General features: G+C 40.5%; 1 protein-coding gene across 2 annotated transcripts; it reads right to left on the minus strand.

Moving 5' to 3' along the window:
• Window positions 1–25,203: 25,203 nt before the first annotated feature.
• On the minus strand, window positions 25,204–111,690 carry TUBGCP3 (tubulin gamma complex associated protein 3). Of its 2 annotated transcripts, none has more exons than XM_028148815.2 (22): window positions 111,408–111,690; window positions 100,372–100,479; window positions 95,591–95,658; window positions 90,182–90,259; window positions 89,098–89,267; window positions 86,776–86,948; window positions 84,645–84,763; window positions 83,438–83,563; window positions 79,856–79,924; window positions 79,325–79,457; window positions 77,676–77,842; window positions 60,988–61,098; window positions 60,272–60,380; window positions 54,942–55,131; window positions 52,520–52,655; window positions 51,368–51,436; window positions 47,190–47,325; window positions 38,516–38,604; window positions 38,255–38,386; window positions 36,100–36,240; window positions 33,306–33,422; window positions 25,204–26,327 (listed from the first exon to the last, which is right to left on the minus strand). In XM_028148815.2, exons 1-22 carry the CDS (start codon window positions 111,481–111,483, stop codon window positions 26,169–26,171), a joined length of 2,676 nt encoding a protein of 891 aa, XP_028004616.1. In that variant the 5' UTR covers window positions 111,484–111,690; the 3' UTR covers window positions 25,204–26,168. The 2 variants fall into 2 exon arrangements, with proteins under 2 accessions (XP_028004616.1, XP_008142146.1); XM_008143924.3 differs by having other exon boundaries at window positions 89,053–89,267.
• Between the last annotated feature and the right edge of the window lie 6,286 nt (window positions 111,691–117,976).

Raw genomic sequence — 117,976 nt, forward strand, 5'->3', positions numbered from 1 at the left:
GCGAGGCCAGTGCTCATGAGCTCCATGTGGCCAGCGTAAGGCAGGCCATCATGCCACCCTCACAGATGTGCCCAGCTGGACCTCAAATCTGTGGTCTAGAGCAGAGTCAGCAATCACTTTCTATAAAGGGCCAGATAGAAAATACTTCAGGCTTTGCAGGTCATATGGTCTCTGCTGCAACTCAACGCAAACAGAGTAGTGCAAAAGCAGCCAGACAGTCCATACAAATGGGTGTGGCTGTGTCCCAATAAAACTTTATTCACAAAAACAGACAGGGAGCAGGATTTGGCCCACAGGCACAGCGGGCCTGCTCAGAGCAGCACCGTCCAGTAGAATTTCTCAGTGAAGAAAATGCTCTCTGTGGGCACTACCCAGTGCAGGAACCACCAGCTGCTTGGGGCCCAGGAGCACTCAAAATGTAGCCAGTGTGACTGAAGAGCTGAATTTTAAAGTGTATTTAATGTGAAGTAATTTAAATGTAAATGGCCAATGTGGCTGTTGGCTTCCCGCTTGCACAGCCCAGCTCCGAGTGAGGCTCTGAGATTCCCGGGACTGAAATCTGCTGTGGGAGTTCAGAGCTCTTCTGCGACTTCCATTAGAACCCTTTCTGTGTGTGCACGGGGACTCTTTTGCCAGCATTACCCCTTCTATCCTTAATCATTCCTTTAAGACCCAAAAAAGGTTTGCTTCTTGTGGAAGACTAAATTGCTGCATAGTTTTATGTGAAAAAGAAAAAAATTTCATTTGAACCTTTAAGAGGCTAAAAGTGGCAAGCCCAAACACTCTTGAAGAAATACATTACTTTTTAAGTGGCCAAATCGACTTTAGAAATATTTGTTAGAAAATGTTTTTCAGCTAAAGATCCCACATGATGTTTTTCAACTGAGAACGCACTTTACCTGCTTGATGCTAAATCGCTGATAATAGAGCTTCATAAAGGCAGTCTGACAGCCCTGCACAGCAGAGGCCTGGCAGGCAGCACCCGGCAGGGAAGCCTGTCACCGCGTCGGGCCAGTGGACAGACCGTGCCCAGGGGGACGAACAGCTGGATGAACCTGACTCCGCCTGGACCACCCCATGTCCTTAGCAACACCAGGGTTGATAACAATCCCCAGGGTTGGTATCAAGTGGGTTTTTTAAAAAAATATGTTTTTATTGATTTTTGGAGAGAGTAGGGAGAGGGATAGAGAAATAGAAATACTGATGAGCGAGGAACATCATCGATCAGCTGCCTCTTGCATGCCCCCGACTGGGGATCAAGCCCACAATCAGGGTATGTGCCTTAGCTCAGAATCGAACCATGACCTCTTGGTTTCTGGGTCTATGCTCAACCATTGAGCCACACCAGCTGGGCTGATTCCAGGTTTTTTTTTTAACTAAAAATAGGAAATAATGGCACGCAGCTCATGGGTGGTTCTAAGAATTAATGTAGGCACTATGAAAAATTTAAAAAAAAAAAACAAGTTTGAGAAAATAGCAGTAACAGTCTTCATTGACAAGACAAGTGACCCTCCCCTGGTCACCATCAAGAACTAGCTACGTGCCAGGCCCTGTCCAAAGGGTTTTTATTTAGATTAGCACATTCCATCCAACAGACTTCCCCCACGCACTCCCATCAGCTACTATCATCACCTTCTGCCATCACCCACTGACATTGCCCCCCTACCATCACCCATTCTTCTCTGTAGCCCTGAAAGGGACACACACTATCACACTCTCATTAACTGATTTAGTTGGGATTCTCCAGAGAAAAAGAACCAATAGGATATGTGTGTGTGTGTGTGTGAGAGAGAAAGATTTATTTTAAGAAATTGTCTCACCCAATTGAGGGGCTGGTGAGTTTGGTGAAAACCAGGAAGAGTGTGAAACATTCAATTCTGAAACCCATCTGGAGGCAGAATCCTATGCAGGACATTCGGTGTCTTTCTTAAGGGTTCAATGAAAGGCTGCAGCCCACCCACATCATGGAGAGCGACCTGCTTTACTCATATCCTATTGAGCTAAGTGTTACTCTCATGTGAGAAAATCCCTTCACAGTGACATCCCAACTAGTGTTTGACCAAGCATGTGAGCCCATGGCCTGGCTGAGATGACATGTAAAATCAACTGCCCCACGCCTCACTGGCTCACCCCCATGATCAACTGGGGTCTGGAGTGCAACGGCACAGGCTGAGGAAGGATGGGGCCAGAGGCAGAGCCTGGGCTTGGCTCCTGGGTCCAGAGCCTCCAGCACCGTCCTACTCTGCCTCTCCATGGCTCATTCAAGAATAACCACCATACTTGGCCCTTGGGAAAATTCAGGCTAGGTTATTAGGTGTCACCTCTAGCTTCTGACTTGGTCACATAGTGGATAATGGTGGTCAAAGGCTCATCCCAGACATGCATCTTCCACTTGAAAGCCCACGCCCCAGCAATCCCTCACCTCCGCTGGAAAATGAGACTGCTCAGACCACTGCGACCTCCTCCCTGAGGGTGGGACCAAGGAGGAGACCTCTTTATACATGGGTGTGTGGGTCCTGGACAATCAGCCCTCCAGGCACCAAGACACTAGGTTGCACCAGAGTGGCAGGTACACCAGGCAGAGCTCACCCTGAGGGGTCTGGGGAGACTGGCAGTGGTTTTATGCAGTGACAAAGCCCCTGGATTTGGAGTCAGATAGACTAGGCCAGTGATCGGCAAACTCATTAGTCAACAGAGCCAAATATCAACAGTACAACAAATGAAATTTCTTTTGAGAGCCGAAAACTGACTTCTGCGCATGGGCCATGAAGTTTCAATCGCACTGTACGTGTGTGCCCGCACGTGGTATTTTGTGGAAGAGCCACACTCAAGGGGCCAAAGAGCCACATGTGGCTCGCGAGCCACAGTTTGCCAACCACTGGACTAGGCTGTGAGACCCTGCCCCAACCCTTGGGATCCAAGTGACCATACACAAGGTGATTTCCCCACTGAAGCCTTGTGCTCCTCACCTGCAAAATGGGCAAGCAATAGGATTGTTGGGAAAGTTGAAAGAGTCAATGAATTTAAAGCATTTGCATGTGATTGGAGCACAGAAAACATGCTCACCAAATGAGAGCTATTATTGTTCATGATTCTGGACTCTGCTGCTGTCAGTCAAGACATAACATCGTAAGGCAGAGCATTAGGAACTCTGAAAAAGACCCCACATGTGCCCTCACCACTACTCATGCCCTCCCCTCTCTCCAGCCACGCCAGTCCTATCCTTCCAAACCCAGTCTGATACAGTCTCCCTTGCACCTAGTAAACCTCACTCCACTGAAGCTCTATTTCATTTTGTGTCACTTGGCTGTTATCATCTACTCCTCCTTATTATAATTATTGCACATGCTTGCCATCTCTTCAATTAGATTGAAGTCCCGCCCATCTGGGACTAGGTCTAAGTCATCCTTGTACCCCCAAACAAGCCCAGGATAGAGACCTGGATTTGAATTTTGGATAGTTTTGTGATTTGGGGGCTAAGTTATTAAATGTCTGCAAGCTTTGGTTTCTTTGTATGCAAAATGAAATTCTGAAAATAAACATTTGTAGTTGTAACAATAGGTACTGTAGATGTGTTGATTAAAGGTGGTGGGCTTTCTCAAATGCAATTCTGTGCTAGTAACTCGGAAAAGGCCACCCATCCCAAAGCCCCTTCAAGCTTCCTATTGTTTCTGATCACTGCCCTTAGTCATGTTTAGCCAATCCCATCTTCACTGACTTCTACCTTGTCTCCAGATATGGAGTAATTCAGCAAGCATGAGCTCATCACAGTGTTTTAGGGGAGCCACCTGGTTTTTTTCTCTCTCCTCAGGTGTCTTAGCTTCCATGGACAGGTACATCATCCTGGCCAAGATGTGTCCAACAGGCTCCATCCTTGAACTCTGCCTGAAGCCTCACTACATAAATAAGTATTTCTGTTTCCTTTCACAGATGTGAAAAAACAACAACACAATAATAGCAAATTTCAGCTTTTCAATAAAGAAAAGGGTAACTATTTTACCATCTTATTTCCTTTGCTATTCTATCCCTCCCAATGCAGACTCCTCCTGTCAGGAGCCTTTCTGTGGGTTTTTATGAGAAATGAACTGAAATGCATGGACATATTAAGGAGGTTAAATTGAGTTCTACCAGCAATTCCAGGCATTCTGATCTACGTTTTGCTGCCATTTAATACTCAACTAATATACTGACACACTAAGCATTTGCGATCCTCAATCTATTTTTAAACCCTTGATTTATGCCTTTCAGTTGGATCTTATTCAACTAAAAATGTACTGTGTGTTCAGCTGAAAGAGAGTAAACATTTTTTCACGGTGATGGCAATATGTTTGCATAGACCTCAATTACAAAATTAACAGGGCAGATTTTGTTGTCTTTGTTGAGCCGAAGAGAAGACAATAAAATCCTCCAATGAAGGGAGATATGAGTAATAAGACCTAAAGACAACACTAAAAGAGAATGGTTGATTTATTTGCTAAGTTCGATTTACCAATCAGCTGTGTGGCTTCGGGTTTAGCATTCAACAAGCAAGAACATCTTATTTAAATTACAGCAAACTTCCTAAAACCTGGATGAAAGCAAAGTATGTGCAGGTCGGGGAGGAGGTGAAAATAAAAATAAGAGCAGCAGCCATCAGACCACGCCTGTCCTGGGCCTGTCATAATACGGCAACCCAAACTGAAGGAGGGAGGTGGGGAATAGCCACCTAAGGCAGAAAGGTCCACAAGGTCTGGACTGGGAGGGTGACCACAGGATGCTCAATTATTCCAACAGAGCCCCAGAGTCGCTTGATGCACCCCTCGAAATGGCACAGATGCCCAGAGAGAAGGCAGATGAAGACCAGGCCCCATTTTTCTCCCTATTCCCATATGGGAGCCTCTCGAGAAGACTGGCCAACGGAAGAAGCAATGGGGGGGCCCTCTGGTGAAATGGTTGGGTGGGTGTGCTGATGTGGAGACAAGAAAGGGAAAGAACAGCTAAGAGTCAGAGGAGCAGGAGGAATGTGGCCACTGGGGCTGCCTCTATTGTCAGGTCACCACCTCCCTGAGCCTCCCTAGCCTCATAGCCCTAGCCACCCTAGACCACCTCCAAGCCCCAACCTGCTCTGTGAAGAGAACAGAGGTGCTAATGCCTCACATGGCTATTCTCATTGGTCAGTGTGAGGGCTCAGGCGTAGAGCAGCCACCAAATCCAAAAGGCACGGAAGTCATGTGCCGTAATCGCAGCTGGAAACTATGCAGCTCTTCCTGCTCTCCACCCTTGGGCACATGCACTCTTGGGGGCAGGCAGACGGGCAGCTCCCCTCACACCACTCAGAACCTGGAGTCTACTCGACCTTGTGCCCAGCTCGTCTACAAATGGACAGACGTGTACAACGAGGGCTGGAGTGCCCACTCCCCACCCACAAACACCTCTGGCTTGGGCACTGCGAGATTTAGATGCCACTAGGGAAGCGGCTTTGCTGTCCCTTCCAGTATAAGGACTGCCCTTCTCTCCTCCGAGGCAGAGACCATTCAAAGGGTAGAATAGACAGAGAGACTTTCAAAGCAAGTTGCTCTGTACCGCTAGCATCTTTACAGGTGCTCGCAGCCTCACGTGGTTCTGAAGAACTGTCTGACCACCCTCATCACCAGAGAGCTCCAACACCACCAAGGAAGCCAGGCAGAGTGAACGGGCAGCCACGGCTCACGCCAGCCTTCCCACAGGATTAGGACAAATCAAAGACTTCCTATTTCATGCATCAGTTAATGCTGTGCCAGTTTTTATTCACCACCTAAAATCATCCTGTATAATAAAAGCCTAATATGCAAATTGACTGAACGGCGGAACAACCAGTGGAATGACCAGTCACTATGATGATGCGCACTGACCACCAAGGGGCAGACACTCAATGCAGGAGCTGCCCCCAATTGCCCCACCAGTGGCCTCCAGCAGAGGGAGGTGACTGGCAGTGGTGGCGGGGGGGGGCGGGACCGGAGAGCAGGCGGCACCAGGCCAGTCAGGCGGGTGCCAGTGGGCGCCCCCCCCCCCCCGACAATCCCACAGGTCACCCCACAGATAGGCCCTGATCGCCGGCCAGGCCTAGGGACCCTACCCATGCCCAAATTTCATGCATTGGGCCTCTAGTATTAAAATATTTCTTCTAATTATTTTCCTTTCAATGTGCACGAATCCGTGCACAGGGCCACTAGTGATTAAAATAAAAGAAAGGAAAAAAAGAAGATGAAACTGACTCTAGAATTACATTCAGTGTGTCCAAAAGTCTAGGTGCCATTGAATCTTGAGTGGTCAAGATAGTTGAACCTGTCAGGATTGCATCAGGAAATAGAAAGTGGGAATCCAATGTGGGTACCCGAGAGTGAGATTTCAGGGGGCTGCAGAGGCCAGACTGGAAAGCAACAGGGATGGAGAAGCACCCTTCAGTGAGGGACAGGGACCCAGGGCAGGACCCAGATGGCTCCAGATGCCAGTGAAGCCACCTGGGAGAAGGTGTGGTCTTGGTGAAGGAACAACCATCCACAGGGAGACACTCGGTAGGAAGCATGAGGTACAGGAGTCTGTTAATGTGATAGATTCATCTAGGTTAGTGTTCCTGGGCCAGGGCTGGGGGACAAGGACGGACAGCGTGTCTGGAGAGGCAAACAGAAGATATTCAGTAGAGTCCATTTCTTCTGTCTCTCAGCATTCACTCAGTCCTTTAATAGACAAGAACTGTGTGTCTCTATGTCAGGGTCTGGGGACTGCCATAATAAATGATCACAGAGGAGCAATTTACTCTCTCACTGTTCTGGAGACCAGAAGTTTGAAATCCAGGTGTCTCAGGGTATGCTCCCTCTGGAGGCTCTTGGAGATGATCCTTACTGCCCCTTCTGGCTTCTGATGGCCCCAGGCATTCCTTGGCTTGTGGCTGCATCTCCACAATTTCTGCCTCTGTGTTCACATGGCCTCCACCTCCTCCATCTGTGAGTCTGTCAGGAGGACACTACTAGATTCAGGCCACACCCTGATAATCCAGAATGATCTCCTCATCTCAGGACCTCAACTTAATGACATCTTCAGAGACCTTTTTTCCAAATAAGGTAATACTGGCAGGCTCCAGGGATTTGCTGCAGATATATCTTTTGGGGTACTACCGTTCAACCCACCACAATCCCCAACATAAAAGACACACAAATTCCCATCAGTTAGGGCACCATTGCCAGGTGATGTCAACTCAATCCTACTCCCACCTGCAACATTGAACTACAAGCAGTAGCCGCCTCTGAGCTCAGTGTGCAAGGAGGAGCAGACAAGGAGACCACCATCCTCCAGAAGAACCAGCCTGGACTGCAGAGGAGGCAGGGCTGTGGGAGGAGCATGTGGGACCCAACAGCCCACGGTGGGTGCCCCTAGAGCAGTTGGAATGGACAAGCACAGCAGCCTGAGAAGGATGTGGTTAGCTGGGCCTTAGCCCCTCAGGAATGTGGGTTTGCATCGCACCACCAGGTAAGCTGTCAAACCCAGCAAAGGTGATGCTGAGAGGGGGGGGTTTAGGAAGGATGCTGTAGGGCAGAGATGAGGACCAGTGTGGTGCCAGGACTACCTGCTTGGACAGGCCTGGTACCTCCCACTCCCCGTGCTGTGTAGTCCCCTCAGGTGTTCCTTGCACTGTATGGGATAGAGCACTCCGAAGCAGCCATGGCTTCAGCTCTCAGTGCCTTCATATCAGGCTTAGCTATTAGGATGACCTGTCACTGACCAAGCAAGGTTGTGGCACAGAGCCTGGCCATTTCTTCCTGATGCCAGATTCACCAATGAGCAGGTTTGGCCAGTGCTCTCCACGAGGCTGCTCCTAGTCCAGCCCTGCACCTGCCCAGTTCTCTTCCAGCCTCACCCCTCAATGCAATGTTTGCCCTCCTGAGTGAACATGTTTTCCAGAGAATCCAGCTCATGGCCATCGAAGACAAGCACAGAGGCCTCGAATAATGAGCCCACAGCAGCGAGCAAGACAGAGTAGGAGCCAGCAACCCCACGGCTTGGTGCTGACCTCCCTTCTTGGCCAGGTGGCTGGTTACAAGCAGGTCACTTAACCAATGTCTCCGATTGTCAACATCTATAAACTGCTGAGTAGTAACAACATCAACAATGAGTTTCCGGGGACATAATGAATGGATATTTCAGAGCTGCCTGGATCCTGGCACAAAAGGCCACAGAGTGACATGAAATATTAAGCAAGGACATGCAGACAAAGCAGGCAAGCTAATGACATGGCTGATAACACATCAGTTTGAGCAAGGCAGGAGCTATATCCTTCCTTGGAAGTGAGGCAAGGTTTCCCTTCCTTCTTCAGAGGAAATTAATAAAAATATTTACAGATTATTATAAAAATATATATTAGCTCCTGGAGTGATGATTTAAAATGTTATTTGTGAGAACTCAGTTGACACAGCACATCCAGATGGAGCTGCCCTGATGCTAATGGGGACCTGGGTGGGGAGAAGGCAGGGGTGGGGGAGCCTCGAAGAGAGAGTCAGCACATGTCACAGTTCTACATTCATCCCAAATGGTGATGCAAAGGGGCAGGCTACAGGGAGCTTAACTTGAGGACTAAACTTGCCTTATCCTATTACCAAATCTTTAAATTAAAAAAAACTAAAACAAAAATGGGCTCTTAAGGGTTAGTATGTTAGTCTAAAGTTATGTGTCTACGCTATTGGGCCCCAACTTGTGCTCATGACCATCACCAGATCCTGCAGAGCTGGATGGAGCTCTGGGTGCCACTCTGAGAACCCCAAGGAGCAGCTAAGCCTCAGCTGTGACCTTCTGTCATCACGTAGCTCCAGACACAGCCCAGGCAGCAGCGCCTGCCGACCCCAGTCCACAATGCAATTTGATACTAGGTTTTAACGACTATCGTGTCTGAAAAAAGATTCCTCACTAGGACACACAGATCCAATGAGAAGTGTGTCACTGGTGACCAAGATACGTTGTTGTTCTGTGGTCTTTCCTCCAGGTCTTGAATCCCAGAAATAAAATTATACAAAAGTTGATAGAGACACAAAGAAGGATCTGAGAATCTTTTCTTGTACATTGAGGGAAAGAAATCAGTACTATGTGCTAGTCACTCCTGCACCCTATAACAGCCTCTGCACGAACAGAATGGCCCCTCTCCTAGAATCTGCAGGGTGCAAAATAAAGCAGCCTGCACTGAACAGGGACCATTAGAAAAACGAAGGCTGTGTGGAGACAACAAAGAAGAACATGTAATGGAGCTGTGGTGGCCTCATGGAAGTGGGTCCATGGCCATGCTACTCAGACTTCTAGCTTTTCTAACAGCAATAGGACGAATGCTGTCCTCCCTACCTCTCCTCCTCTTCCTCCTTCTCCTCCTCCTCTTTCTCTCCACCCAGGAACTTCTGAGATGCAAGCCAATGAAATTCGGCCATGGGGATAACTTTGAATGTGTTCTTTCTTTATTAAGAAAACTAGGGGCCCAGTGCATGAAATTCATGCATGAGGGGGCGTCCCCCTCAGCCCAGCCTGCACCCTCTCCAATCTGGGACCCCTCAGGGGATGTCTGACTGCCGGTTTAGGCCTGATCCCGGGGATCAGGCCTAAACCGGCAGTTGGACATCCCTCTCATAATCTGGGACTGTTGGCTCCTAACTGATCATGCCTGCCTGCCTGATTGCCCCTAACTGCCCCCCTTGCCACCCTGGTTGCCCCCAACTCCCCTCACCCGCTGGCCTGGTCACCCTCAACTGCCCCCCTGCCAGCCTGGTTGCCCCCACTGCCCCCCCCCCCCCCCCCAGCCAGCCTGGTTGCTCCACACAGCCTGCTGTTCAGTCGTTTGGTCATCCCTCACTGACCCCCCTGCCAACTTGGTTGCCTCACGCAGCCTGCTGTTCAGTCATTTGGTTGTCCGTCACTAACCCCCTGCCATTCTGGTCACCCCACGCAGCCTGCTGTTCAGTTGTTTGGTCATCCCTCACTAACGCCCCTGGCAGCATTGTCACCCCACGCAGCCTGCTGTTCAGTCGTTACTGTTACTGTGACGGCATCCCAGACAATTTGCATATTCCTCTATTATTAGTATAGATGAGTCACATGCTACCTTTGGCACTTTGTTACTAAGAAATTATCTGTGCCTGGCCAGTATGGCTCAGAGTTTGAGCGTCGACCTATGAACCAGGATCATGGTTTGATTCCCGGTGAGGGCACGTGCCTGGGTTGTGGGCATAAATAAAATATTTTTATTGATTCCAGAGAGTAAGGGAGAGGGAGAGAGATAGAAACATCAACGATGAGAGAATCATTGATTGGTTGCCTCCTGCACGCCCTCTACTGAGAGTTGAGCCCACAACTCAGGAATCAAACCATGACCTCCTGGTTCATAGGCTGACGCTCAAACTCTGAGCCACTGCAGCTAGACTAAAAGTATACACTGAGTGGCCAGATTATTATGATCTCTGAACGCATAATAATCTGGCCACTCTGTGTGTGTGTGTGTGTGTGTGTGTGTGTGTGTGTGTGTGTGTGTGTATTAGAGGCCCGGTGCATGAATTCATGCATGGGTGGGGTCCAGCCAGCCTGGCCAGGGGAGGGGACATGGGCAGCTGTTCGGCCTGCCTGCTGGTCGAACTCCTGGTCGAGGAGACAATTTGCATATTGGCCTTTTATTATATAGGATATACACTGAGTGGCCAGATTATTATGTGTTCAGAGATCATAATAATCTGGCCACTCAGTGTATATATTTTTTAAGAAATTATCTGCAACATATCCCCAAATCCTAACTATACCAGTGCTCTTTGAGAGTACACTAAAATAGTAATCTGACTTTTTAAAATGAGATCTAGGATATAAAAATTCAAGCATGAATTCCCACAAGCCAGTACAGTTATTTACACACTATATATATATATATATATATATATATATATATATGTGTCTATGTATGTACATACAAGAAGTATTAGTACATTATTCATATAATAAAACAAAAATTTGATATAGACATAGAACTTTTAGAAGAATGATATAAAATGAAATAAAATATTTTTAAATAATTTTAAATTTATCAGTCAACTTCTTTGCTTCTGCTAACATACATTATCTATATATATAAAAGGCTAGTATGCGAAGTGTCCCCTCAGGAGTTCGACCGAGAGACCGGGAGTTCGATTGATCACTATGATGTGCGCTGACCATCAGGGAGCGGTGTGGAATGAAGAAAAGCCCTGGCCAGGCTGCCAGGGAAGGAAGGCCCCGGGCAGTAGCTGGAAGGCCCCGATCAACCATGATCGCTGGCCAGCCCTAGGGACCCTACCCGTGCACGAATTTTGTGCACCGGGCCTCTAGTAAATAATAATGGTTTCAGGGACTCCTCTATGTTTAAACATACTTCTTTGGTTATAAAATATTGTGCTTAGCACTTTGCTGTACAACCATTTGACATGCTATTTCAATTTAGTTTCAATGACTACATGTCTGACAAAAGGATCCTCATGAGGATACACAGATCCCAATGGAGAAGTGCCTCACTGGCTGCACTTCTAATCTGTGTTGCACATTATTCAACCCCATTGACCAAGTCTGCATTCTGTTTCAATGGAGGCAGCAAATTTCTATACTCATGAGAACAATCAGGTGTTGCTCCAGACTCATTAAAATGTGTTGAATTTGAAGAATTTTAACAAATGGTCTAACCAACTAAAACCCTTTGTGTGGAGTAAATTTTTTTTTACATATTTTTATTAATTTCAGAGAGGAAGGCAGAGGGAGAGAGGTAGAATATCAATGATGGGAATCATTGATCGGCTGCCTCCTGCACACCCCACACTGGGGATCGAGCGTACAACCCGGGCATGTGTCCTGACCGGGAATCGAACAGTAACTTCCTGGTTCATAGGTCGACACTCATCCACTGAGCCATGCCAGCTAGGCTGCATGGAGTATTTTAAAACTGTTTCCAAGTTAAATTTTAAGTCAAACTTCTTTTTTAAAAAATAAATGACACATCATTCTTAGCAACAAAACTGCATAATAATAAAATAACATTTCTGAACATTCATTTTCGAAATGTTTTTTCTTCAGACACATTCCTTTGTAAAGGTAGCTGCTTCCTCACTCAATGTCAAAATATCATTAGTGAATAAAAAAATAAATTTAAAAATTATTAGTGAGGCTTTACCTTGCAAGGGGCTGCCTTAATATTGTTGAAAAGATCTGCTCAGTAGCATACTATTGAAGGCCATTTTTTTCTCACAGAGAAGATCCACACATTTTCTAAAACTGAATGCCTAACTCTTATCAAACCTTGGCATCTCTTTAAGTGCTTGACCCTGAGGTACTGGCAAATCTGTTAACAAAAAGAGTTTCAGGGTCACTTCCCACCTCCTTACAAAGTGTAAATATTTCACGAGTTACAGTACTATATCGACACCTCCGCTTTCACTCAGGCTGCGGAAGGCCACACAGAAATGTTACTCCCACCCTGGAAGTGAGAACAACCCAGATCCTCTACACAATCATAGGCAAGGGGTGCCCACGCTGCTGCCCTCGGTGGAGCAGTGGGGTGGAAACCTCCAAGCAAAATAAGGAAGGAGACAACGCGTAAAGGGTGTGCAGGGGTGGGACGAGAGTCCATAGCACCTGTGCGTCCAGGACGCAAGGAGAACCTGCCGCCCCTGCCCCAGCAATCTTTGATGGGAGGAAGATTAGGAAAGCACAGGACAGCAAGCTGAGAGGCTGCCCCCAGACAGGGGAACAATGGCCTGCTGTTGAGAGGCAATAAAAACGTGAGGACTCCCTTGCCTTCTTTAGGGGCAGGAGAGTTGAGGGATCCTTAGCCCTCAGGTGCAGCCATGTGGGGCCTGCTGTAGTCTGAGGGCAGGGAGCAAACACCCAGCCCTGAGTACAAAGTAGAGGCATTTTCTATGGGCGGGGGGGGGGGGGGGGGGGGGGGGAGAGAGAAGGAGGGGAGACTGGCAGCTCCCCCAGGTGCAGGGGCAGGTGAAGGTGCAGGTACAGGAACAAGACAAAATCTGAGGATAAGGCAGCAGAACTGAGATTAACCCCACAGCCACTTTGATGAAGGGGAAAGCTCTGACCCAGCCCTCAGATAATTGTAAGCTTCTGTGGACTGAATCTAACTAAATTAACCATGAAGCCCAAATCCAGCTCAATCAACTACAGAGTAGGTTGACTCAACCCACTGCAACACAGGCTGAGAGAGGAAAAGACCCTGTACATGGTGCGAATATCATTTACTCTGGTTTCTACAAGTATTTTATTGTTTTATTTTTTCAGCTTTATTGAGGTATAATTGACAAATGAAAGTATAAGATATTTAAAGCTTACATTGTGATCGCTTGATACATATAAGCATTGTGAAAGAATTCCCCCATCTAGTTAACTTACACATCCATCACCTCACATATTTATCATTTTTAATTTCTAACCTTCTTTTACACAGAAAAATTGACTGTGGAAGTCAATAAAAGTGTACAAGACACATCAAAAAGCAAGAATATTACCCCACCAACAGGAGAAAAAATAGTCCATAGAACCAAACATGAAAATGAATGTGATGTTGGAATTTCAGAGAGAAACTTTAACTATGACAATTATGTTTTTTTTAAAAAAAAAAAAAACAAAACTAGAAAAACAGGAGGATATTACCCATGAACAGAACCAAATGGAAATGCTAGAAATAAAAAATATGGTATCAGAGAAGAACCCTCCTTCTGGGCTTATTTGCAGACTAGAAGCAACAGAGCAAACAATCAGTGAACTTGAAGACATGTGAATAGAAACTATCCAAGGAGAAACGTAAGGAAAAAATAGAATGGGGAAAAAAGATGGAGATTCTAAGAATTCTGGGTAAATATTAACAGCCCAACATACATGTAATGTAACTGGAATTCCAGTAAGAGGAAAGAGAGAAATTGGAGCATAATAAAAATGTCTAAAGAAATAATGACAAAATAATAGAGAACCCAAATCCAAGAAGCTTGTAAACCCAAAGTAGGAAAAATACAAAGAAAACCCTCCAAGGCACACCAATCAAACTGTTAAAAATCAGAGATAAAGAGTAAATCTGGAAACACCCCTGCAAAAAAAACCCAAAAAACAAAACAAAACAAAACAAAAAAACCATATATATAGAAGAACAAAGATAAAAATAACCACTGACTTCTTATCTGAAATAAAGGAGGACACAAGATGAGGAAACACAATGTTCAGTGATGAAAGTGTCAACCTAAATTTCCATACTTAGCAAAAATATTCTTCAAAAAATGAAAGCACATCAAAGAGTGGCCACTGTCCCTAAAAGAGTCATGGAACCCTCCCTTCCCCTCACACCTCTTTTCTCTTGGGACAACTCATGACAGTGTATGACTTGTGTCCTAACACACAGACTGCGTCCTATCACCAGTATCCCTCTGTATTTTAAATAATAATAAAGTGAGCCTTCCATTTTGTGTGGTTTTTTTTTTTTTTTAGTTGAAAAATAATACAAGTTCCAGACTAGGAGGAGTAGGGTGTTCTATTGGGTCCTGCATCACCTGCTGGGGACAAATGCAGGCTATTGGTCTCTCCATTGTCCCTCAGGGTGACAGGGTCAGATAAGCAATGGAAACCTCACATGAGACAAGACAGTCTGAAGCTTTTGTCAGCAACATTAATCTCTGCCCCAAACAAGCTGCTATGCGATATTCCCTTGCAGCATTTTTATTAAAATCTTAAGCCCATAATAAAGGTAGAGAAATACAAATTTATTTCTCTTCTTGAAGAGACACCTGGCAACATGTCTGCAGAACAATATCCGTAATCACTGAGCCTGATTTCCATACCATTTCACTCAATTTTCTGGAAAGCAGAGGTATACTTCCGGAGTGCAGAGACATGTGTAATTTACGCTGCTCTTCCTCTCCTTCTAGAGCCCACACCCTCCTCACTGAGCTTGGAGATGTGCTTCTGAACAAGGCAGAAGCTAGGCTGGGCGGCCCAGGGTGCTGAACCCCTACCTCCTTCCCCAGCAAAGGAGGAGGCTGCTGGAGTGGCAGTGCCTTCCTGACACCTCCTCCAGGCAGCCTGCCGGAATGGTGGGAGGAGCTGGGCTGGATCTCGGTCCTGCTTGTCTCCAACTGGGTACCCATGCAGGTCACAGCCCCGTTGAGGCTGGCCTCTAATGGCTGGTATAGAACTAACCAGGCTTTGGTGGCCTGCTCTCGCCGGGCCAGGTGACCTAGGCCACTTTTCCTCCTGAACCTGGGTCTCCTCAAATTTCACAGGCCCAGAAACACCCTGTTGGGCAGCTGTGCAGGGAAAGGTAAACTGTGGGAGGTGCCTGGTGAGCGTCAGGTGCTGTGACTATTATAAAAACTGTCCCTCCTGCCCAGAGGCCACTACAACCAAACAAGGATGAGGCAAGCAAGCTGGGAAACCATGGGGCAAAGGTTTCAGGTGAGGCTGTGACCCCACGGGACACACCTGCCAGGTGACCCTAGAGGTCTTCAGACCCACAGTTATCTGGCCATTGATCCAACAGGTTCTTAGACCCCAGACTCAGGGTGCCAGGCTCCCAGTGAAGGTGTCATAGCCCAGATGGGTCACACTCAGGCCTCATTGACTTACTTACAAAGAAGCTCACAGAACAGTCTCCCCAGACTTCAGATATGTCTTCTTAAAAAATGTAAAAAAAAAAAAAATATATATATATATATATATATATATATATATATATATATATATATAAATAAATAATTGGGGTTCCTCAGCCTGGCCTGCAGGAATGTGGCCAAAACTGCCTCTCCAACATTCCCTGAAAGGTCCCAGATTCTGAGAGGGCAGTTCTCAGGTGATGCACCCCAGAATAGGGCTCCCTCCTCTCTGGTTCTGGCTGCATCATCTGAGAACCTCAGCTGACAAGTCACCACAGCTCGGCAGCTCCTGTGTTGAGAGTCTGTCCCCTGGTGATCAGTGCACATCATAGCTTCCAGTCGGAGCATCTGCCCCCTCGTGGTCATTGAGCATCATAGTTACTGGCTGGTCGGCCAGTCAGTCAGCCAGCCGGTTGCTTAGGCTTTTATATATACAGGATATATATATATTATTGATTTCAGAGAGGAAGGTAGAGGGAGAGATAGAAATGTCAATGGTGAGAGAGAATCATTAATCAGCTGCCTCCCACACCGCCCACCGGGGATCGAGTCTGCAATGTGGGCATGTGTCCTGACTGGGAATTGAGACATGACCTCCTGGTTCATAGGTCTATGCTCAACCACTGAGCTACACCAGCCGGGCCAGATATGTCTTTAAATATCCCGAAGCTGACATCGTTACAGAGGACAATTTGCAGAGAGTTTGTAGTGTTTTTAAAAAGTGGGAAGATGACAAATGGAAAACACATATAAATGAAAAAAATATTACCTGTTCTTCAGCACAGCTTAAGAAAATACAACCCGAAATGAATGCACAAACATCCCAGCATCTCACTGGTTCCCAGCACCTGCCAACTGCAGGCTTCCTTCAGCTCCAGCCTGATCGCCTCTCCTACTTACGCCACTGATCTCGTCCTCATGCTCTGAGCCTGTATATTAGTTCTAGTTTTATTTAACTTAGAAAAGTGATTTGTCATTTTATTAAATTTATATAGTGCAAGAAAGCACAAAGAAGAAAACAAAAATCCCAATAAATTCTATAATCAGAGAGAGCCCTATTATTTGGGGACACATCTTCTAATCCAACTGTCCACATAGCCATAAAGTGAATAAATATGTAAATATTTACATTTCTATATATTCAAAAGTATATATGTAGATATGTTCTGGCGTAAGCCCTGTTTTGAAGTCTTTTTATTTTAACCATTTAAGGTTGTCTCTAAATTATACATATCACTTTATTCTGCCACAGCTTGGTTTTAATGTCAATCCTCCTTCATCATGTGATTGTACAATAATTCACTAAGCAACACCTCTGCTGTTGGCCGTGCAGGAAGTTTCTACTTTGCCCACTGAAACCAGTGCAGCCAGGCTGACCTGGACACCGTCTACATGGCTGGAGGCCCAGACGGGGAGATAACCCTGCAAGGGTTCAGGGCCTGCCCTCCAGGGGAGCTTCAGCAGTTAGGAGTGGCCCCAAAAGGCTCGCTGGTTGAGCCACACACACCCCATCTGGAACACAGGCTTGGGCCTCCAAGAAGCCCCTCTGAGTCATTGCTCTGCAGGACACAATGTACATGGTACAGAGGGCCACGGGGATGGCTGCAGCCAGGGAGCCCGTGCATCTTGTGCCCAGGGACCATAGGTGAGGAGTCACCACACCGGCAGAGGGATGGGATAGCCCATCCGCACAGGCCCGAGGGATCCCACCTAGGTACCTCCATTTTAATGCAGCAGCCCTGGCCTCAAAGGGGTAGGACCACAAAGATTCAGATCCCCCACCCCAGGAATGAAGGTCTGGGCCGCATGGCGAGGCACCAACATCAGCCAAAGTAGGTCTGTGGGTGAGGACAATTCAAAATGAACAGTGGAGGGGAAAGGTGGCCTGTCACAGCCTTGCACATGGTGTTGGGTAGGGCTCACCCCATTCCCCACCTTCTGAGATTTCCCTCAGGGAAAGAGGATTGAGGCTCCCCAACTTTGTGGGGGGAACAGATCCATGGACCCTGAAAATGAGCCTCTCAGATCTTTACCTGTGGGAATGTCAGATCTGAAACCTGTGGCCTTCATGCCACGGCCATGCTTCCCCTGGCCTCTCCCAGCCCACAAGAGAGAGTTGCAAAGGATACTAATATAGACCCATCCTAGGAGACATAGGACTCCTTTGATGAGTGATTCTGGCTCAGGGACTCCCTGATGTTTGCCATACACCCTTAGGTGTATGGCACTGCAGTCTGAGACTATTCCACCCAATCACCCCTTCCTCCCACCCTTCTTCACTAGGCTGTGACATGAATCATAGTCTGCCAGCTTTCCCAGGCTCCACCGAATCCCTGCTCATTATCCCTCTCAGGTAGCCTCTCCAATACATATATTTAATTCCATGTGCTGCTTGTTTCTTGGGGGATCCAGACACAGGTACATAGAAAATCCAATGAACCTACAGATAAACTACTAGAATTAATAGACTACTGCTAGGCTAATTTAGCAAGACTTCAGAATTTAAAATCAATATATAAAACTTAATCGCATTTCTGTGTATCAGTAACAGGAAGAAAATTATATCTTAAATAAAAATACCACTTATAATAGCATTTTAAAAAGTGAAGCCCCTCGGAATAAATCTAACAGAAGTTGTGCAAACCCATCATGGAGAAGTTTATAGAATTCTGAAAGACATTAAGAAAGACCTAAGTAAACATAGATATATACTATGTTCATAGATTAGAAGAATTAATATTATAAACATACTGCCTCTCTCCAAATTGACTTATAGACACAATACAATCCTCATCAAAATACCATTATTTTGGCGGTGTGGAGACTGGATTCTAAAATTTATATGAAATAAAAAAGGTCAGAAATAGCCAGGGCATTCTTGAAGAAGAGTTAAGAAGTTTGAAACACGCTCCTTAAGAGATACCAATCTCTATTATAAAACTAGAGAAATTTAGACAGTCTCAGATTGTTGCAAGAAGAAATACTTTGACCAATAGAGGAAAAAAAAACATGTGTAGGTTTTTGCTTTATGGCAGAGGTAGTATTTCAGGTTAGACTTTTCAATTATTGGTGTTTGGAACTAGATACATTTATTTAAAAAATCAATAAAATTGGACTCTTACCTCATACCATATGTAAAAAATCATTCCAAGTAAGTTAAAATATGAAAGACAAAGCTATTAAGTTTTTAGAATGAAAAATAGGAGACTATCTTCCATGATTTCAGAGTACAGAAGTATTTATTAAACAAAACACATTTGCTAACCATAACATTTTATAAAACATAAAGATTGATAGATAGTTCTATGTTGAAGTTAAAGTAAGAAAAGACAACACAAAGAAAGCATGCCAGAAATTGAAAGGTGTGTGCAATATTGTAACTGACAAAATATGAGCATATAAAACATATAAAGAACACCTATAAACCAGTAACAAGATGGCAAACAACCCTTCAAAAAGTATAAGATAGAAACCCGTAACCAAAAAATGAGAATATTCAAATAACCAGTAAAATATTAAAAAATATCCAACCTCATCAATATTTAACAAATACAGAGTCAAGAAAACAGCTTGCGGGAAGAACCAAGATGGCGGCAAAGGTAAACAACTAAACTGCCGCCTCGCACAACAATTTCAAAACTACAACTAAAAGACAAAATGTCTACCACCCAGAACCACGGGAAAGCTGGCTGAGTGAATGATTTACAATCAAGAAGGAAAGAGAAAGGAGCACAAACACTGAAAAGCTGAGGTATGGAGGCGCGTGAATCGGGCTGGTGGCGGGCGACTGGGCGCATGGTTTTTTTTCAACCCGAAGGGAGACAAGCTCCCGATCACTCTGAAATCCAGTTTCTGGGGACACGCGGGGGACCCAGACGCCTACGGGGAGAAGCTGGACTCTCGGCCATCGGGTCAGAAAGTGAGAGTGACTTTTTTGCAGAGGTGCGCCCAGCAATCATTGTTTACTGCGCTGGAGCGCAGGACGCAGGGACTTGGAAATGCGGAAAGGCAGAAAAAGCAGACTAGCAGCCATTGCTGTTTGCCACGCCCCAGCCTAGTGACGCCCTGAGACCCCGCCCCGCCCTGAGACCCCACCCCGCACATTCTAAAAACCCGCCCAGGCTCCACACAGCAGCTTTTGCATATAAATGGCCTGTTCTGTGGAAGCTTAACCAAATAAACTGCAACTCCAGTCAGACTGCTCCAAAACCGCCCAAGCAAAGAGGAGAAAACTGTAGTTCTTGCTGTAGCTCCTGCTGGGGGGCCTCAGACAGTAGCTGACCTGCACCCCATTGGAGATCCAGAAACTAGTGTATCTAGTGGTCTGTGTGAGACAACACCAGATTTCAACTACTCTCATAAGGGACACATTCAAGAGGCAGACTCAGTGAGCACCAAAGCCCTACTGGAACAAGTCCTGCCTCATAAACGTGTCTCCAGCACAGCAATTCTTCCGTTATAGACACAGCGGGTCCTCACAGCCAATTGGCCTGGAAGTCAATTCCTCCCAGTGACACCAACAACAATCAAGACTTAACTACAACAAGGCTGTACACACAGTCCACAAAGGGGTGCACCAAGAGTGTCTACCTCAGGTAACTGGGAGGCTGACCCGTTGAACCAATAGGACACCTAGTACACAAAGCTACGCTACCAACTCAGGGAAGCAGCGAAAATGAGGAGGCAAGGAAACAGATCACAAATGAAAGAAATGGAGGAGAACAAATGAATGGACATAGAGTTCAAAAGCACGGTTATAAGGTTTTTCAGGAATTTCATGGAAAAGGCCGATAAATTTAATGAGGATATCCTTTCATATCCTTCCTCGAGGATATGAAAAAGGACCAACTAGAAATTAAACATACAGTGACTGAAATAAAAAATATTATACAGAGACCCAACAGCAGACTAGAGGAACCCAAGAATCAAGTCAAAGATTTGGAATACAAAGAGGCAAAGGATACTCCTCCAGAGAAGCAAGAAGAGAAGAGAATTCAGAAAGTTGAAGATAGTGTAAGAAGCCTCTGGGACAACTTCAAGCCCACCAACATCAGAATTATGGGGGTGCCAGAAGAAGAGAGAAAGACGCTGAAAACCTATTTGAAGCAATAATGACTGAAAACTTCCCCCACCTGGTGAAAGAAATAGACTTACAAGTCCAGGAAGTGCACAGAACCCCAAACAAAAGGAATCCAAAGAGGACCACACGAAGACATCATAATTAAAATGCCAAGGGCAAAAGACAAAGAGAGAATCTTACAAGCAGCAAGAGAAAAACAGTTAGTTACCTACAAGTGAGCACCCATATGATTATCAGCTGATTTCTCAACAGAAACTATGTAGGCCAGACGGGAGTGGCAAGAAATATTCAAAGTGATGAATAGCAAGAACCTACAACCAAGACTACTCTACCCAGCAAAGTTATCATTCAGAATTGAAGGGCAGATAAAGAGCTTCACAGACAAGAAAAAGCTAAAGGAGTTCATCACCACCAAACCAGTATTATATGAAATGCTGAAAGGTATTCTTTAAAAAGAGGAAAAAGAAGAAACTAAAGATAAAAATTATGAACAAATACATATCTATCAACAAGTGAATCTAAAAGTCAAGTGAATTAAAAATCTGAGGAACAGAATAAACTGATGAACATAATAGAATCAGGAGCATAGAATTGGAGTGGATTGATAATTCTCAGGGGGAAAGAGGTGTCTGTGCGGGGGGTACGGGAAGAGACTGGACAAAAATCATACACCTATGGATAAGGACAGTGGGGGGGAGGTAAGGGCAGAAGGGGGGATGGGAACCGGGTGGAGGGGAGATATGGGGGGAAAAAAGGAGAAACAATTGTAATAATCTGAACAATAAAGATTTATTAAATTTAAAAAATATATATTTAACAAATATAAATTAAAGCCACAACATACCATCATATAGCAGCCAGATTTAGCAAAACTTTGGCAATGCCAAGTGTTCCAGGATACTGAGCAAGAACTTTCAAGCACTAGGGGTAGGAATGAAATTTGGCACATTTTGTGTAGTAGTTTGGCACTACGTAGTAAAGTTGAACTTATCCTATGACTTAGCAATTCCACTCCTGGCATTTACTCTAGAAAAACTCTTGCATATGAGCCCAAAGAAACATACTCAAGAATGTTCACATCAGCATTGTTTGTAATAACTAAAAATTGCAAATAATCCAAACATCCATTAACAATAGAATGGCTGAATAAATTGTGGTATGATCAAAACACTGGGATACAGGCATACCTCAGAGATATTGCAGGTTCATTTCCAGACCACCACAATTAAGCAAACAGTGTAATAAAACAGGTCACATGAATTTTTTTTATTTCCTACTGCATGTAAAAGTTGTTTATACTGTAGTCTAGTAAGTATGCAATGGCCTTATGTCTAATAAAACAATGTACATACCTTAATTAAAAAATACTTCGCTAAAAACTGCTAACCTGCATCTGAGCCTTCAGCAAGTCATAATCTTTTTTGCTGGTGAAGGCCTTACCTTCAATTTGTGAAAAGCGCAGTATCCGCTGAGTGCAATAAAGCAAAGCACAATAAAGGAGGTGTGCTTGTAGTAACAGCAATGAGTGAACTTCAGTTACAGCTGGAGCTATCAGTTAGTTATTAACACGACACTTAAATTATAAGTATCAATAGGATCCCCATATAAAATGTTGAAATAAATATTTCACTAACAATCTATTGTTAGGAGTGCATTCATAGGTGATAATTTTTTTTTTTTTTAAAGCAAGGGAGTGACGCCACAAAAGCCAGGTGACTTACCTGCATCGAGGGAGCAGGAAATAGAATCAGGAAGAGTCAAAAGGGAGCTACAGGTTACTGGACATGTTGTACATTTCACACTAGCAGGTAGAACATTGGATGGCTTCTGGCTTTGTAAATAATCTTTAAATCTACATGTCTTAAATACATTCAAAATTTAATTATGTAGAAAATATCCATGAAACCCAAAGCTGTTTCTTTTTTTAAAAAAACAAACAAAACCCACAATAAAACCAACCAACTAGCACTCCAATGAAATAGCTCTTGTCAAAATCATCTTCTCACCAAATGCAATGATCAGTTCTCTTATCATAATCGAACTCAGGCTTTCAGCAATCTAAAGAGTTGACCATTGATTCCTTGCAACGGTGTTCTCTTGGTCACCTGTGACACCCCAACACTCCTACTCAGCCTCTAAATGTTGGGAGAACTTCAAACTTGGTCCTGAATCCTCGTCTCTGTAGTTTCTTCACGGGCAGTCTCATTGACTCCCATGCCTTCAAATACTGCCTATGCTGATGATTCCCAAATGAGTATCTCTAGCCCTAGCCTCTCCCCTAAATCCTAGACTCATAAATTTGTTCCTCTTGCTCACCTGGGCAGCCAGCCACCCTCAGGTCTACAGCACTCTTCTGGGAAGACTGGGATAGGAGGCTTGTCACCGCTACGTGTAGCTGCAGCCACGACCAGCCCGTGGCCCACAGCCCAGTCCACAGCTTCAGCTGTCCACACGACCCACAGGTGGGACAGTTTCTGGCAACACCTGACCTTTTACATAGACTTTATGCCTCCTGATTCGGTTGGAATGTGACTGTGGCTATTTGATGAAAATACTCTTTTCTTAATAAGTGGCATTTTCAAGTTGGCTGTACCCTTCTGTCTGTATGTTCAAGTCTGGAGGACACATTCTCGTTGGAATAGGGAAATCATAATGCCATGAATTCTCCTGGTGTGGATACTCAGGAGAAAAGGCAAGCCTACTCCCCTCTTTAGCCACACCTATTAACACAGGAGGACACGAGGGAGGCAAGTCCCTCCACCCTGAGGATAACTGTGCCTTCAGCCACGGTAACTGAACTTCCTGGGCAAGAGGCATCCTCCATGACAGAAAAGCTAGGCTGAAGCTTACCTGAGCTGCCCAGGACAACAGCCTTCTCTCTACCAGACCATAAGAGCACCATTTATCCAGCTAACTGCCACGTGTCCAAAACGGAAACCATCCCCACACGTCACAATATTTTGAATTTAATTAAAAAATCAATTTGCAATGAATGTTATAAAAATAAATATATTACTCACAATTCAGGTGTTGAATATTTTCAGCTGAAAATTCTCAACAAAAATTATTTTAAAGTTGATCAGGGCTGCCACTTAGGAAAAACATTTTTTTTTTTTAATAGACAAGTGTGGTGTGTGGGGAAGGTCCGCCGCTTGTGTCTACATGGCGTACAATGGGTTATTATGAGCCAGACCCTATGCATGCATTAGCTCTAATCTTTACAACCCTGAAAGGTAAGAATGATTACCATTCTTTGGATGAAGTGACCCTCCCAGGGCCATGCCTCCAACCACGCAGTGTCGCGCACTCATTAAACCTTTTGCTGATTCTGGTTGATGGGACCCTGCTCTGTGACAGGCCTGCCTGTCCATTAGTGACTTCTCCAGTGAGTCTGCAATGAGTTCTTCCAAAGCCTCATGTAACCACCATCCCTGGACTGCCCTGACCTCTGTGGTCCACATCTCCATCTCCCAGACCCACAGTTCTGTTCTGAGTGAGACCTGCATCCTGGCCCTGCCAGGACTATCCTGGTTCCACTCAGGATGTCCCCTTCTCAGAAGCTCCTTCATAACCCACAAATCTGGCCTAATTGCTTGATGGCCCCTAAGTTCAGATGGAGGTTTAATCCCCAAAACAGAATTGTCTAGAATGCTTTCTACTGAGAATTAATCTCTGAAGAAAACTTCAAATACAAGCTCCAAGGTCAAAACACTTTGGGCAATTTCTCTTGGAGATTGCAGTACACATTCATTTCTGAGAAGCTTTGCATAGGGAAAGCTGCTTCAAGTTTCTGCTTTTATGAATTTTTTAACTAAATAAAATGTATACCCTAAGAAGTTCTGACCTTTACCATGGATGCCTTTCTGCATAGCCAGGACTCCACAGGAATCAGATGTGGCTATCAGATAACTAAAAGGGTATACAGTCATCCCCAGTATCTGTGGGAGATTGGTTCCAGACCCCACACTCATACCCAAATCCAAGGATGCTTAAGTTGCATATATAAAATGGCATAATATTTGCATATAACTACGCACATCCCCTGGACACTTTAAATCAGCTCTAGATTACTTAGAATACCTAACATAAGTGTTATGTAAATAATTTATACTGTATTGTGTAGGGAATGACAAGAAAAGTCTGTACGTGTTCAGAACAAACACAACCATGAAGGCCTAACTACACATCAGTAACAGCGTGATTTTTTTATTTTCGATGTTTTTGATCTGTGATTTGTTGAACCTGCAGATGCAGAACTCACAGATATGAAAGGTCACCTGTATCATGTGAATACTGGGTGGGTAATATTCCCTTTGGCTCTACACTGAAACTAACACACTGTCTAATTTATTAGTTTTGCTGACGAAATAATTCATATACTGAAGTACATTAAATCTAACTCTGTCAATCCCTGCCCCCAAAACTTGGCAAGTGGACTGTGTCTCCACAGACTCCTCAAGAAAGAACCAATACGTGTGAAAGATAATTGCTTTTAATTTTCTAAGTTTTCACTTATGCAACATAATAAAGGCAGATTTATGTGACTTGATATGACATTTTTACAAAAACATTTCCCTCCAACATCTGGTCAGTAGTATATAAATATTTACAATGAAAAAATAGGCAAGGAAAAAGGGAAACTTTCATTATTCAAGTCAATTTCTTCCCAATGCTTATCAGAATTTTGAAAATAAAATACTTCATTAACCTTCTAGTCATACATATTTACACTTCAGCCAGTGGTTTCAAAAAATCTAGGTTTAAGGATGTTTTTGTTGCACATCACTCTTACTTTGTTCTACACTATTTTAGCAGTCATCTGAAAGAGTAAATTAAATATAAAAAATGTAAACTTTGAAGAGAAAGAATAAACATGTGTAAATGCACTAAGATATAAAGGTTCTTACAGAGGTTAATATTTTACAACACTAAGAAACAAAATAAAATGCTCTATATATCTTCTTAGTAGGGACATTTTGTTTAGATTTAATTTGATTATATTAACAAAAATTGCCTCTAAAGAGGATGTTAAAAAAATACCAATGACATTACCATCTTAACTGATTAATATCCATTGACCTAATTTTCTCTAAAAGAAACTGTGACTTTTTAAAAAAGTGATAAATATAAATTATATCATGGAGAGCTTAAGAAGCCTCAACAAAGTGTGGTATCTTTGAAATATGAAGACTTTAAAAAATAAATGTGAATAGTGCAAACCAGCCTATTTAATTTAGTGCTATTACAAACATCTTCAACTCCAATGTATAAAAACATGACTTTGATTCTACCAGACGCCATGCCTTTGAAACACTGAAGGATTTGTGGGCAGGAATGGTGGGTGCCCGCAGCATGCCAGTTGCCTTGAGAATTTAAATGTGGAAGTTAATGTCAAATAATGCAGTTAATAGCATTTGCAGCTCCCTAAGCCAGTAGGAAAGTCAGGTGTGGGAACTGCGCCGCCCCCTGGTGCCCAGGGACACACGGAGTCTTGGCTCTCTGGCTTTATAATGCTCATTAAAGTCCAACCTGAAGCTAAGAAACCGCAGACTTTCATCAGAACTGGTCATCAGCAACACCAAAAACTGCTGCACAATCCCCTAAAAAGAAACAAAAAGAGCAAAATATTCATTTCAGAAAGGAACTATACACAAAACATGCCCCCTCCAATGTAATCCCACATGGGGTTATTTTTTCCTTCCAAACATAAACACCACTATGGCAAGTGTCCTCAGCGATGGGAACTGCTCCAGAACCTTGCAGTTTAGCCACCTAATGGAACCCACATTAGGAAGAGATGTCCATTTTACAAATACAAATTAGCAACCAATAAATTTTATCTAAAAGAACTAACCAATAGATTTTTCCATTTTGCCCCAAGTTCTCCCAATCAAAAGAGCAAAGCAATGGATATTAAAACATCTTATTCTTTTTACGTTAAAAACTTAGCATTACACTTTTCATCTTTCATACTATCTAATAAAGAGGGAATATGCAAATTGACCGTCACACCATGCCAAATCTGACGGCGCCCATAGCCACAAGATGGCAGTGCCCAGTCCTTTCAGCCCCGCCGGGGGGGTGGCAGGCGCACAGTGTGGCCAGACCCGTCCTCAGGCCCCCAACCGCCCAGGGCCGGCCCAAGGCGCAGGCAAGCCTCAGATGACAGCTGCCCAGCCACCCAGGGCCGCCTGAGGCGCAGGTAACCAGGGCCAGCCGAGGCTTGCGCTGCCAGCAGTGGCAGCAGCAGAGGTGTGATGGGGGCGTCACCTTCCCCTGATCACCGGGTCACCTCCTGCCCCTGAGGGCTCCCGGACTATGAGAGGGGGCAGGCCAGGCTGAGGGACCCCTCTTCCAGTGCATGAATTTTCATGCACCGGGCCTCTAGTATGAGTTATAAGAGCATTTAATCACAAAGCCCTGCTGAGAAAACAAATTGAGAATATAAAAAATGGATACATGCTCTCAACCATATTTTTAGGGTTCCATACTAAAAGAGTGGGGCAGAATGTGGCTGTATCACCTCCTTTCCAAGGTGGCTCCGTAAAGACAATGTATGTCAGAGTTTACTCAGACTTCAGTACAACAAACTGATCCACTGTTTCTACTAGGGTTGAAGGAGTTACTTAATAAGTACAAATTCTACCCATCAAGTTGCACAACCTGTGGCACAGCTAGCAGACATTTATTTATCTGTTCAAGGTATGTGATGTTTTATCTCCATACTTTCAGAAAGTGCTTGTCTGCAGAGAAAAAGTCACTGAAACTCCCCCATACTTGTCAATCCTCCCTAAACTCTAACAGCTGCCACTTTCCCTCTCCTTGCTTCTGGAGAGCTGCTATGTCTGTAGACTCATATATATTATGCAAAGTAATTTTATATTTGAACAAGCATATAGTGTGCACATGTGTGAATATCACCTTGTCTTTTTAGATGACTAAAGATTTACAAGAAAGTTCTTAAGGGATTATACTGTTAAAAATATAAACATCTGTCCAGCTGGTGTGGCTTAGTGGTTGAGTGTCGACCTATGAATCAGGAGATCATGGTTTGATTCCCTGTACATGCCCAGGTTGTGGCTCGATTGCCAGTAGGGAGCGTGTAGGAGGCAGCCAATCACTAATTCTCTCTCATCATTGATGTTTCCCTTTCTTCTTCTCCCTTCCTGCCTCTGAAATCAATAAAAAAGTATTTTAAAAAATATATAATTATTAAAAAACTAGAGGCCTGGGTGCACAAATTCATGCACCGGGGGGGGGGGGGGCGGGTCCCCCCTTGACCTGGCCCATAGGATGGGGGCCGAAACCGGCTCTCGGACATCCCGAGGCATCCTGGATTGCAAGAGGGTGCAGGCCAGGCCGAGGGACCCACCGGTGCACGATCAGGGCCTGGGAGGGATGTGGTAGGTTGGCCAGCTGGGGAGGGACCGTGGGAGGGCTCCAGGGAGTGTTCGGCCCATCTTGCTCAGTCCCGATCAGCCAGACCCCAGCAGCAAGCTAACCTACCGGTCAGAGCGTCTGCCCCCTGGTGGTCAGTGCACGTCATAGCAACTGGTTGACCGGTCAACTGTCTGCCCCTGGTGGTCAGTGCACGTCATAGCAAGCCACTGAGCAGCTTTAGCATATCATTAGCATATTATGCTTTGATTGGTTGACTGGATGACCAGACAACCAGACACTTAGCATATTAGGCTTTTATTATATAGGATAATAATAAATGTCTAATCACTATGTTGTACACCTGAAATTAACATAATATTGTATGTCCCCTGTAAGTGAAAAATAAAAATCTTAACAATATACAGTGATTTCTTATTGAGTGATGAATTATGATGATGTGTGAAGGTCACTAGAGGGATCCTGCGGAATATTTCTTTCTACAGGTTTGAGGCTCTGCATGTTTATTCATAAGCAGTTAATGACGAGGGACAGTTAATGCTCTACCATTTCATACCTATACAAAGAGAAAAGGACTTTTTTCTGATAAAGAAAAGGAATCATGGGAATGGTAATGATTTACAGAGATTAAGTCTATAATAGGGATAAAACTAGGGATTATACTACTTAAGATTACTTTTTTTAAAATGTACCAACTCTATCAGGAAAATGTGTAACCATCACTGTCCATTTTAGAAATGAGCACGTGGACACATTTTTAAGTTATATTACTACTCCTTTGCAGCTGTACAACTCTCTTAATAGTATGGAACTAATAATTAGGAATCCATTTTTAAGAACCATGAATACATACTACATGTACAACCGACTGGTCAAGAAAGCATTTAATTATCAAAACACCTATCCCACAAAAATATGTCTGTATGGGCAAGTCTCCCCAAATTCAAGAAGATTTAAATCATATCAAGCATCTTCTCAGACCACAATGGCATAATATTAGAAAGAAACTACAATAAAAACAATCAAAAAAATTCAAACACATGGAAGCTGACTAGCATGCTATTAAACAATGATTGGATTACCAAAGAGATCAAAGAAGAAATTAAAAATATCCTGGAAACTAATGACAATAAAAACACAACAATCCAAAATCTATGGGACACATGAGAGCAGTCCTGAGAGGGAAGTTTATAGCGCTACAGGCCTACCTCAAAAATCAAGAAAAAATGGTAGTAAATCTTCTAATTCTACAACTTAAAGAATTAGAAAGAGAGCAACAAGAAAAGCCCAGAGTGAGCAGAAGGAAGGAGATAATAAAGATCAGAGCAGAAATAAATGACATAGAGACAAAAAAAAAAATATAAATACAATATAAAATATCAATGAAACCAAGAGCTGGTTCTTTGAAAGAATAAACAAGATTGATGAACCTCTAGCCAGGCTCACCAAGAAGCAAGAGAGAGGACCCAAATAAACAAAATCAGAAATGAAAGAGGCGATATAAAAACAGACCCCACAGATATACAAAGGATAGTTAAAAAATACTATGAACAACTCTATTCCAACAAACTAGACAACATGGAGGAAATGGAAATATTCCTAGAAAAATACAACCTTCCAAAATGCAATCAGGAAGAATCTGAAAATCTCAATAGGCCAATAACTATGGAAGAAATTGAAGCAGTCATTAAAAAGCTTCCAGCAAACAAAAGCCCAGGGCCAGACAGCTTCACAGGGGAGTTTTACTATACATTCAAGGAAGAACTAAAACCTATCCTCCTCAGACTATTCCAAAATATTCAAGAGGAAGGAACACTTCCAAGCTCATTCTATGAAGCCAGCATTACCCTAATACCAAAACCAGATAAAGATAAAGACAACACAATGAAAGAGAATTACAGGCCAATATCCCTCATGAACATAGATGCCAAAGTCCTCAACAAAGTTCTAGCAAATCGGCTCCAGCAGTACATCAGAAAGATCATACACCATGACCAAGTAGGATTTATCCATGGGATGCAAGGATGGTACAATATCCGCAAAGCAATAAACATGATACATCACATAAACAAATTGAGAGATAAAAATTACAGTCATATCAATTGATGCAGAAAAAGCATTTGACAAAATCCAACACCCTTTCTTGATAAAAAAAATCTCAGCAAGGTAGGAATAGAAGGATCATACCTCAACATAATAAAAGCCATATATGACAAACCCACAGCCAACATCATACTCAATGGGCAAAAACTAAAACCATTTCCCCTAAGAACAGGAACAAGACAGGGATGCCCACTCTCACCACTCCTGTTCAACATAGTATTGGAAGTATTAGCCATTGCAATTAGACAAGAAGAAGAAATAAAAGGCATCCAAATTGAAAAAGAAGTAAAACTGTCCTTATTCGCAGATGACATGATACTGTACATAGAACACCCTAAAGACTTCATCAAAAAATTATTAGACTTAATAAATGAATTCGGCAATGCAGCAGGATACAAAATTAACGCCAAGAAACCTATGGCATTTCTATATACCAATAGTGAACTTACAGAAAGAGAGACTAAAAAAGCAATCCCATTTACCATTGTGCCAAAGAAATTAAGATACCAGGAATAAACTTAACTAAGGAGGTAAAAGACCTATACGCGGAAAACTACAGGACACTGAGAAAAAAGATAGAGGAAGACATAAACAGATGGAAGAACATACCGTGTTCATGGATTGGTAGAATCAACATCATTAAAATGTCTATACTACCCAAAGCAATCTATAGATTCAATGCACTCCCCATTAAAATACCAACGGCATATTTCATAGACCTAGAACGAACTCTCCAAAAATTCATCTGGAATAAAAAAAGACCCTAAATAGCTGCAGAAATCCTGAGAAAGAAGAACCAAGTAGGTGGGATCTCAATACCAGATATCAAACTGTATTACAAAGCCACTGTTCTCAAAACAGTCTGGTACTGGCACAAGAACAGACATATAGATCAATGGAATAGAATAGAGAACCCATAAAAGGACCCAAACCACTATGCTCAATTAATATTTGACAAAGGAGGCATGAACATACATGGAGTCAAGACAGTCTCTTCAATAAATGGTGTTGGGAAAATTGGACAGATACATGCAAAAAAATGAAACTAGACCACCAACTTACACCATACACAAAAATAAACTCAAAATGGATGAAGGACTTAAACATAAGACGGGAAACCATAAAAATACTAGAGGAATCCAAAGGCAGCAAAATCTCAGACATATGCTGAAGCAATTTCTTCACCGATATCACTCCTAGGGCAATGGAAACTAAAGAGAAAATAAACAAATGGGACTACATCAAAATAAAAAGCTTCTGCACAGCAAAAGAAACCATCAACAAAACAACAAGAAAGCCCACTGCATAGGAGAACATATTTGCCAATGTTATCACCGATAAGGGTTCAATCTCCAATGTTTACAGGGAACTCACACAACTTAACAAAAGGAAGATAAACAACCAAATCAAATAATGGGCAACGGACCTAAATGGATACTTTTCAAAAGAAGACAGAAGGAAGGCCAAGAGACATGAAAAAATGCTCAAAGTCACTAATTATCAGAGAGATGCAAATCAAAATGACAATGCGGTACCATCTCACACCTGTCAGAATGGCTATCATCAACAAATCAACAAATGACAAGTGCTGGCGAGGATGTGGAGAAAAAGGAACCCTCGTTCACTGCTGGTGGGAATGCAGACTGGTGCAGCCACAGTGGAGTTTCCTCAAAAAACTAAAAATGGAACTCCCATTTGACCCAGTGATCCCATTTCTAGGAATATATCCTAAGAAACCAGAAACACCAATCAGAAAGGATATATGCACCCCTATGTTCATAGCGGCACAATTCACCATAGCTAAGATTTGGAAACAGCCTAAATGCTCATCAGCAGATGAGTGGATTAAAAAACTCTGGCACATCTACACAATGGAATACTACGCTGCAGTAAAAAAGAAGGAATTTTTACCATTTGTAACAGCATGGATGGAACTGGAGAACATTAAAGTAAAATAAGCCAGTCAGAGAAAGATAACTATCACATGATCTCACTCATTTATGGAATATAATGAACAACATAAACTGATGAACAAAAACAAATCCAGAGACAGAGAAGCATCGATCAGACCATCAAACCTCAGAGGGAAGGTAGGGGAGGGTCAGAGTAAGGGGAAGAGACCAACCAAAGGACTTGTATACATGCATATAAGCCTAACCAATGGACACAGACACCAGGGGGGTGAGGGCATGAGTGGGGGGGGGGGGGGGGGGACAATGGGGGGATTAAGGACACATATGTAATACCTTAATCAATAAAGAATTTTTAAAAATAAAATAAAATAAATGTCTGTATGAACATAAACCAGTCATCAATACCACTTATGAAACATGTTTCCAACAAAATGCAATAGTAGGTTAATGTTAGAGTAAGAGCACTTGCAAAAGGGACACATTTCCCCTTAGATATACTCAAGAAAAATATAAAATTCAAAGCTATGAGGATCGCAGGAAGCACACTATAAGCCTATGGTACAATGTGGTGATGCTTCATTTTAAGTTTTGAACCACGACTATCAAAGCACACAAAAACGTAATTTTTAAAAGTTTGATTTGCCTTTCTAATTAGTTATTAGCAACCAAATAGAAAAATTCTTCATGAAAATCTTTTCATCTGTATTTTCAACATGAAAATCACACTGAGAAACAGATGAAATCGGAAACCAAACCCACAAAATAGAAATATGGACTCTGTGGACTAGCTTCCCTCATCAGCAACTTCAGACCTGTTCTCCCTGAGCTCAGCCCCTTGGTTGCCTGGCAGCTCCTTGCACTTACGATCCTGATGTACCTCCCTGTGCACTTCTCTCCACGTCTGTGCTGAAGAGATGCACGCTGGTCTTCCCAGAGCAGCCACCCCCTCCCGCCCCCCAACAATGATAACACTAGAACCACCCCAGGCAGGGGTTCTCAGACCTGGCTGCACCACAGGTCACAGCCAAGGTTGGGAACCACTGTGGGTGCTACTCACCACTACACTGATTGAATAATTCCTTTCTAATCATTTTGACAGCCAACAGTCAATTACAGAAAATGAGCAATGTGATTTGGACAGCATTTTGTTACTCTAATATGTACCTGGTAGAAATGCGTCAATATTCGCAACTGGGAACACATTTTTGGTATAGACTCTTGAAATTCTTGAATCCTCTTGTTCTCCTCCTCTTCCTCTGCTGCTGTCACTCCCCACTGGCCCTGAAGAGTCAGAAGTACCAAATTAAATTGAAATCTGGATGGAAGAAATTGTTAATGTAGGGCTGAGAAGAAATGTCAGGAGTTGGGGGGGAGGGGGTGCTTTCTACGTCCCTCTGTACTACTAAGAACTTCTATGATAATTTTCTGATGCCAAACTGTTCTCTAGCTTACTTTATCCCCAATTAATAATGTACCTTGGAAATACATCAATACATATGAGTAAATACAGAATTCCCTCAGTGTTTTAAATAACTACAGTATTATACTTTAGAACATGTAACAATTTTGATAATTTGTCACAAACAAGTCTTTTGCTATTACTAACAATCCTATCTAATAAAGAGGGAATATGCTAATTGAACATCACACCCTCACAAAGATGGAGGCACCCACAGCCACAAGATGGCGGCGCCCAGTCCCCTCAGCCCCACCGGGGCAGCAGGCACACAGCACGGCTGGGCCCGCCCCCAGGCAGGTCCAGCCACTCTGCGCACCTGCCTCCAGAGTCCCCTAGTCCCCTCAGCCCCCCAGCCGCCCAGGGCCAGCCCGAGGCACAGGCAAGCCTCAGATGTTGGCTGCCCAGCCACCCAGGGCTGGCTCGAGGGACGACCAAATGACTGAACAAGCAGGCTGTGTAGGGCGACCAGGTCGGCAAGGGGGTTAGTGAGGGATGACCAAACGACTGAACAGCAGACTGCATGGGGCGACCAGGCTGGCGAGGGGGCCATGAGGGGCGACCAGGATGGCAGGGGAGCAGCTGGGGGCAACCAGGCCGGCAGGGTGGGCAGTTGGGGGCAATTAGGCTGGTGCGGGGGGGGGGGGCAGTTAGGGAGACCAGGCCGGCGGGGAGGGCAGTTAGGAGTGACCAGGCTGGCAGGGAGGGGGCAGTTGGGGGCGACCTGGCTGGCAGCGGGGGGGCAGTTAAGGGCGACCAGGCCAGCGGGGGGTGGGGGGCAGTTAGGGCCGACCAGGCCGGTGGCGGGGGGGGGGGGGTTAGGGGCGACCAGGCAGGCAGGCAGGTGAGCGATTAGGAGCCAGTGGTGCAGGATTGTGAGAGGGATGTCCGACTGCCAGTCTAGACCAGCAGTCAGACATACTCTGAGGGGTCCCAGATTGGAGAGGGTGCAGGCTGGGCTGAGGTGACCCTCCCCCCGCCCCTGTGCACGAATTTTGTGCACTGGGCCTCTAGTACCGTAATAAACAGTCTTGTGTCTTTCCATCACTTTGCATATATTTTTAATGCAGATGGTATACATAAAAGTGGAACCAGATGGGTCAAAGACTGGCACCCCTTAAACCTTGCTGAGAGTGAAGCAGGCAGAACCAGCTTCCATCAGAATCTCAGCAATCTGAGGATTCTGAGATCTCGTTATGAGTCTTCTTGCATAATCTCTTTAAAATGTCAGTGGACCTTAGGTCTAAATGACTGCTTCATAAATTACTTTGCCTAATGAATTTAAATAATTTCTCAGCTTTTAGATCTTCTCCTGTATCCATCCCTAAGCATATCTGAATAAAATCCACTGAATAAAGCTGACTTATTATGTAGATCTTGTTCTACTCCAGCACTGATGGTTAACAGTCTGGAGAGAGAATCATCGCCCCCCACACAACTGGCAGCCATCCTATTATCACAGTATGAAAATCCTAAAGACTGATTTTTGTAGATTTTCATAGTTTAGTAATTTTCCAGAAGAGCAAATTCTCTGGAGCATCTGGGCAGTTTTAAACATCACAGAGGTGGCTAGCATTTACTGAATAACTATTAAATACTAAATAATTGACATATTATTACCACATGTAAATAAGTAACTCACTCCTATTTACAAAAAGGAAGCTATGTCTTAGAGAAGTCAGTCAAGTCACCACAAGGCACAAAGCCCGTGAGTTGGGGTTGGGGTTGAACTTCAGTCTGTCTCGTGGCTAGGCATGCCTCTCTGTGCATACAAACTCTGACATTTCATAATCAAAGACAACCACACCTGGCAAAAAACAATGAAACAACTACTCCTGTTTCTAAAATATCCAGAAGAAATAATTTGTGCTCTAAGTTGTAAAATTTTCAAGGTAAACATAATCCTCTATCACTAATTTTAAGGCAAAAAATACTCAAAAATAAAACTTATCAAGACATATTAACCAAAATAATTCTGTCACTAACCCAAGAATAAGCATCTTATAAAAGTAAAAGATTATACAAATTATATCAAATACAAAAAATCTCATAAACAGCCAAACTTGCTCAATAAATCTTCATAATTCAAGATCACGGAGAACACAAAATACTTTAGTGAGGTCGCTGAAAATAGCCGTATGTGTAGAAATTTGGTTCCCATAAGTATATATGAATCCACAGCTCCAAACAGAAAGCAATGCAGAGTCAGGTACCACTCTGATAACGGCAGCAATACATAGGTATCAGCATCTCGACACTTAATAATGAAAAGTGCAAGAGATTTGTGATTCTTGTGAAACTGTCACCTTTATTTTTTAAAGCATGATGGTAGTGATGGTGACCACTCCCTTTAGAACAGCTCTTCCTCAGGACTCCAAATGTGGATGTGAGCACAGTCTCAGTTTTAGGAACATTTCAGCATGAAAACTATTTGTTGTATTTATTATGATGGCAATTAGTTCCTTATTTAAACTGATAAATCCACTAGCATAAAAACCATACCTCAGCTTCACGCTGCTTCTTTTTCTCTTCAAACTGTAACCGTCTCTGCAGCTCTTCCAGGGCAGCTCTGTATATCGCATCCTGAGTATTCTGAAGTTCAATGATTTGATCAAACACGGCTCTAAGCTGGTTTAAAAGTGCCTAAAGAGATGACATTTTTTTATGAATACAGCCCCAACATACTAAGTTTTCCAAATAAAATATTGATAATTAGTAATAAGATACTATAAAACAAGATACCAACTCACATTCTCAAAATGCTCATTAGTTGTTCATTCATTCATTTTCAAACATTTACTGAACATCTACTATGCAGCAACACTATACCAGGTCCTGGCAAAATCCCATAGTAATTCTGTATCACCATAGCAACACCAGTATGACATACCCCAAGCTCTCTATGCAAATTACCTCCAATCCTCACAAAAACCTTACAAACTTGAAGCGCTACCCCAAGTGTCAAAACTACTAGTAAGTGGTTGAGTCAGGAGCTGGACTATCCTACAGTTCAGAAAGGAAAGGAAGGGAAAGTACTTCAAGGGTTTTTGTTTGGTGATTCATAGCAAAACCACACACCGAGACTATAAGAAAGGAAATTCTTAATAAAATATATTTTTTTAATTCAGCAAGGTTTTTATAAAAAATGGTATCATATTTTATACCAGGAATGAAAAGGTGGTTGCCCATTGGCAAGGGGAGGGGGGACTCTAAATGTGTTGAAATATATCAATGCCACAGTACATTTCTCTAGCTCACTGCCTGTGTTGTAGTGGTCTTCAGTATACAGCTACCATACTTTAGTTATTCTTTCTCCTAGGGCAGCACGGGAAGAAGTAAACAGAATGAGACCTACAGCACAAAATCATTTTTGTAAATAAACACTATATCCATGCAAAATTATATATACACTAGTGGCCCGGTGCATGAAATTCATGCATGGGGGGGTGGGGGGGAGGTGTCCCTCAGCCCAGCCTGCACCCTCTCCAATCTGGGACCTCTCAGGGGATGTCCAACTGCCTGGGATGTCCCACAGGGATTGGGCCTAAACCAGCAGTCGGACATCCCTATCACAATCTGGGACCACTGGCTCCAAACTGCTCGCCTGCCTGCCTGCCTGCCTGCCTGATCGGCCCTAACCACGCTGCCTGATGGCTTGCTCGCCCCCATTGCCCCACCCCATCCCCCCGCCGGCGGCCGGAGCTGCGCGCGGGGGTCGCGGGGGTCTTGGCAAACTTCACTGTCAATAGTGAATCGATAAAACATCTCTTTAATGTTGGCAATAAGACAAGGAGTCCCACTGGTGCTCCTAGCAACCTAAGCTAATGCCCTATGGCAAGAAAGAACAGCAGGAGGCACACCCTGTGGAAAGAAACAAAACTTTTTTGTTGAATAAAATAAGACTTAAGAGGATCTAGAAAATAATGGAAAAAATGGATAAAAGATCAAAGTAAAGAATAGCATTCTGCCTGGCCAGTGTGGCTCAATGGTTGAGCATCAACCCATGAACCAGAAGGTCACACTTCAATTCCCAGTAAGGGCACATGCTCAGGTTGCGGGCTCAAACCCTAGTGTGAGGCGTGCAGGAGGCAGCCAATCAATGATTCTCTCTCATCATTGCTCTCTCGCTCTCTCTCTCTCTCTCTCTCTCTCTCTCTCTCTCTCTCTCCCTCTCCCTTCCTATCTGAAATCAATAAAAATATATTTTAAAACAAGAAAATGAGCATGGAGCCTGGAGGGCCCTGCGCTTTCTCACACCATTCTTCTGGACTTTCAGGCAGGTTACTGTTTGTTTTGTTTTCGCATGCATTACTGGGTTTACTTTGTTCAGATAGTAACCCTCCACACATCAAAGCCATCACTAATGATTAGTTTTTCTCTTTTGAACAACTACAAGAGGATATTATTACACCTAGGAAATGAATGGACATTATTACATTCTTTGCCATCTTCACATCCTCTTTAGAGCGCATTCTTGTTTCAGCACTATTGTTCCAATTGTATTTACAAACAGTGCACCATGAACATTTAACTATTAATAAGATTGTCTTAATCACTACTGTGGGCATCAGGCAACTTCTAAGATTCTCCATTAACTCAAGAAAAGGAGACTATGATCTTTTCTGTTTCTTGTTTCTAAACCACACATCAGCCTTACTCTAGAGTCAGTGTCCAGCAGACACCGGGAGATGATGGTATCCAAGAACACCTCATGGGCTGCAATGATGTGGTCCAAATCTTGGGCCTGCTGCACTTTGTTCCAAAGTTCATCCCAAGAACATTCAAGCACCTAGGAAATGATATGAAACTTAGGGTAAGATTGTGTTCTTCCTAGTATAGTATCTTTCATAAATAACACCATGCAAAGTCATAAGACATGACTTATTTAAACTAAAATCAACGAATGACTCAAATGTACCTCAAATGTAATGTAATACTGCATCTGATGAATGAAATGGACCATCTCAGATGCCAGAATGTGACAGTGATGCAGCACGCCAGAGAACTCTGCAAGAGTCAAGAGAACTGATATTAGACACCACAGGGAAAAGCACTGAAAATCAACCCATGCTCTCCCTCCTGTGTATCTACAATATATCTAAAAAAATAAACAAAAATAAATCACTAGCTTTAACTCCTCACCCGTTAAAAAATAAACAACCCTTTCATAATCAATTTCTGTGCCATTCAAGCTAAAAAAAGGATTTAGCTATCTATTCAAGTAGCACTACATTATTTTACAGAATATAAGTAGCTAATAAAGTATGACATAAAACAAAATAATTGTATTTGAAAATTGAATAAAAATTTTTTATCTTATAATAATGCAATATCTTGAATAAATGCAGGCTCAATTTTATGGCTTCTTTACAATTAGTCTCCCTATTGTGCATGAAACGTTTACTATTCCCTAGCTATTTGGAGACAAAAGTGACATTTCCTTAAGGACCCGAATGTGACCTTGTCACCTGAGAGAAACATGAACCTTGGAGGGAGCCGACTCTGCTTCTATTCTTTACGAGATTATAAAACCATCAAAAGGCTTGAAGGTCACCATAGAGCAGCCGTTCTCTGCTTGCACTTTTAATTTTTGCTCAAAAACTACCCAAGTATGATGGGACACTATTGTAAATGAGGATTCAATCAGAGATGGGGCCCTCAGAGGACGGACTACATAGAGATTTAAATAGGGGTCAGACTTGACATATTCTTGTTACAACTCGAAATGCCGTTAATCGGCTACCTGGATAAATAATTTGCTGCTGTATGCAGTTATTTGAAAAATCATTCTTGTCCCTTCTTCAGACAGTAATGTGGAAGTAAAATATATAAATAGGTGTGAAAAAATAACAGTCACAATATATACTTTTACAAAATACTCCAGAATTAAGTGGCACTGGGGATTTTGCTGGCCTGGTCTAACATGTACTATTTGGCCAATGAAGAAACAGCACAGCAACCTCAGAAGATCATCACGTGCTCCAAATACACCTGATCTCTTCCAAACCATTAGGAATCCGTACTCTTTGAATATGGCAAACATTCTTCTAAAGAACAGGGTATAAGGTTCACATTTCATTTGTAAGCCTAGAATGAAGAATGTACTTTATTTTTCACTGAAACTATCAAGTGGGGCTAAAATTTCTAGTCTAATACTCATAGCCTATTTAACCAAAATTACTTTTCAATGTAAAGAGCATAATAAAATGCTGTTTTAAGTGGTATTCATCCGTATTACGGTTTAAATAAGCTTCTCAGGGAAGTAACTACCATTTACTGCCATTTCAATGGTGACTACCATTTCTATTTTGGGTTTTAACCCTGAGCTGGGATGACAGACTGGATCTTCCCCCCTGGAGCCAGGCAGCCTTACCTGGAACACTGTCTGTTATATGTAAACATTCAACATGCGTGCAGGTGTGCATAACACATACTGGTCTGCAAGACCTTTCTAGGGTGATTTCTTTTTAGTGACACAAAGTTATATAAATCTAGGTATCATTTATGGAAGTTATTTTTTTTTAATGCTCTTCACTTTATCACAGAATTCTGGTGGACTTTTTCATAGGCAAACAAATTGAGTAATGTCTTCATAAATCAAACATAACGACACTCAGGTCTCACTGTGATAGCCAATGTCTCTGAATCTACCCTCTAGTGCACCCTAAATATTTCCTAAAATGCACTGCTTTGCACATATTCACTGTGAACACCGTCAACTTGTTTTCCAGCCTTCTGAATACTGTAGTTTATGCTTATCCGCCTTGACATTTTTCTCCCAGAGAAAATTTAACATCACCGACAAAGCTGTAATTTCTTCATATACTCTTGTAGATTTCTTATGAAAGTATTAGACTACTCTCATTGCTAGCTCTGGGGGACCCTTTATTTACTACAGAAGCATAAAATATTTTTTTCATGGCTACTTTTCACCATCTAGCTCCAAATGAATTTTCTATGCATAATAAAAGGAGCTCAATTCCAGGAAAATTCAAGTTTTTATTGTTTCTTTTAGTCTATATTTCTTGGGGTCTCCTCTGGAGTTTTTTCACTGGAGTCACACTGACAATCAAACCTGCAGTACTTAGATATTCAATGCATTGGTTTTTAGTAGCAGGTTGTACATTTTTGCTAACATTTTTCACATTTCATTTTTGAGCTCCTTTGCAAACCAGAAATATTTTTTTCTGGCATTAAGACAGTTTGATAAGTAGGCATGTAGTGATTAACTCATTAATTCTGTTGATAATCTCTGATTTACTTGAGTGTACAATTTCTCCACTACTGATTAATCTTCTAGAATCTTTAAAGTCACCCACATTTGGAAATGAAAATGCAACTGAATGACCATAAAACAAAAATATTTACAAAAACAATCACCATGTAATGTTGGTGTCAACCTAAAATTCATGGCATCTGATCTCAGCTAATCCTCCGTGATGTGGAGAAATCCATTATTCTCCCTTACTCTAAAGCAGCTGTTTAGCCCTCAGTATCCTGAACGCTTTGATCCACCTCCTTCTCTCCACTCCCCCTCCTAGTCATGTGGAAAAGCAGCCACCAGGTGGGAACCCCCCTCCCCCACCTCTGGCCATGGAGGAGCCCACACACTCGCTTCAGCGCTTAGGCGGCAGCACAGCTCCAAAGCTAACCCAGACCTACCTGTGCCCTAAATGCCCTCTTCCTTTCACTCTAGGATTCATCAACCTCTACTTCCCATCAACATTTAAAACTGCCCTTTAAACAAACAAAACTCTTCAGCAACCAGTTTTTGTGTGCCAGTGTCTTTTTGTATTCCTATAGCATCTGGTCTTTCCATGTCAGACAACTTATCACAGTGTATTGTAAGCTCTTGTTTAAGTGTGCATCTTGCCCTAAGGGCAATAAACCTGTTGACCATAGGCACCTTGTGTTTGTCATATCCGTCACTGGGTACCAAGGAGAGGGGCACAAAGTAGGCCCTTAATGTTACTTACTGAGTGAGGGACTTAGATCCTCAAAATTAAAGCAGATAGCCTGCATTCTTCTATTTAAATAGATGACTATTTAAATTCATATCCTTTCAAAAGGTTTCCATGACCAAGGCAAATTTAACAACAATGTTAAAATATGTGTTCTTTTCTTTTATAGTCTTAAAATACTACTAAATAATAATGTTTTCTTTCTTGAAAAATCATCTTTTCTTGTGTCTAAAATGCATCTTGATGGCACTCTCTTAAAAGAAAACCTCTGAGAATGAGCAGACCTATGGCTGCTGCTGTCAGGATACTGCCTGTTGAAAAGAAATCTGATAAAATAGTCCACATAATAAAAATCTAAAATCCCTGTAGCACTACAATTCTTTCCCTTCCTCATGTGAGTAATCAATCAAACACTATATATGCTGTATTTCAAAATTTCTCACTGACTCTGAACCCTATTCATAAGATTAAATTCACAAAGTATAATTTGGTCCCTTAATTCCTAACAATTACAACTTAACAACTCATACCTGAAACACCCCTTGAATCTCTTTGCCCAGCATCTTGAAAATACATTTAAAACAAAGTTAAACTATAAGTACTTGTGTTTTTATAGTTGACTCACAAAGAACTATATAATTCTAAGACTCCCAAAAACAAAGCAACAGATGCACTGAGTCCAATACAGTACATAAATACAATATACCTCCCACTAGGCTAACTTAACAGTAGACAGTTGTATATACAAAATCCAGAATGATCATTCTCTAGTTTATTTAAGAGGTATTAGATTCATTTGTAATTCTTTACTGCCCTCTAAAGGTTGTTGAAAGAACTTCAACTTTGATTTAAAAACAAAATGGCTCTTCAAGGACTTGACCATGTGGTTTTGGCATCTTCAGTGAGAAGCACCTGCTCATGTGGAGATGCACCATAACAGAGTTGAGTGTTGTTAAAAATTACAGTGTTTCTTGTTTTAAAATACCCTAATCATTTTCTTCACAATTTCATAATCACCTCCTTCAAAATATACTTATAACTGATACTACCATATTTTAAAAAGTGACTTCATCAAATTACCAATATGATTTCTCAAGGCTAAGGATTCAAATGACTTGGTAAGACCCAGGATTCTCCACAGCTCTTGTGTTCACTATCTCTAGTCCTGGTTAAGGTCCTCCTGCAGACATCATCAGTCCACTGTATCATCAGGCACGTTTCAACGACTGAACACAGGGTGCTCGCCCGAGGCAGCACTGGCCTAAGTACTTTACACAGATTTAATCCTTATAACCCAAATGAGGAAAGTGAGGCAGAAGATGAGAAAATCAGCCTGAGGTCACAGACTGAGATCACAGCCTGATGCTGGTGTTGTGGGGACTGAGCCGGACAATGCAGCCCAGCATCTGTGCTGACAAACCAAGCACTCGGCTTAGTGTACAGCAGAGAGAACTTCTTATAAATGTATCATTAGTCAGGACTACTTGCTCATCCACACATACAAAAATGAGACAAAAGTAAATTTTTAAAGAGAAAAATGTCTGTTCATCTTTAAGCTATTTCACTCAGTCTGGAACACTGTCAAGTGTAAAATGCGTCATTATTATATTAACCACCAAGAAAGGAAAATAGCTGTCAATTAAACTAACAAAATGCCATAACACTCCCATGGCAACACGTCACCTATAAGGGAGTTGACCACCTCTCTTGCCCCTACCATGTGCAATTTTATTTCTAACAAGGACCACAAAGAGAGATTATTTTAATACCACTCTTTTGGAAAAGGGATCCTCCATTTACTCCCTCCCAATATAGAAGGTTGAGAAAGAATATAAACTCACTCACCTACATTCGTCTACTTCATTTTGTTAATTGTTATTTGAAATACAAGTTTAGTTTCCATTAATAGAGATACTTTTTAGATTAACTGAATCTAGCCAAAAAAAAAATTCCATACCACTGGAAAAAAATCTTTTAACTATTTTAGTATCAACAATTTTTTTTTGTTCAGTTGAATGGCAAATATATAAAAACTAGAAGCCTAGTTCACGAATTTGTGCATGAGTACCTGCAGTCCAATGCCACCTGCAGCTCCTACCTGCCGCTCCTGCTCATCCCAGCCCCACTGCACCTGCTGTGGGCTCACGCCCAATCAGTCCCAATTGATTGGGAGAAGCTCACACTGCTGCAGCAGCATTCGCCAGCTGTGAGCCCTGCATCTGCACCTTCCTGAGGGGAGTGGCTGAAACTGCGGGATCAGGCTGAAACTGGCTCTCTGACATCCCCTGAGAGGTTCTGGATTGTGAAAGGGCGCAGGCCAGGCCGTGGGAACCCACCGATGCACGATCGGGCCAAGGAGGGACCAAGGGAGGACTTCAGGGCATGTCCAGCCCTGTCTCGCCCAGTCCTGATCGGGGCCGGCTGGGGAGGGACATGGGAGGTTGGCCAGTCGGGGAGGTAGGGCTCCAGGGTGTGTCCAGCCCATCTCGCTCAGTCCTGATGACCCGGACCCCAGCAGCAAGCTAACCTACCAGTCGGAGCGTCTGTCTCCTGGTGGTCAGTGCACGTCATAGCGACTGGTCAACCAGGCAACTGTCTGCCCCACGGTGGTCAGTGCATGTCATAGTGAGCGGTTGAGCAGCCTTAGTATATCATTAGCATATTGCGCTTTGATTGGTTGAACAGTCACCGGACAACCGGACACTTAGCATATTAGGCTTTTATTATATAGGAGGATGGGTATAAACATCTGGGTAGACCATTATCAAAAACTCCCGTCCTAAGCACATCATTTTTAAGGTTAACTATTTACTCCAACCCATTTATGTTGATGAACATTATTAAAATGATTCCTAGGGTGATGATTACTGATACTGTACATATGATCAAACCACCTACACACACTGTGCATACGTGTAGAATTCCAAAGGATGTTTACAGAAGCACTTTATAGAATCTTTTTATATTTTTGCCTCAGATTTATGGTTGGCGGGACATTCCTAAATTTGCTGCATTAACAAGCCTAACTACCTGGCTGATTTCCGTGCATTAACTTGCCTGGCCACTAACAACTTTAAGACACTTCCTTATAAACTAAAGGTAAGAACATTATACCCCAACAGAAACAAGGACAAAAACCACACAATTTTCCTCAAGAAACACAAATGACAAGAGAAAGAGGAGAAGGGGAACGGGAAAGGGAGGGGAGGGGAGGAGAAAGAGAAGTATTTACACTGATCAATAATTTTAAAGGCATTTTAAAAATTAAAATGAACTTCCATTTTCACCTATCAAAGTGATAATTTGTTTGAATATAATAATCCAATGTTAGTCACAAAAATAGCTATGCAGACAACTTTCAAGCAGGGAGAGCTGTGCTTATGGAGAAGTAAATTCAATTGTTATAACTTTCCTGAATGTAAACAGACAATACGTACCAATAAAGTTAAAATAGAAACACTAAGTATTAGCAGATATAAAGTAAAACTAAAATTCATACTGTTAACCCCGCAATTCCATTTCCAATTTATTTATTCTAAAGAAATATTCAGAGGCTTATATAAATATACACTTACCAAAAAAAAAAAAAAAAAAGCTAATGGCATTATTTATATTAGTGGGGAAAAAGTTTAAATAAAAGGACTACACATTCAACCAAAAAGAAAGTATTATACTATTAAAAACATTTTAGAAGTTGTTTTTTACTGATTTTTAGATAGGAGGAACGGGAGTTGGGGCGGGGGCTGGGGGAGAGGGAGAGAAACATCACATATGAGAGAAACATGGATCTGTTGCCTTCGGTACACTCCCCGACTGGAGATCAAACCCACAACCCAGGCATGTGCCCTAACCAGGAATTGAACCAGCAACCTTTTGGTGCACAGGACAATGCTCAAACAAACTGAGTCACCCTGGCCAGTCTAGAAGTTTTATTAAGGAAAAAGGATTAGTGAAAGAGGCTGAAACTAAACTCTATATAATAGTATCAAGTAAAATTAAAGTTATGAATTTTATAAAAGATAAAATATATTTTCCCATACATAGAAAATTGATCAAATGTATTAGTTATCTTTGAAAGAAATCAAAACTCATAGCTGATTACTCAATACAAGAGAAAAGCAAATTTATATAGATGTTGCTAAGCTGATATTCAAATCAGAAAAATGTATCAGAACCAGCTAATATTTAAAATTGTTATAGAGCTTAGATTTCCCAGGGCTAAACATAATACGAATGCTTATTTTGAAGGAGAAGAGTGATGCAATGACAAAGTATTTGCTTCACATGGGATTGATTTAAATCAGACAATAAGAAAGATGCTGGCACAGAGAAGTGACAGCTAAGAACCGCTCTACTCAACAGTATTAAAAAGAAGGCAGAGAAGGAGCACTGCAGGTAAACTGAGTAACTGGCGTGTGCACACCCAGGGAATACGTGAGTAATCCTGTGACACATCACGAGAGAGGCTCCTGAGATGCAGAGCCAGGAGACAGTGCGAGGTTCTCTCCTCAACTGATTCCTCCTCCTGCCTCCTTTCAAGAGGCACCCACGTGCCAGTCACTCCACATTTACTAGAAAGTGGCTGCTGAAGGCAATATTTACTGTGCACAACCATTACAGCATTTAAAAGAAAATGTTCCCCTCACTTCCTTCTCAGCTATTTCAGAGGATCCCTATGATTAATTTTCTATAAAATGAGTCCAGAGGAAGCTAGGCCAAGAGCATGAGTATCATGATCCACTGGAAAAGACCTGCTGGGAACAGAGAAAACACAGACACTTGGTAAAAACTGTCGATTCCATATGTCAGCACATGGGCAGGTGCCCTCTAGACCCCAGGCTTCTGGGGTGCCATTATCCTGGAGCTTTGGAGCTGCTCCAGGACCAGCCTTGACCTAGGAAGCAAGCAGAGGTCACATCTGCCTTCCTTCAAACAACTGCTTCTTTTTAAATAATTACTTTCACCAACTAAAAGATTAAGAATATAACAGTTTGGTTCTTTAAAGACATACTTGAAATATTTTTTCAACGGCTTTGACCAAATTCAAATTCAATATAAAGATTTCAAAATTATTCATAATTGAAATCATTCAATATTTATAACATTAAAATCAACTTTGACTATCTGAGATGAGAATTTTTACTATAGCTTTTAACTGCAAAATAACATTATAAAATATGTCCATCTTCTGGTTTACGAATCGAAACAAAACATTACACAAGTAGACTTAATTAAAACACTAAGTGAGTGTTAAATGAGCCAGTAATTTATTAAACAACCTTCTTTCCTTAAAAGTAATTATTCTTAAATCAAAGTACACATATGAATACTACAGTGAAAAACAAATGGGATTCTAAAATAAATTTCATGGTCTAAAAAAAATCTAACTTGACTCAATGTTGTTGTTTTTCTGATTTGCACTGAGGTCAAGATAAGCAAAATTACAAATGAACCTTATCACAAAAGCCCAATCCAAAAGCACAATAATGAATCACTTTTCAGTTCAATTACTTTTTAAGACAACTTTCATTTTTGCTAAACTGCTGGACACAACACAGAGGGTGAAGTTGCTGGTATGCATGCACCAGGTGGGACACACAGTTCACTTGACTGCCTTCTGATGGGGGTTACCTGGCATATTTCTCAGGAGCTTCGCATTACACATATGCCCCTTCCGTATGTCAGTGAGGATATATTCCATTCGCTTAGCCCGCCAAAGGAAGTTAAACACTCTTAGATAGTGGCTCATGCATTCTCGAGTAAATACCTAAAAACAACAGCAGAAGACAGGCTGATAGTATTCTGTGACATAAGGATTCTCCCAGTACAGGTCTCAATAATTTTTTCTTTTTTAACAAAATAGCCAGAGCAGAGAACACATAATCAACTCTAATAGATTCTAAGTAGTATGTAAGCAACTAATATGGTACATTTTAAGAAAGTATCATTATATAACAACGACATTGATTATTTACATGCTAAGCAGCATGCCAAGTAAACTCACAATAATAGACAGTATATTATTTTATGCCAATTTTACAGATGGGGAAACAGAGACCTAAGCAAGGTCACATAGCTAGTAAATGGTCTAGTGAGATTTTTAAGCCTAGCCTAACCCTCGTCTAAAATGTGGAATCTTCATAGCAAGTCCAAATGCACAGCAGTGTTTTCTACGCCCACCCACCTGAAGGATAGGTGAGGGTGGTGAATCTCATGGAAAGAGGACCAAGAAGAATCTTCTCATCTGAAAAGAGGCCTCCAGGTTATTTGAACACATGTACTTATTGCTTTTGAAGACAGTAGTTTCACAATCAGGGAGAATAAGCTCTGTGGGTAGGGATAGGGACAGGTCTGCTTTCTATGCTGACCTCCCTCCTATAGTGGCCAGATTTAGCAAATAAAAACACAGAACACCCTATTAATTTTGAATGTCAGATAAATCATAATTAATTTTCTAGTGTATGTATGTCTCATGCATAAAGGCAACAGGATTTTCTGCAGATTTCAGTGAAACACTTTTCTGACACAAATATGTGTGCAGCACTGACATGGGCACATTTTCATCCCTTTCTAATACCTCCAGCACATTTAACATGACCTGATTTACAGAGAACCCATTTATATGTGTTACTGAAAGTGACTAGTTTGAGCAAGGCCTGACACTCAGTAGCAGGTCAAGGCTGGGCATTCAGGAGTGCACGCTCTGCTCCTAAAGTCTGCTTCTCACTCTTGCGCCCAGTTTTGTACATTCACGCCCTTAGGCGTTGACTCACATTACTTCCCTATGACCTAGAGCCCATCATTCTCTTCTGCCCAAATCCCACCTGTGCCTCAAGGACAAAGGCCATACCTTTTCCTGGTCTCACCATTTCCCCTCTTTAGACACCCAGAACATTTACTGCTTGACTCTTACAATTTTAGCACTTAATTGTAGAATGTTTTACCTTGTCTTATTTTGTATATTCTTGGCACTTTTCACCTGTTACAAGGACTATCTGTTCATTCTTCTGTATGCCTTTCTGTGCCAGTATTTGGTAGGTGCTCAATACTGATGATTACATGTCTAAATAGGAGTGATTAGGAGCTGCTTTGAGAGATTCCAATACCAACTATGAATATTTTAGAAATTAGCCATTTGGATGTGCTGCTTACACTATTAATATTCTTGCAATTATTTAAATGAAAGGTGACCAAATTAAACAATTTTACAAATAAATTAAAGGATTCCTTGCTATACAAATAGTATCTTACAGGGCTCCCTTAAGTGCCAAACTCCCCAAGCACATTTAACATGACCTGATTTACAAAAATTCTGTTTAATAATAATTCATGTTCCACTGCATTTACACAGGGGAAAACATCCTTCACATTTTGGTTTTGATAGGTATATATTCTTTCCGTTCATTACCTATTTGTAAAATAAAGTTCAGATAAAAGTAAACAAATACGCTTCTGATACTTTGTCTAACACCCTGGAGACCAAGGACAGAAATAACTGGATTTTATCCAGCCCATTATCAAAAAGATTAAAGATAATCTTTCTACATCCCTTTTCAGAGTTAATAAGAAGCTAAAATTATATGTTATATAAGATATAATTACATAGCTAATATAAGATATGTACCTATTATAACTAACTGTACAAAAATGACAATCTCAATTAATGAGAATAAAAAGGGAAAAGATAATATGGTAAATTAAATTTAACAGGGAAAAAGCAGAAAACCCATTCTCTCTCAAAATTTGACTCTAAAAGTATACTTTTAAATGCAATTGCAATCGTCCTCTCTTACCTTTCTTGTAATTTCTGCATACCACTGCATAAAATTTAATCTGATAGTTAAAAATTATTTCAATTTCTAATATTAGTCTGAATACCTGCAGTTGTACAATATGACTATAAGTAAAGCCATTTAGCTGAAAATATACTAACCCAGGACATAAACTAACCCTAAGACTGGAACGGCAAAGACCAGACATTCCAGAGATCATTTCCCATAAGATGTCTCTGGAAGACCTTGCTAATCAATTATGAGACTCTTTTCTCCTTCCCAATTCAGCCCACTGGAGTTGGTATCTATTGGCCATAGATAGGAATATATCCTTAATTTGTTTCTTAAAATAAGTATTATTATATAAACTTCCTTTGACTCTACTAGAGTTTTCAAAACTCTAAAAATTTTTTAAATATTGCACGATTGATAGTATACACACGGTTTGCAACACATGAACTTTGATACTCACTAGTAAGAGCTGCAATATTATGAAATAACCATTTCAGTTTTATAGACCATTTTCAGTTTATCTATCACTCAAGGCACTTACATTTTGTGAAATAATTGATAACAACTGTTTTTACTATGGTATCTTTTATACTATGAAAAAATATGTAATGTATAAACGTTAACAAATTAGATAATATGAAAATTTCTAATTTAAATAATTTGTTAAAATATCCTGTTTTGGATATTAAAATTATTTAAAACTGTTTAGGATATAAGTCAAAGATGAAAACATTTTATTCCTATCCTTGGCCTGTTCCATGCCTCTCTAAAAAAATAAGTGTGTTTAAAATATGGAGTTTGAGATTTATGATCAAGGTATTTATCTTTTAAATATTTTAGTAACTTAGCTTATTGTTTACTCTGCTAAGACAAGTTTGAATTCTTAAAATATGAAAATTGACTTTCAAAATGACCAAATTAGCATTTGCTAGGTAAAGGTATCATTTTTAAAAATGTATGTGTTGATAAACTAGAAAAATTGTTGTATGAGGTTGATAACAAAAAAATATATAAAAACTAATTTGAATATGACCAAAAATTAAATTTGCGAGCAGTTACACATTTAAAATCTGGTAGATTTGATCTGGTAAAGTTTAAACATTAGTAACTTATTTGTAAAAAGAACTGCACCAGTAGCTACCATTCACAGTAGACACGACAGAGCCATTTGCCAGTGGCAAATCTGTTAACTTGGAAGTAAAAAGAGGGAGGGAATGGCTTTGATGAAAGTATTTTAGCAGCATGTGTGGCTTATCCCTTGAGAGGCAGAACAGCCATGGAGTCAGAACTCTGCTAGAACCACTAAGGAGAAATTTTAGACGCAAAATATATTACTTCTAAACAGAATACTTTTCCCAATAATTAAAAAAATAAAAGAATGTCCTTTCTCAATATTTCAGATATAAAAATGGCTGAAATAAGTTCAAAGAGGTATCTCGGCCAAGGAGATTCCATGCCAGTCTGAATAAAGAAAGAATGAGCACTTAAGAAGGGGCATTTAAATTGCAGGCCCTAAAAAGGCAATTCTGCTGGTCAATCTTTCATGACCTGGTAACTGTTAAAAGAAACAGTACTTTCCTTTAAGCATGGTAAAAGCACTATGAACAGTGCTGCTATTTCCTCATCAGTTGAAATGAATACTAAATATCAAATTTTATCTAAGTAAAACTACAATTTCCCTAAAATACATTTTATAGTTCCTTTCGAGTTATCCTAAATTAGTTACTACAGTCTAAGAATAATGGAACAAAATGAATATCCATTTATTAAATACTTGCTGAAACCTGTGATGGAACAACTGATATTTTTAAGAATTCTTAAAATAACACACCATTTCAGCACTCATTAATGATTATTTAAAACACACAATTTGGGCTTAAATATTCATTCACTTGAGTATATCGTAAATGTCAAGGGATCAGTTTAGTTAGAAGTTCTTACAGAAGAAAGCCAATTCTAAAACAGCAAAATGCTTAGCAATCTAAATAGCTGTGACTATTATAAAAATACTCAGAATGATCTTACAGTTGCAATCGGTCCATCAACATGGTAGTCCAGGCTGAAGACATCCCACCCAGTGTCACCTGGAGACACCTAAGAGCAAAAACAAACAACGGCAGGACTTACCACCACCAGTGTTAAGCTTAATGCCAACAAACTAGTCAAATCCTCAAAGTAAAGGCAATAAAATAAAACCCGATTTTTAAAAACTGCTCAACAGTTTTGAGTGTTAGCTGCATGATAGCGGAGAACTGCATTTCTTTGTCACCTCCTGGATCCTCAGCATTTAGACAATGACAGGTGCACAGCAGATGCTCTACAAATATTTTTGGAATGAATGGAATATTTTTAAATGAATATTAGAAAAGTATTTAAAATTCATCACCATTCCTTTATGACAAAACCTACTGCCTTATATGTTCCAAATCCTTAAAAACCAATATATTTTTAAAAACCCAACAGGTTCTGCTAATGGTCCTTTATCATAGCTAAGCAAACAGTATCTGATGTTTATGATACTCATTTCCCTAAGAAACGTTATCTTCTATCAAACTAAAACTAAAAACATCTTTTTTTTTTTTTAAGTATATATTTGTTGATTTTAGAGAGGAAAGGAGAGGGAGAGAGACAGAAACATCCATGATGAGAATCATTGATCAGCTGCCTCCTGCACATCCCCCACTGGTATTGAGCCCGCAACCTGGGCATGTGCCCTGACCAGGAATCGAACAATGACCTCCTGGTTCATAGGTTGATGCTCAACCACTGAGCCATGCTGGCTGGGCTAAAAACATCTATTTTTGATAAATATTATTATCATTCTACCTCATCTCTGTGCCTCCTATCAACATTACTATTAACAGTACCTCAATTTACTGGGCATCCATGACAGCCGCCAAGCACTGTGATAAGTGTTGCATGTTCTCTGCCCAAGAGCCCTTTGTAAGGTGAGAACTGAAACCTAGTGTGGTGTAGACAGGCAGTGACTTGTCTAAGATGATGCCATAACAGACGACATAGCGGGGATTCAAACTCAGGTTGCCCAGTCTTTCAGTAATGGCTCTTCCCTACTAGACTAGCGTGCCTTAAACAACATGAACAACATCAGGGGAAAGGTGCTGGTCGGGGAGAGCTCACTGCTTTGTGCAGATTGTACAGAACCTGGAGCGACAGTACCTCCAGCAGCCTCACATCCAGTCTTTTGAGGATCTCAGGACTGTCAAACTGGGCGTTGGTGGCTCTGACAGCAGTTTCAAGAATTCCAGTCAAATTGTGTTGATACAAAGTCGTAGCTGGACGGACAAGTTCTGGTCTTAACAGATTTTTTTAAAAGAAAAAGAAAATGTTACTTGAATTCTTAATGAACTGTGTAGAAACTTAAAATTATAAAAAGAGTTCAAGTTGTAAAAACTAAAGACAAATAGAACCAATATGACATGGTAACAAAACCTTCCCAGAATTAACTGTAAATAGGATTTCACCAAGAATTTGAGAAAATAAAGTATTTCCTTAAAATTTCAAAAAAAATTAATTTTTATTCAGCTTAAATGAAAAATATTTAAAAGTGCCATCCATGTTAACAAATAACATTTTCTAACTAGAGGCTGGCCAATAGTAGCATGAACTAGTGTAATTTCCTACATGGGTCCAATGGAAGGAAGGGTCTTCATTAAATCAAAGCAATGAGATAGAGGTGAGTGTCATGATTCTAAAGGCTAAAAACTACTGCATTATCAGTAAACATTCCTGAAGGGTTACTAATATCTCAGTTTCCAAATATGAAACTGTGACCAAGAGGTGACCAAGTTAAGAACGCAGCCAATCATCCCCACATGTGCATATATCCACTGCAGGCCTTCACAGCGCTAAAAGATCAGGCAGGACAGGTGAAAAGGGGCCTTAGCTTCATTCAAATAAATCTGAGGCAAGTGAGACACTGATGGCATTCCCCTTTAAAACTAGACTTAAAACATGCCGTTGAGAAGAAATAAATTTTTCATTTAATACCAAAAATGAGATGCTCTAAATCAAGGGTGGGGAATCTTTTTTCTGCCAAGGGCCATTTGGATATTCATAACATCATTCGTGGGCCACACAAAATTATCAACTTAAAAATTAGCCTGCTATATTTGATCAAGCATTTAATTAACTCTTCCCTAATGCCTTGGCAGGGCCAGACCAAATGATTTTGCAGGCCTAATACATACCTCGGGCCAGACGTTTCCCGCCCGTTCTAAATATTAACACCTACCATAATTTTAATATGTTAGTCAGCTAAATGATCTGATCTGTATTACTGCCATCCTCTAAATGTTGCTTTAACTTTAAACTGTAAGAAACCCCTTGCTAATCTCTACCTCTTTGTCAACCTGAACATCTACACCTATGGGTCTGCTCATCCCACATCCTCACACGTACTCCCATTTTAGCCTTCTGGCATTTAAAGAACATTTCCCCTTAAAAACTCATCACCCTCACCCTTCCAACAGGCAGTGGCCTCATGACCAATATTTAACTAACTAGCAACCCCTTCTCTACTTAGAGTGCAGACATGCTATTTGAGTAAGTATAATCACAGAGTTTATGTTTAGCAGGTAATAATCAACTCTTTCATGAGCTAATCAATCAAACAACATTACCCATGAGCATGAGGTCAGTTATTGTCATATATGCCCCCAAATCTAGATTATTTTTCATAACTAGCCTGATTTCTATTAAGAGGTGGGGCTACATGAGCTTATGGGACTGAAATAAGGGTTCTCACATAGCAACATCACCCTCAGCTGGGCTCTTGTTAGAAATGCACATTCTTGGGCTCTTCCCCAGATCTATAGAACCTGACTCTATAAGTGGGTCCAGCGATCCATTTCAACAAGCCCCTGAAGGGACTCCGAAACAACTGCTTGATTAGCACAGATATGATTGAAAAGTAACATACTTTTTTAAGTGTCCTAAAGGGAACACCAAAAAACAATAATAATAATTTCCATTCTTATATGCCTGGGAAAATCACTAGTCCCGTGCTGTGGCCCACATGCGCATGCTCACTCTCACCATGCTGTCTGGGAGCCCCGGCTTGCATCCAGAGGGTCTAATTGTCTACTCTAGAGCCAGGAGCATGATGGGCTCTGGTACAGAGCTGTCTACATCTCGATGAACGGAGGGGAAGGGCACATTTAATTAATGTAACAAAACAAAAAGAGTAGTAATAGTTGTTTTTCTGAGTTATTTTTAGAAGAAACAATTTAAACTAAAAAATTCAGTCTTAAAATGCATTTTCTTTTAACGACTACCTTCAAAGTTAAGCTAAGCAAATTGTGACTATGGTGTGTGCTCCTCGTACACTAGACTGCCAGGGCCACAGTGTTTGTGAAGTGCACAGGCTTCTCCGGAGAACAAAGCACAGAACAAACAAAAATAAAGACACTTTAACACAACAACGTGACAATTTTCTTTTCCCGATTTTATCTTACCATATGTTGTATAGAAATTCAACAAATTTCCCTCTAATGTCATTTATTCTTTAAACAAAAATTGTAAGACTCTTATCATGTCGAGATCTACTGTATATTTATGAAAATCAAAATGGTTTTCATACTTGAGCAAATCCATTAAGTGCCTTATGAAGTCTCCCTGACCGAGAAGCAAGTACCGCCTCATGGCCTGCATGTGGTCCAGCAAGCTATACTTTTTATTGAGAACATCCAATAGGTATTTGCTGGTCTCAAAATAAGCCGCGTCGATTTTCCCCTGAAATGCATTTTCCAAATCTGTGAATAAGTCTGCAGCTGTAAAGAACAAAAGGAAAAAGTACACATACATACGTAATTTGTATTTTAACAAAAGAAAAACTGAAGGCACACACACACACAAGTCATTGCCAATGCCTGCAAATGGCATTGGTGGCAGCCCAAACAGGTCACGTGTATGGTCAGGGAGGCAAACTAGAGTCCCGAGCCCAAGAAACTGAAAATACTGATGTCTGGCTAGATTTACAGCAGACATCTGCACTGTGACCTACGGAAGGACCCCTAACAGCACCGTTCATCACTTCACAGATTTTTTTAAAAGTTCAAATTACCTCCTACAATGTAACTAACTCAAAAAAATCTCAATTTGTTGAAAAGTACAAAGATAATAGGGCGGGTCAAAGTTGAATCACCTACACATGCCTTGACATTTCAAAACTAGTTTGAAGAATAAACAAAACGACACATATAATGAGCTTTGTGGATTATGAAACACATGTAAAGGTTAGGTGCTGCTGTCATGCAGCCATATCAGAGTATCAGAGTAAACTCTAAGGAAAGATCTGAAGATTTTCCAGGGACATGTAATAAGAGGAGACTGTCACCAACAAAGAAGCCTAACTGTAAGCAATAATGTAAAAAAGAACAAAACAAACAAAACACACATCATTTCCACAGTTTTAAATTGAAAAGAAATCATAGGTAAAGATTAACAATGCTTTTTAATGCTAACTTATATCACAAAACCACTTATATCTAAATACTTACTTTTATATAAAAACCATAATAACACTTGAGCTAGCAAATAATCCCAATGTCAAGAAACAATCTAAGATTCAAAAAAGGTAGAACACTACTTTCAAAGTTAAACAAGAAGAGGCAAGGTCTGCAGAGTCTAGGTTAAGTCTTCCCCACTACCTGTTATCAATTTGAAAATATCAGAAGACTTTAGAATTGTTTTTATTTGTTCTTCAAAATAATAGACCCGTTAAGAAGAACCTAGATTAGGAAGCATGGAACAGAGTGTAAAATTTCGGAGGGAAGGCGGGGGAGGGTGGGTGGGAGGCAATCAACCAAAGATCTTGTATGCATATATGCATAACCCATGGACACAGATAACAGGGTGGTGAAAGCCTGGTGTGTGTGTGTGTTTGGGGGGGGGGGGCTTAAGGGGGCTAATGGGGGGGAAAGGAGGACATATGTAATACTTTCAACAAGAATTACTAAAAACAAAAGAAAAATACAAACATACAATGGACTATAACACATCCATTAATAAGAGTAGGATAGATTTTTATGTGCAGAGGTGGAACAAACTACAAGCTATACAATTCAATGAGAAAATTCAAAGTACATTAGGCTTCCATGTGTGCATTTATGTACATATGTATAAGTATGTGCTAGAAATAGGGAACTATAAACATAAAAAATTGTATAGGCAAATATTTCTAAATCGATGCATAATAAATTGGAAAGAGAAAGAGAGAGAAAAAGAAGGACCTATTTTAGCATTGCCACTATTCCAATTACACATTAATATGGGAAAAGCAGGGTGCCCACATTGAGGAAAATATACCCTATTTTCTGTAGAAGGGGAAGTATGATGATGCAATAACATGAGGACACTACTCAGTGAGCTGTGTATCTAGTTTAAGGAGGAGAAAGTGTATATTTCTGTTGATCTATGTAGTTTTAAAAATCCAAATGTTTTCTCCCAGAAATGTTTTTACTATACTATTGTTTGAGTCATTAAGGATTTTCATTCCAAAGAAAAAGTTTAAAAGTTTTAGCCCCAAGTGGCCTAGCACAGAGGTCGGCAAACTCATTAGTCAACAGAGCCAAATATCAACAGTAAAACGATTGAAATTTCTTTTGAGACACATTTTTTAAACTTAAACTTCTTCTAACACCACTTCTTCAAAATAGACTCGCCCAGGCCATGGTATTGTGTGGAAGAGCCACACTCAAGGGGCCAAAGAGCCGCATGTGGCTCGCGAGCCGCAGTTTGCCAACCACAGGCCTAGCAGAAGACATACCATCCAGAGCTTCCCTGTACATTCTTATTCCTTAACTAGGGGCCCAGTGCATGAAATTCATGCACTTGGGAGGGGGGGGGCGCGAGAGTCCCTCAGACAGGCCTGCACCCTCTCACAGTCCGGGAGCCCTCGGGGGATGTCTGACTGCTGCGGAGGCGGGACCGCTGCTGCACTAGCCAGTCGTGAGCCCAGCTTCTGGCTGAGCGGCACTCCCCCTGTGGGAGCACACTGACCACAAAGAGGCAGCTCCTGCATTGAGCAGGATCGGGCTGAAACCTAAGGGGTTCCGGATTGCGAGAGGGTGCAGGCCAGGCCGAGGGACCCCACTGGTGCACCATCGGGGCCAGGGAGGGACATGGGAGGTTGGCCAGCCAGGGAGGGACCGCAGGAGGTCTCCAGGGTGTGTCCGGCCCATCTCGCTCAGTCTAGATTGGCCAGACTACAGCAGTAAGCTAATCTACCAGTCAGAGTGCCTGCCCCCTGGTGGTCAGTGCACGTTATAGCGACTGGTCAACCGGTCAACTGTCTGCCCACTGGTGGTCAGTGCACGTCATAGCGAGCAGTTGAGCGGCCTTAGCATATCATTAGCATATTATACTTTGATTGGTTGAATGGAAGACCAGACAACCAGACACTAAGTATATTAGGCTTTTATTATATAGAATGATTCAGGCATATCTTATGATTCCATTTGTAAAAATTTACATTTTTAATACATTCTGAAAGTCTGCCCTAGTGAGTTCTCTAAGATACTGAAAATCACACTGGACTAACAAGTACATGAATTGATGTTCAACATAACTAATCAAGAAAAGGCAAATTAAACCACAATGAGATACCACTTCACACCTGTTAGAATGGCTGTTATCAAAAAGACAAGAAGTAACAAATGTTGGTGAAGATGTGGAGAAAAGGGAATCCTTGTACACTACTGGTGGAAATGTAAGTTGATTCAGTCACTATGGAAAACAGTATAAAGGTTCCTCAAAAAATAAAAAACAGAACAACCATATGATCTAGTAATTCCATGTCTGGATATTTATCCAAAAGAATTGAAATCAGAATCTCAAAGATTCTGAACCTACTCTCCCATGTTCGCTGCAACCTTATTTACAATAGCCAAGATATTTACAATTACAACTTAAATGTCCATGACAGATGAATGGGTAAAGAAAAAGTAGTATATAGATACAATGGAATATTATTTAGCCTTACAAAAGGCAATTGGCATTTGTGACATGGATGGACCTGAAGGACATTATGCTAAGTGAAATAAGCCAAACACAGAAAGACAAATATTGTACAATATCACTTATATGTAAAATGTAAAATAGTTAAACTCAGAGAAGCAAACCGTAGAACGGTGGTTATCTATACAGTGATCTATATGGTTTCTACAACTAAGAATATTCCTCTCTACTGTATTACATACTTAAAACACTTTATCTGTACATCCCAATTCATTTATCACTTTCTTCCTTTTATTACTTTATTCTACTGCACATTACTTTTTTTAATTTCTGAACTTTTTAATGGCTTCCTACTCCCTCCCCCCCCAAGGAGTACTCCACTTCTGCTGCCTTTAGTGCCTCAGAACTTTGGTGTTATTGACCTCAGACACCATTTTGCCATCTACAATCCTGCAGGAGATGGTCTTTTGGATTGTATAGAGTTGCTGTTGTCTAGGGTGTCACCCAGATGCAAGCCTTGTTCACAGAATGTGCAAAGATCTGAGCCCTCAGGTCCTCCATGGTCTTGAAATAATGCTCCAATCTCTGACCTGGGTCCCTCATTCTCAAGGTGTTCCTGGATTTTGCTCTGCAGTCTCCGACTATCAGCCTCCAGGCCTCTCACCTTCTCCAGGTAGGAGGCCAGGTGGTCATTCAGGCATTTCATAACCTCCTTCTTTCTCTGGATGCCCCTGATGCCTGCCAGACCCCCAGCTATCTCCGCAACCAGGCCCTACGACCCCCAATTGCCCCACATGCTGGTGGAATGAGAGACAGAGATCTGGGAGCTCAAGTCCCCAGCACCTGCATAGATGCTGACCCCTCTGCTGGCTGGCTGGGCCCAGTGGCTGAGCAACTGCACGGAGCCCAGGGTCCAGCAGTTTGTAGAGAAGCTGGAACAGGTGCTGAAGCTCATGTTGTTAAGGGAGGAAGGCAAGAAAACAAGACTCAGGTTCAAGCAGTCTCTATTACACATTTAGACTATAAGCTAATGAAAGGCACAGCCATGGAGAATTTATATTATTTCCCCTATAGCTACCACAATGTCATATGAAAAGTAAACTTGAATGAACCAAGATGACAATCTAAATAGCAAATATAGCCAAGACACAAAATACCATGAAATTGTTGAGGCTGAAGCAGGCAGCAAATGGAAAAAATAGAAAACAGCAGTGAATGAGGAATAACCATAAGTCATTTAATGCAGGCAGAAAGATACGTAACATTTTCAATACAATAAACACTTGTAAATCCTTGCTGATTTCTGGATAAGCCTCTGAGTTTCAAAGTGTGGCTACCATTTTTTCCTTTATATTATTTTGGCATACAGTCACTACCTAAAAAAAGTAATGCATACCTGGCCAGAGTGGCTCAGTTGATTGAATGTCCTGTGCACCAAAAGGGTGCTGGTTCAGCTGTCGAACATGGCACATTTCTGGGATGAAGGGCCGATCCCCGGTTAAAGGCAACTGGTGAGTGTTTCTCAATATTTCTTTCTCAAATCAGTGGTTTTTTCTTCTCTCTCTCTCTCTCTCTCTCTCTCTCTCTCTCTCTCTCTCTCTTCTCTCTCTCTCTCTCCATCTCTCCATCCCTCCCTCCCTCTTTTCTTCCCTCTCTACCTTCCCCTCTCTAAGCATGCCCTCTGGTGAGGATTAAAAAATAGTAAAACAGTTTACACCTATTCCACCACTTATTGTTTAACTGTATAAAAAGGGGAGCAACATTTAAATAGTAATAAACATTTTATACACATTATCTGTGTATTAAGGTATTTTTAGATAATAATTTGGAAAATGTGTTAGTCCTATTGAACAAAAAGTACTTCAAGCAATATATATTATCATTATCACCATCACCACCACCGCCATCATCACAATCCCACCACCATCACCACAACCACCACCATCATCCTACCATCTTGGGGTGATTCTGCAGACTTGGTCACAGCTATCATCTTTGTAGTGGGTGTCTGGTCATGACAAACCTGGTGCAGGAAATTTATTGATTTTCCTATCAAAAGAACCTAAAAAAGGAAAATATCCTAGAGTCACCTTTATATAAAATTAAAATGGTCAATCATCCAACTATAACAAATATTCTTAAGAAATAAATTAACTACTGATTAAAAATTAAATAACAAGAACATGTGGGATGGTATGAATTCTAGGAACTGAAAAGACATTAACAAACACATATTATGTTGATGTATCCAATTAATATATACTATCAAGAATGCTAATCCTAATCTAATGAACAAAATAACTGATGAACAAAATAGATCCAGAGACATAGAAACATGGAACAGACCGATGAGTCTCAGAGGAAAGGCTGGGGTGGGTGAGTGGGGAGAGATTAACCAAAGAACTTATATGCACATATGCATAATCTATGGACCCAGATAATAGTGTGATGAAGTCGTGGGGGGTGTGGGGTTCCAGGTGGAAAGGGTTAATGAGGGGGATAAAGGGAGGGTACATCTGTAATGTTTTCAACAATAAAGATAAATTTTTTTTAAAAGAATGCTAACCCTAAAATGCAACAAAATTTTAACTGAAGATGAGTTTTGTCACATGATCCAGGTAGAAATAGCATTAAAATATCAAAATCCCAAAAATCTCTTCTAATCCTACCTTCCTAGATTGATCCATCGTAATAAATGAAGGAATCATTGACTTCCTTAAAGTATACTTGTCATGCCACAGTCGATCTGTTTTAACTGTAGGATCTGATGCTACAAAAAACTGAAAACAAAGAGGCATCGAAACATTAAAAAGCAATATGCATGGCAAAATATTGTCAAACAACAATATCAAAGAATGTCATTCTAGAAAGCAAAGTTCTCCGGATGCAGGGAAACTTACCATTTATATACTAAAATTTGTTTTAAAAGTATTTTGGATAGATCTCCCCAAATGTAATCACATATTTCCCAGACTTTTAAAACCAAAGTATAACAAGAACAAGTTAAGCTCTTTCTTGAAGACTCATGATTTTCATTATTTTCATCAATTACGGCCTCTATTGTGCAACATCGAAGATCTACTAGTAAGTATGAGGACTACTGAATCCGTTTCAGACCTTAGTAAAAACATACCGACTACTAAAGCTGTTTGAATATTCAATTCATGCCTGCTTCATGGTTTTTCCGTCTGTTACTTCCATCTACTCAGCTGTCTCTCCTTCTACCAGTGAGCCAGCCCTCTGTGGCTCTCTCTTGCAGAGCCCCAGAGTCTAGGCTAACATACTCTGCTCAGACTGCTCAGAGGTGCCGAGGCTAACATACTCTGCTCAGACTGTCGGCTACAGGCCAACCATGACATAGGGAAATGGCCAGCACTAGTGTACCTAATGACACAACAGGAAGTGACTTTCCCCTGTAGCTCTGCCCAAGAACCACCCATGCTGAGAAGCTTGTCCCTTCTACTACGCTTCTTACATTTGCTTCCCCAACAAACCAGCCTGATAGTTGACATCAGAAAAAACAAGGAATGGTAAGGAGAAAACTAAATTGCTATCATTTCCAGTTCGTTTGCTATTCCAATGAGGCCAGTCTCATTTTTTAGTCATATATCCTAATAGACTTGTGCTTTTATTTCTATAAACTCAATTTTTTAAAATATATTTTATAGAATTTTTTTACAGAGAGGAAGGGAGAGGGATAGAGAGCTAGAAATATCGATGAGAGAGAAACATCGATCAGCTGCCTCCTGCACACTCCCTACTGGGTATGTGGCCGCAACCAAGGTACATGCCCTTGATCGGAATCGAACCTGGAGCCCTTGAGTCCACAGGCCGATGCTCTATCCACTGAGCCAAACAGGTCAGGGCTAAACTCAATTTCTAATAGCTGAACTGGTGAGTCAAATATTTATTTTTTATAGATGCCAATTTCCTTTCCTAATAGCTGTCGATTAATATTCTTACCAGCAGGATACTCGATATCCTGCATCCTTGCTCATTTAGATTTTGCCAATCAGGTAAGCAAAATCATGGTTGCTTATACTGCAATTTTACTGACAACAAAAGGAGTTGGGAATGTTTTCACAATGCTGATTGCCAGTTGCTTTTCTTCTCTTGTGATTCTTTTTAGATCCTTGACCTTGTCTTTTTTTAGCAACAGACTGTTATATTAGGTACTAGAGGCCCAGTGCATGAAATTCCTGCACTGCAAGGGCTCCCCTCTCACAGTCCGGGAGCCCTCGGGAGAAGTCCAACTGATGGCTTAGCGCTGCCACCACCGCTGCGCTCACCAGCCATGAGCCTGGCTTAGGGCTTCTGGCTGAGTGGCGCTCCCTGTGAGAGTGCATTGATCACCAGGGGGCAGCTCCTGGGTTGAGTGTCTGCCCTCTGGTGGTCAGTGCACGTCATAGTGACCGGTTGTTCCACCATTCGGTCGATTTGCATATTAGCCTTTTATTATAGAGGATGGTGACCGTTTGTGAATCATTAAGTATTACAAATTTAATTTTTCTAAGTTAATTATTTGCCATTGTTTATGTTTTTTTCTATGTTTATGTTTTGTTCTACTTTTGTGTTTTGTAGGTAAATGTCTTCCTTTATAGCTTCTGAGTTTCCTGTCTTCCTAAGATCTTCCCATTCCCAGATTACAGAATATTCTCCCTTATTTTCTTTTAGTATTCCAATTGTGTTTTTATTATTTAGATCTTTCTTTCCTTCAATCTTTATCTTAGATAAAATGTGATAAAGGGATCTGTGTTTCCTTCTAGATCAGTGATGGCGAACCTATGACACGCGTGTCAGCACTGACACACGTAGCCGTTTCTGATGACATGCGGCCACGATGAAACATTTGCTGCTCCTGAGGATGAAACATTTTCGAAATAATGTTTTTTCCTCAAAGTGACACACTACCCGAGATATGCTCAGTTTTTTGGCGAAGTTTGACACACCAAGCTCAAAAGGTTGCCCATCACTGTTCTAGACAGAATTTTCTCTTTAATGGCTAGGTCAGCAACTTTTACTTAATACACCATCCTTTTCTCTGAGCTAGGAATGTCTCATCAGAAATTATCATTATATCAATAAATTAAAAGGGGGGAAATTTGATTATATCAAAAGATCAAGAGGAGAAATTTGATAATGTTTTTATTTACCATCCTCCAGTGGTGACCAATTAGCTTTTTGTTTTATCATCATGAACATGAATTTACATATATCTGGAGTTTCAATCCATTAGTTATTATCCTGATTGGGATGATGGGAGCATCTTCAAGCTGGTTCCTGAGTTCTTCAGACTTCACCTGAGTTGTCTTCCTTGCTTGTGGTTTAGGTGCTCTTGGCTCATCTTGTTTGTTTCTACACCAGACCTAGATTCAGTCAATTTTCCAAAGAGCTCTAGTTCCTTTTAAGAAGAAATGGCATTGGACCACAACCTCAGTACCTGACAGTTGTTTCAGCTGGAAGCTGGATAGTTTGAGGCTCAGCACTGGCTATGCTATACATGGCGGTTTGATTCCCCAAGCGGACTATAAATCCATTTAAGTCATAACATACCCAATGTGCCTTTTTGGTGATACTTAATAAATTCCAAATCACAAACAGGTAAACACACAAACCTGACTAGGAAGGTGTGTCCACAGGTACTAAGTGGATTTAAATAATTTTTAAATGTTTTTATTATTTTCATAGCAATACAAAATTAATGGTTTCCTTGCAAAATTTAAATAACCAAAGTTAACCCAAGAAAAAGGAGAAGGGAGACTCTAAAAAGAGCAATATGTGTAGATGTTATCACTAAGGCATTTAAAACCCAGACTTTTAAAACTGAAGTATAATAAAAACAAATTAGAGCCTACTTTTTAAGTTATCATTCTTATGTTATTTAAAGTATTCCAAATCACTGAAAAATGTACAGAATGCTACAGTTTATGAATCCAATATAACACTAGCAAAATCTGATAAAATATCCAAAATGGAACTATAGGTCAGTTTCATTTGCGAATATAGATGAAATTCTGAATAAATTATCATCCTTGCACTACTGGGATAATATTTTTGGTCAGGGCACAAGCAAGGAAATATATAATGAATTATAAAACATTACTATGTAGTCATTTAAAATTAAGTTTGTTCTTTTTTAAAATATATTTTTATTGATTTCAGAGAGGAAGGGAGAGAAAGATAGAAACATCAATGGTGAGAGAGAATCATTGATCGGCTGCCTCCTGTGTACCTCCTACTGGGGATCAAGCCTGCAACCCGGGCATGTGTCCTGACCTCCTGGTTCATAGGTCAATGCTCAACCATTGAGCCATGCCAGCCAGACTAAAGTTTGTTCTTAACTATCATAAACACTACTGAGAACCAGATAACAAGTACAGATCTTTTTCCCAGGAAAAATGCATATATCCACAAAAACATATAATCCTATGTACTACTCAGGAGTTTCAGAGATTACATTTGAAGACTTGGTATAAAAGAATAATACTTAATGGCATGAAATTAATTCCATTATTTACTTCATGTAAAAAAGTTTACAAAATGCTATACATGGTATGATACAGAAATATATAAGTAAAACTAGAAAAAGGAATATATACAAATATTAACAGAGGTTATCTGTTTATCATGAGATTACTAATAAATTTTAATTTTCTACTGTTTAGATGCTCAAAAATTTTGTAACTGCACAAATACTTTTAAATTATAAAAAAATATTGTTCAAAAAAATGGAGTAATTCAAGCCAACGAGTAAACATATGATACCAGTAGGAATTTTTTTAGTAACTACAATTTCCTAGGGCAACCAACTAAAAAAGATGTTTCTTCTGTTGACACAAATCGAATATAAAAGGGTAAATATTTAAGGAAACAGAATTTTTAATGATGTCAAAGTCTTATATTTGATCCTTGTAAGTTAGGGCTAGATGGTATAAATTTTGTACAGTCTCTATTATAAGTAGGCATTTGAATAAATGCCACCATTTTTATGACCACAATGAGATCGCTACATTTATTTTCAATTCAAATTTCTTATCATTAGGCACTAATTTAAATTACTAAAGTATTTATTGATCTTTATCTTTTAATTTATATCCCCTTTCTAATTTTAAACACATAATGATGTTTTTGCAGGATAAACAATACTACTATAAGGAGACTATCATCACTTTAACATACTTAAATTATCCATATACTTAAATATAAACATGTTATAATCCCACTAGGAGTACTAATCTAAAAGGTTACTCAATCACCATGCTATGACTGCTCTGCAGCTTGCCATTCAACAGATTAATTACATATAAAGTGTATTTATCTGTTATTCAGTTAGACAGAAGAGCTAGTTTCTACAGACAACACACCAATTTATCCTAGAGTTGGAGTGCAGCAGGATTTTTATCAGTATGAACAATAAGAAAAATTAATTTAAAAGATAAAAACCTCAGACAATTCTGTCTTCTTTAGAAGTTATGAAAGCATCACTTCATCTGAGGGCAAAGTAGCATGCAATTACTCTACTAGCAAACATCTAGTAGCAAACACTGAGAGGAATAGGTACATCTTAGAATTTAATTAATCCTGTGAAAAATATATAGTTATAGAGGAAAAATCAAGGTCAGAATATAATTGCAATATGCTTTTATTTTATTGATGCATTTTCCACTCAAGGTTCTTTAATTTTCAGCATTATGTCAAACACAGAAAGAACTGAGGGGAAAAATAAAGCATAATTGTACCACGATTTCTCATTAACTGTTGGACAAATGCCAAGGCCTCCCTACTAAAAACAGAAGTGAAGGGGCTAATTTCCTTAGCAAGCAACTTAGTTTCTAAGAACCAGATCCATTAATACAGACCACAAAAGACCCAACTTCAATCTGTCAATCCTGCAGGCAAATACCAAGAGATCCACACCTAGAGAAGCTAAAATGGCTCTGAACGAGAGGAAGCGTGAAAAGGAAATTGACAAGGTAAACTGATAAATTACACTAGTTCAGTGGTGGAGCACAAAAGGACCAAAACAATAAAATATGTATATGGGAAACCTTTAAATTTCAATAATTATCAGCAAAAGTATAAAAGGAACAAAATAATGAGAGCTGAATGGATTCACAGAGATAGATAATCCCAAAAGCAATCCTTACATTATCTATAGTTCACTGACCTTCTAATTCAAGAATGGAGATTAGAGCATTTAAATAAACATTTGAAGCAATCTAGAAAATTTTCAAATTTTGAAAGCAAGAGATCGTACTTTTAATTTTTCTCTTCTTTTCCTGCTCCTGGTAGAGGCCCCTATCCTATACAGCTCTGCCAAGTTTATTCAAAAGGCAATAATCTATCTACATAAAATGCTAATATGCAAATTGACCAAACATCAGAATGACGGGCAGAACGACCGGTTGCTATGACATGCACTGACCATTAGGGGGCAGACACTCAACACAGGAGCTGCCCCCAGGCCACAGGCCCCGACCAGCACCAGTCACCCCGCAGAGGAAGGCAACTGGCGGCAGCGGCAGGGGGCAGGGGGCAGGGGGCAGGGCCGGCGAGCAGGCGGAGCCAGGCCAGCCAAGGCAGATGCAAGTGGGGGCCCCGATAACCCCGCCATGACCCCACAGATCGGCCCTGATTACTGGCCATGCCTAGGGACCCTACCTGTGCACAAATTTCATGCACCGGGCCTCTAGTAATAGTAATCTATATTTATAAAAGCCTAAGTTACTGGCCGACAGGTATCTATGATACATACTGACCACCAGAGGGCAGACGCTCAATGCAGGAGCTGCCAAGCTGTGGTGACTTGGCAGCTGTGGTTCTCAGGTGATGCACCCGGAACCAGAGAGGAGGGAGCCCAATTTTGGGGTGCATCACCCGAGAACTGCTCCCTCACAATCTGGGACCCCTCAGGGGATGTCAGAGAGCTGGTTTCGGCCCGATCCCTGCAGGCCAGGCCGAGGGACCCCACTGGTGCACGAATCTGTGCACTGGGCCTCTAGTAATAATAATAAAAAATTAACAGCTATCTTGTTTTTACCTTGGACATATTGGCGTATTTATTTACCTCACTCATATTATCAGGGAGAGAACCAAGATAAGCTACTAAAAAGCCTAACAAAAACAAAAGAAAATTGGTTTTCTTCTACAGTGTTACCCTTAAAAAGCCAAAAATAATAGAAACCTCTCCCCAAATGCTGAAAGTACTTTCTACACTAATCATTCAGGAGATCTGTAAATTCTTAAGCCTTCTATTTTTGCCTGCCTTTGCATTTTATACAAAAAAAATAAAAGTTGGACACCAGTCCCTGTACCACTGGGCGAGGGAATCATATATTTTTAACAATTAAAAGTAAAATCCTAACTAGTGGACCGAGAGGCCAATTTTAATGATGCCAAACCAGAAAGAGCAATGCTCACAGGCCACCTGGAAGTTTTTATTTCAGGTAAAAGAGCAAAAACTCATCCTTGGGTTGCAAATCAGCCAAATCCGGAAGCAGTTAAGGCAAGACACTGAGCATCACTCAGAAGCAGGAAGGGAAGAAAAAGCCTCTCCTGGAAACAGGTAACCTTGGGCATTTGAAAGAGCTTCCCAGGACAACAGCAACAAAGCTACTTACACCTCAAGTGAACTCTGAATAGCCATCATAGAGAGCCTAATGCAGGAAAGTTACTGAGGAATGCACAACTGGACCACAGAGAAAGAAGGTCCAAGAAGCCTGACAAAAACAGACAAGGGCAGAGATGGTTCCCAGTCCCACATGTGACTGGCACCAGTTCCAAGGCAGGAAACCTAGAGATGGATGTTGACATTCACACCTGTGATAATTCTGCAGAAAACTAGCTCCATTCACCTTAGCTGGTTTGGCTCAGTAGATAAAGTGTTAGCCTGCAGACTGAAGGGTCTCAGGTTCAATTCTGGTCAAGGGTATAATCCCCGGTAGAGGGCGTGCAGGAGGCAGCCGATTAATGATTCTTTCTCATCATGGATGTTTCTATCTATCTCTCCCTTTCCCTTTCTCTCTGAAATCAATAAAAAAATATACATTAAAAAAAAAAAAAACTAGCTCCATTCCATGGTGTCAGGGCCAGTTTGAGACATTTATTTACATTTTTTTCTAACGGAGGGTTTCTGGACTTGTAGCCCACAAACACAGAATGCAGAGAGGTCTGTGACTAGGAAGTTTATTACACCTTATTTGCACTATCCTCTATCTGAAATTTGGCTTTTCCTTCTAATAACAAGCCACAGTTCCTGTGACTCTGTCACCAATAGAAAAAATGTATTTCTACATCGCATGTTAAATAGTTGCACATACCTTAAAATAGCCACTAAGCATTCTCATTGAATGTTAATAAAAACACACATCCAGCCCTAGCTGCTTTGGCTCAATGGATAGAGCGTAGGCCTGCGGACTTGGGGGCATGCAGGAGGCAGCCGCTCAATGATTCTCTCTCATCATTGATGTTTCGATCTCTCCCTCTCCCTTCCTCTCTGAAATCAACAAAAATATATTTTAAAAAACACACACATCCATTACTATATTACTAATTTAATATTAAGTTTAGAAACACTAGGTAAAAGAAGTTCTTTACTATAGAATTTCTCTAGTATGCACTGTTTCCTATAATTGACACTATTTTTTTCTCACAGAAAAACTCCCAAGAAAAGTCTCTATAAATGATTACTGCTGTGGAATGAGGCGGCACTCTGAATTCCTCTCCCTTTTGTAACCCTCAATCTCTGGGGCAAATTCTGCAGATGTCCCACTCAAGTCTGGCTGGTGCTGCAAGATCAGAAAGTGGGCATACCAGGTCAAGCATTGCCACATATCACAAACACCATAGAGACTTGGAAATTCTTAAACTCCCTACGAGGCTCCCAAGTGTGGATCAAAGGGACATGCAGATTCAGAACCACTGAGCTCTACTTAGGCACAGATACTACATGGTGGATAACAAGGAACTCCTTTAACCAGCAATGAGGCAGAAGACTAAGCAAATGAACCAGAAAGTTCAATCTTAGGAGCCAGATGGAGCTAGCACCCCTTCACATAATATAAAGGTCACCATTTTAACATGTGTAATTCAATATAGTTTTTAGTATTATTCACAATGTGCTTGTGCAACCATCAGCACTAATTCCAGAACATTTTCACCACCCAAAGAGAAACTCCATACTCATTAAGCTGTGATTTCCCCTACCCCTTTCCCCTACAACCCTGACAACACTAATCTACTTTGTCTCTAAAAATCCGCCTGTTCTGCACATTTCCTATCATGAAATTATACAATGTGACCTGGCTTATTTCACTTAGCCTAATATTTTCAGGATTCATCCATGTAGCAGAACATGTTGAAATTTCATTCCTTTTTGAGGCTGAATAATATTCCACTGTATAGATATACATTTTGCTTACCCATTTATCAATTGACGAGTACTGGTGTTGTTTGTACTTCCTGACTATTATAAATAATACTGTGAATATTCATGCATATGTTTTTATATGAATACTAGAGACCCAGTGCACAAATTCATGCATGGTGGGGTCCCTCAGCCTGGCCAGTGGTTGGGGCCAATCGGAGCCATCTTGCCCAGTCCGGGGGGGAGGGACCGTGGGAGGTTGGCCGGCCAGGAGGGACTGCTGCCCCCTGGTGGTCAGTGTGCATCATAGCTACCGGCCAGTCGTCTGGTCATAACGATTGCTTAGGCTTTTATAAATATAGATAGATGTTTTCATTTGTTTACCTTTTTGAAGAACTGCCAAACTGTTTTCTTCAGTGACTACACCATTTTATATTCCCACCAGCAATGTATGAGGGTTCCAAATTCCCCAAATCCTAATGGACAACTGTTTTGCTTTGTATTTTTAATACCATCCCAGTGAGTGTGATGTGGTATCTAACTGTAGTTTTGAGTTACATTTCCTTGAGGACTAATAATGATCAGAATTTTTTCCTGTGTTTACTGGTCACTTGTATATCTTCTTTGGAAAAATATCTGCAAGTACTTTGCTTATTTTTTAATTGGGTTATCTTTTTGTTGTCAAGTAGTAATAGTTCTTTACATATTCTGGATACTAGGCCCTTACCAGATATGATTTGTAAATATTTCCTCCTATTCTGTGGGTTCTTTGTACTTTCTCAATCATGTACTCTGATGTACACACGTTTTTAAATATGATAAACTTTATTATTTTCTATTGTTGCTCATGTTTTTGGTGATATATTTTAAAACTATTGCCTAATCCACAGTCACAAAGATTTATATGTATATTTACTTCTTAAAGTTTTATAGCTTTAGATGTATGATCTATTTTGAGTTAATTTTTATATGTGGAATGCAACTGAGGTCCTAAGTCATTCTTTTAATGTGGATATCCAGTTGTCCCAGCACCATTTGTTGAAAAGACAATTCTTTCTCCATGGAGTGATCTTGGACATTTATTGAAAACCAAGTCCACAAAAATGAATGAGTTTATTTCTCATTAGACTCTCAATTCTACTCGATCTACCAGTATATAGTTATGCCAGTACCATACTGTTTTGATTAGTTTGCATTTTAATATGTTTGAAACCAGAAAGTGTGAGTCCTTCAACTTTGTTCTTTTGTTCAAGAGTATGTTGGCTATTTGGAGCTCTGTGACCTTCCATACCAATTTGAGAATCAGATTTTCCATTTCTGCAATAAAGGCCATTGGAATTTTGACATTACATTAAATCAAAAGTAATGAAGTAAAAAAGTTTTTCCCTTTCTTAGGTCTTCTTTCAACGATGTTTTGTAGTTTTCAGCGTACAAATCTTATACTTCCTTTGTTATATTTATGCTTAGTATTTTATTGGCTTTTATTTCTATTCTGCATAAGAGTTTGAGAAGGATTAATGTTAGGTCTTGAGATATTTAGTAGAATTCACTAGAGAAGCCATCTGATTCTGGGCTCTTCTTTCTTGCAAAATTTTCTTAGATTATTGGTTCAATCTCTTTACTTATTATATAGATCTATTCACAATTTCTATTTCTTCATTAGTCACTTTTGAGAGCTAATTTCTAGAAATTCTCTCAGGTTTTATTTATCTGGATATATCTTCATATCTCCTTTACCATTTTTGAAAGACAGTTTTTGTAGACTACAAAATTCCTAAATAACAGCCTTTTTCTCTCAGCATTTTGAATATATCATACTACTGCCTTCTAGCCTCTGTGGATTCTATGAGAAATCAGCTGTTAAATATAATAGAGGATCATTTCTATATGAGTTTTTCTCACTTGAGGTTTTTCAAGATTTTCTCTTTGTTTTTGTCTTTCTAGTTTGCCTATAAGGTGTCTTACTGTGGATCTTTTTTAGTTTATCCTACTTTGAGTTTGTTCAGGTTAAGGTCTTTCATCAAATTTCAGTACCACAGGAGTTCTGATAGGCTCTTTTCATCTCCCCACCCTTTTTTTCTGTTCCACAGACTGGATAGTCTTAATCTATTTTCAAATTGCTTATTTTCTTCTTTCTGTTTGAATCCCACGAATCCTGCTGTTGAGCCCCATGAACAATTTTTTTCATTTCAGTTATTGTACTTTTCAACTCTAAAATTTCTATTTGGTTCCTTTTTTACTATCTGCTTATACATATTTTATGTTTTCTTTGTTCTAGAAAGGAGCAATTTTTATGCAAATATTAAATAAACTACTACTAAATCGGTGGTTATAAAGCTCATGTATACCATTTTCGAGTTAACTATACATATACTTGAAGAAAACTGATTTTACAACCAAGTTATACTCATTGTGCAGATTAAGAAAAAGTTAACCCATGTAGAAACTGAAGAAAAAATAATTCCCAAATTTTAATTACATAAGGATCAAACACAAAATGCAATTGTCTAAACTACCAAATTATTATGGTAAACATATGATTTAAAATAAATTAAAGAGAACCCAAAATAAATTAAAGAGACTTAAATGAATATTTATAAATTTAGTGTTCAACAGAAAACACACAAGTCAGAGAACAATGAAAATAAAAGAAAGGCCACTGACATCTTAGGGCCACTGGATATTCAAATTGTATGCAATGTTTTTCTTATATTATGAGCTGATAACACACTGCATGAATACTATTTGCCTAACTGAATACACACACACACAAAAATCCCATGAAATAGGCACTACTATTCTGCACATACGAAAAATGCAGAAGGTAAAGCCAAGAGAAGCTAAATTACTCATTCAGAATACAGAGCCATTAGAAACTAAAGGTGAAAGTCAAACCCAAGTCCTATGATTCCAGAACCTGAGCTCTTAAGCTCTACCCCACAGAAATAAAGCAGATGAGTTACAAGACACTGTTAAGTGGTAAAGCCCAATGGCATAGCAGAACTAAACAATACAAGCCCATCACAAAGAACATAAAATATATTGTCAAGAAGGATTAACTTTAGCTCTATCAATCACAATTAATTTTTTAAAATCCTACAAGCAAAACTAGTAAACAGTAACATCTGAGGTATAACACTAGCAAATTAAAAATTTACAAATCTTTCACCCTAGCTTTTAGGTTTGGCTCATTGGATAGAGCATCGGCCTGTGGACTGAGGGGTCCCAGGTTCGATTCCAGTCAAGGGCAAATGCCCAGGCTGTGAGCTCAAGCCCCAGTGGAGGGTGTGCAGGAAGCAGCTGATCAATTATTCTCTGTCATCATTGATGCTTCTATCTCTCTCTCCCTCTCCCTTCCCCCTGAAATCAATAAAAACATATTTTAAAAAATAAAAATTTACAAATCTCTAATTTCCTAAAGTCCCATTTAAACTCAAACCCTAAGTATGAATACCACTAAACACAGAATCTTTAAAAAAAGATAAATTTATTGTAGTAAAATATTAGCATTCAGGTAATCTGAGGAAAGCGTACCTGGGAATGTTTTTTATAATTCTTCCAACATTTCCAGAAGTCTATAAATAAAAACATCTAAAACTAAATAACTTTATCAATGAGGAAAGCTCTGAGATAAGTTTGTTACATGATCATTTGAGCTACTAATGCTAATATTGTATTCAACAGTCATAAATACTTATTTTGTATTTTATCTTTAATAAAACCTGAAACTTTGCCTTATACATGTTCTATGAAACAAGACTTCTTAAAAAAAAAAAAGTACACCAAATTTAAGCTATACTAGTCTTAAAAAGAGTCTGTTTTACCTCAGTGAACTAATGTTCAGAAATAGTACAGAAAAAGTCCAGAAGAAAATCAATTTTGGAAGTTTGTGTCCAATTTTCTACATTTTCCATCAACTTAAGTCCCATAATTACTATCAACAAAATAAATAAATAAATAAGGCTGAATAACACACAAGGCAGACAATCAATAAAAAACTGGTGGCACTTTTAAAACTCTTTTAAAAACACAGATGTTTCTAATGAATTAGTAATATAATTAAGGACTACTTTAAAAATCTGGTTGCTAGAAAATACAAATTAAATTATTCTCAAGAAGAAAGACAAAAGTAGAAATTAGGAACTGAACTTTAAAAAGATAATAAGCCAGTTGTGGCTTTAATTTTTGTTTTAATTGGTAGCATTATATATCTCAGACAATTCCCAAGCCAACCTCTGAGGAAAACCAGGTTCATCAAGTTAACTGATCAGCAGCTATTTAAAAAGTTCATAGTACCCCAAATTCATATTATAAAGTAACATATTAATTACTGGATGAGGGAGGGATTAGAATATATTTTTTATTAAATAAAAGGTACAATTTTTCATCCTTTAACAATTTTAGAAGGCTGACTGAAAAGATTATTTATTTTAATTATATAGGTATAATTTTAATGGGTGATAAACAGATAAGCCTTACAATTGAAACTAGTAATGTACAGTATTTCCTTTATGGTTTTTAAGTTAGTCAAGTTATTTCTCACAAACTTACATAGTAAGCATAGCTCATCATATACAAATCTATATATATAAACGGCTAATATACAAAGTGTCCCCTCAAGAGTTCCACCAGGTGACTGGGAGTTCGATCGCTCACTATGACGTGTGCTCACCACCAGGGGGGCAGCGAGGAACGAAGGAAGGCCCCAGCCGGAGGTCAGCAGCTGGGGAAGGGAGGCCACGGCTGGCAGCCAGAAGGCCCCGATCATCCCTGATTGCCGGCCAGGCCTAGGGACCCTACCCATGCACGAATTTCACATACCAGGCTTCTAGTTATAATATAAAAAGGATATTTATTTTTTTCATTTTCTTAACCATAACATCACTTAGATTCTCTTAAGTTCATAAATGACAAATTCCTAAAACTTAGATCAATTTACTTATTGTGATAATGGTCAGGAGATTTAATATGCATTGTAAAAACAGCTTCCAAAATTCACCTCATCCTGTAATTACAGAATAACAGACCTCAAATTAATAAAAAATGATGTTTCACTCTTATCAAAGTGAAAGAATTACCTAAAAGTTTCCTTATCACAAAAGTGATAAAAACTGAACTGCACAAGAATTAAAGTCTCCATTTAATCTTGAATATTTAAGTCTGATTTAAAGTTCTAATTAAATAAACAACTATATAGCACTTTCCAGAAATTTAAACTTCAAGATTCATACTTAACTATGATGAATACAAAGGATGCTTTCCTACAGATGGCATGTAAAATGTATTTTGGCATATACAAAATCTTACTCCACTTATGTAAAATTTAACATAAGACAAAACTATGCTATTAGAAGTGAGGAAAGTGTTTACCTTTAGGAATAAGGAAGGGGGCAGTGAGTGGGTGGCGGTGGGAAGGGGGGACATACAATGAGGGTGCTGATAAGATGCTATCCTGATCTGGATGGTAGCTCATTTTGTAGTAAGATATCAAGCTTTACTCTTATGATTTGTGTACTCCTCTGTAGGTAGATCTCAATAACAGAAATTCTAATTGAGCTTAATGGTAAGGAATAATACCAGTTAAACATAAAACATTTAAGTTTAAATAAGTGATACAAATCTAAAGACAAAGTAAAATAAACTAAATCTTTAAAAGAGCAGGAAATTTTTACAAATTGAATATAAAAATTTTGAAAATAATACAATAACACAGCAAAAGCTATAGAGATTGATTGCATGGCAGAAAATAATCTAAGGCAGCACAAAATTCCATATCTTAAAAGTAGGAACAGATTTTTATTCTTGATGTTAGCATTTAGAAAAATATAGGTTAAAGAAAGTTCTGAAAAACTGAAAGGTAACCATTAGTCAAATGAAAACTTATATATCAGACCTTTCAAAGCTTTCAATTCATAGTTTAAAAATATAGCTCATTTAACAAATAGAACACAGAAAGCATGAAAATATTTCTTATTAATTTATAAATCAATGTGTAATCCCTATAAATATATTTTTTAATTTGGCAGAATTGATAAGCTTATTCTAATTTCATATCTAAGTAGAAATGTGCAAAAACAGCCAGGAAAACTATAAAAAGAACAAACTGTTCCTATCAGATATAAAACCATAAAACTATAGTTATTTAAATAATACTGACAAATAGCCAACAATATAAAAACAGTCCAGAAGCCGATTCAGGTGTATATGGGAATTTACTATTTGATAAAATGTGGCAAAACTAACATTCAGGGAGTTTTGATCAAGACTATGATTCTTTGACTATCTGACAACTCTTCTCTCAGTCTGAATAATGTGAAAATAAAGTTAAAAGAAAAATAATTAAAGGAAAAAAGTACCACTACGATACAAGTTATCCAAACGTATAGAATTATCCCATGACTCAACTCTAAAAAGACAGACAAATTCACAGGAAAACTGGGCAAGAATATAAATAACCATTAGTAGAGGAAATAAAAATAATGAATAAACATGATAAGCTGGTCAATCTCACTAATAACCAGTAAAATGCAAATAAATACCATTGGAGATGTCACATCTCATACTTTAGGTTAAAAACACTTTCATTAAAGTTAGGTAATACTAAATGCTGATGAGGATGGAGGAACAAGAACCATAGCAGAAAACTGATGTCTGTTGGGAAAATTGGTAGAGCCACTCCAGAGCTCAAATGGCAGAATCAAAATTTAAAGTATGCATTCCCCACACCCAGCAATCCCACCTCCTAATACTTACCTTAGAGAAACTAACAAATATGCACAGAGAGGCACATGTAAGGAGGTTGATTTTAATAATATTCATAAGGTTTAAAACTACAAAGAACACGATCTCCATCAAAAGGAGAGCTGCTAAATAAAATATAAGTCCATACAGTGAAATATCATGCAGTAATGAAGTACAACTATAATACTGCCATGGAAGGAGCCACAAGACATACTGAGTGACTTACACAATACATATGCACATAGAGAACACCCTTCATATGTTCCAAAAGCACCCACAAAACAATACCACATACGGTTGGTTCTGCTATTGTGCGTGTTTTTAAAACTTATTACGGCATAATTGATAATTAGGAAACTTTGAGTGTCTCATGATTGCTTTAAGTGCAATTTCATCCATGAGAAACTAGGTGAAAATAGTAACCCAGCCACACAGGAATCCACAAATTGCACACAGAGACACATCTCATACCACCAGCTACCTTAATCCATCATCATGCGTGTCAGCAACCACAACTTTCTATTCCACTTCAGACAAGACTCCTTTGGCCCATGTCCACAAGTCAACATTAGGGCTTTTTCAAGATAAATGCCACATTTATTCTAGAATTTACATATTATTTAACAATTTAATATGTGTTTAAAACTGTGCTACAACTTCAATGAAGTTCTTACACACTTTTTTATTTAACATCACTGATAAGATTTTTTAGGGTGACGCCCCCTTCATTCTATCTTTTGTCAAAAGTTCTATGGTTTTTACTCTGTGATTTTAGCATGGTGATTGTTTTAGGAACACACATTGCATTATAGCAGAACTAACTGTACTATGGGTGCATATACAAGTAACTTGTTTCATTAAAATTGTTAGCATCATAGTTTAGTTTCACGTAATCATGCAAAGCAACAGAACATATAATACTGTTTTGCAAGGAAAACTGGACTAAGACTTAGGAGACCTAGTCCTAACTTTGCCGTAAACTTGATATTGCTAGTAAGTTTGGCTAAGTGATTTGACCTTGCTGAGTTTCCCACTATTAAAAATGGGATAACAATTTTCCATTAACCAAATACAGTTCTGTCAAAAAATGAGATAATTGGCTTTCAAAGCACTGTACAAAATATGCACAGCATTCAAATAAAGTGCGGTAGCATTACTGTTAAGGGAAAACAGTAACCACAAGGGGAAAAACAGTAATCGGGTGCTCATGCTTCGTAAATCCAAGTGTGACAATCGAGTAGCATTCCTTACTTCATGGTAGGTGTCCTCGAGCTCCCCGTCGTATATCCAACGGTAAAGGAAGCTCAGGACAGGATGAGACACTAAGCTGAGAATGTGCTGCACCAGGGACCTCATGTACGGATCTCCCGTTTTCGTGTAAGCATGGACAGCTGAGGCCAGCTCACCACCTTTCCTTCCTGAGAGGGAACACATGAAAAACACCCAAATTTAGACTCACAGTAGAAACCAGGAACTTAACACTAACCAAAATGGTCAAGTAATGAAGATAAAGTATGTTTGTTTTCTTGATACCACTTTGGACATAGAAGCAGCAATAAACATGTCATGAATCAGGAGCCAAGAGAGCAAGAGTCTCCCCCTGGCTTTACATGGGTCAGAGCGAATCACTCATCTCTCCATGATCCCTACAGAGTTTTTTAGTAGTAAAAACTTGACTTGTTATATGATTCAGAACATGATTTTTCAACTTTTTTGACTGAGAAACACATTAAGATTCACACTTTATGCTGCAATCCAGTATACAAATGATAAATATATATATATACACACACACACACACATATATATATACACATATATATACATATATATATATGTATGTTTACAAAACAGTACTTACACTTTAATATTTTCTATTTTTCTTCCTTTTCTCTTGTGATATAATATGCTAATTTCAACTTCCTAAAAACACTACACTACAATGAGATTACAGTCTCCTGTATCCTGGGGGCATAATGGTATAATGAATTGAGAGTGGCAAAAATCAAGTCCAAAAATATAAGCACATGAAGAACTTATGTTAAGAATATAGGAATTTATTAGACTGCTAAAAGATTTTAAGAGAAGGACTAAGGTGATCTGATTTTAATAAGATTCTTCATGCATGCACAAAAATGGAGGTGGGTGAGACAGAGTCAGTGAGCAGGTTATTACAATAGCTCAGAAAGAGGATAGAGAGCAGGATTCAAACAGAATCCTGTCTGAGGACACTGATTTGGGAGAGGCAGTGATTTGAGACCTATTAAGGAGTTAGAGGTATCAGAATTATAGTGGCTAACTGGATATTGAAACAGATGGGGGATGAGGGGACTGGGAGGAATATAAAGATGGAGGAGGCAGGGCACAGATGGTATGATGAACTTGGATTTAGACATGCTGAAGTTATGGTCTTTATGAATCATCCAATAGGAGAACAGCATTGAACACTGACCCATGAACTATGAGCAGATGACTGGCATCTCACATCTCATAGTCGTAACAATCTTGAGAGGTATTAGTGCCCCAATGTTACAGGTGAGAAAAAAAAAAAGAAAGATTTTTGGCCATGGTAGTACAAACAATAAGAAAAAAGGCTCAGAAGGCAGTACAAACAATAAGAAAAAAGGTTCAGAAGGCAACTAGAAATACAGACCGAGAGTCCAGCAGAGAACTAAGCCAGACATGCAAACATGGGAACTTGTAACATATAGCTAAACATGGACCATAATCTCAGGAGGAATGAAACTCTAGAAAAGCCTTCTGGTTAAGAGTCAAGTAAAAGAGGAATATAGATAAACAGCTATAATATGGATACAAAAGAACAGGCACAAAAATAAACCCAGATGACATTCCCTAAATCCTGCTTTGAAATGAAGCAGGTGGATCAGATGCAAAACAACCTTGGCAATGGTCCACCAGGGCCGCAAGAGTCTTCAGTCTTATCTTGGGATCGTATGTCCAAACCAGGAGGCGACGGAGTGTCAAGCTACTTTCAAGGCCCAAATTCACACCCTGATCATCCTCTAACTGTAGCTAAAAAACAATAAAGATATAATGTGTAAGTATAGGTCACTAAATATGTCAACCTTTTCTTAATCCAGGTAAAGTAAATATGGAGAGAGGATTATTCTCATAAAAATGAAGCAAAAGTTTCCCTCTGAAAGAAAAATTGTTCCTTCAAACTACAAGTGATTTGTTTAAATGGTAGACAGGACCCTAAAATTAGCAATTAACTGCCTCTAGGAAACAGTGAAACTTTATAGATATCCACACCTTACAAACAGTATTAACAATCAGATTTTTATCTCATAAAATATGTGAAAAAAACTTTAAAGTTCTAAAAAAAAAAAAAAAACTTTAAAGTTCTATGTAGCTGCCATTTTGTAACACTTCAAATCATGAAGAAATTAAAGTAAAAATAAGGTATTTACCTGGGAGTGTAAAACTGAGAGTAATCGGTAGTATTCTTTGAGTTCTTGGTGCAAGGCAGCACAAAAGCTCTGTGCAGAAAGGGATAAGTATAATTAAAGCACGACACAGTCTTTACACACAACACAGTCATTATACATCAACTCATTTGAACTGCACAAGCACAATGCTTTAAGACAAAGTTCAGGTGTTCTGCGTGCCTTATATTCTCATTCTACCAAAGGTCTTCTGGCAGGTTTAACCACCACAATATATAGTGTACTTAAATATTTAATAATGGTAAGGAAGTGTTGTCCCTTAGCATGAACTTCTTCTCAGAACAGAAATGAACAAATGAAAAAAACAAAGTATGTTTTTCATAAAGCTAAAAGAATATTCACTTTAGACAATGATTCTTTATTTTTAAATTATGCCTCTTCTAAATTTATAGCATTAAAATGTAATTTTTTAATGCTCTTAATTGGAAAAATTTTTAATTGCCAACTTTATGCCAATTCTCAACTTTATGCCAGTCTCACTTCAAAGCCAGTGTTTTTTTATTTACACTGCTCATTTTTCTCATCCATATTATAAAAATGTTTTTGTATCTCTCCAATCTTAAATGCTAAAAAGGTTTCAAATCAGAAGCTGTAAGGAGGACCTTCACATAGCCCTATGACAAGAACTTTCTGGAATGAATTCTGGGATGTAAACCCAGGGATACTCAATGGGAAGCTTTGGTTTCCGAGACAGCCTAGAACAGAACTTTCAAAGGATAAAACCTGTTTTCTCTAAGTATCACTCTCTATACTTTTCTGCTTATTTTAAGGCAATACATAATCAGTCATCTATTAAGTTTATTTTTACCGTATTTTTTGTGGATTTTTATCTAATATAAACATTTCCTTCCTTATAAACTATAAAAATTTTACAAAATTTTATATACAAATTTTGCAGACTCAAAGGAATACTTCAATAATAAGCTAAGTAATATTCACAGATAAAACAACATGGCATCTTTTTAGGCATAACCTCACTTTCTCCAAAAACCCCATCCCAGTGTCTAAGACAGAAAGACATATGCACAAACACATATAAGTAAAAAACCAAACTGCTGATCAGTAGAAATAAATCATAATACACCATGTAGAACATAAATATACAGAGGAGTATACAAGTCAGCCTATAAGTACTCTTCCACCAAAATAACAGAATTACAACCTGAGTATTTCAGAACCCTGTGTATTCAACATGAAAGGTTTTTATTTAACTTAAGTTGTCTCATCTTGGTTTATTATAGAGCAAATACAAGATTTATACTTAGGAAGCAATATCTTCCTTTAAAAATAAAATTTGTTCTATTTAGTATGTCTAGAGCCAGGACACTTCTGAGAGTAAAGGGGGACTAATAATAATTACTCTGGATCAACAGGCACAAATTAGTGCTACCCATGCTAACTGCAACAAATGACCACTCCAACAAGAGCACTCAATGATTCTTCTAGTAAGCTAAACCATTACTTCTTCAGTACCTAGATAGTACAGAGCAATGATTTTAAAAAGCAAAAAATGAGAGTGGAATGCAAAGAACTACAGAGTAGAAATTACATGTTATATTCTGATCCCATATCTGCCTCTACTAGTCAAGACAACATGGACAAATCAATTAAACTTTCTGAAATTCAACTTTTATATCTGCAAAATGGGAACAATTACATTTGCCCTGCTAATTTTAGAGGGCTGTTATTAGAAGTAAATATGAGAGAAAAAGCTTTTAAATCCAGCAATATAAAATACTATATTTTAGTGATTAGCAATTTACTTAATAGAACATCTATGTAATCGTTTATTTAACTTTCCTGTATTTATTCTGGGTTTGTTTTACTTCATATCTAACAAATCGACTAGGATATATCAGTGGAATTTGCATTCATGAGAGAATGATACAAAGACATGATAAAATGGTCCCTTTTGAAAAGGGTGCAACAACTCACAGAAATCAAAGCATGCAGCTGGGAGGGATGGCCAATGAGCTCAACTGGCTTGCAAATTCCATTTATCATTAAAACCTTCAGGTGGAGTCCTGAAGGCCTTGCTACTTCCTATCTGCGTTACAATGAGAGGGAAGGGTCCCTGACCATCTAGCCAATTCTCTACACTGGTGAATGGTATTAACAGCAGTGCTAGGCTCAGGAAAACAGCTTTCTAGGCACTGTCTCCTAATGCTAACCACCTTGGAGATTATCATCATTTTACATATTATCATCACCTCCCTTCTACATACACAAAAATTAAGGCCAAGAGGAGGTAACCTGTGCCAGATGACATAACTATTAAAAGGTGAAGCCACTGTGACCCCTGGGCAGTCTCACTTCAAAGCCACACTCCTAATCACCAGCCACATTGATTGCTGTGTTGTGCTGTGCTGTATTGCAGTTTACTTCAGCTTTCTCTCTCCCTCAGTAACTTTTTGAAGACTTCATTAGAAATAATTACTGCTTAACCATTAAAGGAGTTGGCTGCCGCCTGTCAGGATGCAGAGGACCAGTTAGACACTGCCCCAGCTGTGACCATTCAGGTCAGCAGCAGCAGCTGGTTTCCGTCTCTAGCTTCTGGAGCATTCCCAAATCCAGTCTCACTGTGCTGCCCAGGGCACACACAGCAGCTGGGGGTGTCTCAGTTCACAGGCCTGTGTTCCAGCAGGGCCCTCTTCAGAGGGCTGTGTCCGCTGGGAGCCCCTCTTCCGACCTGCTGTATTCTGATAACCCTAACACCTTTTCTCTGCTCCCATTTTACCTCTGTTTTAACTAGTATTTACATTCTTTTGCTTTTATAGTCCTCCAATAGCTATGTAAGCAATGTGCTATATTTGATTATCTTTGTCAATACCTACTGTGGTTTCTATTTTCTTGAATGGATCATCACTGATACAGTAGACATTACCAAAGCTTCTTTAGTAAAAAGAACCCTCTTAAGAATCCTATCTAATAAAAGAGTAATATGCAAATTGACCATCACTCCAATACACAAGATGGCCACCCCCATGTGGTCAAAGACGGCTGCCCCATGTGGACACAAGATGGCCAGCAGAGGAGGAAAGTTGGGGGTGACCAGGCCGGCAGAGGAGGGCAGTTGGGGGGGATCAGGCCTGCAAGGGAGGGCAGTTGGAGGGGACCAGTCCAGCAGGGGAGGGCAGTTAGGGGCAACCAGGCCAGAAGGGGAGGCAGTTGGGGGTGACCAGGCCTGCAGGGGAGGGCAGTTAGGGGCAATCAGGCTGGCAGGGGAGCAGTTAGGCATCAATCAGGCTGTCAGGGGAGTGGTTAGGGGGTGATCAGGCTGGCAGGCAGAAGCGGTTAGGGGCAATCAGGAAGGCAGGCAGGCGAGCAGTTGGGAGCCAGCAGTCTGGTAGGATCAGGCCTAAACGGGCAGTTGGACATCCCTCGAGGGGTCCCAGATTGGAGATGGTGCAGGCTGGGCTGAGGGACACACACCCCCATGCATGAATTTCGTGCACCGACCTCCAGTTATTTTCATAAGATTTTAAGTGGGTTAAGCATTTCCCAAAGTGAATGGCATCCCAAATGTTCTAGTAATAATGAACATACCTGACCTACAAGTCCAAATGAACGGTCTAGACTCCTCTGGTCCGTGTACTTTCTGATTTTATTGTGTAACCATCCCAGCTCAGCAAGTCTGGCTGTCGTATCCCTCAAAGATTTATTCAGGTTTGCCTAAAAAGTAAATATCAAGAGTTAAAAATTAACAATAAAATTTTATTTATTTTTCTCAACCATTTGTACTTTTAATATAATTCTTGGGCTTCGACATATTTAATTTAAAAATAACTAATATACCATCGTTAAAGTAAAAACAATGAGATTCTGAAAAACAAAAGCATCAAGTAACAGGCAGAGAAGTAAAACACCTCTGAGTAAATGTTAAGCTCGAGTAGCATCACCCCAAGGAGTGACTGGTCAGGGTCCCCTAGAATGGCAGGGACAGTCTGTGATATCAGTCACCTTGTGAAATAGCTGAGAGTCAAGAAGAACACACCATCAACAAGAAGGAGCTGTGGAAAAGGCAGATTCTAGAATGTGAAAGGAAAAGCAAGCCAAGGCACCTTATCTGGAAGCCAATATCCAGCAGCAAAGATGCCAAGCCATATTCTGTCCCTCAGGTACCTCTGACATCACCATCACGGGACACAGAAATCAGCTAAGTTGGGGGACTGCATCAGTGAAAACAAGGAAAGGAAGAAATGCAAGGGAAAGGATACAAAAGGATAGGAAAGACTGACAAAGGGCCTTGTAAAACTACACAAGTCACAAACTGCACAGGGAAATATAAATAAGAATTTAATAGTGCAACTTGATTGGTACATACAATTTTTTTTGTTGTTGTTGTTTTTTTTGTTGTTGTTTGTTTGTTTGTTTTGTTGTTAATTCTGACCCAAGGATATTTTTCCTTTGATTTTTAGGGAAAATGGAAGAGAGAGGGAAAGACAGAGAGAAAGGTCAATGTGAGAGAAACATATCAATTGGTTGCCTCCTGCACGTGCCCCAACAAGGACCTGGCGGGGGAGGAACCTGCAACCAAGGTATGTGCCCTTGACCGGAATCAAACCCAGGAACCTTTGGTCTAGGGGCCGATGCTCTATCCACTGATCCAATCCGGCTAGGGCAGTACACACAATTCTGTAAGTCCAGCCCTCATTACCCCAATAACACCTCATAAATTAATAGTTCCTATCTGGTCTTAATAACATTTATCTTTTTTTTTTTAATATTTTAGAATGGGTTTTAGTTACTGTACCTTTCCCTCTGCTTTGTAACAATTCTCAGTATTGTTCATCTTGATGATTTTGCCATCTATGCCCTGGAATACGTACAAAATGTCTCTGACAAGGGCTGCCTCAGTAACTTCCGAAGTACCTGTAAAATGGTTTTTATAAGAACACATTTACTGAAGAACACATTTTTAAGATGAAATTAATTTTATGACACAATTAGTTCCAGATTATATATTTGCATTCAGGACAAAAATTTAAAACTAAGTAAACAAGCTTAAAATGGAAAGAGAGCATGAAGTTATTAGAAACAAGAATTTTCTGAAAAAAATATGGAGATCACAGAAGTCCTCATACTTCAAAGAACAGCACAAATCCTCAAAGAGCAGCACAAATCAATCACAAAGGGATGAATAATTATTTCATAGATGGTGTTTGGAAAAACTGGCTTACTATACAGCAAGTGTACATTCCCAATACAGCAGAAAAGTTATTTATAATTTCCAGAAACCTTGGAACAAAAGCTAAGTCAGAATTTAGGTATTACTCAAAAGCAATGCCCTGATATCTACTATATCAGTGACAGGAGAAACTTAATCAGAGTAGACAGAGATCAGCACTCTCAGAACCCAGAAAGCACAGTCAGAAAAAGTTTGTATTTCAGTCGTGGGGAAAATATTCTATAAACATCAATTGCATCAATTTGCTAGTATTATTGCTCAACCCTTACCTATCATTATTGACCATATTTATCTACTTTTTCCATCAATTACTGAGAGAGAAGTTGAATTTTCCAACTGTAATTATGGATTTGTCTGTTTTCTTTGCAGTTCTTTCCGTTGTTCTTTGTGCATCTGAAGCTCTGTCAGTAGGTGAATATATACATTTAGGAGCATTATTTCTTCCCAAACAACTGATTCTTTTGCTGTTATGAAATGTCCTTCTGTCCTTTCTAACACTCCTGCCACTATCGACTTTAATAATACTAGTATAGCCACCCATCTTTCTCATGGTTAGTGTTTATAAGAGGTATTCTTTTCATCCCTTTACTTTTAATCTATTTGTGTCCCTATATTTAAAATCTCTTTTTTCTTTAAATATTTTGAACAAAGTATCTATCCCCATGAATTTAATGTATGCTTGACACCAATATGCTTGCATTTAAATGTACCTTAATTCAGGTATGTTTTTTATTTATCCCACTGTTTTCTTCCTTTGTACTTCTCCTGCTCTTTTGGATTAATCAAGTACATTTTTAAGTCCTTTTATCTCTTAGCTTTGTATAGAACACAGATTTGAAGGCACTGGTTAGGGATCAGGAGTCATAGCAAACAAAAAGAAAGAAACAGAGAAGGGCACTCTGACTCCGTCTAGGCACTAGCTTCTGTACTCAAGAGCACACACATGTCACAGAATAGCTAGAGGCTGGTAAGTGTAGCTACATGGGGACAGGCCAAGCTGTGTATGAATGTCCTCACAAGTCTAAAAGGCACAGCTCCCATCCTACACAAGGACAGAAAATAGCTAGAGGAATTTCAAAATCAGTAGATTATGAACCAACAATAAAACCCATTCTTCTATTTTTTAGGATAATAATGTTCCAAATATCGCTATTTGTAGTGTTCTCATGTAAGAAATTCAAACTTTCTTTGGAATCTAACAGAACTTTAAAAATCAATGAGGCATTCAATTAACTCACCAAATAAATCTTCAACTAGTTTCTTCAACATTCTAGGCACTATGCTAGTTACTTGCACAGTGAACAAGACAGAAATGCCCCTCCTTCATGGAACCTGGACTTGTGGTGGAAGATGGTCACTTTTACTAGGGGGCCTAATCCAGCCTGGATACACTTTCTCAGGGAGAAAATCAGAATAAAAAGAGAAGGGGGTTGTGACAAGAAAGGGAAGAGAGGTCCAGATGGAGAAAAAACACTAAGACAATGACGAAAAAGTGGATGGCGCAGGTGAATACAAGTAGGGTAACATGGGGTGACAAAACCAAACTTCCCAAGGCAACACAGACAATATTTATGATTCTGAATTTCATCATGAGAACAAAAACCACTCAAAAGTTATGATCAGTATTTTAAAACAAGTGAAGCATAAATTCTAAATGTTAAAAAAAAAAAGCTCCATAAAATATATCCTTACTCACCACCTGCATCCCAATCTCTCCTTGGCCTTGTCACATTGCGAGAAACAGTGTTGGGTATACCTTTTGAGGTAGTGGTTTGTAAAGAAGGCTGATTTCCAGTTAAAGCCCATGCTAGGCGCGACCCCAACTGCTGTCGAAAACAGTCTCCTACTCCTGGAGCTTGATGAGACTGTCTAAAAAAAGAAAAAAGCATTTTATATCTTCAAATACTAGGCTAGTCAATGAAGAGACAAAAACACTTCCAAAAATTGTTCTTATATAACTACAGTGAATTATATAATCTTATAAATCTGAGACAGGTGAATGACTTAACCATATCCAAACATAACAATAATGATCAGTCCAAAGTCTCCAAGCTCTTACTGCCACCTCCACACATATTTCCCACCATAAAAAACAAATCTATTTGACTTTTCTTTACAAACATACAACATACACTACTCATCTAAAACCACTTTGAAATGCATTACTAATGTTAACTTCAATATTTTTTTAAAATATATTTTTATTGATTTCAGAGAGGAAACGAGAGGGAGAGAGATAGAAACATCAATGATGAGAGAATCATTTATCGGCTACCTCCTGCACACCCCACACTGGAGACCCAGCCTGCAACCTGGGATGTGCCCTGACCAGGAATCGAACCATGACCTCCTGGTTCGTTCATAGGTCAATGTTCAACTACTGAGCCACACCGGCTGGGCTTAACTTCAATATTAACACCATTTCATTCACTCAACATTTATTGAGCACAGGAGTGAAAAAACATATACTATGTCTCACTTCCCTTACCTCACTTGTCTCCCAGCCTTCATGGTGCTCGATAGGAAAAGAAAAACCTAATTTATAATTAATTTTTTAAATGTACAAACAAAATCTAAGGAAAAAGCACATTCAAGGTCTAAAAGTTAATTTTTAATAATTGCGAGACTATGTCAAAGATGCTCTTTGAAAATCTAAGAATATGATAGCTGATTTCCAATGACATATGTTTTGAAAACTGTAACAAATTTATCACTTCCTGAGAGTAAAAATGCAAAAACAAAAATTTCAACAATGCCACTGCTTCTTCCAAGTGGCAGAGCTCTGATTTAATTACTGGTAAAATACTGGTGGGTCCATCTATAATCCACTGATGAAGTAAGAGAGGAAAGCAAAAACCAGAAACAGCTCTTACATTTTTCTATTTTCAATGGGGAAAATAACTACCAAAACTATGTCTTTGAATACAGTTCTAAATTTACGAGAAAAATTCTAAAAAACCACTTCAGTTCAAAGTTCTCTACAAAGTCGTTTTTCATATCATGACAATAATTATTTCAAATTTTAAGGTGAAAATGAGAAAGTGTCTACTCCTTTAGTCAGAATAAAAGTTTGAGATTAAACTTATAGAATGTATAATGCTGTCTTTCTAGAACTCTAGACTCCATTTATAATCCATTTGTATGGTACATTCTATTTTCTAATAACTTGAACATAATTTTATTAAGTCAACAATAATTTATAATTATATTATGCTCATGTGGAAAACATCATTTGATGGTGAATCCTTGGTCACTATTCTTCTGAGATTTTATAATAGTCTACTTCAATATGATTTTCAGGAATGAACCGTGCATTGAAATGTGTATGTAAAAATAAACAACCAAAGTTCTAAGTCCATTAATGCACTGGTATCTGCTGTATTCTCAACCATAAATTCTATATTTCTGCAAAATGTAATTAGATGTGACAGCAGGTTAAGCTGCAAAGTATTGTGTGTTCCGTAGTTTCTCATCTTAATTCACTTGTACTTTAAGATGCCATCATTCTTAGTTTGAAGATCTCGCATGTGAGGAGACAGCTTTATTTTAATTTACATTTATTCAAAATAATTCAATGAAGAGAATCGCATACATCAATTAAGGGGACAACATTCACTGAGAGATAAATATGAGAATGTAGCAATGTCAATCAGTTACTTCAAAGTGAAAGGCTCTGCACATCATGCTTGTGAACTAGGTCCTTTACTAATATGCATTTGCATTAATAGCTTGAGTTAGCCAAAAATCTGTAGTCAACTAAGATTAGAAATGGAAAGAATTCCCATCTGAAACTGAGTATTTAGGGAGAGTGAAATCCAAAGACCGAACATATCAGACACAGTGCCTACATTCCTGACACATACCAGTACAAGCTTCTAAAGGTAGTTTCAGTGACCACAAAATGCCTGATTAAAAGCCTGAGGACTTTCCTATTTCTACTATTTCAGGAATCAATCATGTAGAATTGATTTACCCTGGAACAGATTGTGGTGTAGGGGTCGGGCCATTTAGGGCATACATGCTTATACTGCTGATGCCGCTGCTTCCCATACTGCCAGAGCTCTGTGCTGACTGGGTGCTACGATCCTGGTAGTTCAATGGGAGAGTCTGAGGCCGGGCATAGTAGTAGGGAGTTGAGTGAGCATCTCTTGGTAATGCTTGGGCAAATAACGTGGCATAGCTAGAAACCTGAAAATAAATTAAAATGTATTAAGTATATGGAGATATAAAATTACAGAACACTTTTCCCAATTCAACAAAGATAATGTGTGTTTAGATTTTAGATCTATTCTGTAACTGAATTTTGCACTTATCAGACAATAAATTAGTTGTTATACGTTTGAAATATGCCAGAACTGATACAGTTTTAGAAGTTTTCTGAACAATAAAACTCCTATGTGATGTGAGAACTAAACACTTTATTCAGAATCCATGCAAACTAAAACTCTAATTACTCAAATTTTTTAAGTTTGGCAATCTTATATAATGAAAGAATGCACATTACTCAGAATAAGACTTTAGATATAAATATGACTCTTTCACCCACACTCTTCAACTTTTAAGCACTCGAATTTCTGTAGTAGAGCATTTTATTAAAAAACATACTGGCACATGGAGCAGCCAAATTGCTTTTTCAAACACTGCACAGGTCAAAAATTGAAAGTGTCTGACAACAAAGTTTTCACTGGTATAACTAATTAACGTCCATAGTGATATCTAAAAACACAAAAAAATTATAAAAGGTCACCTAACTCAAAAAATTACGCAGCTATGCTAATATTAATAACTTCACACAGTAAAAAATTTGAAAACTGCTAGTTTACGCTCTATTTAATTGAACATTGTTGTATTTGAATAACAATCTTGAAAAACATCTTAAGAAAACACAGAACAATGATTAAAATTATCCTTTAAAAAAAAGGGGGGGTGGGAATATCTTAGCCTTCCATGACTGCCCAAAAAACAAGACCGGCTTGTTTTACTCATACTATTGTCTTAAGTATAACAGCCCAATTTCTATAAAAATTTGGCATAACTGTCCCAACAAAAGATGGAAAGTGTCCTTTATAAAGGTATTGAGTTGGTAAAATATAGCTTCTCACCTTGTTTGGCTGCTTGCGTGGATCTTCACTAAGGCTTAGCAAGAGGTAGAGAATTGACCATTTATTTTTCAAAACTCCCTGTTTAGAAAGAAAACATTAAAAGGACAATGTTGTACTACGCCCCAGTTTTACCCTCATCTCTTCTAAATTATCCTTATTTCCAAAACAGAATTACATTTTAAAATTCACAAAGTAACATCAAATGTAAATGTTTATTTTCCAAGTACTGCAAATAACACTATCCATCAGAAGGCTAGAGATAATGTTCTCAAGAGGTAGTATCTTTGGAACCTTTAATCCCCTGAAAACTAACTCCAAAGTCCCTAATAAGAACATGTTTTTTAAATTACCCTATTCCTAAATAACAATATTTTCTCTTTGAAATAATTCTTATAATAACCAACTTTCCAAATATAGTAATTATAAGAAAAATGCCATCATAAAATTCGTGCTGCTCCTACCCCTACCAATGTCCCATTTAGGCCACAAAATAGAGTATTATAAAAAACTAGAAGCCTGGTACACGAAATTCGTGCACGGCGGGGGGTTGTCCCTCAGCCCAGACTGTACCCTCTCCAATCTGGGACTCCTGGAGGGATGTCCGACTGCCCGTTTAGGCCCGATCCTGGTGGACATCCTAAACGGGCAGTCGGACATCCCTCTCACAATCCAGGACTGCTGGCTCCCAACTGCTTGCCTGCCTGCCTTCCTGATTGCCCCTAACCGCTTCTGCCTGCCAGCCTGATCACTCCCTAACCACTCCGCTGCCAGCCTGTTTGCCCCCAACTTCCCTCCTCTGCCAGCCTGGTCACCCCTAACTGTCCTCTCCTGCAGGGTTGATCACCTCCAACTGCCCTCCCTTGCAAGCCTGGTCCCTCTCAACTGCCCTCCCTTGCAGGCCGGGTGCCTCCCAACTGCCCTCGCCTGCTGGCCATCTTGTAGTGGCCATCTTGTGTCCACATGGGGGCAGGATCTTTGACCACATGGGGGCAGCTATACTGTGTGTTGCAGTGATGATCAATCTGTATATTACTCTTTTATTAGATAAGATAGAGGCCTGGTGCACGGGTGGGGGCCAGCTGGTTTGCCCTGAAGGGTGTCCCGGATAAGGGTGGGATTCCCTTGGGGCATGGGGCAGCCTGAGCGAGGGGCCTGTGGTGGTTTGCAGGCCGGCCACACCCCCTGGCAACCCAAGCAGAGGCCCTGGTATCTGGAATTTATTTTTCTTCTACAATTGAAACTTTGTAGCCTGGAGCGGAGCCAAGCCTGGGGCTCCCTTCGAGGCTGGCAGCCATTTCTGTGGCAGTTAATTCACCCTCTACAATTGAAACTTTGTAGCCTTAAGCGGGTGGTGTGCGGAAAGCTTTGCTTCCCCTGTTGCCGCCGGCAACCCTGGCCTGCTCTCTCAAGCTCCATTCTGCCGCCATTTGTTTACCTTCTATAATTGAAACTTTGTAGCTTGAGTGGAGGCTTAGGCCTGCAACGGCTATGGAAAGCTTGGCTTGCTCTGTTACCTGGGAAACCTTGCTCTCTGTGGCTGTAGCCATCTTGGTTTGGGTTAATTTACATACTCGCCCTGATTGGCTGGTGGGCGTGGCTTGTCTGGTGGGTGTGGCTTATGTAGCGGAGTGATGGTTAATTTGCATATTACCATTTTATTAGAGAGGATTATTTTAGCCCTGGCTGGTGTGGCTCAGTTGGTTGAAGCGTCATCCTGTACATGGAAAAGATGCAGGCTCGATTCCCAGTCAGGGCATATTCCTAGATTGCAGATCCAGTCCCCATTTGGGATGCATATGGGAGGCAACCAATGGATGTTTCTCTCTCACATCAATGTTTTCTCTTTTTCTCTCTCTCCCCCTTCCGCTCTAAAATCAATAAACATATCCTCGAGTGAGGATTAAAAAAATAGTAAGTTGAAAAAAATTCTTTTAAAGAATTCAAAAGTGCAAGATATAAGTCTCGGCATCACACATAACCAAACTCAAGATCTTAGCTGTCAGGATAACTAACTCCTAGGTTTCTATGTAAGGTTATTCAACAGATTTCATTAATTTTCCATTACCTATCCCTCTGCCCTGATTCACAACCATTAACAGCAGCCCACCCTCAATACGTTTCATCCAAATTTCTAGAGCATTCTACTTTATTCATATACTCTTACCTTTTGTATGCACAGGCTAAAATATATCAATATATTTATTTACAAAACAAATTATGGGATGGTTGCTTACATTACACAAGTTCTTCATTATATAAAATGTTCTTTGAAAGTTACTCTAAAGAATAAGCTCATCCTGGGTATTTAAATTATTCCCTAATTTTAAAAATTGGTTTACACAGAACTTTGCAGAAACAACAAAGTATCCAGCTGGGACAGCACAGGAAGAAAGAAGCTCAGTTCTGACAGAGTCCTCGGTCCAGTGGTAAGCAGACAAATGGGCAAATTATTTCAATATGATAAATTTAATTTCAGACATAGGAGGATCATTCAAGTGCTCCAGGCTCAGGAAAGGAGTGCCAGAGGAAACGTGAGTCTCTTAGAAAGATGGGTGATGCAGCCCTAGCCAAAATGGCTCAGTGGATAGAGCAAATTGGCCTGCGGACTGAAGAGTCCCAGGTTCAATTCTGGTCAAGGGCACATGCCCGGTTTGCAGGCTTGATCCCAGTAGTAGGTGGCATGCAGAAGGGAGCCAATCAACAATTCTCTCTCCTCATTGATGTTTCTCTCTCTCCCTCTCCCTTCCTCTCTGAAATCAACAAAAATCCTATCTAATAAAAGAGTACTATGCAAATTGATCATCACTGCAACACACAATATAGCTGCCCCCATGTGGTCAAAGATCCTGCCCCCATGTGGACACAGGATGTCCACCACAAGATGGCCAGCAGGAGAGGGCAGTTGGGAGGCACCTGGCCTGCAAGGGAGGGCAGTTAAGAGGGACCAAGCCTGCAAGGGAGGGCAGTTGGAGGTGATCAACCCTGCAGGAGAGGGCAGTTAGGGGTGACCAGGCCGGCAGAGGAGGGAAGTTGGGGGCAAACAGGCTGGCAGCAGAGTGGTTAGGGGGTGATCAGGCTGGCAGGCAGAAGCGGTTAGGGGCAATCAGGAAGGTAGTCAGGCAAGCAGTTGGGAGCCAGCAGTCCTGGATTGTGAGAGGGATGTCCGACTGCCCCTTTAGGCCCGATCCCAGGGATCGGGCCTAAACGGGCAGTCGGACATCCCCTGAGGGGTCCCAGATTGGAGAGGGTACAGGCTGGGCTGAGGGACAACCCCCCTCCATGCACGAATTTCATGCACTGGGCCTCTAGTATATTTAATAAAAAAAGAAAGAAAAATGGGTGATGCAAAGGCATAAAAGGGGGATAGGCATGGCTTCTTCAAGGAACTGAAAGAAAGAAATTTTGCTGAAGCCAGACATGAGAATAGAAACTGAAAATTAATGAAGGATCAGATCAAAGGGTGCCTTGTATGCTGTAACAAGAAATTTGGATTTTTAAGGTGAAGACAATAGGCAGCCTTTGAAGGATTCCATGAAGGGGAATGGATCCACTTACTGACAATCCCACGGAGAATGGACTACAGGGGAGATAAAGCCAAGACAAAGAGGCCCTCCTTAGTAAATGGCAGTTATCTGGAGGGGAAATGACCAGAGGATGAGCTGGGATTCTCTGACTATCTGCTAAGGTAACTGTGACAAACCCTATAAGCTGAGCCTCTGGGGCTTAAATGACTCCTTTGGGGCACAGGACCAAGGGGCCAAACCTTGTCTGTTTATCTCCAAAGAGCTGCTCTCTACCAATCCCGTTTCCTTTAAGAGTTAGAGGGCAGTTAGTCATCAGCAGCTGTCATTTAAAGGAGGCCTGCTGGGACAAGTCCTTACAGACATCATATCCCATAATCATTACAACCACACTGAGACACAGCTTTATTCTCTTCTTTCCATAAATAAATGAAGCGGAGGTATAGGTTAAACAACTTAACCACAAAGCTTTAGGTCAGGATTTAAACCCAGGTCTGCCTGACTCCATAGGAACAGATAAGAGGCATACTAAGAGAAACAATCAATAAAACTTGGGAACAGATCAAATTTGGGGAGAGCGGTAGAGTCAAAATAACATCCAGATTTCTAGTCTTCGACAATCGATGAATGGTATTATCATTCATCAACAGGGAGAACATGGAAAGAGAAGCAGGTTTGATGTGGGTGGATGTGCATGGACTCCTAGAGGTATGAAGTCTTTAAAGTATGATCCTCTCAGTTCCCGGATGCCGTTGCAAACCCCTGTGAGTGTTTCCTAAGGAGTGCCTACATAAAAATGCCCAGTAGGCATCAAGAACACGGCAGACATTCTACCTGTGTTAGATCCTCAGCTGTTTCAAAAAAACAAAGATATGGAGAGTGGAGAAAGTACCAAAAACAAAAAACAAAAAAAATACTGTGCACATAAAAATTAGTAAGCAACATATTTAAAGGTGGTGTCAACTTTTTTTTAACATAGAAGAATAGGTAATTCAACAGTCAGGATCAGTCTGCTGCAGAGCGTTTGATAGAGGGACTGCACACTGAGATGCAACCGCACAGGGACAGGGAAACAAGAGGTGGTGAAGGAGGTAAGAACTACTACCAGCAAAGTAAATATTATCAAAGATGAAAAAGCATAATTAAAACAGTGAATCTAGGTAAATCAAGTTGAATTAAGGAATCAAAGTGGTCAGCAAAAAAAATTAAACTTATTTTTACAAATAAACAAAAAGACCTGAAAAATAATGAGTTAATTACAAGCAGCCTTAGGTGCAATTCAGTGATTTTTACTGCTGTAATATTTGTTAAGCAAAGTATTAAACTTCTCTGGATTTAACTTTCTTCTCCATAAAAGAGTAGAGACAGCTAGATGAACTAGGATCACAAAAATCTCACCCTATTATTCAATTAATTTATTGGTGTATAGGCTGGCAGTCTTTTATAAAAATAGCAGGTTAGAAAAACCACTGTGTGCAAGTATCAACATCCAATCACAAAATGTTCAAAATCAATTTTTAAATTATTCACTGTACCAGTACAAATTAGGATCTGATAAACAATGTAGTTTATCAACAAGATAAGCTTTTGCTGCTATACCAATGTGCTTCCTCCCAGTAACAGATTTAAGGTTTCTGTAAAACATACTTATTGTGTATGTAAGTCTGATTACTTTCCCAATGTAGCTTTTTTTCATCTCTATAAGCAATGTATCACTAAATCCAGCTAAAACTTACTTCTAACATTAAAAATCTCTTAAAAAGCAAACTCCATCCACAATTAAAAGCCATCACTCAATACAGAAAAGTTTAATGATATCACAGAAAAATGTTCAGATGTTTGCAGATCACTCTCACAGCCTCATGGCTTTCAGAATACTTGTGAATACCTGTGAATGAAGTTTTCGGTGGAGTTCTGAAAACAGTGCAGCATCTGCTTCTCTTCTTTGTCGAATAACTGTAAAGTTAGAAAAGAAAATAAGCATATTAATCACATACAGCAAAATTCATTTTTATGATACTACTTCACCTTTAGTAAAAGACAACTCGAGTATGAAAAGAATCCTGAACTTAAGAATCAAAAAAACTAGACAATGAGTGACATTTCAGCTCTGTGAATTTGGTCAATTCATATAATCTCTCTGACATTTGGAAAATATGGACAACTTTAGACTGGAATTAAATAGTTTATGTAAAAATTAGCTCAAGTAAAGAAATGATGAGATCTTTTAGTTTCTATCTACAAATATTAACAAACAGTACAATGTAGTTTTTCTTACCATCAGTTTAACTACCATAGTTAATAATTGCTATCTGGAGGGAGGGATGTGAAGTGAAAATATCTTTGGAACCCTAAATTCAAAGGGTAGTAACAAAAAAATATACTGTTCATAATAGTCTGACTTAAAACTATACATTCAAAGCATTTTTGTTAACACATACGGCAAAATAGCCAATTAGTATTTCAAAATAAAAATCAAAACAGCTTACTAGCTAATTTTCACCCACTAATTATTCTATTAATAAGCGTTTCAGATGCTTGCCACTACACTTACAAATTTTCTAAAGCGCCGATTACAAATGAGAAGTCCGTGCTCTACTCTGTTCCATGAAGAAGACTACACAAAGGATTTGGATCCCTGAGGGAGGAGACCCCACTCACCCACGTCTATAATACTGCATGCACCATCTACGCACAAGTGCCTCTCTAAGAAACTGTTACACCCACGAGAAAAGGCACCATTTTTTAAAGCTAGCTTAGAGCTTCTCCAAGTAACCTTTGTGCTTATTTATTCCAACTTAGTAGGACTGCTTTCTTAAAATTTCATCAGCTAAACTCACTGAGCTTTGAATGTTCAAATTCATTTTTAGAAAGACAATGACTGACTTTACATTCAATACTCTCTCATATTTATTAGCTAGGAAATGGTGCTGGTATCATGTACTGGTTATATGAATCACATACCAGAGGTTACATCATCTGCACTTTCAAGTCTTCCTATGCCAAAAGGTAAAACTATCTTTAAAATGTATTCCTACAAAATGCATTTAACAAAACTAATGCAATTAAAATTTAATATACTTTACTATCTTTTAAAGCTTACATAAAAAATACTCCAAGTAAACACTACCATGAAATTAAATAAGTAATGTTCTTTCTATAGAATGAGACTGACACTAATGCCTGATATAAAATCAGTCACAGGACAACAAAACCAATACAAATAAAAATGAACACAGAATATTTACCAAAAAAAGAAAAGTTCCATCTAATAGATTGCTAAACATAGCAAAACACACCTTGAGTTAGAATGTACTCCACTCACCAATGTGAAAAATTAAGAAACTAATAGGTGTTAAATTTTATCACACATGATGAGTTTTGCAATTTGTTTCAATATAAAACATACTAGAGGCCCGGTGCATGAAATTCGTGCACTGGGGGGGGGGGGTGCGTCCCTCAGCTGGGCCTGCGCCCTCTCACAGTCCAGGACCCCTCAGGGGATGCTCGCTCCTTACCGCCCGCCTGCTTGCTGCTCCTATCCGCTCAGCTCACTCATCAGCCGTGAGCCTGGCTTCAGGCTGAACAGCGCTCCCCCAAGGGAGCGCACTGAGCACCAGGGGGCAGCTCTTGCGTTGAGCATCTACCCTCTGGTGGTCAGTACCCATCATAGCAACCAGTTGTTCTGGTCGCTTAGGCTTTTATTATATAGACTAGAGGCCTGGTGCATGAAATTTGTGCACGGGGCGGGGGCGTGTCCCTCAGCCCAGCCTGCACCCTCTCCAATCCAGGACATCCCTCTCACAATCTGGGAACCTCTGGTTCCTAACTGCTTGCCTGCCTGCCTGATCGCCCCTGTCTCAGCTTGCCGGCCTGATCGCCCCCTAACTGGTCCCCTGCCGGCCTGGTCCCCACCTAACTGCCCCCCTGCTGGCCTGGTCCCCCCACAAACTACCTGCCTGCTGGCCCTGTCACCCCCTACCTGCCCCCTGCCAGACTGGTCGCCCGCTAACTGTCCAGAAGGAAGTCGGACATCCAGAAGATGTCCGGTTGACCCGGTCTAATTAGCATATTACCCATTTATTAGTATAGATTAGCATTTCATACTTCAAGTGAGCCACATAAAATGGAAAATTTAACTTTTTTATATTATTCCAGAGAACAGCACTACCATAACTCAACTAATCTATCAAAAACTAACCAAATTTCAGCCTGACTGGTGTAGCCCAGTGGTTGAGTGTTGACCCATGCACCCAGAGTTCACCAGTTTGATTCCCAGTCAAAGCACTTGCCCGGGTTTCAGGCTCCATCCCCAGAGCAGGGGTTGTGCAGGAGGCAGCCAATCGATGTTTCTCTCTCAACAATGTTTCTAACTCTCTGTCCCTTTCCCTTCCTCTTTCTCTAAAATCAATAAAAACATATATTTTTTAAAAACTAATCAAATTTCAAAAACATTAAACTATAAAAACTATGTGTAAGAATTATTGAAAAATGATAAATCAATGATGACCATTACACTACAGGGCCATCAATAACACTCTATGAACTATAGCTGGGCTACATCAGTGCTGGGGACTCTGGGAGGATAATGGCAGGGGTACCTAACAGAAGCTGTGGAAACCTGGTGGGAATTGGCAGAGAGGCAAACTGTGTCAATATACAGCAAGTCTTATTTCAAAAACACAGAAGATACACAGGAAAAAGATTGTACATGGTTAGTGTTTTCTTCTTAAAAAAAGGAAATTCCAACACTTCCTTGCCATATTCACTGCAACAATGTAGCTGCCAGTTCTCTAACTCTGAATTTCAAACTTTTTTTTAGCTACTACACTTATGTGTAGCATGCTCACCAGGAGACCTGGAATGTAAATTTGTAAAGGGATTGGTCTGTTAATATAGTATCCAATAAATAGATGGAGTTCTCACTAATAATCTAAAATACAAAATAACCTGCCCTAACTGGTTTGGCTCAGTGGATAGAGCGTCGGCCTGTAAACTGAAGGGTCCCGGGTTTGATTCCGGTCAAGGGCATATACCTTGGTTGCGGGCACATCCCCAGTAGAGGGTGTGCAGGAAGCAGCTGACTGATGTTTCTCTCTCATCGATGTTTCTAACTCTCTATCCCTCTCCCTTCCTCTCTGTAAAGGCACTATCTATTTATCCATATGTTTTATTAATAAATTATTTATTAATTTTCAAAAAATAAATAAAGTAAAATAAAATATAAAATAACCTAAAATGTAAAAATAATCTAGAATGTAATAATCATCAGGGTTTAAGAAAAGAATACAGTGTTATTATATATAAGCTTTATAATAAGAAAGGAAAATAAGTTCTTATAAGTTAATAGCAGGATAAATACTGCATTTTTACCCCTCTACCTTAAATAAGACATACACACTAAGTGACTCACATTAGCAGAATCATCATTTCAGACTTGCATTGCTCATCAACCTCTAAACATGGCCAGATCCAGTTACTCACATGCCCCAGCCTCAACTCTACCACCTGCTACCTCACTATCCAGCTCAGTTACACAGTTCTGAAAAAGGACATCCACACAGATCACTGGCCAAATACAGTTAATAATGCAACAGCTAAGGTGGGAAACTGTGCCAAGAACAGATCTCCTAGAAGATGTCATTACCTGTTTGCCAGCACACTTAGAAATAAGGCCAAAGCCCTTTTCATTTGGGCAGTTTAAGAGCAAGGCCCCAGTAGGAAAACCACTGACTTTCAAGGTAGCTGCTTTTCAAGCGAATGGAGCTTGACTCAGACTGCCCAGAAAACTGAGGAGTGGGGAACTGGCTACCAGAGAAAAACAACTCTCCAGCCCCGACAAGAGCAATTTTCAATAATGGGTCCCAATGCTCAAAGCCTCCCTCCTTTAGATACTCCATGGTACAGAGAGAGAGCAGAGCCCCACCTTACAAAGAATGCATTAGTAACCAACTGCTAATAAGTGGAAAGCTTTTTTCTCTAAGGTAACAACGTTCAAGAAAGCTTTCAGTATCACCTCAGAATTAAAAAGTTCACATAATAAATTCTAAAGTACTATAAGTTTGAATGTTGACAATTAATAGAAGCAATATTTGACTCACTAAAAGCTGTTTATTGCCAAGATACTGTTCTATGTTATCTGGTCAAAAGGTGCATTACATTAAATACTGCAAATCACAAGATAGCAGGAAGTTATATTAAATCCTTTTATCTCCTCACACTCTTAAACCAAATTATGTTGTTATAATAGTATTTAAACAATCCTCTTGCACTATGTTCTAACAAAAGACAGAATTGAGTTGTCTTTATTTTTAACATACACACACACACACACACACACACATATATATATATATATACACACACACACACACACACACACACACACACACATACATAGAAACATATGGATAAATAGATATGGATAAATAGATAATAGTGCCTTAGGAACTACATACAGGGTGGGGCAAAGTAGGTTATCAGTTGTGAGTTTACTATTGTATTATTTTTTATTAATGTATTATTTTCCATACCAACAACTGTAAACCCACTTTTGCCCCACCGTGTGTGTGTGTGTATGTATGTGTGTGTGTGTGTGTGTGTGTGTGTGTGTTAAGGTTTGACAAGTTCACGAATCCAACACATGAAACATTTAGGAAGAATACGTACGTTCTTTCTTTATTTTTTCAGCAACTAGAAATTCATCTCTTTCAACAGTTGGGGCAAAGTTGCTGCCAATAACTCGCACAGCATACTGGAACTGTTGAGCTACATCAGCTGAAAGGTAAATAAAAGAATGCAAATTATTGCCAATCACCTTTTTTGTCTTGAAGGTTTTTTTTTAATTTTTAAAGATTTATCTTTGTTGTTGGAAGTATTACAGATGTATCCTTTTTTCCCCCCATTGATCCCCTCCACCCCACTCCCTACCCCTCTCCTGGTCTTCACTGCACTACTGTCTGTCCATGGTTATGCATAATGCATATAAATTCTTTGGTTAATCTTCCCACCCGCTTCCCTCAGAAATTCTTTGGTCTGTTGCATGCCAATCACTTTGATCACCTGAAGCTTCCAGTTCAATACAGTGGACTGGGCACATGTACTTACCTTCCACCTTCCCAAGATTTTAAAATGAGAGGGTGGAAAAGCTTTTAAAAAATCAAAACAAAATGAATAAATAAACTAAATAACAGTTCTATAAAATAAGAAAGGGAGACAGCAGCAGGCCAGATAATCTGAAATAATTCTAAGAGATAGAAAACGAATTGGACTGATAATCATTTTTTTTAAAGGAACAGGAAAAGTCACAATATGCGCCCCTACCAGGGACTGAACCCAAAACCTAGGTATGTGCCCTAATCCACGAATTGAACCAGCAACCTTTCACGTGCACAGAACAATGCTCCAACCGAGAGACACAAGCCAGGGCTAAAGTTTGTTTGTGTTATTTAAGTCTTAAATCAATAAGGGCAAAGAAAACAAGGCAGAAACAACACAAAAGAGAAGTCAACAAAATGTGAGAAGCTGGAAAGCAAATGGGTTGGTGGGAACTGATTCAGGAGGACAGTGAGACCTGAAGCTCCATGCCTGCTGGGGTAAGGGGGTTAGGGGAGACAAAGGCCAAGAAACAAAGTAGCCCAGGGAGGCTCCAGAAAGGGAACTCAGTACCTCAGAAGATGTAGATGAAGTAGGGTAGAAGGAGGACTGGCTGAAAGTCTGGATAGAAAACTGACTCCTGATCCTCTACCCCATTCCATACAACCAGACAACTGCTGATTGCCCTACCCAAGCAAACCAAACAGGGTCTGGATGGAACACCAAGAGAGCAAAGAATATGAAGTAAAAGTAGAGGACTAAACATTAAGGATCCAGCCCCCTCCCCACCCCACCTCCACATTGGGAGTGAAAATTCCTACACCCAGCTCCACCTTCCCACTAAACCGCCCTGCAGTGTGCTGCCAAATCCTACACCAAACAAAAACCAGTAACAAAACTAAAACCCCAGCCCACAGACTCCACTGTGAGAAGTGGGTTCTTGGTAGTCAGAAAAATAAGTGATGGGAGAGTGAGCCAGCATATAGACTTCAAAAACAACAACAACAACACCCAACTATATCTAAGTTACAGAAAACTCCATCCATCAACAAAGGTCAAGGTCATTCTCTTCATATGCACATGGAACACTCCTCAAGGCAAACTACATTTGGGGGGGGGGGGGTGTCACAAAATAAGCCGTATTAAATGTAAAATAACTGAAATTATCCAAAATATGTTCTCTATCAATATTAGAATTAACTTAAAAATCTGTAACAGAATGTTATCTAAAAAATCCTCAAATATTTGGAAGTCAATTAATCCACTACTACTTAATACATTGGCCACAGAAAGTCTCAAGGGAAATTGGAATATATTATGAAGTGAATGAAAATACAACACATTAAAATGTGTGGGATACAGCTAAAACAGTGTTTAGAGGAAACTTTATAATATACAATGCTTTTATTAAAATGGAAGATGGGTCTCAAATCAATAATATAAGCTTATACAATAAAGTCTAGAAAAAGAAAAGCAAATTAAATTTAAAGTAAGCATCAGGAAATAATAAAAATAAGAGCAAAAAAATCAATAAAATTTAAAACAAAAATATGAAAAAAATCAGTGAAACAAAAATAATTAATAGAATTGAGAAACATAAATTGGTAACCAAGAAAAATAAGAAAAGAAACAAACTTAGGAATGAAAGAGGGATATTACCACTGATACCACATAAATTTTAAAAATAAAGGCTAAAAAATTTTTGTAGATCCTAGCCCCTCATGGAGGTGTATAAAACATTAACACCCCCTCCTTAATTATTGGCTGCACAGTAGCTTCCTTCCCAAGAGTATAAAAAGGGGAGTGTTGCGCAGTAGAGTAACCTGAAAAATACCACCTCAACCAAGTGATCAAGATCCATGGCAATGAGCCGCCTTGATATTGTGTACTCCAGATACAATACAATGAGAAGGGCACTTTACCTCTGGGATCTTCCTCCCAAACACACATAAACCCAGTCTAATCACGAGAAAAACATCAGACAAATCCCAATTGAGACATTATACAAAATACTTGACTTTCAATCTTCAAAACTGTCAAGGTCATCAAAAACAATTGTTAATGTCTGAGAAATTGTCAGAGCCACAGCAGCCCAATCCTATCTAATAATAGAGAAATATGCAAATTGACCATACCTCTGACACACCCACAAGCCACACCCACCATCCAATCAGAGCGAGCATGCAAATTAACCCAAACCAAGATGGCTATAGCCACAGAGAGCAAGGTTTCCTAGGTAACAGAGGAAGCCAAGCTTTCCGCCTGCCCTTGCCAGGCCTAAGCCTCCACTCAAGCTACAAAGTTTCAATTATAGAAGGTAAACAAATTCAAACAAATGGCGGCAGAATGGAGCTTGAGAGAGCAGGCCAGGGTTGCCGCCGGCAACAGGGGAAACAAAGCTTTCCCCACACCCTGGCCGGGCCCACCCGCTTAAGGCAACAAAGTTTCAACTATAACCCCAACACAAATGGCTGCCTGCCTTGGAGGGAGCCCCAGGCTTGACTCCGCTCCAGGCTACAAAGTTTCAATTGTAGAAGGAAAATAAATTCCAGATACCAGGGCCTCGCTTGGGTTGCCAGGGGGTGTGGCCGGCCTGCAAACCACCACAGGCCCCTCCCTCTGGCCGCCCCACACCCCAAAGGAACCCCCACCTGATCCGGGACGCCCTTCAGGGCAAACCAGCTGGCCCCCACCCCTGTACCAGGCCTCTATCCTATCTAATAAAAGAGTAATGTGCAGTTTGATCATCACTGCAACACACAATATAGCTGCCCCATGTGGTCAAAGATCCTGCCCCCATGTGGACACAAGATGGCCACCACAAGATGGCCAACAGGAGAGGGCAGTTGGGAGGCACCCGGCCTGCAAGGGAGGGCAGTTGAGAGGGACCAAGCCTGCAAGGTTGGGCAGTTGGAGTGATCAACCCTGCAGGAGAGGGCAGTTAGGGGTGACCAGGCTGGCAGAGGAGGGAAGTTGGGGGCAAACAGGCTAGCAGCAGAGTGGTTAGGGGTTGATAGGCTGGCAGGCAGAAGCAGTTAGGGGCTATCAGGAAGGCAGGCAGGCAAGCAGTTGGGAGCCAGCAGTCCTGGATTGTGAGAGGGATGTCCGACTGCCCGTTTAGTCCAGATATAACTGCAAAGCAGTAAGAATCAGATTAACATCAGACTTCTCATCAATAATGAAGGAATACCTTCAGAGTGGACAGAGGAAGACAACGTCAAACCAAAATTTATATATCTGATTGATAGTTCAAGAGCATGTGGATTAGGGAGAAAAAGAAAATAAAGACATTTCACACTCTTAAACAATTATTCATATCAGTAAATACTCTTGACTTTACTTCTAAAAGTATATCCCAAATATGATCATTCCATAGCTACTATCCAACTGCAGTAAGTCTCCTAAGTAGCTGATTCTACATTTACCCCCCTCTTAGAGTAAATTATCCACATAACAGTCAGAGTGATCTTTTTAAGACAGTCAATACTATCATACTTCTACTCAAACCCTCCCTTCACACTTACAATACAATCCAAACTCCTGAGGACAGCCTACATCAAACATGTCAAACTCAAAGGCTAACACAGGCCAAATAAACAAGGTTTACATTCATGTGGGCCACAAAAAAGCAAAAGCTTCAATTTTCATAGAAACGTAGGTTTATTTTGATAGAGACATGCTGAATACAAAGGGCTGAAATAAATAAGTAATCATTAACATAAAATAACAGAACATTTTAATAAAAATTATTATTTTTCTTGAACATTAACTTACCAGACACTGAATAACTGCACAAATTAATAAGCGTAACACAAATAAACGTATTTTTCTTTTTCTCCAAAAGCAAAATATTTCCTGTTGTGCACACCAAACAAGTCAGTCCAAGAATAATGACGTGGCAAGCGGCTGCGGAAATATTCGCTGCTACTATTAGTGGAGAGAATGGTGCGCCGGCGCATAAGGTGCATAATGGAAATGAATGCAGCATGGTTATAATAATCAGTCATTAGCGAACATTGTAGTTCGTTATTATTATGTATAACAGGATACTATAAAAATTAAGTCATGCAATTTTTATTAAAATGTTTCTTACAGCCCTAACCGGTTTGGCTCAGTGGATAGAGCATCAGCCTGCGGACTGAAAGGTCCCAGGTTCGATTCCAGTCAAGGGCATGTACCTTGGTTGCGGGCACATCCCCAGTAGGAGGTGTGCAGGAGGCAGCTGATCGATGTTTCTCTCTCATCAATGTTTCTACCACTCTATCCCTCTCCCTTCCTCTCTGTAAAAAATCAATGAAATATATTTTTTAAAAAATAAAAATAAATGTTTCTTACATACCATTATATTGGCTGGGCTGCAAAAATATGTGAGTTTGACATGCTTGGCCTACATAATCTGGCCCCTTGCTACTTCACCAATATCATCTCCTGCCTCTTCCAGCCATGCCACACTTTGTGGTCTTGTCATTCCTTGAGCACACCACACTCATTTCCAGCTCAGAACCTTGAGACACTGTTCTACATCTTTCCAGGATTTATTCCATTGCTTAATTTGGTTCTCTATTTAAATGTCACCTTCTCAAAATGCCTTCCTAGCTCCAGCAGACACAATCGCACACAAGAATGCACACATACACACAGAATCTTTCTTAAACACCACTGTATCAACAGACTGTGTCCAATATGTACATGGTGAATGCATACAAGGGGGGGAGCAAAAGGAAATAATCTAAAATGCTTTAGTGGAGTCATAGGATTAGGGGTATTTTTTAGTTTCTTTCTTATACTTTCCACACTGAGTATATGCTTCTACACTGAGTATATATTAATTTTATAAATATTAAAAGTGTCATTGAAAATGGCTCATTTAAAAGGGCTGCTTGTAAAATTATTTAATTTTTAAATTAACATGACCCTGAGTTCTACAAAAATATAATTCATTAACAACATACTCAAGTATCCTATCCTATATAATAAAAGCCTAATATGCTAAGTGTCCAATCATCTGGTCAGCTGTTCAGCCAATCAAAGTATAATATGCTAATGATATGCCAAGGCCTCTCAACAGCTCACTATGATGTGCACTGACCACCAGGGGGCAGACAGTGGACCAGTCGACCAGTCACTATGATGTGCACTGACCACCAGGGGACAGACGCTCCAACCGGTAGGTTAGCTTGCTGCTGGGGTCCGACCCATCGGGACTGAGCAAGAGTCCAGACATGCCCTGGAGCCCTCCCATGGTCCCTCCCCAGCTGGCCAACCTCCCACATCCCTCCCCAGCCCCGATCATGCACCGGTTGGGTCCCGCGGCCTGGCCTGTGCCCTCTAGCAATCCGGGATGCCTCGGGGGATATCAGAGAGCTGGTTTTGGCCCGATCCCGCAGGTGAGATCAAGGGACCCCAGTGGTGCATGAATTCGTGCACTGGGCCTCTAGTATAAAATAAAAATCCTCACTCCAAAAGTTTCATAAACCTATGAATTTTCTTTTACCAAAAATTCAAAATTCCTCAATAACAGAAATTCTCTCCTCTTCCTTGGCCTCTACATTTCCTCTACACCTTTAGTATGCATATTATTTCATGTCCACCTCTTCAGCCACACTTCAATTTCCCTACCTGCCTGCCAACCAAATTTCCAGTCTCTCTTTCCTGCTGATTAGAAAATATATGAAAAATCCACCTGCTATTTCTTAAACCAAACTTATCTATCCTATGTTTCAAAAGTAGACACACAAAATCCAGACTATTAAAAAAATTAGCAGAGGCAATTGTTCTTTGTTTATTGAACCTACCATCAGAGATTAAAGTGTGAAATATCAAACAATGTCAACTACAAATTTCTAGTTTAATACTACCAAAATATCGTTCAGCTTTTAAGTATAACTAAACTCAATCTGTAATTCAATGAATAATTTCTAAGCACCTACTATATGCCAAACACCACAGGCCCCAAGAATAGAAGAGAAATAGTGGTCAACAATGCAGCCTTAATGAGAATACCAAAAAAGGGGGGTGGGGGAGGAGAGGAGGCAAAAAAATACAGAAGGTAATAAGATTGTGATAAGAGCTACTAAGGAAATAAGCAGGACACCATGGTGGCAAATTACAGGGAAGACTTCATGAAATAGGTTGGTTGGGGAGGCCTCTCTAAGAAAGTGAATTTTAAGAAAGGTAGAGCCTGCCTTGTGAAAAGCGAAAGAAACCAGTGAAAATGACACAATATTAGGATTCACAGAGCTATGTGGTGCACTGTTCCTCAAAGGAGGACAATGCCATTGGATTTTAAAATCCAAACCATAAAAGCTGAAGTCATTTCAACAAGAGCTCCAAATGAGGAGACCTTTGATGATCTGGCTTAATCCAAGCTAAAAATTAAAGTATTCAATGTTTTGACCATAAAGTAGCAAAAGAATGTATTATAGTTTCACCTCCATTGTGCTCTTGGAATGTGTGAGGGGTGGGTGATTATCAGGAGCCTGGGAAGGGAAACAGGTAATACTCCTGCCAAGCTTCTGAATTCAAGGATACACTGTGTGACAAGTACCAGAGAGGCCATTTATGTTGAAATACTTAATAATTCCTTTATTTCTCCTTTTTCTCCCAGCTAGAATGAGAATTACAAAGTATGAAAAGGAGTATTGCCTCTGACAGAGTTGAAACACTATAACATCAAGCAAATTGTTTCCAAAGATATAATGAGTTAAATGTGCTCTGGGGAAGGGGCAGGGATGTGGAGAGAGAATTTTCCTGTCACTGGTTGGCAAAATGTGTTTCAAACAAAGTGACAGCTGTTATAAGCTGGAAAAAGTAGAAAATAATGGTTATACAACTTTATAAAAATGTCAAGCACTATTTAAGGTAGGTGCTTTGTTTCTGAATCTCTTGAAACCAACTGTAAAAAAAAGTTGTAATTATCTATACAAAAAATTGACTCATAAAATTCACATTAAAAGTAACAAGTGTCTATTATGCCCCAATTTCATAGTATTAAAAAAGCAATATATTACAAAAGCATAAGGCAAATTGTAACGTCATTAAAAAATTAAGAAATTGATCCAATATTCTACTTAGTTAACAGATAAAATACACACTAATGAAAAGAAAAAAATTTAATGTCAAAATTATAAAGGCAGCAATTAATATTGCTCCTTTGCTAAGGTAGGACAAATTAAAATAGGACAAGGCAAGCTATTAAATACTTGTAAAGTCTTTATTAATAGCAGTATTTGGAATCCTATCTAATAAAAGACTAATATGCAAATTGACCGTACCTCCACTATACCCACAAGCCACGCCGACCAGCCAATCAGGAGCAAATATGCAAATAAACCCAACCAAGATGGCTGCAGCCACAGAGAGCAAGAGGGAGGCTTGGGTTTCCCCGGCAATGGAGGAAGCCAAGCTTTCCACCTGCCCTTGCCAGCCTAGGCCTCCACTCAATGCTACAAAGTTTCAATTATAGATCCAAACAGAAATGGCGGCAGTCACAGAGCTGGAAGAACAGGAGGCTAGGGTTGCCCCTGGCAATGGAGGAAGCCAAGCTTCTGCAGCCCTGGCGGCCTAGGCCTCCACTCCAGGCTACAAAGTTTCAATTATAGAAGATACATAAATCCCAACAGAAATGGCTGCCGCCACGGAGCAAACAGAAGACTTGGCTCCACTCCAGGCTACAAAGTTTCAATTGTAGAAGATAAATAAACCCGATACCAGGGCCTCTGCTTGGGTCACCGGGGGGCGTGGCCAGCCTGCAAACCACCACAGGCCCCTCACCCAGGCCGCCCCATGCCCCAAGGGAACCCCCACCCTGATCCGAGATACCCTTCAGGGCAAACCAGCTGGCCCCCACCCATGCACCAGGCCTCCATCCTATCTAATAAAAGAGTAATATGCAGATTGACTATCACTCCAACACACAAGATGGCTGCCCCCATGTGGTCAAAGATCCTGCCCCCATGTGGACACAAGATGGCCAGCAGGGGAGGGCAGTTGGGAGGGACCAGCCTGCAAGGGAGGGCAGTTGTGGGCGATCAGGCCAGCAGGGGAGGGCAGTTGGGAGGGACCAGGCCTGCAAGGGAGGGCAGTTGGGGGTGATCAAGCCTGCAGGGGAGGGCAGTTAGGGGTGACCTGGCTGGCAGAGGAGGGAAGGTGGGGGTGACCAGGCCTGCAGGGAGGGGCAGTTGTGGGGGACCCAGGCCTGCAGGGGAGAGCAATTGGGGGGACCAGGCTTGCAGGGGAGGGCAGTTATGGGTGACCAGGCCTGAAGGGGAGGGCAGTTAGGGGGGACCAGGCCTGAAGGGGAGGGCAGTTAGGGGCAAACAGGCTGGCAGGGGAGCAGTTAGGCATCAATCAGGCTGGCAGGGGAGCGGTTAGGGGGTGATCAGGCTGGCAGGCAGAAGCAGTTAGGGGCAATCAGGAAGGCAGGCAGGCGAGCAGTTGGGAGCCAGCAGTCCTGGATTGTGAGAGGGATGTCCGACTGCCTGGTGGGATCGGGCCTAAACGGGCAGTCGGACATCCCTCGAGGGGTCTCAGATTGGATAGGGTGCAGGCTGGGCTGAGGGACACCCCCCCCCCACCGTGCACGAATTTCGTGCACCGGGCCTCTAGTTATAAATATAATGATCAACAACCCTAGCTGTCCAGAGCATCATCTTGAATGGATTTTATATTTTATTCAGAGAAGATCCCCTCAGAATATCTTAGAAAGCCTATTTATTCTTAACTTAAGACACAATTCTTCTTTTTTTTTAATATATTTTATTGATTTTTTACAGAGAGGAAGGGAGAGGGATAGAGAGTTAGAAACATCGATGAGAGAGAAACAACGATCAGCTGCCTCTTGCACACCCCCTACTGGGGATGTGCCCGCAACCAAGGTACATGCCCCTGACCGGAATCGAACCCAGGACCTTTGAGTCCGCAGGCCGACACTCTATCCACTGAGCCAAACCGGTTTTGGCAAGACACAATTCTAAGTGGAGATGCAGCACTCTGCTAAAGATAAAGTGTTTCAACCTCCTTGAAGAGAAGAAACTAAGTCAACCAAAAGAAGGCTCAAATTTAACTTCTTTTAAAATTCAGAAACATCATGCTACCTCGTGAGTGCCTCCTAAGTCCAGTTGTGACAACGCGAATGTGTGGTTTATCCTTGGAGAACAATTTAAGATCCACCGGTATAATGCAAACACTGGTGTTAAAGTGAGTGAGTCATAACCAACAATCTTAGCTCAAGTCTGATAGGTAACTCAGAGGACACACAGAAGACCACACCACACATTCACACCCATCACATGGCCACTGCACCCTCTACCCAGAACCCTCCCCAGATGTTCACAGGGCCCACCCTCACTCCATTCAGGTCTGTGTTTAAATATCTCCTCAGAGGCTTTCCCTCAACATCCCTTTGCACTACTTTAGTTTTATCACAGCACTTATCACTGCTTAACATTATACATTTACCTAGTACTTTATCAGGTCTCCACTATCGTGCAAGAGGAAAGACTTGTCTGTGTAGCTCTGCCTCACCAGCACCTAGCAGAGTGCCTGGGGGTTGGGATGCCCGAAGATTTCTTGACAGAGTGAAACTTCACATAAGTAGCAACATATATGTGAAGTCAGTGCCATTTAATAGACTGACCAAAGAAAGTCATCTTTTGCCCATAACATGATCACAGAACATCAAATAAAGTATGTACACTGTCATAAATCATGAAAGGTCAAAATACTGTCCCACTATTTTAAACGTAATTTTGCTTAAAGTCGTCTCGCAAACACTGCACGATTTCTTTTCCACATTATGGTGCTTAAGGAATAAGTAACCCAGTTGCTACGATTACCCAGAAAATGCCTTCATGGTGCATCCCCACTCCCTCCCGCCAAAAAAAAAAAAAAAAAATTATCAAGAAACGACATACAGTGCCTTTTTTTTTTTTTAACAGTACCACGACCACAGAATGGCTTTACATACTGTACAGAACTAGGTTTGGGTAGCAGTATTCGTTCGCTATATGAACTCTCCAGAAATCGCTTTATATTAAATCCAACCCTCAGCCCTTTATAGAAAAACATGGCAGGTAAAGGTCGTAAGCACCCACTTCGCATCCCACTCATTATCTGCTATACTTTCCTAAGGGAAGGGGAAACTGACGTGGCCACTCCCACCTGACATCCCCTCCGCGGCGGCACTCAGCGCTGTCACAGATGCGTGACTGGGACCAGCCCACCGCTCTCCCCCCCGCAAATAATCGCGGAAGCGCCCTGCCCCGGCCTGGGACTCTAGAGAAGGTGGACGCGGCTCGCGAGCTGACGTCTTCCCAGGCTTCACTCTCGGAATCAGAGCGCGAGGGAAGCGGTGACTCAGGCCACGCCAGGCCCTGCCCTCCTTCCCTCTGCCCCGGGGGACCCCGGCCCTCGGACCTCCCCTCCCTCTGCCGGGAGGCAGCAGCACCGGCCGGCCGCGCCCCTCGCGGCTCCGCTACTGCCGGCCTGCGGAGCCTAGGGCCGCCCTGCCATGGCCCCGCCAGCGCCTTGGATGCCGCCGAACTGCACTCGCAGGGAGCGGCCTCCAAGACCCGCCTCGGACCCCGAGCCGCCCGGCCCAGCCCCGCTACCTTCGCTCTTGCCCAGAATCCGGCAGCACAGGTTCTGCAGCAAGACGTTCGGCGACTTCTGGTCGGGGGTCGCCATCCTCGCCGGAGACTGCCCACGGGGGCCCCGCGGAGCCGCCGGCCCGAGCCCGCCAGCCTCGAGGCCGGCGCGCCCAGGAGGCCCCGCCGTGCCCCGCAGCCTGTGCCCGCCACGTGCCCCACAGCCTCCGGGTGTCCCCAAAAACCTAAGGCCCCGCGGGAACCGCCGGCGACAAGGGCGCCATTTTAACGGAACCCGCCGAAACTGCGGGCGCTTCCCACAATGCCCCACTTCTTCCGGGCGCGCGGGGCCGCCCGTGCGCTGGCCTAAAGGTTCCCCGCGCTGTCGCCGCGCGTTCCTCCGACCACCGCCGCCTGGCCCGCAAAGTTCCGGTACCAACCGCCCCAGCTGCGCCCTGCACGGGTTGCTCCAGGTGCTCAGACCCCAAAAGTGCGGTCACTGACTTGCTGTGAAACTGGTTGGTGCCCAGTAGCGCTTTAATAGTCCATAATTTAAAAAAAAAAAAGTCATTTTTTGGAGTCACACGTTTGGTGTAAGAAGTCTGTTTAAAGATATACAGGATCTTATAATTTTAACATTTGGTTGGGCACTGACATTATCCAGCATTTCACAAGAGCAGTGTGTGGTTTCTTACCATCCCCTATCCCCATTCCTCACTCTCCTAATCCCAGGTAAGAAGTCATTGGAGGCAGTCAGATGAAGAGAAAGGAAAGGCCCAAAGAGAAAGGGATAAACAGGCAATTGCAAGTCATTTTAAAGACAATTCTAGACACTTAAACGTGAGTGGGAGAAAACCCACAGGTGCTGAGAACTGCCCAATTCAGAACAAATGATGCAATACACACATTAACTGATCAAGGTGTGGGATCCTGGAAGCTACAGTACATTATCCCACCTTGGACCAACCTAAATTTCTTTCCAGGAATTTGGGGATTAAGATAAAAAGAACTTAAATCTCTAGATGACCTGAACAATAACAGAAAAAAAAAAATCACCTTTCAACAACTAAGTGAGCTGAGTAGGAAAAAAATGTCTACATCTCACTTTCCAGGGTGAGAGGAGAATGCCCAATCTTACAAACAGGACCACCCCTCATGAGGCATCCTGCTGGAACTCAGCGATGTCAGATGGTACTTTAAAGGGGGCCTTTTGAGATGTAGTGGAAGAGCTGTTCTAGTTCCAAGCCTCAGCCTTCAGAAGACATGGGAGTTTATCAGTACCCAACTGAGTTATTGTAAAGATGTTCTGATTGACTAAAACTAAAATGAAATTCGTGCACTCTGAGTTTCGGGGGGGATGGGGGGGGATCCTCAGCCTGGCCTTCGTCCTCTGGCAGTCTGGGAGCCTTCATGGGATGTCTGACTGATGGCTTAGGCCTGCTCCCTGCTGCTGCAGCTGTGCTCACCAGCCATGAGCCCACCTTCTGGCTGAGCAGTGCTCCCCCTATGGGAGCACACTGAGCACCAGGGGGCAGCTCCTGCATTGAGGGTATGCCCCCTGGTGGTCAGTGCACATCATAGCGACTGGTCATTCTGCCATCCAGTCAATTTGCATATTATGCTTTTATAATATAAGATGTTCTGATTGATTGACTAAAACTAGTGTACAACCTTTCAAATTACAAATATTTTATACATTAAGATTAACTTTTCTTTTTTGAGATCATAATGATTTATTGTTCTGACATCAGATCAACAGAAAGAAACTTCAATTAGGCTTTGGAAAGTCATATATTTCAGGAAAATGTCATTTAACCATCGTAAGTAGATGAATAAATTACTTTAAAGTCAAGAAGTCTTTTGAACCACTGTCCTTTCTGTTATCTTGTTTTGAGTATGTAGTGTTTCTTCTTTTTTAAAATTGAAATTGATTTTCAAAGGTTAACTTTGGACAAGGCTTTCCTCTAAATATCACTGGGTTTAAATATTGCATCCACCTATCTCTCCACATTAGCAAAGGAAAGCCACTACCCCCCTCTTTTCTATAATTGTTTTTGCCTGTATTGTTTTTGTTACTTAGAATTATATACTTAGAATGTTTGAAACATATTACGTTTTTTAGTATGGTGTTCAACTGGAATATTGCCTCTTTATTTATTTCTAATATATATTTTTATTGATTTCAGAGAGGAAGGGAGAAGGAGAGGGAGATAGAAACATCAGTGATAAGAGAGAATCATTGATTGGCCACCTTCTGCACACCACCTACTGAGGATTGAGCCCACAACCTGGGCACATGCCCTTGACCAGAATCAAATCTGGGACCCTTCAGTCCACAGGCCAACACTCTATCCACAGAGCCAAACAGGCTAGGGCAGCATTGCCTCTTTGATTCTAAAAGTATTTTAATTAATTTTAAAACACTACAACAACAAAAAGAATACAAATGGCTTTTCATAATGGTGATGAAATATCTTTGTTTGGGCACAGAATTTTATGGCTAATATTTTAATCCTTCTCTTATCTTGTCACTTCTCATATTTCCCTCATTTAATAGTGCACTTACTGTGAACTTTATCTTCACAGTTCACTCATAAACTGGTTGAATGTTCATATGCTGTTGTCTGGGGCTGGCGTAGGGATAGATGAATTCTCTATATAAAAAGAACTGTGGTGAGGAGTAAATGAGCTGAGAGCAAATGGTGAAGGCTGTTGCGTGCTTTGAGCATGTAGGGCTCTGAGGTCGGCATGGGCCAGGTTCTAATTTGCATGGAAGATTAAACCTACCTCAAGATTAAGGACAGGACAACACATTTGAAGTCACACTGAAGTTACAGTTGGACAGACCCTCCTGATTAGCTCCTCTATCCCCTCCACCCTCACCTCGTCATCCCCAGGCAAATGCAGTGGGCTTAGGGGTCTTCTCCTGTCAGGGCCTATAAACCTGTTAAAGCACTCACTGGACCAGACTTGCCCGTAACATTGTTTGATTTCCATTGAAGGATTTACCATGTGCCAAATAAGCCTTATAAAATTCTGGGACCCAGACCATCTCTGTCCAGTTCCTGACTCCCAGGCCTCTCAGGGACAAATCCGCAGGGATGCTGTGTCCTCCACGTCGCAGGTCACACACTTCTGTTTGGCCACTAGAACCACCTCATGCGCCATTGCTGTTTTACATCAGTCGTGCTAGCTGCTCTTTGGGTCAAGCACAGTATACTTACATCTCTCATCTTCATAACAACTTCACAAGGTCACTGCTGTTCACCCCGTTTTACAGAAGCGGAAACTACAAGCTAAAGTTATAAACAGCCCATCTAAGATGAGAGCTGGGGGAAGACCCAGGGTTCAAATCCATGGTGCAAGCCTCTGAGACTGGAGCTTTTCAGGACTGCAAAGGCACCCTCCTTCAAAGACACTTTTGATTGCTTAATACATTTTTTGATAACCACTCTCGAGCCCTTGAGTCCTGAGGAATTGGAAGAAAGCTACAAAGGAGAAATCTGATAAGACATTCGGGGGGAAAAAAGAAGTTAATTAGTTTTACGGATGATTAGAGTGCTTATTGCCCTTTTGCTTGAGCAAATGCTTCACCGAGTTAATAATGTGAAGGAGATAGGGAGCCTCTTTTGCCCACAAAACCTTCAGCTGCAAACTCTTCCAGGAGCCCTCGCGGTGAGCGGAGTCCTCACAGGCATTGAATGAGGCTCTTCACGCCCCCTTCCCCACCACGCATGGAGCTTTGTGCTCAGTGATTGATTTGAAGCACATGAGTGACTGGACGGCTCATTTATTTCTATAATTATCTATTATAAATTACCTTGGCAGCGGCAGAATCCAGGGCACCTCTGCAGAGTAGAGAACAACATTTGTCCTTTGTCACGTTTTTATATTTGCTGTGCCTCACAAAACAACTGAACGGACGAGAGCCCTGTCATGCACGACCACTACTGTTGGTTCATTCTCCATAAAATCCGTCTAATGTGTTTTTAAAGAGACAGCTGGAATAGAAAAGGCAAGTCTATAGCATATGAAGCACAGAATCAAAACCAAATGCCTCTGTCCTGTGTTTCACACATTCACTCTTTAACTTACACTAATTACACCCTTAGACAACCCCTTACTAAATTAACAGCCAGTATATAAGGTAAATAAAATAAAATTACCGTGTAGATATCCCCAAGGGAAGGTCTGCATTCTAAAGTCCATTGTGTGCAAACTCAATTTGCAATTTCAAAGCAACAGATTTAAAGGACAGGCAGAACACTGAAACCAAAGACAGGGTGGCCCTGCTACTTACCAAGGCAAATCATTTACTTTCTCCCAGCCTGCCTTCCAGTCGGAAAAACAAAGCTAGTATTTTATTAATTTTGTTACACGTCAGGCTCCTCCATCAGCAGTCACAGATTTACACTCCAAGGTAACGGCTGTGTTACATCTTTGCAGTTTCCAAGGCTGTCCTTGTGTTTATGTGCAGGTTGTTTCAGAATTTACCTCACCTCAGACCGGGCTAGTCTTTGTTCTTTCCTGATCATTTTATTTAATTATGAATTATCTTTATTTTGTAAATTTATTTTGCTTTGGTCCTAAGCTCAGAAGCTACTAGGAGTTCAACATAACAACCCAAAATGTTAATACCATTCACAAATGTATCGCGCTTAACTTTTTCATCTTTGGTTTATAGAGTCCGGTCAAGAATCCTTCTGCCTCTTAACAGAAGGGGTGGAGGGGAGAGAGGAGCTAGCACGACTGATGTAAAAGAGCAATGGTGCACGAGGTGTTTCTAGTGGGGTCAAAAGTAATACGTTCAGGAAAGCAAAGCAGGTAGGAAGGAGTAAGGAAAGAAGACCAAGAAGAAGGGAGGAAAGGAAAGAAAATGGTTTTGCTTGCTTGATGGGAATTTTGTTTGCTTGCTCTGTTCCAAATGTACACTCCAACCTTCTTATTTTAATTGTCAAACTGTCTAACTTTTCTATTCAGATTAGCATTTCTCCCTAGGATCCTCTAACAGATTTCCAGGCCAAAAAAAAGTCACTGCTTAAGCTCTATTTCCAAAATTCCACTTGTAAAGTCATGAATGTGGAGCAGACAATCGCTCTTTGTCTTTATCGAAAATGTTACCAATTGAAATTTAATTTTTAAATCTCTATTTGAATAATAATGGTCTATAAGTATATTAATACTTCTTATTTTAATACTATTAAAATTAAGAGATAAAAACTCAATATAAAATTGTATATTAAAAAATATTTACCAATTGACTTCTACCTTGTCACAAAGCTGCTATTTCTTTGTGTGGTTTGTTTTTTTTAAGCACAGCATTTTTTCCCCCTGGTGAGCACAGTTTTCTTCCCAAAAGTCACTGGCATGTTGCATAAAAATTTAAGATTTTTTTGTAATTTCATCTAGCTTCCAGGAAAGCATTTGTAATTTTTGCTGCAGGACATACAGTCAGAAATACTTCTGAAGACAGCAATTAATGTGTTTGATGCAGAAAAAAACTGCACTATCGGTTACTGACAGGATCACTATGTGGAATGAGTTACTTGAGAAAATGTGTATTTGGTTCAGAATTGTCCCAACTTTTTTCTTCATTCTGTAAACATGCAGAGGACGAGGGAGGAAGCCTGGAGAAGAAGAAAGGGCACCCTTCTTCTATTCTCATGCCCACTAGACCCTTCATGACTTATAGAGCCAGGCCACCAGTGCCCCTCAGGGGCCTGAGATGAGCTTCACCAGGTCGAGTCAGGTCAGGATGATGTTGATCCTGCTTGGGACCATCCTCCATGAGCCAGACTAGTGCTGCCCTCTGCTGGCCAAAGGATCTGAATTGCTGCCCTGAGACACTGGAATTGCAGCTTAATCAGATCAATTGGCTTAGAGAATAAATCTAATAAGCGTTATGTTAATAACACAATTTTCATAATTCTGCAAATACGTCTCTCGTATACTAGTCCTAAATCTTTGCTTTACTGAAAAAAGCTGTTGTTGGAATAGTCCATCTCATTTTCAGAATGCTTGCAAGACTGTTCCACTCTGCCATCAATAAGAAAAAGTGAGAGGCAGCCAAGCATATTGCAAAGTTCTTCAGAAAGCCTTCGGTTCAAATCTTGCTACTAGATGTTATTACTTCAAATTTCAGTTTTCTCATTATTAGGTAAAATGAACATTTTTTTTACCTTACAAGCTTTTTTTTTTTTTTTTAAGTACCTGGGGAGTATTTGAAAATCATAGCTAGAAGAAAGAAAGGAAGAAAGAAGAAAGGAAGAAGGAAGAAGGAAGAAGGAAGAAGGAAGGAAGAAAGAAAGAAAGAAAGAAAGAAAGAAAGAAAGAAGAAAGTCATATCTATACCAGAGGTTATGGAAGGTCTATTAGTAGATGTCAATATTTGAATTTTTTCAAGATTACATTAGAAAGACCAACAGAGAGATTCATTTTATCACACTAAATCTATTTAAAAATGAAACCTAATTCAGCATTCCACACATGTGAATATTGAATTATTTCATATCCTAAAAATTAATCAAAGATCATTTGAAAAGTAGCAAAAGGCCTAAACATGTAAAATAATTTCAATAGTAGTAATCAATGAT

This window comes from Eptesicus fuscus, chromosome 8, assembly GCF_027574615.1.
Source record: "Eptesicus fuscus isolate TK198812 chromosome 8, DD_ASM_mEF_20220401, whole genome shotgun sequence".
Taxonomy (NCBI): Eukaryota; Metazoa; Chordata; class Mammalia; order Chiroptera; family Vespertilionidae; genus Eptesicus; species Eptesicus fuscus.

Coding starts and splice junctions, on each gene's coding strand:
- TUBGCP3 (XM_008143924.3), bottom strand. CDS start 111,483: ATGGCGACCCCCGACCAGAAGTCGCCGAACGTCTTGCTGCAGAACCTG. Junction 86,949..89,052: donor ACACCACAATCTGTTCCAGG/GTAAATCAATTC, acceptor TTCTTTTTTTAG/ACAGTCTCATCAAGCTCCAG. Junction 77,843..79,324: donor CCTGGTGGACCATTGCCAAG/GTTGTTTTGCAT, acceptor GTTCCCTCTCAG/GAAGGAAAGGTGGTGAGCTG.